Source organism: Rissa tridactyla, chromosome 15 (assembly GCF_028500815.1).
Source record: "Rissa tridactyla isolate bRisTri1 chromosome 15, bRisTri1.patW.cur.20221130, whole genome shotgun sequence".
Classification (NCBI taxonomy): Eukaryota; Metazoa; Chordata; class Aves; order Charadriiformes; family Laridae; genus Rissa; species Rissa tridactyla.
Window position 1 is genome coordinate 14137115 of NC_071480.1, and position 111071 is coordinate 14248185.

At 51.1% G+C, this 111071-nt stretch overlaps 4 protein-coding genes across 9 annotated transcripts; 2 read left to right on the top strand and 2 right to left on the bottom strand.

Annotated features, from left to right (window-relative positions):
* The first annotated feature begins 2249 nt into the window (after nucleotides 1–2249).
* Nucleotides 2250–23712, top strand: WIPI1 (WD repeat domain, phosphoinositide interacting 1). 5 transcript variants are annotated; one of them, XR_008469424.1, is made up of 14 exons: nucleotides 2276–2383; nucleotides 3748–3830; nucleotides 5319–5488; nucleotides 9074–9170; nucleotides 12883–12980; nucleotides 14036–14128; nucleotides 14447–14517; nucleotides 15421–15528; nucleotides 15917–16081; nucleotides 16273–16380; nucleotides 17816–17937; nucleotides 18672–18772; nucleotides 20572–22164; nucleotides 23230–23712. XR_008469424.1 is itself a non-coding variant. In XM_054221764.1 (13 exons), exons 1-13 carry the CDS (start codon nucleotides 2313–2315, stop codon nucleotides 20656–20658), a joined length of 1374 nt encoding a protein of 457 aa, XP_054077739.1. In that variant the 5' UTR covers nucleotides 2250–2312; the 3' UTR covers nucleotides 20659–20813. The 5 variants fall into 5 exon arrangements, 4 of the variants coding, with proteins under 4 accessions (XP_054077739.1, XP_054077741.1, XP_054077742.1 ...); XM_054221764.1 differs by lacking the exon at nucleotides 23230–23712 and having other exon boundaries at nucleotides 2250–2383; nucleotides 20572–20813; XM_054221766.1 differs by lacking the exon at nucleotides 20572–22164 and having other exon boundaries at nucleotides 23230–23710.
* A 247-nt stretch (nucleotides 23713–23959) lies between these two features.
* On the bottom strand, nucleotides 23960–51916 carry ARSG (arylsulfatase G). The gene is made up of 12 exons (XM_054221763.1): nucleotides 51796–51916; nucleotides 43726–44488; nucleotides 43218–43405; nucleotides 42105–42152; nucleotides 41913–42024; nucleotides 41484–41621; nucleotides 38431–38624; nucleotides 37699–37779; nucleotides 34282–34390; nucleotides 29668–29788; nucleotides 25621–25711; nucleotides 23960–25301 (listed from the first exon to the last, which is right to left on the bottom strand). The coding sequence occupies exons 2-12, from the start codon at nucleotides 43920–43922 to the stop codon at nucleotides 24967–24969; spliced, it is 1614 nt and encodes a 537-aa protein (XP_054077738.1). The 5' UTR covers nucleotides 43923–44488; nucleotides 51796–51916; the 3' UTR covers nucleotides 23960–24966.
* Nucleotides 50649–59874, top strand: SLC16A6 (solute carrier family 16 member 6). Of its 2 annotated transcripts, none has more exons than XM_054221762.1 (6): nucleotides 50649–50875; nucleotides 52960–53201; nucleotides 53810–53953; nucleotides 54712–54840; nucleotides 55829–56650; nucleotides 57248–59874. In XM_054221762.1, exons 2-6 carry the CDS (start codon nucleotides 52967–52969, stop codon nucleotides 57487–57489), a joined length of 1572 nt encoding a protein of 523 aa, XP_054077737.1. In that variant the 5' UTR covers nucleotides 50649–50875; nucleotides 52960–52966; the 3' UTR covers nucleotides 57490–59874. The 2 variants fall into 2 exon arrangements, with proteins under 2 accessions (XP_054077737.1, XP_054077736.1); XM_054221761.1 differs by lacking the exon at nucleotides 50649–50875 and adding an exon at nucleotides 51848–51979.
* Nucleotides 59875–76764: 16890 nt separating this feature from the next.
* GNA13 (G protein subunit alpha 13) lies at nucleotides 76765–106636 on the bottom strand. The gene is made up of 4 exons (XM_054221521.1): nucleotides 106279–106636; nucleotides 104093–104319; nucleotides 86493–86543; nucleotides 76765–81751 (listed from the first exon to the last, which is right to left on the bottom strand). Exons 1-4 carry the CDS (start codon nucleotides 106559–106561, stop codon nucleotides 81179–81181), a joined length of 1134 nt encoding a protein of 377 aa, XP_054077496.1. The 5' UTR covers nucleotides 106562–106636; the 3' UTR covers nucleotides 76765–81178.
* Nucleotides 106637–111071: the final 4435 nt, after the last annotated feature.

A 111071-nucleotide genomic window follows, 5' to 3' on the forward strand; every position in this document is an offset into this window, starting at 1 on the left:
AGCTTCCTCACCTCCCTTTCCTCTTTCAGGCTTGAATGCACACACCCGGGGTGGAGAACGCAAACCAACGTCTGTCATACAAGGTCTTCTGCATTGGAAAATATTCATGACCAGATGGCCACACTCCGGACTGGTTTTAGAGTTAATGACTGAGTTGAGGTTGTTACTCCATGGTTACTCGCACATCGAGTAGAGTAACTGCAATCACAGGATTGTCAGGAAAGGAAAGCCAGCTCCTGATATGTTCTTCCCAGCACATGCATGCATCAGAGCAAGACCTGTCCTTCTGATGTCTGGTGTGACTCTGTTGTCTCTGCCGTCTCTGCCAGACCATCCTCCCCAGGTGTGACATATACCCAGATCCTGAGAAAGATCTGGGGATCTAACTACTATCCTACTACCTCCTTCCAAAGCTGTGTTCCCGAAGAAAAATCACAGTTTAGCTATTTCTTTACATTTGAGACAGAGACGCCTCATTTCGTTACCAGAAATGAATTTCTACACACAGCACCTCAGGTTCTACTTCACACCCAAAGCCCAAGTGCCCCAATTTGCCAGCGATCCTGACATCTCCAAAGGCTCTCGTGAGGCTGAGCTTCACCAACACACAGAAGCTATTTCAGCCGGAGGAACAGCTTGTCCTGAGCTGGCCCCGGTCTTACAGCCACTACCGTTGCCGTGGCACGGCTGTACTCAACCGCAGCACCCATTCCAAGGGCCACCAAAGGTTATCATGCTGTAGCAGAGGACAAGAACCATTTGTTTCTCCCACCTCTGGTACTTAAATAGCCACTGTAGGCAGCTGGCTGAAAGGAAGATTGACCAACACGGTTGCATCAATCAGGCTACAAAATAATTGTGTTGCCCAAGTCTCAGATGCTTCTGTGGCTCTGCTTTATCAAGGCTTCATTTTAAAACCAGCTCATGGTGATTACCCAAGCAGCAAACACCCAACTGTAGCAGTTGCTCAGAAATTGTTTTTTTCAAAATATAAGGCACTGATTCCCTGATTGTTTTTGTTTTGTTTGTTGGGGTTTTTTTTGTTTTGTGGATTATTTTTTTTTAAACTTTTTCCTGCTCTGCAACCCTGTTTTCCATCTGCCATCCCTATTTCAAAATCAAACTATGCTGATCCACAGGGACTGCCTCAGGATGTTCAAAAACAGCTTTTCTGTTTCATTTTGGGGTTTTATTAAAGCTTCCCACTAGGCCTTTATGAATAGAAGAAGTTTTTCCCCCAAACCTGATGAATTTAAAAATTATTGCCCTGCTGCCTTTGCAGTATCGCTCATGTTCTCCTGTGATCTGCCATCAGCCTCACCCCAGGCTAATGCTGTTTTGAAGCTGCGTGTTTTCATAATTCCTCCCCAAAAATCAATGATCTTCACAGTTGCAGGTCTTAAACTCTATAACAGGGGAATATTACAGACACTTGAAGGCCCGCGTGCTGCAAAGGGGGATTAATCCAGGCAGATATATGTGTCCACATGGAATCTGCCTCATTTAGATGGTATTGCATGTGGCTCTTTTTCCAGAAGTCCTGTGGTGTGCATCAAGTGATCCAGGGCCGATGACTTCAGCACTCACATGAGGATTACTCATCTAATGAGGGGGTTTGCAGCTCGGCCCCCGCGTTTCTGCGCACCGTTACTGTCGTTGCACCGACTTCTAGAACATTTGTCATTTCGCGACTGGCTCTGGGGTTGCTTTTTCTTTGTATTTTCTCCCCCACTGGGGCACACACAAGGTAGCAGTGACATTAATCACATGAAGGAAGCTGTTCTGTGCACAAGTGCAGTAGAATGTAAGTTCAGAGCGTAAATTTAGAGTGTAAATTTTGTAAAAAGAGAGAAAAACTGAACTCTTCAAGGCTCTATTTAGCCAAGGAGGCGGAGGGAGGGCTGGCCTGTTTGCCGGTCAGCGAGGCCGCGGCGTCATCACCAGCTTCGTGACGCCGCTGAAGCCGCTGTGGCCAGCGAGGAGCCCCCAGATGTGCCCCCCCCCGCAACATCTGCCCGGGAGCGTCTGATGCAACCACAACATCACCACGTGGCCACGCACAGCTGTTCCCCGCCGCCAGCCAATAGCAGCCGGCTCCGCTACACTGGGAGGCGGGGCCATCCCGTCTGCCCCTCGCCGATAGGTCGATCCGCCAATCCATCTGCAGGCGGGGTGGGCCCTCCGGCGGGGCGCGGGCCAATGGCAGGCGGCACCGCCCCTGGCCGCGACGGAGCGGGCCGGGGCCGGGCCCGGCGCGGGGGAGGCGCCGCCGCCGCGGGGGCCGGAGCGGGCCGAGCCGCCGCGCCCGCTCCATGGAGGCCGCGGCCGAGGCCCCGGGGGGGCCGGCGGCGCTCAGCTGCTTCTCCTACAACCAGGACTGCACGTAAGCGGGGCGGGAGCCGCGGGGATGCGGGCGGTGGCGGGGAGGGCGATAGCAGCGCGGCGGCGGCCGGGCCTCACGGCCCCCACCGGGCATGAGGGCCCGGAGCGGAGCTGGACCTACAGGGGCGATCGCCCCCGCCTCCGCCACGGATCCGGCTCCGTGAGGCCCTGGGCGAGGTTCTCCCCCCAACTCCCCCCCCCCCCCCCCCGCCGCGGCCCGGCGCCGTGGGATCCCCGGCCCCACAAGGCCCTGCTCGGGGGGCAGCTGGCTCTCGGTAGACACCCGCGCATAGCCCCAGGTTAGGTCTCTGGGGCAGCAAATTCAAGAGGAATCACCCGTTTTTACCTCCCCGGCAGTTTGGGCAGCATTTTTGGGTGGTCAGAGGAGTGGCTGGCTGCGAGGGCTTTGTCAGCCGGCCTGTGCTGTGGCCACTTCGTAGATGGCAGAGTTGCCCAGGGCTCTGAGCAGGCTCTGGGTGAGCAGCCTGTGCTCCCGTACAGCCCCACCACCGCCGCCTCAAGACAACAGAGGGTTTCCTTGGAGCCTCTCACCCTTACACCGTTTCCAGCCTGTGGTTTACCTGCTTCAAAGCCAATCATTTAAGAACCATTTCCAAGCGGGTTTCCAACAAACATCCTGAAGCCACACACAGTGTCCGGCAGTCGTAGCCCAGAGCCAAGATCACCCCAGATCACGGGGAATAAGATAAGAATCACAGATACCAGGCTCACACCTGGAAATATCGTTACCTTTGCAGCACTGCTTTGTATTTGCTGTGTCTAAACAAAGAGCGCTTTGATGGGTGGCGATGTGCTGCTGACGTGAACCTGCTGGCCACCGCCACCAGCACAAATGCTGTGTGTTGGTATTCGGGCTGGCTGCTGATTTAAGACCTAGATGTTGCTGCTTACTATATCTGGAACTGAGCAGAGCCAGCTCTTGGCATGACTTGCTGCCATTAGCAGCTAGAGTAAAGCTTCCACAGCCCTCACAAGTCAGTGTGTCAACGTGGGTGGATCAGCTTAGGAAACAGCCCCCTTTTTATGTCCCAAGGGTCCTGTCTGCAGCCTCCCAGGTAGAGATATGCCTGTTCGTTCCTCCAGCAGCCACGGGAACATCTAAATGGATGACAGTTTGCTCTCCCACAGGGATACTTGCCTTCTGTAGGCTGCAATAGCCTCAGATGGAAAGCCGTATTCTTGAGTTTGTTACTTTATATGCTTTAGGTTGAGAGTGGAAACCGAAGTTGAGCCTTCACAGATCACTGTACCAGGAACTGCACATTTTCCCTATCTGTAGAGACTCTTGCTGTCACCTGGAGGCCTTAAGAGCTGAACTAGCAGGTTTTTGTCTTGTCTCTGCAGCTCCCTGGCAATTGGAACCACAACTGGATACAGGCTTTTCTCCTTAAGTTCTGTGGAGCAACTGGACCAGGTCCACGAAAGCAGTAAGTCTCCTGTTTCGCTGCAGTGGAATATCTGCCTCGAGGGGGTGATCCTGCTCACTGCTGTTGCAGAGATGGCATCTGTTTCTGCTGTACCCATATCAGGAGAGGAACAGCTCTGGTTATTGCCCTGTGCACAGCAGCCGTAAGAGTGAGCTACAGCCTTGGAGAAGCTTCTGAACAGTCAGCGCTACATTAACAAAGTTGAAGGACTCCCACAAGTTTAGAGTCCAGGTTCTTTTTCACTGCTGTCAGTCTGTCAGCAGCAGTTTATCCTGCAAAACAACATTCAGAGGTAGTTTACCACTGGCATGTTTCAGATACATGGACAGGAGTCTGCAGACTCCCAGCACAGATGCTGGATAGCTTGCAGGCTTTTAGTCCAATGTGGCATTTACAAGCAATATGTCTTTAACAGGTTTTCCATGTAAGAAGGTCATTCACAGCAGGCTTTCAGTTATTAGCTGTGCTCAGAGCAGCATGCAGTGCACTTAACAGCCCGAAACAAGTCAGGCCTCATGGAGTGTGTACTCTAGTCTGGTTCAGGCCACAGCCAGAAGTATTTCAGCTGAGATGCACTAGAGATACACTTCACAGCTGGGATATGCTACTCTCTCTCCACTGGCTGTAGAAGGACCCTCAGCAACAGACATGGCTGCATTGTCTGGAACAATGTGCAGACTCCTTTCTTCTTTGCCTCACAGGGTAACTAAGCTGCTATGCAGCAGCAAGCCATAGATTTACACTTATATTTAAAAGTACTTAGGAGTTTAGATTGCCCCCAGAGTCAGGCCAAAGGGAAGCAGGTCCCTGCTGATGACATGGTCAAGGTGATGGACTGAGACATGAGCTGTGGAGCAGTCCTTGTACCTCCAACTAGAAGTGTGCCCGATGATTTAGGTACAGGTCCAGCAAGACCACTGTAATGGTGCCTTCTCAACACAAGAAGAATCATTCCAAACATGGTCTCTGCAAGACATACCACACTACTATTCACCACAGCCACACTGGAGCTCTCTAGAGACCACAGCCCCAGCAACAAGGGGAGTTTAAACATGTCATCCTTCCCCAAGGAGGCTGGGAGAAGCCAGACATGCTGCAGAAGAAACAGTTACACACAGCTTGCTCCTTACCTCAACAAGTCCTAGCTTATTCACCCCCTCCAAAAAAAAACCCAACCAAGCTTGAGGAGCTCCTCCTGGAGCCCCAAGGATTAGCTTCAGCTGGAGGGCCCTGCCCAGGAGAGGCACAACAGCACTGTCAAAGGGGGCTGGCTTAAATTCTGCCTTCAGGGGAAGGTTCATTAATCCCTTCCTGGTCTGACCTAAACGTTTTGTGCCAGGTATGAGAAATTTTTAGCAAAAGCAGATGTTGAACACCTTAGCGCTGAGCATTCCGACCTGATTCCCTCTTAGAGTCTTCCTTGTTGCTGCGCTCAAACCAACCATAAGCCAAGCTAAAGACTCTGTCTTGCTTTCCTTCTGTGCCCAGATGAAATCCCAGATGTTTACATCGTGGAGCGTCTGTTCTCCAGCAGCCTTGTGGTTGTGGTCAGTCATGCCAAGCCACAGCAAATGAACGTCTACCACTTCAAGAAAGGGACAGAGATCTGCAACTACAGCTATTCCAGTAACATACTGTCCATCCGACTGAATCGTCAGGTAAGAGGCTGGGGAAAGGGGTTAGCCAGAATTGTCCTACTCTGGCTCTTTGCTGGTGTTGACTTTCCAGTTGGGATGCTACTGCCTAGTAGAGCAGCGGTAGCCTGGGCAGGTCTGCATGGAGACTGTGAATTGGGACTGGAGGGGCAGATACCGATCATCTCCTACCAGCTCCACCTCAGGCTTGGTGACCTCTGAGAGAGGAGCAGGATGGCTGTGGGTATCATCTGCCACAACTGTTTGCTTCAGTAAAATGAAGCTAAGTCCTTGTTTTTGTAGCAGTTACACAAAGGCTTTTTGTTGTCTGCCTTCTTGCCTATTCAGCATGCAGCTCTGCCAAAAAAACACCTTTTCATCTTTCTCCCTCCCTTGGATTCCACATCCTGAGTTCAGGCCCACCTCTGCCATCTTGGTTGCAAATGAGACCTTCAAAGTTGGTAACAAAACCCAGGAGTAACTTGAACTCCGTGGATGAGGTGAAAGACTGCTTCTCAAGTACTGCTAGCAGCTTTGTTTTATTTTTAAAGGTATAGAAAACATTCAGACCGCTTAGAAGAAGGCTTTTAGAGTGTTATTTATTCTCTGAACTGACACAGCCTCATGCAGCCCTGGGCCCTTTTGGAGGATTTTAAATCATCTTTTCTTTTTGTCCATAATTATTTTCAAAGTATATGCCTTAAGAAGCAGAGGACATTTTACAATGAAGAAATAAGCAGTCTGTGTAATTGTATATAATCAGCCTCTCCTCAGTTAGCAACAGAGAGTCCTGCAGTAAGGCTCTGCCATAAGGAAACTCTGGGTTGAGTTTCCAGTAAAGCTGTGTTTGACCAGAAGTTCCTGTACTACAATTAAATCTGTCCTAAATTGATTTTTTTCACTTAAACTTACAATGGAGCTGGCAAAATAAGGACTTCCTTTGAATTGGAGATAGATGTATATGTGTAAAAATAAACTGGGAGGTTCTGCTTAGCAGCTCTAGGAGATTAGTGTGAGAATAAAATAAGTTCAGGCTTTTCCCCACGTGCTGCTCTGGAGATTGCCTGAAGGTGATGCATAGGCCCAGCTTTGCAGCCGCGTTCCTCGGCTGCTTTATGAGCTTGGGTTCAAATCCTGGGCTGAGCTTATCCTCCAGCCGTAACACAGACAAGTGTGGAGAGGTTTGAAGATGCTACAGATAGTTGGGTAGACAGAAATCACTGTTTCAATCTATGTTCACCATGTAAACTGCTGGCATCAGGTTCCGCACGTGCTGTGACACTTGAACCCCTTGCCTGGACTTCTGTATGAACGCTTCACTTCGTTAAAAGTCCATAGAAGGACAAATCCCATACAAGGCATTAACACAGGAAAATGGTGGCAAATAAAACAGCAACAGGTCTCAAACAAATGGTGCGTGTTTCGATTTGATCTCTCTCTGAAAAAGTCCTTGTTGTGTAACCGAGCCAGTCCCTCCGTTGTTGTTGATCCATGGGAATTCTTTGTTCCAAGCTCCATCATGACTCTCAAGTGTGTTAAAGTAGATCATGATTTGTCTCAAAGCGGGGAATAAGGCTGTGCTGTGGGACTGATGAGGAGCTCTCCTGCAGCCTCCCTGGGTTTTCATTCACCACTGAAACCCTGCTGAGCCCTTTGGAGAGGTTTGATACTCTTCCCTGGCTGTGTCCATACCCAGCACATTTAAGTCCTCAACACACAACTCAGTTATCTAACCTGATTCAGGTCAAACTGAAATACTAGAGAAAAATCCTGGTGAACAGTGACATTTTGTACAAGACGCAGTGCCTTGGATCCTGTGTAGCCATCACAACACCAGGCACCTTCTGTCAGGCTCCGTCTGCATGCACAGTGAGGATAAAACCCGTTGCTCGTCTCAGCAGGGTTTGCACTGACGTTAGCATGGGCTACAGGGCTGCATGGAGGGCAGGAGGCAGAGAACCAGCCCCTTCCAACTCCTGCTGAGCTTGTCCAGGCCTCCTTCGCCTGTTCACCTCCAAACCCCATCACTTTCCTGGATTTCGTCCCTGTCAGTGCCAACATCTCTTGCTGCAGCTCTGGCTGTTGCTTTGCTGTCATCTGGAAACCTCCCTTCACCTGTACATCAATAGCAGCGCGTTTTGCAGTTCTGGGAAAACACATGGTGGCTTTGCTGAAATCAGCTGTATAAATATTACTCTGACGGTCTCTGCTAGCAAGTTGATGGCTGTTACTGTAGAAATGGCAAAGTCTTCCTGGAAATGCAGAATGGCTCTGACACAGCCCCAGATGCTGTGGTTAGCAGGAATAGAAGTGGGAAAGAGTTTGATCCGAGAGTAATGGTGGAGCAAGGCAAAGATTTTCTAATGTGGGTGTTTTAAGTTAGTGACTAAGCTCCACATTTAGATACTAAATCAGTGGCCTCATTTCTAAAGAGGTGGAGGCTTCCTGTACATGGGTTCGGGTGCTCCAACTTCAGGAGCCTGGATGGAGTCTGGCCTTACATTTTTATTGGGAGGTTTTCAGTCCTTCCGAACATTTGGCACTAACGTAGGTGGAACTGTGCACTCGCTGGACTTAGAAAGCACAACCCTTCAGCCGGATCCAAAGCTTGGTCCCAAAAAAAGCCTCTCTGCAAAATGCCTCCGTGGTAACACACAGAGATCTGGACCAAGCGGAGACGCAAAGCTGAGTGGTCATGGAGATGGTGGCCCAGTGCTACGGTTACAGCGTTAGGGCTTCCTTTTTCCTTTCTGCCTTTCCTCCCCATCACTTGGCAGCTCCTCTCTTAGCACCTGCCTCTTGGCTGGGTGGGTAGGTGGGTGTTCCTGACGAGGTCAGCAGAAGCGGTACAAGCACATGAACTTGGAAATGCCCTGCCCATCTGCCAAGATGGTGTAAATGCTTGGTGTGAAACACTAACTGCTGTCACTGTCCCTGAACAAATGTTTCTCTACCCAGTTTTTAAGCGATTCTGCTGCACAACTCAGGCCACGTAAAGCAGAGTCTTGCCTGCTGATGCAGAACGGTAAAAGAAACATTAATTGGCTGAACAGATGCTTTAGGGTTAGCAGCAGTAGGAGGCCCATCACCTAAATATTCGCTCCCAAATCAGGGAAAAAGTCAGGGCAAGAGGCACGTACTCCCATCTGTAGGTATATTGACAGGCAGGATTGGCAGCCTTTCTGCTGCCTGGTCTTCATGATCAAAAAGTAATTTGCTATGAAAAGAACTGCAAGGAAAAGTTAGGGTAGGAATGGATGGCAATCAAGGCGCCATGGCTAGGTTATAGCCCTGACGGGGTCTGGGGATGTGGAAGATCAGGTCTTAGCAGAGTAGCAGAGAAGCAGTCATGACATTTTAGCTGCTTTCTAAAGCAAGACCCGGTGCAGGCAGCTCTCAAAAGCAGAGTCATACAAAACCAAAGGTTGTCCAGTGAGAGGGGATGGAGAAGCAGAAGAGATCATGTTCCTGTTACATTTCAGTGCGTGTGAAATTCCTGTTGAGTTTTTCTGCCAGTGAAGATTTGGGTGTGCGAGCTGTGGGAGCAGCAGACAGAGGCACCGTGCCCACGCTGGCGAGGTTCTGTGCATGTCCCTTGTGTCCTTGCAGAGGCTGGTTGTTTGCCTGGAGGAGTCAATTTACATCCATAACATTAAGGACATGAAGCTTTTGAAGACTATTCTGGATACGCCTCCAAATACAACAGGTAAGCATGGGAGAACTGTGTGAAAGGGAGAGATCAGCTCTGCAGGAGCTTTGTAAAGCCACAACACAACACTCATGTTAGAATTTAAACCAGCCTGTGGCTTGTGTATCCTAATTTAACACTGGGGACCCAGAAATGCATCGAGTCACTCAGTTGTGCTTGGGAGAGCAGAAACCCTGCTCTGTCCTGAGCAAAACCATGATCTGTCCCAAGCAAATTCATCACAGGAGAGCAGAAAAGGTCAGCGTGGTTTGATTTCACCCCCAGGTTCGGTCCCTCCCTGTCCTTGTGGGGGATGTCTGTGCAGCTCCCAGTTTCCCGCAGTGTGCCTTTATTCTCTTTCACAAGCGGAAAGCTGTAAGACAGCTCAGGACCGCAAGTTTCCCTCCCCATATAGGACAGCTTGAGACTCTCCCTCCGGGGCTCCCTGCCCTTCCTTCACCGTGCCCTGCGTCAGAGAGTCCGGCGGTGTTTTTGCTTTCCGGACAAAGGAGCCCCGCTTCCCCGTGCTGCCGGCATGAGTCAGCTCTGTGGCGTCACGCTGTGCTGCGGAGCTCGGCACTCCCTGCAGACCTGCGGTTAACCCAGGTTCTCTTTTGGCCGTGGACATGCACTGCTCCGCTAAGGTAGAAAGCTCCTGTGATTACTTATGGGTTTGGGGTCAGCTCCCAAAGTGATTAGCGCTGTGAAGATCACCCGGGGCAGAAAACGCAGCCAGGCACAGCACTAATTCCCTGCCAGGGAGTTCCCAGGAGCTCGGGCTGCCACCTGATATTATTCCATATACGCTGCAAACCCAAGGGGCAGGGCAGGGCAGGTGGCTGCAGAACAGATCCTCTCTGTGCAGCGTAGGTTGAATCCAGCTTTCCTGCTCATCGGAGAGGAGCTATTTTTAGCCGCGGATAGGGAAACTTGGCCGAGCGCCTGCGGCAGCGCTGCCGTGTGTTGCTGTGATATCCCGGTCGGTCGCAGGCTGCAGCATCGTTTCACGGGTGGTTAATGGGGAAGTTGCTGATGTGCTCACGCCTGCCTTCTGGGCTTTCAAGGGATGCTTTTCTGGTGGCTCCCCTGACCTACTTCAGGTCTCAACAGATGGCCCCTCCATGTGGATTAAACATACTAAATACTGCAGATATAATTAAAGTTTAAAACCTTCCCGAGAAAGCCCAGCAGCGGCAGGAAGGGCAGGGAGACCCAGGCCTGAAGCTGTTCTGCAGCGGGGCTGAATGATCATGTCACGGTTTAAGAGCAACAGCAATCAGCGCTCACCGGGACAGGACTAGGCTGCTGCAGATCACAGGACTTCATACGGGCTTAATTTTTTAAAACCCTTTTATCACAGCAGCTGTCGTTGAAATGAGCCGAGTGACAAGCGCTGTGCCACGCGTGCTCCCTTTGTCCCTGAACCATCTGCTTTGGTCCCAAGCGTGACCTCGAGGACAGCATGTCCAGGAGGTCGAGGCAGTCCAGCCTCACCGCTCTTTAGACAACCCTTTTCAGAGCGGGGATCTGTGGTGATGGGGTGTAGGATCACACCGCAAAGTGGGCACCACGGGCACGGTAACACCAGCACGACGAGGACTGGGATTTGCGGCACACCCACCAGCAAGTCGCAGTGAGATCCCTGGCTGTTCCCGGCTAAGACCTGGCTCCCAGTCCATCCTCTTCCATGCAGGAGAGGAAAATGCCCACGGTGGGCGAGCCTGTTGTTTTTCACGTATGCTCAAACATGTTGTTTTTCATGTGGCTCGTGTCAGGGGCAGGATTTGCACTGAGGAGGCTGCAGTGCTCGCGCTGACGCCTGTGCCACAAGGGCACATCTCGGGGATGACTGCAGCTTTGGAAACCACCTCACGTGGCTTCCCCAAGCCCCAGATCTGCCTGGACCTGCTGGCTTGAGGGCAAGGCCAGGCTTCTCAGATGCAGTAGCTTTTTCCCATGCTGCTTGAGGAAGCCACCTGCGATGTGACGTTCCCAGAGGTGCCATCCTGAGCAGCACCAGCCTGCCTCCTCCCTCCTGAGCCCGCCACTGCACGCACCCACCCTCCTCAGGGCTGTGGGGCTGCCAAGAGCAGAGGAGCATCTTCAAAGGCTGCCCATCTCCCTTGTGATCCTAGTTCTTTGTGCGTCCCTGAGGTCAGCCCAGTACACTCACATCTGTGTTTTCCCCTGGCCCGGTTTCCCGTCCGCCTCTCCCAGCCAGGCGCAGAGCAGAGGGAGCGGGTGACTCACACCAGCCGCTCAGAGCTTGCTTTGTTTAGCTCCAGCATTCTCTAGATCCTCCACTTAGAGAAAGGGCTTCGCTGATCCCCCCGTGCTGCCTGGGCTGGGGGGGAGACCATCCTGAAAAGACACCCTTGCTCATCACAATCAAAATCTCTGGGCTGTCGCTGCCTTCCTTCCATCCCTCCCTCTTTAGGTCTTCTGATTGCCTGCACTTTGCTGCTGCTGTGCCTCTTCTCCCCGGTGCGGTGCGTGCCGTCGCTGGCATGATGTAAATGCCTCTGATTGATAGGGAGTGGACCCCTGGGGCCCCTGGCCGATCCTGCAGCTCCTGGCTCCGCTGCGGTCTCTTTGTTTAGTTATAAACAATGACCTAAAATGAGAGCTTCAGCCGATCCTTCCCCGCTGCTGGGCCTGGGCCAGGGCCGTGTCCTGACACGACGGGTTGCATGGCATGTGTGCGCACATCCGTGCGTATACGTGCACGCGTGCGGGCGTCCTGTTTGGGGAGTCTGGCAGCATCCTCGGCAGCCTTTAACCCCGCGGCTTCCTCCCCGTGGGAGACTAGCTGGGACTCCCCGGCAGGGGCCAGGAAGCTCAGGTCATGCTGAAGCCTTGAGCTGGATTTGGGAGGACTGTGAGCACGCAGACGTTGTGCAGGAGGCAACTGAGACCCGTTTCTGTATGTGACAGGATTCACCGGAATGGGTCCTCAGCCAGCGGCAGAAATGAGAGGCAGGAAGAGATGCTCTTTTCCGAGGTCACCTGGGGGACAGGCGGATGAAAACATCCATCCATCCCTGTCTCATCACGTAATTCCTGCTCAAATGCTCATGTTGGCATAAAAACAGATGGCTATTATGGGGAAGAATTCCTCCTGTGGTTAAAATTTAGCTAGGTTCAAGCCGGAAACTCCCTGCACTGTGGCATTTCCTTTGTCTTTCTCTGCTTCCCTTTTCCATTCAGAGAAAAAGGAAACGGCGCTGCCCAGCTCCACAGCTGTTGCCTTGCCGTGCCAGCCTTCACATGCCAGGTTCATACGGGGGCTGTGTCCACACTGCACTGCTCCTCTGAGCTTCTGACCCAGCACCTACACCCTGCGCACATCTGGAGGTGCCCAGATGTGCCCGGACAGGAGTCCTTGTTAGCCCTGAGCCCAAGATGTCCCTTGCTGTGTTTCACACACCTATTCTTGCCTTCTCAAAGGAGATGATTAAGGAGGAGAAGCCAAGCGTGTGCTCAAAAGCAGGACCTGGGCTCCTACCGAGCAGGGTTTGGGGAGGATGGTGGCTGGGAGAAGGGAGCCGTACTGTCCCGTACCAGCAGGTGTCCCCATGGCCGAGCCATTGCCAGCACACAGCCGGCGTGCGCCTGGTGCCGGCCACTGCCCCAAAATGAGCCTGAACCCCCTGCGGTGTCCCTGGCTGCGTTTCTGCTTTTCGTCCTCCACCAGCAAACAACCTCAGCTCTGTCCTTCTTGCCTTGCCAGGTCTGTGTGCTCTTTCGATCAACCACGCCAACTCCTACTTGGCTTATCCCGGCAGTGCGACCAGCGGAGAGATCGCACTTTACGACGGAAATACTTTGGTAAGTGTGAAGCTCGCCCATTTGGATACCGGCAGGGACTGAAAACAAACAGAACCACAGCAAAGCCAACAGGGCCTTTGGGAAGGATGAATAAATAACACTCCACCGAGCTAGACTGCGAGGGAATTGCCCGGGGCAGGCACGTTCCCCGTCCCCCTTGCTTGGACGCCATGCAAAGCAGATGATAGCCTTCTTGAGATCAGGGCATCCATCTTCCAGTATGGGATATTGAGGAAAACGTGACCCTTTACCCTGCAGCCCGAGGGACACTGCCAGGCTGGCACAGGGCTTCCTATAGGGGGTTCCTGTAGGGGCTTCAGCAGCGTATCCCATGGGATTTATGTGACCAGGGTGGCTCAGGGAGGGCTGGAGCTGCTCCGGGCGCAGCGCAGGACCTGGAGCAGCTGCTTTGCCGTGCCGCGGGCTGGAAGGGATGCCGGACCCAAAGTCACGGAGAGGGTGAGGTGTCCAAAGCCCGATCAGGAAATCTGTCCCTGGCTGGAAGCAGGGTCATGATTATCTGCTGTTTATGCCAGGGCTTTGGATTACATAAGGCTGTCGCTCTGTACGTGCAGCGGGAGCCGAGGATCTGCACAGGGGAGGAGCAGAGCACAAGGGGAAAACACGCTGCTGCTGTGAGAGGTACTAGCAAGGGCCTGGGCTCCCTGCAGGCATCAGGGTGGTGTCGCTGCAGCAGGATTTGCTGTACAGCCGAGCGAATTGCAGGGAGGCCAGCTCTGTCTGCTCAAAGAAATGCCAGGCTTCAGAGACGGTGCAGTCACCATCCCACGGCCTGGAGAGGTGGGGAGCTGAGGACCTCTGCCCCTGAAATGAGCTTTCTGTAATCACAGTGGCCATAGTAGGTGGAGAGTGAGCTCAAGGCAGGGCAAAGATAAGAAATGCTGAGGATGTTGAAGGGGTACCATAAGTGCGATATGATCCCTTGAGTCCATATCGGCAGACCTGGATAGGGTGCGAGGCAGGGAACACCCTGCCCTTACGCAGTTCGAGGAGCAACGTGTCTCTTTGCACTCATATTACCTTCTGCCCTACAGAAAACAGCCTGCACGATTCCTGCCCATGACGGGCCTCTGGCTGCTCTTGCCTTCAATTCCACCGGCTCGAAGTTGGCAAGTGCTTCCGAAAAAGTGAGTGAGCGCTGCTGCGAGCGCCCTCCCTGCTGCCCATGCTCTCTGCCCGCGGCTGGCAGGGGGGTCCCAGCCAGCTCGGCTGCCTGCAGCATGGAGAGCAGGACCTCAAGCTGCCTGTTCTTAAACACAGCCAACAGAGGAGGGGCACTGAAAGGACTCTGACTTGTAAGAGGCCAGTGTGTCAAGTTCAGATTGACCCTGGCTGGCAAACAGGAGGGGCCTTTGCCACGTCCTGAGTTTTGTGGGTGTGTCAGAGAAAGGGCTTGCGCTCTTCGCCTTGCTCCTGCATGATCTTTCCATTTGCATTTTTTGCAGGGCACAGTCATTCGTGTATTTTCCATTCCTGGTGGGCAAAAGCTCTATGAATTCCGGCGAGGGATGAAAAGGTCAGTTCATTCTTCTGTCGGTGACAAATACACAGAGGGCTCCCGGAGCAGAAACATAAACACAGGGACAGAGCAACGTCAGATCCTGGTGGCTTTGGCATCTTTTGCAGAAAGAAAACAAGAGCGAGCATATCAGATAGAAATGTCATTGTGCCAGACAGCCACGCTGTGCCCAGTTGCCTCCGGCAAGTTTAGTGATTCCATTCAGTGTGTCGCAGAACAGGGTGATTGCAGAGAACAGAGGTAGATTCTCTCCATTTACTCTGTCCTTTCTTGTTTCTTACTTGAAATAATGAAGTCCCCAAAGTTATTAGCCCAACTCTTACCCTCTCAAAGGAGGTGTTTTGAAGCTACTAAGTGATTTCCACAGAGCCCAAGTCTCGATGGCAGGGATCGGCTGTTGCTGCTCTTCTGCAGGCTCCCTCAAATGTTTTCAGTAGCTCTTTCCCTGGCTTTTCCTTCTTCCCCATCCCTGACCTGCCTGTGATTTTACACCCACTTCTGCAAGTACACAAACTGCCGTGACTGAGGCACCCGGCCCTGCCGGGCCTGTGCAGGAAACGCTGCATGGATGCAGCTACGCAGAGCTTTGCATATCCTCCCTGGCCTTTGCAGTACCAGAAGTTTTAGCTGCTGTAGTGAGGCCAGCACAGATGTTCACTCCACAGACAGCTCTGCGAGCAAGGACATTTCCACCCCTCCGGCTGTTAGTCACTAACTGGAGGATACCCCCAGCTGTGCTGAGCAAAGGGATGAGGGAAATGCTCGGCAGTCAGCCTGCAGGCTCGGCGGCAGCAAGGCAGGGTGCTCCTCCATGTACGTGGGTCTCTGTGAGCAAAACTTAGCAGTTCCCCTTGAACAGTATGCCATGAAGTGACCAGTCCTGTGTTTGCTTGGCCTTAGGTATGTGAACATCAGCTCTCTCGTGTTCAGCATGGATTCCCAGTTCCTCTGTGCTTCCAGCAACACGGAGACCGTGCACATCTTTAAACTGGAGCATCTCACTGACAGGTGAGGGGTTTAGCGTGGGTTAACCTGCCTGCCCCACGGGTGTCTCTGCTTCAGACGTCTGCCTTTATGCAGCTGGCTTCCATTTCCTCACCACGTACTCTTCATGAGCTATACCAGCTGCAAACCATCTCTTTGGCTTTGTGTCCTGCGGGATTCACTCCTTGGAAAAGCTACACACTGCATCCCTGCTGTCAGCCTTTCCAGGCCTTCTCTGGGTTTATTAGCTGCCACCGTCCCCTGTATCCAGCTAGGCTGCTGTGCAATGAGTGCAGGTGCTCCGAAGAAAGCCTTTGCGTATCTGAGATCAGGATCATTTTGGCTGTTCCTGATCTGTTTTGCCACGGCTGATTGCGGTATTCCCACTGAAGCTGCTTTGTGACCCCCTCAGCCGGCCAGAAGAGCCTCCAACCTGGAGTGGTTACATGGGAAAGATGTTCCAGGCTGCTACCAACTACCTCCCTGCTCAGGTATCGGGCATGATGAACCAGGATCGAGCCTTTGCCACTGTCCGCCTGAACATCTCCGGACAAAGGAACATCTGCGCCCTTTCCACGTATGTATTGACATCTGTGTCCCCTCTGCCACGCCATCCTGTAAGCAGACACAGCTATCTCCACAGAACACCCCCACTGCAGCCCCTTATCTTGCAGCCGTGCCTGCAGAGCACGCAGTGCGGGTGCGTGCTGCATCTGTGTGCCAGCGCAGATCTGTTTGGACTCACGATGCTTCTGCTTTTCTCATCAGGATTCAGAAGCTGCCTCGACTGTTGGTGACTACGTCAGATGGACATCTCTATATCTACAACTTGGACCCGCAAGATGGAGGGGAGTGTGTCTTAATTAAGAAACACAGGTAACTATGCCTCCAGACACATCTGATACAGAGGCTGATCTTTTAAAAAATTAAGGGAAGTTTCACCTGAAAGCACAAAACGGAGCTGTAGGAGCAAGAACATTAGAACTGACTTTGTGATTTGAGCTGCCTGATCTGACAGACGTGGGTGGGAACCATGTCAGCAGGCAGGGACATGGGGCTTCTTGCAGAAGAAACCAGAGACATCTCCAGTCCCTAGGCAGTTGTGGGACATCTCAGCTTACAGAGCAGAGGTGGGCAGGCTGTGCCTTAGGAGGTGCCTCCAGCAGCAGAGCACTGACCACCGTGGTGGCCGGAGAGCAGAGCACCTTCTCCAGGGATGAGTAGGTGCTGGAGAGCTGATTTTGGGGGTAGGATGGCGTGGCGTGACACTGGGAGTTTCTGTAAATAAAAACCCACACAGATGCACGCCTGCAGGCATGCGCTGCCAAAGCAGAGTCTTCCGTGATGCTGTTCAGTTTGTGTGCAAATTTGATTAAGCACGTAACCACCCCCCCGCCACACACACACACACAGATCTGGGCTACTTGGCTCCAGATGTGAAGCCTTTGGGGTGGGGTGCGATGTAACATGTGCTCGAAGCCAGGAGGTGGCTGACAGCCAGGAAAATGCCAGCAGTTTTGTTGTTTTTTTTTTTTTTTTTTTTTTGAAAAGCCACAAAAACAAGGGCACTTGAAAGCTGCGCTGTCCAGCGTGCTCCGGCCGCCCTCCGACACCGCGCGCGCCCGCGCCCGGCCCACAGCAGCCCTCCAGAGCCGGCGGGCCAGCTTCGTATGTGGGTTCCTCTTAGCATCAGAGGACTGAAGAGGGCCCTTGGGTCATGAGTTACGTTACATCATACTATATCTCTGCTCAAACTCCATCCTAAACTAGCCAGGGCTGCTTTTCCCATCTAGTCCACTCCTGTTGGAAGCCCTTTGGAGCCCCCTCTGTGATTAGAAACACTGTTTGCTTTTGTAACCTAAAGCTTTTGTGGTCAATCTCTTCCCTTCTGTTCTCATGCCAGCATTGTCCTCTAGCCGAAATAGTGCTTTCCCTATCTTCTGCTTCCCCCCCCGCTTTACTTGTAGAGCACAATGCTCTCCTCCTCTGCAGCGCTGCTAGGGCTGCAGGCAGTGCCTGGATGCGGTGATGCGGACGGGTGATGTGCTTCAAGGAGACGTGGATGCATAGAATCATAGAATCACAGAATGGTTCGGGTTGGAAGGGACCTTAAAGATCACCTAGTTCCACCCCCCTGCCCTCGGCAGGGACACCTCCCACTAGACCAGGTTGCTCAAAGCCTCATCCAGCCTGGTCTTGAACACCTGCGGGGATAAGACACTACACATGTGCTTGTCTTAGCCGGTGCTGGGGGAGGAATGGTTGGGATCGGAACTAACTCTTCTCCCCTCTCTTGCTCCTGTACAATTAGTCTGCTTGGCTCAGGAAAGATGGAGGAGAACAAAGAAAATGACCTTCGGCCTCCATTACCTCAATCTTATGCAGCAACTGTAGCCAGACAAAGTACAGTGCCTTCAACTTCAACCATGCCAGGTAAGCATCGCGTCTGCCCCTCCTCAGGCAGAAGCAAGAAAGCCACCTGGGGCACAGCGGAGTCTCCCAGCTTCCGAGGGTTCAACCAGAATCCCCACTTGTGCAACGCAGACGGGGGCAGCAGGACTCCCTGGAGCTCACACGCTTCATCCCCTGCCCCAAAACCAGGCCAGGCTTCTGCTCTGCTTCCTGGGCGCCCTTGCCGGTGCTGCTCCTCCTTGTGCAGAGCTGTACCACAAACGGGCTCACCCACAGTAACCGCATCCAAGCTCCACAGTTTGTCAGACAGCAGCTGCTGCCAGGCTGGTTTCCAGGAGTTGAAACTGGGTGCAGAAGTCAGATCTCACTGGTTTTGTAGCAAGATCGCTACAGATTCTCCCGAGCCTGTTACACCTTACCCTAAGGAAGCTAGCACTAAATTGTTGCAGGGGAAGACTGGGTGACTATCTTAGTATATTCCCAAGTCTGACGATGTGGATCTTATTCTGAAACTGGTGCTTACATTCATGGTGGGAGGAGCAAAGCCTCTGCCACAGGAGCTAGCCATGTAGCCCATTCCCTAATCTGTCGTGTCAATGGAGATACCTTTCTCTTCTGCAGTCCCCCGGAGCTCTGCCAAAAAGCCAGAGAAAGCAGCTCTGTGCTAAAAAGGTGGTAAAATAGTATCTCTGCTGTTTGTTTCCAGCCTCCTTCCATCCATTTATCCATAATGTTTTGTATTTTCACTTGGTCAGGTTATTCGGAGGACGGCGGTGCCCTGCGAGGAGAGGTTATCCCAGAGCATGAGTTTGCAACCGGACCAGTGTGTCTCGACGACGAGAATGAGTTTCCTCCTGTGAGCATTCGGGACCCCTAAAACTGCCATTCGGCCCTCATGCTAAGAAGAAAGTATTAACCTCTTACAGAAGAGATACTCTTGCCCCCACCTTGTCCCAGTTCACTGTGAAGCCTGAAATAACTAATTAAGTTATAGGGACAGTGCCAGGGAAATTACACCCCCGCTAAATGGCAGCTGGGAATGAGGCAAAGATGGTCAAACCTAATAATTAGAGATGGGTCTGCACAAACTTGTTGAATGAAGTGATGTTTGGATCCAGATCTAACCTTTGTGCCTTGCACAGATTTCTAGTATTACCAGGAATAGCTTTAATTTGAACAATACCATCATTTAGAAATAAAAACTTAATACTCCCTGTTGCATTTACAGGCAGTTGTATTAGCTTGTGGAATGCAACCGGGCCATACCTGAACCTCACCAGTCTCTTCATTTCCAAGATAACGGAAAACTCCTTTTCCAAGTACAAAGATGAAAGGCATAACAGAGTTTTAAACCGTTTTATGATTTTTATATGGCACTTTCTCAGTTACTGTTGGAAGAAGATACTGGCTTTTTGAAGTCTAACTTAAGCCGGGCAGTGTCTCTCGGCTCCTTTTCCTGTTACATTTGTTAAGTATCTAACCCCTAAATGGACAGATGTTGGTACCGTGCTGTGGTCTGGTTGTAATCAGCGGTGTCTTCCTAATAGTAATGCACTAATACAGCAGAATATTGTAATAGATTTCAAGTTGTAGACTTGGCAGATTTTTTAATCCCTTACTCCATTTTTACATATCCTGCTGTTGGAGTTTTGCCAGAGAAGGAGGAAGTAAAAACTTTATCGGGATTCCAGGATTTGTTCCATGTGCTGAGGCTGACCTCTGCGAGGCACTTCCCTATTAACTGATGCAGAGCGTTATTTAGATAAAAGGTGACTAGCTTTGAAACAGCACTGCCGAAACCCAACTCAAGTTGCATAAACCTCAGACCAGCTCTCTTCTGTCACCTGTAACACAACCTGCTGCAAACTGAGAACAAGAGTTTTCTAGTTCTCCTGCTCCATTACCCAGGAAGGATATTTAAAATGTCCCTCCTCTGGTCAAAGCCGCGTGGCCACGGAGAAGCCGGTGGCCCAGGCCCCCGCAGGGAGCAGCAGGGCCAGAGAGAAATCCTTTGCTTCCTTCTGCTGAACCTGCTCTCGAACATGTGGTTTGGGGACAAGCAAATGCCAGCGAGCAGGAATCACGCTGCTCCTGAATGAGCCTTCCTGCTGGGACTGTGCCCTGTAAAAGCAGCCCCAAACCCCTGCTGTGCAACAGCAGGCGCTTTATTAAATGAACTTTGATCTGTCAAAATCCTGTGCTGCAATTAACCTGACAGACTAACTTACATGTGTAATGTTAGGGAGGAGGTGGTGTGGGAGGGAAGGCGCTTTCCAAAAATACTCCCTGATACGGTGGCTTAGCGATTGGAGCTTCCAGAGAAAGTCTCTGCAGCCGGGGCCCGGGCTTTGCCCCTCCGTTGCTGATGGGAACGTGGTTTGCATCTGGTTCTGCTGGTTAGTGCGGCGCTGGCTCCCGCTGCGGCAGTGCGTACGGAGAGTCGGTCGGGATGTTTTGATGCTCTGAATTTCACTGAACTGCGCTGTTTGCTCAGTGCTGAGATGTTCGGTCTCAATGACGCGCCAAGGGGGGTTTCAGGCGTCGGTCACTTCTGTGCGGAGAAGGAAGGGGAGAAAAACCTGACCTTATCCAACAAAAATGTTTTGACAATTTCTGCTTTGCAGAAACATGGGAAGGGTTTTGTTTGTTTTCCAGTGTGCAACAAAAAGACATTTAAAAACCTCAAAACTTGTGACAAAATGGAATATTCACCCGCAGCCCACGCCACGAGCATGGCTTTGAACTTAGACATACTTTTGGAGAAACAGCAGTGCTCAGACCCAGCAGTTCCTCTCCATTTTGAAACATCTTGCCTTCCCCTGACCTCAAGCAAGACTTCAGAGGCTCAGCTGTTAAGAGCGAGGAAAAGCAGCTTCAGTCTAACGTAAAATCTGTGGCTGATTGTGGAAAACTGCCTCTTCATTAACCAGAAGGAGGGACGGATCAGAGAAGAGAAGCCCAAGAAGGGCTCATAAAAAGTGGCCTCGACAAGAGTCAATGTGGATGTTGCTACTGATGGTGCCGGGACCGCTGAGGGATCCTGCGGCAAGAGGTTAAACAAGTTCAATTCCGTCTCTTGCTTGCATTGATGGGGTGGATTAAGCGCTTTCAGGGCCGCTGTTGCTCTTAGGCAGAAAGGACTCGGGCGTTACTGAGATGGAGAGCAGGCTAAAGCCTCGGGTGAGGAGAAGGTGCCGCGCTGGAGAGGACGCTGCTCTGCGTGGTGCTTTGCGGGATGGGAAGAGCAAATCCAGCTCTGCCTGCAGATGGTTGCAGCCATTACGGCTGTTTTCTGGTGACCTGCCCGAGCGGCTGCCACCTTTCTCCGGGTTTCTCGGTGTCGGTGAGGTTTCCAGCGGTGTTGGGAGCTGTTGGGGGGTGTGTGCTTCGGGCCAGGCAGGGCACTGCTTGCCCAGCTTCACTTCCAGGAGCCGCTGTGGTGGCTCTCCCCACCAAGGCATGGTCAGGACAGCTTTTGGGTAGTGCTGTGAGGTTTGACAAAAGAAATCCTACAGGCTCCAGCAAGCAAGATGGCCCGTATGGACCTGGGGAATGCAACCAGGGGATCTTCTTAAAGCTTCTGGGCTTCAGGTGATTTCTTCCAGCAGATTGCTCGGTGCTTTTCCAGGCACACGTGATCCATCCTGCATTTGGCTGCACACTGAAGCTTCTCAGCTTGGAGACCAGAGCCGATGTGAAGACTGTCGGGAGAGCCATTTCATTAAGCTAGGATAGATTGCATACAGCGGTCAGCTCTTCGGACAGCTTCCCATCGCTGATACGCAGATAGTCTTTAGAAGCATCTCTTTCACATCGATTTTTGGCTACCTCCAAAACTGTTTGGGCAGCCTGCCTGTGCTGCCGAAGGATGCTGCTGCCCGTGTGTGCCCGTGGCTCCTGCCTGCAGGGTTCGTTATGGGATGCACAGCGGGGAATAAACCCCCCCAGGCAGTGAGCAGCAGCCCTCAGCAGCCCCCGCTCCTGCCTGCTCCCTGGAAAGACGGGCAGGAGCACCACGGCCGCCCTCGACAGCACGACGTCCCCACTCTGGCAGGGGGAAGAAATCAGTGCCCCAGCCTGGGGTCCGCACGCATCCCCGCCGCTCCAAACCACGGACCTCAATCCAAGCAGCCAGGCTGCAGATGCATCTTCGGCTCCGCTGGACCGGTATTTGCCCAAGTTCCTCCTCGCTGTTTGCTGGCTGGCGTTTCACTCGTTCTGTTGTGCGAATATGCGACGCTAATGATTGTAAGTGATTTTTTCTTTTTAACAGCTGGCTGTTAGCAAAGGAAAGGCCATAGATTTTGCAGTGAAGCTTTACTAGTAATCGTGTTTCATGGGGGATGAGCAAGTTTGGCAGAACCTGACAGGCCTCTTCGTCCTCATGGCAGCTCCTGCCCTGGTAGCTCAGACGGGCAGCTGGGGCGTTCAGGATTAAGCCCAGTTTATCAGCACATTATCTGAGGGAAACGTGCAATCCAGTGCCAACGCTGGCGCCTCAAAACCAGGCAGGTTTCATGGTCCTGAAGGCCATGGAGAGACAGATCCCAGGAGGAGGAGCTGGCACAGACCAGCTGGGGCCGTGGGGATCGCACCTGCACCGCTGGGAGACGCAGGTCCCGCCTGGCGAGGCTGGAGCTGGTAACGGGGAGACGTGTCCCTTGGCTCATGGTTGGTGTCCGCAGAGGCACCTGCCCCGGGTGCTGCAGCAGCTCTGGCCAAGCCCCGTCCAGAAGCAGGTGCTCATCTTACCCCGGGTCTCCAGCCTCGTCCCGTGGCATGAGCAGCTGACGTGACGTGGTTCAGGGTCCTCGCTGCTGCCGGTTCTTCTCTGCGCCTGCTTTCCTCTTTCACGCCAAGGTTTTCCTGGTACTTGGGCTAGGCTTCCCCTCCCCTAAGGCAGTCGGACACGTCTTTAACTGTGGGCTCCATCTGGAGACCCCGGAGAGACGCGGTGACGCACGGCACACACCTTTCCCCTCCCGCCATGCCAGGAGCTGAACTTTTTGGGAGGACTTGGTGAGGCAAACGGACCTCACCCCCAGTAATCGAACTCCTGCCAGCGTGGCGGTGCTCAGCCCAATGCCAGCGAGAGGCAAGGCAGCCTTATCACCCAGCCAGATGGTTCCTGTTCCCAGGACTGTAAATTTGGGGAGGGGGAAAGTAAATAAATAAAGCGCTCACAAATCTGCCTTTGAATGGAAAGTAAAACACTGCGGGACATCCCTCCCCCTTCTCCCATGTGCGTAAAACCAACTTGAAACACACCCTGTTGCTGGGAAAAGTAAGGCCGTTCTGTTTTGATTTTGGTAGATAATCTTGTGCCGTGGAGGTCAGCCGGGCAAAGCGAAGAGGTCATGATGAGAAGCAAACATCCGCGCTTAGGACAGCTGCTGGGAAGTGCTTTGGAAAAGCCAGGAATTTCGAAGAACAGATTTGTGAGTCCCCAAGATGAGGAAAAAAAAAAAAAAAATCCAAGGTGGGCCACTGCTTTTTCCTACGGTATGTTTAAGTGAATACCGGGCCCCGCTAGCCCCCTGTTTGAATTCGTGTCCGGGTGGGGTGTCAATGTACTGTATGCACATCGCTATATTTAACAAACTATACGTTAGAACCACAATGTAAATGCTAATTTAAGCAGATTTGTATGTAACCAGAATTTTATATACCCGTTTGTCCCCGTTTCTAATTTATGCTGTTTTATGTGTATAAATGTACTTATAGGAAGATATATTAAACTTATGTCTTTGTACAGTATATACATACTATTTTACCCAGGCAAAGTATTTTTGCAGTGATATTAGAGAAGATGCCATTTGCCATGTTTAAAGACAGAATAAAGTCACGGTTTGTCCCTGGCAGCTCGCTGCCCGTGCTCCTGCTGTTCTTTGTGGGGCCCTAAAGATGTCAGTCTTGATTAAGTTTTAGGAGTGGGAGAGCGGGCAGGGGGCTGGTGGAGGACAGCTGCTTCCACCTGGCCCAGTGCACGCAAGTCCGCTTACGGCTCGTCCAAAGACAGAGCTGGGTGCGCAAATCGGAGTCCAAAATTGTTTCAGAAAACCCTCACTCACCTGCTGAGAAATCCCCGTGGTTTCTAAGTTTCAGTTGCACCTTCGATTTTGCTTTCGCAGCTCCCCAGGCCTTTGCATCGGCCCAGAAATGGCCCCGTAAGAGCTGTTTCACCCCATCTGCCTCCCCGGCGTCGCACTGGGACCGGCAGGAGCAGCTTCTCTGGAGCCCTGATGTGCTGAGAGGCCTCGGGGCAGGGACCTCTCCTGACCTCCCCCCAGAGAACCTGCAGTTACACCACAGGTGTTTCCACGCGGAGCTGATGGGGAGCAGCTACCCCAGTTCTGCACTGCACCTTCCCGAAACAAGCCTTTTCCAAACACTGGGACTTGGGTGCGTGTCTCAGGGCGATCCCGGCATCCTGCCCACGAGGAGGGCAGCAGCCAGGGAGAGCCCAGGACCTTTCACAGGCAGCTGGGTCTTTAACACAACCCCGCTAATAAACCTCGCCTGGCAGCTGGTGGGGCAGGTGCTGTTTCCCAGAGCACTCACCTCGCGCCGGCCAGGAATTTTCTCTCCGCAGCCGCGGACTTCCAGGGTCTCAGCCCCAGAAGGGACGTTTGCCGAGAGGCTCTGGCGCCCCGACCTCCCCTGCCTTGTGCTTCCACCATCCCACTCCTGTAAGGTTCATTTTAGAGGAAAGCCAAGCGAATTTCCCAGAGGAATTCTCTCCCAAAGGCAGCTCTCACAGAAGGTAGTTTTAATCCAAGACCTGGCTCTCTCTCAGCTAAAGAGCCCTACAAAAAGCCTGTCTCCTTCCGTGTGCCCAGAGCCACCAGTGCCCTGCTCTGCCGGGCTGAGGGTCCTGCTCTGCAGCAGAGGGGACCCTCTGCTCACCCAGACCCACGACTAACTCACCTCCCGGCTTCACCGCAGCCTCCCGCCCTCTCCTCCGTGGCCAGCTGTCGTGCCTGTTGGCTCCACGAGTCCCGTTCGCACAAACCAGACTGGGGGAAAGGAGCAGCCTGAGCAATTATTTGCCTAAAGACAAAGCCGCACGGCTCTTCTTTCCGTGCCATGGTCCAACGCAGCAGCGTGAGTCCCGGGCGCTTGGCATCGGCAGGCCACGTGCTGCGCGTTGCAGCAGGGAGTCATGGCCGGGTCTTTGGAGTAATCTGCAACCGAGACGTTGTCTGTTGCGATGTCCTCCAGAGCCTGGGCGTAAGCCCTGCTGATGGCAGGCAGCACTGCCTGATACTCTCTGGATGCCACGTCCAAAGGCTCCTGCTCCTGGATATCGCGATCCAGATTGAAAATGAGGGGCGGCTGGTGATGCTCAGCTGGCCCAATGCTCCCATCGCACGCCATCGCCCCTCCTAGGGAGGAAACAAGGGAAAAACACCGGAGTCCCAGGCTCTCCAGGGATCACCTCTGTATTCTTCACCCATCCGTGATGTCCCAGTCCCACTGTGTCCCCGCTTTGGGAGCCCGGGTCCTGCTGCTTGTCCGAGAGTGCTTCTGAGGGCAACAACCCCGGGCTGCAAAGCCCATCGCACAGACACAGGGGGGCACAAACCTCGCTGGGTTTGCTCTTGCTTGAATTAACGTGAGTTGCTTTTTACCTGTATCTGCAGGGAAGCAAGAATTCCAGATTTTTTTCCCCAGACTTTAGGATCCCTGTAAGGGACACGGTACCTGTGGTGTAAAACGCCTTGTACTGAGCCAGCCGGAGCGCCTCTATCTCGCCGTCCTTCCCAGCCGCCCCACTGTTGGGGTGCAGCAGAACCTGAAGGAAGAACAGAAAAGTGCCCGTCAGCCCATTGCAGAGCTCTGTGAAACCCGCTCCCCCTCAGACGAGACCACGTCCCACCCGTGCACACCTTCAGAGACACCATTTAGCCCCTGGACTCAGCAACCAGCCGAGTTTTTCTTGCTGAAGGGTGGGGTGACAGCAAACGGGCACCGGGAAACACCGGCATCTCTCCGTGCCTTCCTGGCCCTGCCTGCAGGACCCCCTGCATTTACCTCCCCAGACCAATTCTACTGCGAGAAGGGGATCCCCGAGGTGCGGGGGCTTTCAGCAGAGCAGGGCGGAATATTCCGGAGCCGGGATGGTCTCAGGTGCTCTATGTCGCCCACCGCCGCCCTGCACAGAGACACCCATCTCCCTTGGCGCTCACAGCTCAGCAGGTGGCAGGGACATCGGAGGGAGCCGACTGGTGTCCCGGGGCCAGCAGCGAGCCGGGGGTGAGCTCATGCGAAGCGGAGACTGCGCGGGTAGGTGAGGTGCTGGAACATCCCTCCCGGTCCGTCTCCGCCGCTGACTCACCCCGCTGTGCGAGCGCTCCCTGCCCTGACAACAGCCCCCCCGGCACGGGGAATGGGGGTGAGGAGGAAGGGAAGGAGGGAAGGGTGGGTCGAATCTCTCCCTTTCGGTATTTAGGACACTTGGTCCACACAGGACGACTGCTTTGGCACACGGGAGCGAGGAGACAAGTGAGCGGGACGGTTCCAGCGGGCTCATCTGTCAGATAATATCTGCCGCGGAGCCAATGGCTTCATTGAGGGATGAGTCACTCAAGGTTTCCTCCCTGGGAATTGAGTTTAAAAGTGATTCAAGAAATTTCCACTGTGCTAAAAATCAGAAACATCTGCCGGAGTTGTAGGCAGCTGCGGTGCCAAGTTTAGCAACAGCGTTCGCAGCTGATGAGCGCGGTAACGCCTTAGCAGGTGCCCGGCGCGGAGCCCTGCTCCGGCACGCAGCACCCCCGGGCACCCCTGTACCCGCCAGGGGTCAATCCTGCGCCACCTGCTCTGGATGCGGCCGCCGACTCCGGGGGGCGGTTGGTAACTCATCCAAGAAATGCCAAGATTCAAGGTGAGGGGTGATTTCCAAATGTTCTCGGTTTCCTTTATTGCCCTCCGTTGCAAGGTAAATTAAAAAAAAAAAAAATTCTCCTTCTGGCATTTGCTTAAAAAATCACATTCTAGGGAAAAAACTTAAGGGTGTAAAGCGGAAGAGGTAGTGCAGAGCAAGCCTGCTGCAAGGAGGAAACCCCTGCTACAGAGTCCCCTTGTGCTGATGCTCCTCGGTCAGAATAAAAGAGCTCCAAAGCAGAAATCAGCAAATATTCAAGGGCCTGTGGAGCCACGGTACCAGGAACTGAGCCAGTTTTCTGCTTCCAGCCCCGAAGCTTTGCCCACCCCCTGTTGCCAGCCGGTGTTACCTTCGGCAGCGCCGCTGGGATGCTGCCGTCGCGGTGCAAAGGCTCAAACCCCCCTCCCTCCCAACCAGCACCTTCCCAAACCCGCCTCCTAAATCCCCACACTGAGAAATTCTACTATAATTTATTGCATAATTAAGGAGCTTGTTTCAATTGAGCCCTTTCAAGAAACATTCCCAGGTCTGCAAGCCGCCTAATGATCTTTGACTTTGTTATTTTAATTTAACAAAAAAATAAAAAAAAAACAGAAAAGGGAGAAAAAAAGCCCCTTCTCCCCAGAAAACCTGTCTGAACTGGGTGCTCCGGGCTGTTTGCACAAGCGAGCAAGCGCAGGGGGAGCAGGCGCGGGCCCCTCTGCCGTTAAGCTCATGGAAAGAGCTCGTTTCTCTGACACTCGTACCCTTGACACGTTTTGTAGGATGTGTTTATTTTTACTGTAAACAGCCTTCGCTTCAAGCAGGACCTTGGCATCGCCCCAGCCCCAGCCCAGGTTGTGCCGCTGCCGGGTGCTCAGGCTGGGGACCCTCAGCTGCCCTGGGGACCCCCGTTAGGAGGGAGTCGTCGGTGGCGGTGGGGCGAGCAAAGGAACCGCTTTCAGGAGCGTTTGTGTCAAGGAAAACCCTGAAACATCAAAGCGGGGGACACAGTTGCCATCTCGCAATCGGGAGACGAAAGGCAGGCACCAAGAGGGGAGGGAGCAGGGACAGGCGCTTGCTCCCCATGGCCCCGCGGGGCTGGAGCGGGCGGGCGCTGTGTGTCCCCCCCAGGGTCACCCTGTCCCCCGGCAGCGTGGGCAGATGGATGGCATCCCCCGGGGATGCCCACCCCGCTCATGGTGTCGGGACGGGCAGGAACAACCCAGCTGTGCCCCCGGGCTCCCAGCCCTGCAGGGGTTAATTCACCCCCACAGCAGCACAACCCCCGCAGAAAAGCAGAGGGTGATGCTGGGGAAGCCTGGGGTAGTGCCTGCTTTTAGCTCGGGACGTTATTCCTTGGTCTGAAACATGCGGGAATGGCTGGCATGGGCTTGTGCCCCTCCACTGCGCCTCGACGCCCAGCAAACCATCGCTCCCAGCAAACCGTGGTTCCCAGGAAACCATCACTGCCGGCAAACCATGGTTCCCAGCTAACCATCGCTGCCAGCAAACCACCACTCCCAGCAAACCATCACTGCCAGCAAACCATGGTTCCCAGCAAACCATCGCTCCCAGCAAACCATGGTTCCCAGCAAACCATCACTGCCAGCAAACCATGGTTCCCAGGAAACCATCACTGCCAGCAAACCATGGCTCCCAGGAAACCATCACTGCCAGCAAACCATCACTGCCAGCAAACCATGGTTCCCAGGAAACCATCACTCCCAGCAAACCATCATTGCCAGCAAACCATCGCTCCCAGCAAACCATCACTCCCAGGAAACCATCACTGCCAGCAAACCATCGTTGCCAGCAAACCATCGTTGCCAGCAAACCATCGCTCCCAGCAAACCATGGTTCCCAGCAAACCATCAGTGCCAGCAAACCATGGTTCCCAGGAAACCATCACTCCCAGCAAACCATCGTTACCAGCAAACCATTGCTCCCAGTGAGCCATTACTCCCAGCAAACCATGGCTCCCAGTGAACCATTACTCCCAGCAAACCATGGTTCCCAGCAAACTGCCCATCCCCTGGTGCCGGCACCACACACATGCAGGAGAAGAGGGTTAATCCAAGGAGCACAGCGGAGCGCGCTGGCCGCACCCCATCCGCTTCCTCGCTTCATCTCACGGTTCAGCGAGGGTTCCGTAAATACGAAGCAAATACCAAAACCCTGATGGACGCAGAATGCAAATCCAAGATCCCCGCTGGGAGCTGGCTCGTGGTGCTCGCAGGAGGGTGGACTTGAAAAGCAAAATCAGGCTTTATCTGTGGGACTGCTATTAAAGCCACTTTTTTATTTATTTTCTTGTTCTTTTGGTTCTGCAAAAATCTTGTGCAACTCAGAGAAAAATGTATTGCCATACTGCTTGTCCTGCTAACTGCGTTTTTTTAGGCTGAAAGGAGCTGTCAGCAGCTCCTTTTGTCTGGGCAGAGCTGCAGGGGACGGGGCGGGCTGCCCCACTTGAACACCAGTAACGGGCACGTTCCCCAGCCAAGGAGCTGGGAGAAGGAGGGTTTCGTTATGTCCCGACCTGGCGAGATAAATAAAGTGGATACAACCAGGTCCGAGCCCCTGGGATCTTTCGTTTCCCATGCTGGCGTACCTCTTGCAGTTGGAGAGGAGACACAGTGCGCACCCCCCGGGACAGGGGGCACAGCCCTGCCATGCGCGGGAGGGCATGCCCAGGCATTTTCATCCCAGATTTATGAAGGGAGCATTTCTCTTAGCTAAGACAACTCTTTGCTAATCCAAAGGCCCTTTTACCCCCGTACCCCAAGCCTCGGGGCAGCACCCGGCCGTCTCTGTCCTCCTCCTCCTCCTCCTCTGGACCGGGGGACGATGCTCCCGAGGATCTGCACCCGCCAGCTCTGCCTTACCTTGTGCCCCACGTCCGACCACCCAAAGAGAACCGGGGACACGTCCGCGCCGTCGAAGCGTCTGTTCGGGGGCAGCGCCGCCCCAGCCAGGGCCACCAGCGTGGGGAAGACGTCCAGGGTGCTGGGGAAAGAGGTGGCTTTCATCAGAGCGAGGAGCGAAGGTCCCCGGAGGGTCCCCCCAACCCCTCCCTGCACCCTGCCGCCCTTTGCTCAGGGGGGCACTCGGTGCGCTGATGGCAGGGGAGTGCTTTAAAGGGGTGGGGGAGGGAACCAGCCACTTCCCAGCACCCATCCCAACAGCTGAGCTCTGCGGAAAAGGTTAAAACCGGCTTCCAGCAGCAACTCGGCCCCGGCAAGCCCTCGCCTCGCACACCTCCCACCCCGGCGCGGCTGCTCGCCAGGCGCTGCGGGTTCAGCCAGCATCTGCCGCCCCCCCAAACCCCACACCCGCGGGGCAGCCCCCTCCCGCCCTCCCGTCGGGTCGTCCCCCCCGGGTTCCCGGGACACACGGGGAAGGCAGCAGGTCACCCTCTGGAGAAAGTGCTAGCACAGGGACTTTTTACGCCAATGACAGCAAATCCCGTCGCCCCAGGAAAATGTGGTCTCGCTTTTGCATGGCGCAGCACGAGCCGTCGCAGCCAGAATGGAAAATGAGAGCGGTGCTATTTTGTGCGCTCCCACCAAAACGCCCGTCAGCATTTCCACCGTAAACCTCTCGGGTTTTTCAGGGGCCTCAGCCACAAAAGAGCGCCCGGGGCTCACCCTCGACTGCCACCCGGTGCGGGGGGATGCAGGGAAGGAGCGGGCGACTCGGTGTCCCCCCGGCCCCGTAGGGGTGCAGAAGGGGAGAGTCTCTGCTCTGCCGCCTGCTGCCCGTGGCCCCAGGGCCAGAGCTCGGCCACGGCGATTCCCCACGCACCGGCACGTCCCCACGGCGCAGAGCGACCACAGGTCGAGCATTGTCACTAGTGGGCTGCGATGGGGACCACCTGGCTCTGCCACCAGCCCCTTGAGAGCCTGGGCACGGGCCACATTGCCCAGCAGGGTCTGGGCTCGATTCCATTGGGATGGGGGACAGCCAGCTCGCAGCCCCCACGTCTCACCCCCACCTCCCCTGTCCCGCTGCTGCGAGGCACAGGTGTCCGTCCCCCCTGCCACCACCCAGCGCATCCCTCCCTCCCGCAGACGTGGTCGCGGGGTGACCCCACACCTCTAAAAGGAACCACCTCGCAGCAGGGGTGTCCCACAGCCGCGGGGGACAGCGGGATGTCAGTGTGGCCAAGTGACACGCCACCGCGCTCCCTTCCCCAGGGGTGAGGCCATGGCATGGGAGCTGATGAGCCGGCAGAGCCACCGGTGCTGGGCGGCCGGTGGGGACTCAGCCCGCGTCCCTCGGCTGCAAAACCCTTGTGCCGGCAGCTCGGGGGGGCTGAAACCCCGGGCGCTCGGCTGGGGCAAGAAAATTGCTGGGGGAGGCAAAACCACCAGATCCCCCAAGCTGGGGGCACCCAGGGTGCTGCCACGGTCCTGCCACCCCGGTCCTGCCACCGCCTTGCTCCCGCCCGGTGCGCGATGGCGGCTGCGTGAGCAGAGAGAGAAAAGAGCCCAGGGCTTAAGGGCCCCCCGTTCTCCCATTCAACGAGTTTTAATTTAGCTGCTAAGAGACAGCGAGAACAAATAAGAACAAACACTGCTGAGAGGCAGCCCCGGTACGGCACGCTAGAAGAGACGGCCCCTGCTGCCAGGCCAGCCGGGAGGCGCCGAAAAAAATTCTGGCACATCCCTGCAGGCACCTCGTGGGGGGATCAGCCCGCGTCCACCCGAAACGGCAGCCGGGGGCAGGCCCCGGTCAGCGCGGTCCTGGTCCCGGGGTGCTCAGCACCCGTGGGATCTGGCCCCCAGCACGGCGCACGAGGATGCTCGCACGGTTGTACCAAGTGTCCCCGACCCAGAGGATGGGACCGCCGGAGACCATCACTGAGGTGGGAGGACAACGTGACCTCAAAGATCCCCTTGGACATGGGCAGATGTGCCCCGTGGAAAAAGGCATGAAAAAAGAGGATTTTGGTCAAAGTCGGCATCAAAGCAAAGGCCCCGCCAGCAGGCAGGTCCTGGAAGCCAAGCGGGGGAAGCCATGCTTGCAGGAAAAAGGGAAGCCATGCTGCCAACCCCCTGTCCAGGCCAAGAGAGGTTTAATAAATAAAGTCACTCCGGCGTCCTGCTGTCACCCCAAAAACCGAGGGAAAAGGGTCCAGCAGCGCCCGGGGCCGGGCAGGTCCCTGCCTGCTGCCGAGGGGCAGAGCTGCCCGGGGATGGCCATGAGCGTCCCGGGCAGGAGGGCGGCAGGCAGTGCTGGCCTCCCCGGGGGCGGCGCGGTGCAGGCAGCTGCAGGCAGCTGAACCAGCTCTCCCCACACCCCGACCGGCTTGCCCAACCCGCCCAGCCCCATGCCGCCGGCACAGCTGGGGTGGTGCCATTTGCTTCTTCTTCACCACCCCACTGACCTATTTCTTCCGTGCCCTACTTTGGGTTGGGGCAAGGAAGGGCAGAAGCACGGCGGGTTGCTCCGACAATTAAATATAATTAAGAAAAGCCGACAAGGCAGTTTTCTGCTGAAACCAGCGTGCAGGTGCAGGTCTGCGGCGATGCATCAGCATTTCTCTGCTGGCTTCAGCTTCCCCGGCCCCCGGGCACGCTCACCCTCGCTCACCTCCGCTCCCTGTGCCGGGAAGGATGCGAAGCCAAGCGATGCCCGGGAGAGGCAGGGCGCAGGCTCTTGTCCCAGGCCGGGTGGCAAAGGCTGTCAGCATTTTCATAACCCCAGGGGCAGAAGGAGGCTCAAACGGGCGGTTAACGCCTGCCCTTGCCCAGCTCCTGCCCTTCCCGGGGGATCCCACCAGACGGGGGTCCCTCCTTGTATGCAGAGGACTCCCAGCCGCATCCGCACACAGATTTCGTTCCCTTCCCAACTTCTTGGTCTTCCCCATCAGCTGGGGGGACAAGATTTCAACCGCCCTATTTCACATGCTCATCCTTTGAGGGATGTCCCCAAGGGTGACTCTAGGTGCAGAGAAAAGCCACCCGCCCCGACAGACTGCGAGCACCGAGCAGCCCCTGCCCTCCACATCCCTCCACGTCCCTCTGCATCCCCTGCCCGAGAGCTCAGGTCGTGGCTGGGACCACGGCGGTGGCACCCTTCTGAGCATGAGCCATCGCTCGCGTCCCCCAGGATGGCTCTGTGCCACCTGCCGAACAGAGGGCTGCCTCTCCCTGATGCCAGGGCATCATCCTGCACCAGCCCGGCATCACCCTGCACAGCTGGGCATGGACCCATGGCCGTGCCAGGCTGTGCTGGGGAGGACGCTGGGTTTGCTGTGACTTTTGGGGAGCTACAGAGACGCTTTCTGAGCGCCCAGTGTCCGGCAAAGCCTGTGCTGCTGCCGGCTTTCTCCATTTCTAGCTGTCCAACCTGCTGGACCGGAGCTGGGAAATGCAGGAGATAAGGTCTTTGAGGACATCAAGGGAATGCCTGGGCTTGGCTGCGGCTGCGGGGGGACGAGGAGGCTGGTGGGACAGGGGGATGGGGACGGGCACTGATCCTGCTGCCCCGGCCACCCGAGCGGGCACGGGCTGGCAGCTCTGCCCCGCGTCCCAGAGGTCGGTCCATCGCCCGGCGTGGCGGGGAAGGGTTTGGAGATGAAACCCAAGGGGTGCTGCGTGCGCCCCATCCCCTCCAGTGCCCAACTTCACGCCTTGAACCTTCCCCCGCTCGCAAAAATCTAGCTCCCAGAGCTGCCCTCAGGCCACGTAAGTGGCTCCAGCTTATCTCAGGGACCTTAGAAACACCCAATGCCTCCTGGGGCCCACCAGCCAGAACCTGCTTCCAGCAGCTGGGAGACTTTCCCAACGCCCAGCAACCCTCCCAGCCCCACCATTGTGTGTTTCAAGGGATGAAAGGGGATGGGGCATCCCACCACGCCACCCCCAGCCCTGGCTGTGCCCCAGCCGCTGCGTTTGCTGCAGAGGAGGGCTGTGAAGAGGGGTGCGAGTGCTGGAAGAAGAGGTGCAATGGCTGCATTAAGGACCCCTCCGCGGCACGGGGTCCTGGTGAGGCGAGGAGCGGGAGGCAGCAGCCCTTCCCCTCCACTCTGGCTGGAAACAGCAGGAGTCACCGCGCTGCCTCCCAGCCCGGCCGCATCCTGCGCTGATTGCAAGCGCCATCTCTCCGGCCAGCCTTTCCCACAACCGCACCCTCCTCCACATAAAGCCATTCACAAACCACAAAGCCTAAGCCTGCTTCTTGGTGGAGAGAGAGAACATCGTCATCTTTTAATTATCGGGAGGCACTCAGCCACCGCGGGCAGGAGGCACACGGAGCCTGCTAACGCCAATCCACCAGCCTCACAAAAAGCCCTTTCAACTCCTCTTTGCTGAAGCATTAAGTCCTACGGCCTTGGGAGAGGACAAAAGGACGGAGTCTGGCACATGGCAGGCAACAACCAGCGCGGGCAGCTCCTGCTGCCAAAATCCACATCATCACCTGGGTCCCAGCACAGGGATGGTGAATCCTTCCAAACTGCCCCGATTCCCAACGGGATGCGGCCGGGCTCCTACCTGAGCAGAGCGCGGCTCGTCCGCTTGGCAGGGATGCGGCCGGGCCAGTACGCCAGCGCCGGCACCCGGTGCCCTCCTTCCCAGGTCGTTTGCTTTGCCGAGCTCCCACCTGCAAGAGAAAAGGGCAGCGCTCAGCATCCTGCTGCCCAGGAGCTTTGCATCGACGGGAAAAACTCCTGACCCCGGAGTTTCCCTGGGAAAGGAACTACTCAGAGGCAGAGGTGGAGTAAATGACCCCAAAGGAGGGTGATTTCACTGGAGACGGAGCTGGGTCAGGGGAGGGAGAAGAGTTACAGGAGACTTTAAAAGTGGGGAAAAAGTTTGGCACTGCTTTGTGTTTCTCCTCTGCTCCAGCGAGTGACGAGAAACACGGCCAGCTGCTGGAGCTGCCACATTTCCATCCACTTTTGATGTTGAGCGAGAATACAGAGCAGGTGGGAAATGTAGGAATTTATGCCAGGGGCTGCGAACAGCCCCGTGCACCAACAGCCCCCCAGCCTGCTGGAAACCCGCTTCAGTAAAAATACCATTCTGCTGCTAACCCTCCTGCCGGCTAATTTACCTGTTCGGTTGTTTCCCTGACATCATCCAAAACGCTCTGCCCTTGGGTTTAAAAAGCAGGGCATAAAGCACGGCATGAAGCACTGCCCAGTTCCTTCCTCCACCTGGGGATGCTGAGCACCAAAACGGGGATGCTGAGCAACAAAACGAGGGTGCTGAGCAACAAAATGGGAGTACTGGGCGTCGAAACGGGTGGAAGGGTGTTAGAGAGCCTCTGCTTTGGCTGGAGCCCAAAGGGCCCCTGGCAGCCGGGGGAGGAAGGGGCTGGGAATGGGGCAAACAGAAAATCCCAACCCGATTCACTGAGCAAACTTCCCAGGCGCAGCCTTTGTCCGCCCGCCTTTCAGCGTGCGCATGGCAACGCCGCTCGCCCAAAGCCATTTCCTCCGGGCAGAGCCAAGAGAGAGGCGACGTCCCCGCTGCGGCACAGCCACCCCACGCTCCTCCGCGCCCCTGCGCCGGTCCCCATCCCAGCCCGGCCTCTCCGGCAGTCACCGCCCGGTGCCACGGCCATCTGGGCTGATCCTGCGCTCCCAAGCGATGCCGCCGTACACACACCGGAGGAGGACACGTCTGGCGCGGATGCCGCTGTGATGGCAGCACCGGGAATAGTCCAGGGAAAAGGTTTTTGACCCCGCTGCCCGTCCTGGCAGCAAGGGATGGGCACGTCCTCAATCTCTCCCACTCCCCACCCAAACTTTCGGCATTTCCCCCAATGAACATCTCTCTGGGGCCCGAAGCGGTGGGACACTGCCAGCACCGGGGTCTCTTGTGGCTATTGGAAATGTGACAGTGCCTCTAACAAGCATCACGTACGGCTTAAACACCTGAAGGGTCTCCCTTCAGACATCCTAGGAAATTATAGCAATTATAGCAATTAATATCAGTCCCCATCTCATCCTGCCGGTGAGGCAGCTGCATTTCCAGGGCTTTCCCACGCGCTGTCGTGGGGTCTCCCGGAGGACAGCGGGTGGGTATTTCCCTCCAGCCACCCGAGTACCTCTGGCCGGGCAGGACGCTGGAGCTGCCTGTGAACGAGCTCACATTGACATTTTGGGCAGTAAACGGGGCTGAAACACCCCAAACCCAACCAGGGCTTTTTCTCCAGAGCAGGGACGACGCAGCCCTGCTGCTGTGGGGACCATGGAGGCTGCGGCTTTCCAGGAAAGCTGAACTGAGCGCTCCTGTGCTGGGATGAAATCCCTGGTCCCACTCCCACCATGCAGAGCAAGTCCCCGGCACAGGGACACCAGGTCTGGAGCATTCCACACCCCTGGAAAGACCCAAACCTGCCTTAATACATGGCCAGCGTCACATCCCTGAAACGCGCATCTCCACCCCAGCACCTCCCTTGCTGGGCTCTTGGCCCCAAGGTGGGAGACGGGTTTTTGGGGAGGGCTGGGAGTGGCGGGAAGGTCCCCAACCGGAGAAGGGGGGTCAGCAGTTGGGGGATGTGCTGCTCTCTCTGAGTGAGGACCGACCCCAGTGACCACCCAAAATCAATGGAAAACACCCCTGGAATTCGGGTTGGACCCTAAACGGAAACGCCAAGCTACGTGAAATGTATAGAGCCCCGCGCAGCCTGTCCCCGCCCTGCCCTCCCGCTCCTCCGAGGGCTGTTCCCCCTGGGATGGGGTGGCCGAGCATCCCGCCCACCCAGCACCCGTGCCGGCGGGTGTTTGCAGCGTTAGAGCAGCCGGCAGCAGACAGTAACGCTGGGCTGGCTTTCAAAACATCCGCGCAAGAACCGGGCGAGGGATTTCAGAAGTCATCCTTCCCGGCCGGTATTTACAGAGAGCTCGGAGAGCCCCCGCCAGCCCGACCTCCTCCCCAGCCTCACGCGATCGCCGGGGCTTGGGGCTGTTTTCGCAGGGCAGCGAGATGCTGGAAAGGGGCCGTGTTTTCCTAGCTTTGTTCCCGAACGCTGGACTGCCTGTACCATCTGCTCCAGCTTGTGACCGTCGGTTGCTCAAGAGCAACCCAGGTCGTCAGCAGGGTTTGTTTACTAAAAAAAAAAAAAAAAAAAAAATTAAAAAAAAAATAATTAAGGTTACGATTTCATCCGCGGGGCCAGCCGAAGGAAGGGCTCTGGGAAGGGGAAAGCGAGCCAGCCCGGCGGCAGCGTTTGCCCAGGGAAGCGGCCAGGGTTGCATGGCCGGGGTAGGTGTCAGGAAGCGGAGGAGGGGAGAGGCGCTGCCACCCGCGGCCCCTCGGCCGCCGCTCCCCCCCCCGCTGACCCCAAGCACAGAGGGGAACCGAGCCCGGCGCGCGTTTACACTGCGTAATACAAGCAGAAGTGGGAAACGCCTGACTCATGCGTGCTTCTGGCCGCTCCGGCTGAAATAAACCCACCGAGCAGATGGCTTGGCCGGAAAAAGGAGGAAAGGCAGAAAAAAAAACCCAACCCCAAAAAAACCCACCCCAACAACAAAACGGTGGAGAGAAAGAAAAGCAAAGTCCCACGGCGCAGGGCTGGGAGGGCTGGGGGGTGCTCTGCTCCGGGCGGGACGGGGCTGGGGGCTGCGAGACCTTGCCGGAGCCCACGGCCCCGGTGCTCGGATGGTTAGAGCATCCCATCTCCAAAACCAGCAGCCACTCGCCTCGAGCTCCGGGGTAATGGAGACTCGGGGGGGGCAGCTCCCCCCAGCAGCAGTTTTAGCGTTAAACTTGACCGTTTGAAAGACAAAACTTATTCTGGGGTGTCTTCAAGGCGACACAGCCCAGGGCAGCAGCCAGCGGAAAGGCTGGGGGGTGAAATGCTCCCCACGTCCCCTGCCATGGGCAATGGAGGGTTTTGTGGAGCAGCCCCCCCTGCACCCCGAGGGCCAGGGAGTGTCCCCCACGCAGCCAGGTTACCTCGCTGCCGCTGCCAGGCCCCCACGAACGGCCCCAGGCGTCCTGCCAGGTCACACTTCTGCGCCCAGGGACCGTTGTCACCTGCAAGAGAAAGAAATGTCCCCATGAGCGACACCAGGACTGGGGGACACCTCTGCAGTGGGGGGAGAGCAAGGACAAGTGACCCCTCCATCCCTCCTTCCCATCCCTGTGACGATTTCCCACATTAGCAAGAGCAGCGGGTTTGTTTCTTTTTATTTCTAAAAGTTTATTTTCAAGGGCCAGGGCTGCCCGAGTCCCGGGTGAGGGGCTGGAGTGGAGCTGGGGTGTGGGGGGGGGGACGGCTGCCACCAGCTTTGGGCGCTAATAAGCGGTGGAGCAGTTCCTGTCGTCAGGAGCAAGACATCCTCATTAGGGAGGCTGCTCAGCAAGAGCGGATTTGGGCTTCTTAATGAATGAGGATTTGTGGTTTAATTAGGCACAGCCCTGCCGGTTCAGCCCCGTGGCCGGAGCGGGGTGGTGGGGTGGGCACCCAGCTGAGTGGCCGCGGTAGCCCAGGACCCCCGTCCCCACGATGTGGCAGCCCCAGCCAGCTCGGCCGCGGCTGCTGATCGCTCCCCATCCACAGAACAGCCGGGAGCATCCAGGGCTGGGGACAAACACGGGTCCTGCCCCCTGCCACCCACGCACGCCCGGTGCCAGTGTCGCCACCGGCGTCATTCCCAGCCACTGCAGCCGTTTTTCCTGCTGTACCTGCGAACCACAGGAGCGTGTTGCCCTTTCCGTGGCTGTCGGCGACCTGCTTTATCCGTCCCACCAGGGCATCCATCTCGCTCAGGGAAGCTCCGTAGATGCCCCTGCCCGAGGCGGGGGGTGGCGGGGGGACCCCCAGCGGGACGTGCATATGGGCCAGCGCCAGGTAGAGGAAGAAGGGGCGTCCGCTGTTGCTGCGCAGGGAAGAGGGGGATCGTGTTCAGCCGGGTCGGGGAAGGGGAAGGTGGCGGCAGGAGGTCACCAGGGTGGTGGCACTGGGGACACAGAGCGGTGGCCTTTCCTCCCAGGAGCCCTGCAGCCACCCCTGCCTCTGCCGCAGCTCCCAGGGGAAAAACCATCCTGTGCGCATCGCCCAGCTGCAAACCCTCCGGGGACCCTCTCCCCTCGCAGGGGGGATGCTTGGCCCATTGTGAGCCACTCCCCCCCTGCTCCTGCTTAATCCTCTCCCCTTTGCCCACTGTCCTCCCATTTGGGATGAACTTGTCCCTTCCTCCATCTCCCGGTGTCCCCGCAGCCAGCGGCGTGCCAGCCGCCAGCCAAACACCCGGCGTCGGTGCACCCCTGGCACCCACGCACCTCCCTCCCCTCTCTCACGGGGCCCGTTTTGGCCCTTCCTCCCCCTCCCCAGTGAGTGCTCGGTCCCCGCCGGGGATTTTAGCCAAGGATGAGCAGCAGAGGGATGCCCACGCCGACCCCGAGCAGCCCCGGACAGGGACCGCGGCACGTTCGCTCGCCGCGCGCTGCCCCGCTGCCTGTTTGCTTTTAAATCATCAGAGGACATGTCCTGTTTTCTTGTTTACGGCTATATTTATCCCCTCCAACGAGGCCCGCTCTTCCTCAGGGACCTCGGAGGGGAAGGGTGGGATGGCGAGCGACGGGGAGGGGCCGGATCCCGGGGACGTGCCCCAGCCCGCGCACGCCCCCGGCTCCAGCCGCCCCATCGCTGCCTCCAGAAAGCTTTGGGGGCCCTTCCGACATGCGTTTCGACACTTCCTTCCTTTACCCGTCACCCACCTGGGGATGGAAAATGAGTAAATCCCATCCCGCCCGGAGCTGCCGCATCCTTCCCCGGCGGCGCTGGATGCCCTTGAAGGGCTGTGTCCCCTGTCACCCTGCCCAGCCCCTGCAAGGTGAGGGGGGTCAGGGGGCGCTGATGCATCCCTTGCAAGTCGCTGCTGAAAAAGACTACACAGCGCCTTTCCTTTTGGGATGTCAAAGATCCTGGAGCGGGGAACGCTGCTTCCCCCGGCACGCATCCCACCGGGAGCACCGGGTGGACTCCAGCATCCAGACAGACTCATGACCACGGCGCTCCCGCTTGCTTTTCACATCGACATTTCAGAATTTTCCCGAAAATTGAGCAAACATTTAATCAATAACTTAAGACAAACGTCCCTGACTTTTGCTCCCACGTTCACTCTAAGTGTCCCGAACAGAGCCAAGTCCCGCTGCCACAAATTGCTCAACCTTGACACGACTGGTTAAAAAAACACCGAGATGGCAAATCCAGTGTTCTTTTGTTGCCCCATAATGGATGAGTCAGGCAGAGGAAAACTGGAATAAGCCATCAAAGAGAAGGAGAGAAAAGGCAGGCACCTGCTTAATCCTGTTCTCCATGAACGCAGATAACCCCAAAAACACTACTGGGAATTTAAAGGTTTTTCCTACTAACCGAGAGCTCACCCGCTTGGTTTCACGGCCTGACAGCATCCTCGCAGCCCGCAGGGAGGGATGGCGGCTGCCCTGCAGCCCGCGGCCCGGTGCCCTCCAGCCCCGTTACAGGCACGCACCCCGACCGCGCGGCCCGGCCACGCTGCGGCCGATTCTTGGTACCCAAAGGGGATAAACTACAGGTATTTTGTGCACAAAACAGTACCCAGGCTTATAAGGAGCCATTTCCGCACAGGCTGCTCCCTGCCCAGCCCTTTTTTTGCCCCCAAAACCTCTCCTCAAGCGCACCCACAGGACCCCCCCACCGTGACCCTTCCCCGGGTCTGTGTTATCCCTGGATGCAGGTGCGGGATGGGCTCTGACGGCTGCCCGGCAGCGCATCCCCTCCTCGCGCTGCAGGGAGGCGTTTTGCAAAGTCACAGCTCATAATCCGCCGATAATAGGGATTAAAATTACACAACCCATCAGCAGGGCTGTGGGCTCGTTGTCTCGGAGGAGCCGCTTTGCCCCTCGGGAAGAGCACGCCCGGGCTCCTCGTGTCCCCGCGCGGCTGGGGACAGCAGGCCCTGAAGCCCAGGGTCCAGCAGTTTATCCCCAAAATGGAGCAAACCCCATGGACAGGGTGGGTTTAAACACCCCCGGGTGCTGTCCTGGTCCCAACACCGGAGCTGCCGTGGGCACCAGCTGCCACCAGCACCCCCACCGCCTGGCAGAGCCACCCCGTGCCACCGCAAAGACGGAGGGATGGAGGACAGAGGGATGGCAGCGTTTCCCTCCCTGTCTGCCATCCCCACTAGCCCGGATCTCGCTGCGCGTTGCCCCCGGGAAGAAGGCACAGCCCAGATCAAAGGCTTGGACTTCCTTGTAAATGGTGGTTTTAAACACACACTCCTTTAGAGGAGACGCACCCGAAGGCTTCCACAGCAAGCCCTGCAGGACACAGGTGACAGCCTCAGTGGCTTCTCCCTTCCGCAGTGGACTGGGAAGCCAAGCCATGGAGCCCCCAGATCTGCTCCCCAAAACCACGGGGCAACACCTGTCCCCCCCAGCATCACACCAACACCAGCCCCTGCCGGGCTCCCAGCTGGAGCTGCTTGGCTTTATCCACCCTGCAGCATCCGCTGCGGGACGGGCACGGCCTGAGCCTTGCAGATCCCGATCCAACAGCCAGATCCTGCTCTCGCACGCGGCAGAGCTCGAGGACAAACCAGCTGTGGCGGGAAGCAGCCACGAAACCCCTCTGGCTCCGCAGGCCGGGGGAAACAGCCCTGGGGACACCCCGCAGCGGGAGCAGAAGACGCTTGTGGTGACCCAAGAGCTCTGCCAGCGAAGGGGATGGGGGACGGGGGGTGGCACCTCACCTGGCCTGCCGGATGAACCGCGCTGCCTCCTCCGCGTAGCGCGCTGCCAGGCTGCTGAGGTTGACGGGCTGCTGGACGATGGCGAGGTTCTCGAAGAGAGGAAGGGCCACCTCCGTGTAACAGTCCTTCCTCGCCACCCTGCCGGGAAGAAGCCATCCCACGCTCATCACCGGCACGGGGACCGGTGTGGCAGCAGGCGTGGAGCCCGGCTGGTCTCCTGGCTTCGCAGAGAGGCGCAGCCGAGGTGGGGAGCAAAAAGGGAACGATGCTCTGGGGACCGACCCACCCCCCTGACCTGCACCCTGCTGCGGGGTCCGTGGGGGGAAAAAGCGGGTGCACAGGGAATAGGGGGAGGTGACCACAGCAAAGGGCAGCTCTCGGGGCTGGGGGTCCCGGTGACAGCACTCAATGCCCCCCGCGCCCCCGTACCTGGCAGCTGCGCCGTGCCACGGGCAGGGCGGGCAGGGCGGCAAGTTGTAGCCGGGGGTGTCCGTGCAGCCCATGTCATGGCTATAGGGGATCCCAAAGTAGTAGTCGAAGCCTGAAGGGCAAGCGAGGGTGTTGGCGGGGACAAGGTGGTCGCAGGACACTCGGTTCGTCCCCCCCGGCGCAGCCCCTTACCGCGGAAGCTGGGGTGATGGCGGCTGTGGTGTCCCAGGTGCCACTTGCCTGTGTGGAAGCCACAGAACATCATTTCAGAGGTTAACGCAGCTACAGCTGCCACCGGCCATCCCCCATGAGGTGCCCGCAGCGCCGGGGGCTTTAATCTAGCAACAAGAAAGGCGACTTGTTTGTGCTGGCCGCGTTATCAGAATGCCTTTTCTTTTTTTTTTGCAGAAACTCAGAAAAAATGCGTAAGGTATCTCGTGCCTGTGCAAACCGACCGTCTCCAGCCTTAAAAGGCTCTTTCACGCGTTTGTGTTCAGACAAGACGACTTTGTAACCCCTCTCAAACAACCAGCTTCATACTCTGACCTCCGGCACGCGCTTGCTCCCACCGAATGCGCTGAACAGAGAGGGAGAACGGCAAAAACTAACGGGGAATGCAGCAACCGAGGCTCTTCTGCCAGCACAACGTGCACTAGCAACAGCAGCTGCAGGTGCAAAGGGCTCGCTGCCAGCGGGGTCTCTGCAGAAGGGGGTCCTGCAGTGACTGGAGGGTGCCCAAAGCCACGGGGCCAGCGACACCCACTGTCCCGACCAGTACCAGTGGCATCACACCAGTATGGGATGCGGGAGGGCAGACCTGCTCTGCACCATCACGTTTGCTAAGGAAAACCTGGTGCATTCCTTATGAGGTGAAGCAATTAGAGCCTAAATGGGGAATAGGCAATATCGTATGATTGAAAATCAAGATTTTAAGCTTTGAGGTGCAAAATCTCTCCCACATGATCATAGAATCATAGAACAGTTCAGGTTGGAAGGGACCTTAGAGATCATCTAGTCTCACCCCCCTGCCATGGGCAGGGACACCTCCCACCACCTCATCCAGCCTGGCCTCGAACCCCTCCGGGGATGGGGCACTGACAACTTCCCTGGGCAACCTGTTCCAGCGCCTCGCCACCTTTAGACTTTAGATTTTAGACTTTTTAGATCCTTTAGACTTTCCTTTAATTACCGGCTTTTCACCTAACAACCCGCGGTACCTCCTCCGCAGGGGAGAGACATGGGCATCTTTGTCCCCCCACCGCTGTCTCCCCGCCCCGGAGGCCCCCGCGGCCCGGCAGGCGTTACCTATAGCCCCCGTGCTGTACCCAGCCTCCCGCAGGACCTCGGCCAGGGTGGTCTCATTCAGGGGGAGGCCGCCGACTGACGTGACGGCGAAGTTGTGGGTCACCCCGTTGCGCGCCCCGAGGCGCCCGGTGAGCAGAGAGGCGCGGGATGGGGAGCAAGTGGAGGCAGCCGAGTGGAAATCCACGAACCTAGGAAACAAAAGGACCCTTCACTCGCAAGCCCCTGCGTGGTCTAACGCTGCCCTGTCCCCCCCTGCTCCCCTGCATGTGTCCCCTTCTGCCCCAGGGATGAGGGTCTGGGGCGGGGGACGAAGCTCACAGGTCCCAGTAGGATGGATGGACCTGCACCCCGAGGCGCTGAGCTCTGGGTGCCCCCCCCCACGCACCCAAAACCACATCAGTGAAACCCCCTCCGCCTGCCGGTCCCCGCAGGAGTGAAACCCCTTTTGCTGCGGGACAGAGTGACCAGGGATGCTTGGAGAGGGTGGGGGAGCGGGGACAGACATTACCTCGTCCCTTCGGCTGCCAACTCATCCAAATGCGGGGTCTCCTTCGTCTCCGCCCAGTTGGCCCCAAGATCCCCCCAGCCCACGTCATCCGCCAGAATGACGATAAAGTTGGGCTGCCCGTAGGCTGCTCGGGGAGCCGAGAGCCCCGCCAGCGCCGCGGCGAGCACTAGCACCACCCGCGGGGAGGGGGTCCCCATGGTGCCACACGTCCCCTCCCACCCGTGCCGGGCCACCGGCAGCTTCGTCTTCCCTAAACTCCCTCTGCTGTGTCCCCACGGACGCAGCTGAGCTCTCCACGGGCCCTCGCAGCGATGCCAACGTCCCCTCCTTGCTGCCCCCGCGGGGCCGGGGGGTCTCGGTTCGCTCCCTTGGCTGCCGACCGAGCTGCAACCTCTCCTCCGCCTTTCACACCCAGGCACAGCCGATATTCCTGAAACATGCGCCAGCAAAGGTGTTATTCTTAGAAGTCAAAAACACCCTTTGAAGTCACTGTCACCCTATTTTTAACTTTCCTTCCTTCCTGGTAAATATCTAATTAGACACCAAACCAAAGCGGTATTTTTCCCTCCAGAAGCGTGCTCGAGCTGCGGCTCCTCTCCCCTCGCCGCAGCTGGGGGGATGTTCGCATCCGACAAACAGCTCTTTCCCTGGAGACCTGCTCCTCGGAAGCGCTGGCCACCCTTGTTTCAGGCAGATGAATAACGGCCGTGGCTCTGCTGGTGACTCTCAGACCGTCCTTCACCTCGTGCGGTGACAGCATCCCCTGTGCGAGAGACACCAGACGCAATCAGGACCTGCCGGAGCCCCCCTGCACCCCAGCCCGGGGCAGAACAGCTCATCCACACGCCGAGACTTTGCCTTTGAAATTGCATTTTTTGCTGCCCGGCTCATGATGGCTCAACTGGGAAGGCCTGGGAACACAAGCGCCCCTTTCCCGCATCCATGGCCGGGGCCGGGCTGGTTTCCCGCGGTGCTGGCACCCCCGGGGAGCCGCTCTTGCCTTCCCCCCCGAGCGCTGCGGGGCGCACAGCACCACGGGGAGGGGGAAAGGTGCAGGGCTTGCCTTCGTCTGTAACAACTGACAAGTTTCTAAAGCTCCTTTTTCAAATTTAGTCCTGCTCACGCCCCCCCACCGCTGCCGGGCGGCCAGGGCAGGGGACAGAGCCCCTGCGGGCAGCAGCCCCCGCTGCCGGCCATGGGGCACCGGGAAGGAGCAGAAATGCAGAAATCCAGGCAAACTCAGAAGGCAACAAACCCCAGAAACACCTGGGCTTACGGGATTAAGGCTGTACAGTTCATTAGGGCAGGATTAGGCTTCCAGTGGTGGAGGGGTTCAGGGACAAACACCCCACAGACCGGTGGCAGAGACGGAGCCCTGAAACACAACATCTTGAGCACAGCGCTACGGCCAAAGGGAGATGAGCTGCAGAGATCTGCCAAAACCCTGCCAAACCTCGCGTGAGGAGCTCTGCTCTGGCTGCGCGGATGGTGTGGGACCTGTCCCCGGGTGGGGACAGCCAGGCGACCAGGGGCACCCAGCTGGGATGTCCCCCGTTGGCACCAGCAGCCTTGGGGGAGGAACGCGCCATGGAGGACACAGCTCCCATGGGATGGTCAACACAGCCAAGCAGGAAAATAATCATGAAGACAAACCAGGAGGGCGAGGAGAGGGAATATTGGGAATACTGGAAAATTCAAGAGGAAAAGGTGACAGGAGGAGGTGGGAGAGGGAATATGATGAGCCCCATCTATAGGCCAAGAGGTTTGTAGCTGGCAAAGCAAATTATTCCCAGGTTTCTCCGTTCACATCTTTAAAAGCTTTGGGCTGTCACTCAGATGAGCAGCGTCAGGACTCTCGGCGTAGCACTGCAGTGATCAGGGCTGCGACTCCATTCATAATTCATAGCCCAGAGCATCAATTTATGAACTTCCACCCGAGGGCCTCGAAGCTCTCGGTACATTAATTAACGGGGGCAGGATGCGGTGGGTCCGTGTGCTGAGCCGTGGCTGAGGCTGCTTGAAAGGAGCAGCCCTGCTTGGGTCCAACACCCCGCGCTGGGGCTGAGCCCCGTCGGACCGAGGAAAGCACGGACTTGGGCGGAACAGCACGGATTAACCCGGGCACGGCCCAGCCCCGTCTCAGCCCTCTGGCTCTCCGCAGGGCGATGGAGCGGGAGATCGCCCAGCACTGGAATTGGGTTTTGGGGAAAAATAAAGGGACAAAGTTCAGCTGAGCCCCACAAAACCACCCCAGCTGAGCCGTGCCTGAGGCGGGTGGTGCTCACCCTTTCCAGGAAGCCACACCACATAATCCTACCCTTCGGATCCCGTCCTGTCCCCAGGGGGTGGCCCTGAACCGCACAACGTGCCTTGGGGACCCCCATCACCACCTGCAGCCACCCAGGAAAGCCCAGCAGAACCCAAGGGAGCCGAACCCACGTTCACCCACAAACCTCTGTGCTTTCCATTTGCTCTGGGGAGGGACACCAGGATGACACGGCCAACAAAAACAATCCAACCCGTTTTCAGAGGACACACTCTTCTCTCTGAATTACAGGGGAAAGTCACCCAGGGCTGAAATTTATGCATTAGCGTCAGGCGAAACTTCTTGATCTCTGATGCTCAGAGGCCATTTGAAGGAGAGGTGGAACACAGCCCGCGGAAGGTGGGATGTGCTGGCGCGGCTCTTGCCAGGCTCCTGCAGAACCGTCCTCATCCACAGCGGATGCACGGCGGAGCACGAGGCTGCCATCTTATAACTATTTTTGCCAAAATAATAAATGACTCAGAAGAGATTCCCCCAGACTGCCTATGGTTGTTGCGGCACCTTGTTTCGTGCCAAGCAGGAAATGCTGCACCGGTGGTTCCAGCCCCATGAGCTGCCTGGGCAGAATCTCATCCAAGAACCAAGGCTTCTGGAGAACCGGCACCGGCACCGCGCTCCTCACCGCGATGGGCTGTGGGCACCGGCATCGCTCGGGCTGGACCCTGTGCACCCGGGCTTCGTGGCACAATTAAATAAATAAAATACAGTGCATTTTTGCAAGCCAGACAAGGCGGTTTGCAGAAAGACGAGGGATAAGTCGAAACCAGATAAACCAGTTTAGAAAAGCCCCAAAGCCTCTTCAACCAGTGCTGCTCGGGGCTGGTCCCAGGGCAGGGGAGATGCCTCCTGGCCTCGGGGATGCCACCACGGGCCGTGCCACCACCGAGTGGCCACAGCCCAGCGCTGGGAGTATCTGTCATGTATTCATTACACATTAACCAGAAGTTTACAAATCTTGGGGCCAGCACGATCATTTTCACATTTTTCACATTCTTTCACATTTTCACGCCTGCCTGGAGAGCAAAGCAGCAGCCGGAGCCCAGAAAAACCTGCCGCCCTTTGAAGCACGGCCGGCTGTGCCGAGCCGTCCCCTGCCAGCACCCGGGGCTCGCACCCCACCCGGGGCGTCACAGCTCTCATCTCCGGCCCAAACCCGCGCCGCCGGCCCTGCTCTCCTGCCGAAAGCCTCGGCAGGCATCCCCGTCCCGGCTGCCAGGAGCGGGGAGATAAGGACACACAGCAGGGGATGGGAAATTCAAACCGGACAGGCACCCGCTGTTATCCCCGCAGCACCCTGGGGGCTCCCAGCGTCACCCCTCCTGCCAGCTGGGGTCAGGGAAACTGAGGCAGGCAGGCAGAAGCCATCACTCGAGCTGCGTGCTGACCCCACGCTGCCGAGTGTCGCTGGATGGGGACATGTCCCCATGGCATGGCCCGTGGCACTGACCCCAACCCCAGCCGGGACCCACAGCCTGGAGGGGATGGACGGTGGCACATCCCGGCAGGCGCAGCTGAAAACAGAAAAACAGAAAAAAAAAATCCTCCTTTTGTTTCCAAACTAACCACGCACAGATTTTTATTTTCGATTTGAGCACAGCAACGGGCAGCAGGTGCCTCCTGAGGGCTTTTTCCGTGGGGCAGAGGGTGGACAAGCTCTGCATCTGCCCCGTTAGGACTCCTCGGTCCCAGCATGTTTACCAGCAAAGCTCCATTCCCGGTACAACTGTCCTGACAATGCTCTGAACAGAGTCAAGACTTTATTCCAGGAAAAGGTTTTCTACTGGAATAGTTTATACTAGTTCCCCTAACAGAATAAGCAGCACCGACAAAAACATACTTCTGCAGATTTACTAGGATTTCTGCCAGCTCCTGAGACAGGAGAATGTTTTTCACCCATCTAACTGCTAGGTCTTTCAGAAAAAACATTACACATGCCGAGCAGGGCTGGGCGAACCTCAGCAGAATAAATGAACTGGAAGTCCCTGACCCATCCGGCGGCGGAGAGCGGGGGCCCGCGCTCCCTTTCTGTTTGCAGCCTGCCCTGTTTTCCAGCTCCTGGCTGATTTATGCCCGCTGACGGGACGCTCGCTCTCCTTCGCTATGGTTTACAGAGCCCTCAAACACCGGCCACGCACCAGGGCTGGGAACGGTGCAAAAGTTCTCGGGAAGACGGAGAAGAAGGACCTGGTGTAAGTCGCTGCCAGGCACGGGACGGACCCACGTCGGATGTGTCAGGGCAAAGCGTCCCAGCCAGACGTGGCCAAACCCTCTCCGAGGGAAAACCCCCCTGAAATGGGCATGGGGGGAAAAAGCATTTCAGAGCAGAGCTGCAAAGCGCTGGGCCAGAGAGGCTGCAGCCCCCAGCCATCAGCCCCGTCCCTCCCACGGGCCCCCTCCGGCCCCACATCACTCCCCAAAGCCTTATTGGAAAGCCCAAAGGAAAGGAACGAGAAGGTGAAGCAGAGACAGATGCAAAGTACTGACAAGAAATACCAAGGAGTAAATCGCCTTTGTTTTTTCATGCCAAAGATATTTGCATTCTTATTTCTCCCCTGGAGGCACAAACCTCTTTTGTTGTCCCATAACCACTTGCACTGTCGCTGCCAGAAAGAATTACAGCTCGGGGAGGGTGACCCATTCTCAAGAAAAAGCTTGTGTAACGGGATATGGGCTCTTTGAGGCCAGACAAGGTGGTCGCCTTTTAATCCGTACCCGGGAAAGGCATAACCCCTCGGAGGAAGGGGTTTCCCATGGGACAGGGCGATACGGGGCTCCCCAAGGACACACAGGACACAGTCCCCATCGCTCCCCATGGCCCAGCACCTGGATTTTAGCTGTTTTAGGACAGGACTGCGAGGGGTGAAGCTTCCAAAACCTCCCTGTGAGGACAAGAGCACCAGTGGCTTGCTGGAGGCAGCGGCCGTTGGACCAGCATTGCCATGAGAAACCAGCGGCAGCTTTCTCCAAGTTACCAAGCAAAAGCAATAACTAATTTTCCTGGTTTGTCAGAAGTCGGCAGAATTTCACTCCCGCTGCCCGCTACCCTTACCTGCGCCACCCCAATTCCAACTCCTATTGTGAACAAAAAAAAAAAAGAAAAAAAGGAACCCACGAGAAGGGACTCCTGCCAAATCAAATGTGGCAGCCCTTGCTGGTGGGTGAGGCACCGAAGGAACATTTTAACCCAGGTAGTTTTTCCAGGGGTATGAACCGGGATCGACAGGTTGCACTTTGACCCAGAGAATTGCGGTGAGGTCCCGGGCCAGCGCGGGAGGGCAGGTGAGGAGGGGACTGGTCACCCCCCCCAACTCCGAGCCCTCTGCTATTACCTGTGGGCAAAAGTCCCTCGCCCACGAGCAATGGTGCGAGGCTCCGAAACTTCCCCAGCAAAGTCCGTCCGCACCCAGCACATCGTCACCAGTACCGGGATGCAGTGGCACAGCGAGCCGGGAAACACAGCGCTGTCAGTGTTCTCCCTCTGTTTTTCCCATTTCAGGGAAATTTAGGGGAAACCCTAAAGAGCTCATCGCTTTAGCTCCATCCTCCTTTGCCAGGCACTGCTGGGAAGGACCCGTGCCCCGTGCTCTCTGTGACAGATGTCTGACTCCCCCTGCTCCTTTCCTCCCTCATCCATATACGTGGTTAGTCGGTCTCGCCTGCTTCCAGTTTGACTCAAAAATCCCTACTTTTTAAGTTCCCTACATAAGGGAAGCGTTTTCCCCTAAAAATGCAACACGCACTGTGTGCAATACTGGAGCACAGAGGGACAAGCACACGTCAGCGTCCTCAGAAATGGTGTGCAGGACTTCGGCATGTGCTCAGCCCCGTCCCAGTTGCTCCTGTCCCGTCCCAGTTGCTCCTGTCCCATCCCCAGCACCTCACATGGCGAACGGGACCGCAGCCAGCCTGACCCCGGGATGCTCCGGGTACATCATCAGCACTGCATCCCGACCCCGAGACGGTCGCGGCACTGCATCCCACTGCTGCGGGGTGAGGCGGAGGGAAGCCGGCGTCCGGATCCTGGCCACGCTGCCCAAAAAAAGGGCCTAAAGCGTGCGGGGGACACCCTTTGCTTGCCCCCCCCCCCCCGCCCCCCCGCCCAAATTTGCACCACCTCATCCCTTTTCCCATCAGGAGATCGAGGCCTTTTCTGCAAACGACGGGCTTCAAAACTTCGGCACCAAACCGGAGCGGGCTCCGAGAGCCCCCGCCGTGAGGTGGGGGGGGGACGGGGGACGCCGCCAAACCCGCTCGCGGCGCCGCTCACCGAGGGCAGCGCCGGCAGCACGGGCGGGGGGGGGGGGGGCTCACCCCCATCATCCCTTTGCACAGGCCGAGTTTTTGTCCCCCGCCGACCCCGGGAGAAAACGGCGCCCACCCCCGCCGCGCCGAACCGGCGGGGACCCAGCGCCGCTCCAGCCGCGGCCGCCCCCGCACCGGGGGGGAGCCCGGACCGCTCCGGCAGGTGCCGGTCCCGGCGGGGGAAGGCGGGGGGAGGGCGGGGGGGCTGGCAGTAGGACCGGAGGGGGGGTGTCCGCCCACCCCCCCGCCGGCAGCACCGCCCCTCCCCGCACACGCGGTGCCGGCGCTGGGGCGAGCCGGGCCCAGCGCGCACATGGCGCTGCGGAGCCGCCGGCGGAGACCGGCTCCAGCCGGTATATAAAGGGCTGGGAGCGAGCGCCGAGCAGCCGCCGCCGCGGGCAGCGGGGAGCAGCAGCGGCCGGAGGCCGGCGGGCAGCGGGGCCGCCTCCTCTCGCCGCCCCGGGTCGCCCAGCCCCGGCCATGGGCAGCCCCTAGCCCCGCCGCAGCAGCCAGCGCCGCCCGGTGAGTGGGCTCCCACCCGGGGACTGGGGAGGGGGAAGGTGCGTGGGGGGGCTTTGTTCGCTTTTTTTTTTGTTTTTTTTTTAAATTTTTTTTTTTAATTATTATTATTTTTCCTGCCTTTTTGCTTCCCTCCCCTTTTTTTTCCGCATCCTTTTATTTTTAGCTGGCGGCGCCCGCCGAGGAGCCGGTGCGGCGGTGGCGATGCAGAAATCAGGTCTGAAATGTTCGGAAAGTGATGCAGGGAAACGGGGGGGGGGAGTAGGGGCGGCCGCGCCGGGCCCCTGAGCTCTGGCATTTTAATTTTTATTTTCCCCCCCCCCATCGTAATTTTTATCTTTTTAAATGCACATAATGTACGCCAAGGTTTGTGGCTTGGTTGTTTCTGGTTTTGTTGTTTTTTTTTTTTTTTTTTCCGCTTCTAAACAGCGTGCTTCCTTCTAATCTAATCTCCCCCATGCCTTGTGCAGTGACACAGGAATTCATTGCAGCCCCGGTGCCTCTCTCGAAGAGGGGGGTGGGTGGTGGTGGGTATCCAGGCACTTCCCACAAACTTTGGGCAGAGGCTCAACTCCCGCCTGGGCACACGGCGGTGGTCCTGCCTGTGCCCCCCCCGACCCCCCCGGGCTGCCCCTCGTCCCCGTCCCCCCCCCCCGGGCTGCAGCAGAGCCTGGGCGCAGGCAGCACCGGAGGGATGCAGGAGCCCACGCCTCGCTCCATCCCTCGGCCCCCCAGGGAGCACCCACCATGCAGCACCGCAGAGGGGTCCGCGGGGGGGGGGGGTGTGAGCTGAGACACCCCCCTGCCCCTTTTAGGGCATCCCTCGGGTGGGTCCCTGCATCCCCCCCGCCCCAGCCAGGCTCCCGCGGGGCCGCTCACGGGTCCCCGGTGGGCGCCGGTGGCCACCGGGAACGCGCACGCACTCGCCTGCTGCCGCTCCGTGGGAAGTTCCCCGGTGGGCTGGGGGGAGCGCGGCCGGAGCCGCCGGGGCTTCCTCCGCCGAGAAAGTGGTGCCGATGAGCTGGAGGAGAAAATGGAGGAGGGAAATGCCTGGTGGCTGCCGGGGACGGCGGCGCGGGGAGGAAACGCCGCCCGCAAGAGCCGCAGGTTCGGGCTGTGCCCGGGACGGGGCGGGCGCGGGGCCGGGGGCAGCCCGCGGGGCGGGGGGCCGGCAGCCCGCGGGGCGGTAGCCCACGGCCACCTCGCGGTCCCCTGCCGGGGTGGCCGCTGGGCCCGACCCCGGGACTGTGTCCCGTCCTTCCCCTCCTCCCCGCGCAGGTGTGGCAGTGCTCGAGTATGGCGAGGAGCGGGACAAAAACTGTCCCCACGGCCCCCGGGTGACACGGGGCAGGGATGAAGAGACCCCCTCGTGCCTTAGGGGGGGCTCCCTGGAGCCCCCCGGCAGCCCTTGGGGGCTTCAGCCTTCTCCTGCCCTGGGGGGTGACCCCCGAGGGCTGCAGGGGACAGCACGGGGACCTGGTGGCAGCAGGGGTGTCCCCACCCCCTGTTGTCAGGCTGCAGCCCTGGAGCAGCCATTTTGGGGAACGGGCAGGTTCCTGAGGAGTTACCGTCACCCCGAGGGCCAGCGGCCCCTGGAGGGGTTTAGGACGCCGCAGGGTGCGATGGTGAGTTGTGGGGTTGACCAACCCTGCAGCAAATGGGTGACACCAAGGTGTCACCGGCCACCCTGGACCAGGCAGGAGGGTGCGGCGGGGAGGATGGGCGCTCCTGGGGAGTTCCTGCGGCTCCGCCAGCCCGCGCTGGGTCCTGCGGCGGATCCTGCACAAGCTGCATCCATCCACCCCCGCACACCGAAACACAGATGACAGCTCCCGGGCGCTGGGGTTTGCAGATGGGAACAGCTCACCCGGGCGCCGAACGGAGAGTGCTTGTCCTGGGCTCAAGGGGCACCAGCAGAAACGAGCCCGGGCGGTCACAGAGGCAGAAACTTCAGCCCAACTCCTGCATTTAATCCCTCGGCAGCACAGGGACCGGCTGGCGGTGCCTTAGGGATGCTACAGTTGCCAGGCCGTGCTTCTTTCAGCAAAATTCATCTTAAACTGATGCCTGGCTCCCCTCTTTTCCAGATCAAAAATGACGGTCAAAGCTGTAAAAATGCCGTGCACCGCTCCAAATGTTTATACTAAAGTGCCTGACGGAGGATGGGGTTGGACAGTTGCTTTTGCTTTCTTCTTTGTGGAAGCTCTAACGTACGGCATTATAAAATCGTTTGGTGTCTTCTTTAATGACCTGATGGAAAGCTTTGATGAAACCAACAGCAGGATATCCTGGATAATATCCATATGTGTGTTTGTACAGACCTTCACAGGTAAGAGGAGCAGGTGTTTGGCGTGTGTGCGAGGGGCAGTCATGCTGCTGACCCAGCGTACGAGGACCTGGGACTTCTGTGTGTCTAATGGCTCTGCTGTAAGTGACAACCATAGAGCCCAGGTGCTGCGTGCTCCTGAAAGACCAAGAAATGTCTGTCTCAGGCCTTTGAGCCCCAACTCATGTCCTTCTGCGTGGTACAAGGACACGGTCCGTGTCACTGAGCCTGGCCCAGCCTCATCAGCAAGGGGTGAAAACCAGAGTTTTGTAAGCTAACTTTGTAGTGAAAAGGATTAGAAATAACTTGAGCCTCGCTGAAATCCACGGGTGTCTGTGGATGTTGCTGCAGGTCTGTCCCAGGCTGCCACGTGCCCACCTCAGTCTCTTCTGATGTTTTTATTTTAGCACATCCTAAATGCTGTGAGCTGTGCAGAGCTCCACGGGTGGCTGTGGGGTGACACTCTACTGCATGAGGCCAACTAGCAGGGGAGGTGGCATGTCTCTGGGACATGGGCAGGGGTATGAGAAGAGCCTCTGAAGGAGATGGTAGCTGGTGAAGCTGCTGACTTGGGTGTTGACCACGGCTCTCTTCCTCTCCCACCCATCCAGCTCCGCTGTCGACGGTCCTCAGCAATCGCTTCGGCCACCGCTTCGTGGTGATGGCCGGAGGGGTGCTGATCAGCACTGGCATGGTCACCGCCTCCTTCGCCCGTACTGTTGTGGACATGTATGTCACCATTGGCATCATCTCTGGTGAGTCGTCCTGTTCCCATACCTTCCGAATGCTTCGCTCGCTCCTGCGGCTTCCTGCAAGCGTGGCTCTGGCCTGGGGGGTTTTACTTGCCTGGACACGGGGAGTGCTTGGGAAATGCTGCTGCCCCTTCTGGGCTGAGCTCACCCTCTGGTGGAGGTGGTGACCTGGGCTCGAGGCTTGACTTTCTGCCCCGTGTCACCCTGGGGACCACCTTGGGACTTGGTCCTGCAGACCACTGCGCTAGCGCAGCTGCACTGATTGCTTCTGATTGACGGGGATCGCTGGGGAGATAAAAGCTGTTCATGGGGTCAAATCCTCTAACCTCTCCTCTATCTCGTCTTTTTTTTTTCCTTCTTTCTGGTACTTTCCCCCCTCTCCCACCTGGCCTGGGTGTCCTGCTCGCATCCGTGGCCAGGAGCTTGCCTCGCTTAGGGGAGCGACTCAAAGTCTTTAAGCAGGTGAGGTCCTCAAAGTGGACCCCGCTGGCTGCTGGGGAACAGAAGGCATTATCTAGCAGGTTTGGGAGGTTGGGTCTCTTGTTTTTTGTCTTTTCATTCTTTTTTTCTTTTCCCCCCTCCAATGTTAAAAAAAAATAACATTCTGGTTTCCCCAATGATTTTCTTCCAGGGTGACTTGCCGAGTTGGCCGAAATGATACTGTAATCTCGCCACTGGGAAACCTGACTTAACGTGTTCTCGCATCGGTGTTTCCCCCTCCTTTACTTGTTGTTATGGCAATTTTTGGCATTTATTCACAGGCCTTGGATACTGCCTCTCTTTCCTACCGACTGTCACCATTTTATCACAGTATTTTGACAAAAGACGTTCGCTGGTCACAGCAGTGGCATCTACAGGGGAATGTTTTGCCGTCTTCTCCTTTGCACCAGGTACAGTGCCCGAATGCCGCGAGTTCCTACCCGCACGCCTAAAGCACGGCACTGCTCCCGCCCTTTCCCCAAGCAAATGGGAGCCAAAAGCCATCGATACCGGGTGCTTGCGGCTCTTCCCATGAGCTAAAGCCCACGGGTGGTTGCTCACATGCCCGTGGCACTCCCGCCCTGCAGGCAGGGTTACATGTAATCCTAGAGACGGGTCTGAGGATGGCTGAGCTCTCCCAGCATCGCCTGCCAGAGCGGGACGTGCCTCGCTGATACGCAGCCCGCCGGGCTCCCTATATAGATCTTGCAGGCTAAAAATAAGACCAAGAAACTTCAGCTATTTAAAACACAAGGCAGTACACAGCACTGCTCCTAAAGGTTAGTGGGCTCGTGCTTAGCACGGGCCGCCAAACCCCTCCAGCCTTACGGGGACCTGTCCCCAGGCAGCGCGTCCCTGTCACCGCCTGTCCCCTGCAGTTCAGGTGGTCTTCTGCTCTCCACGCTGTCAGCCCGTAGCCGTTGCAAAGCTGCTCTGATTGCAAATGAAGGCTTGTAATGAAGCAGTGACATGCACCTTTGGGGAGAGCTAAGAGACTTCCTCTAGTAGCTGGTTTCAGGGTGGGGTCAGCAGAGAGAGGAAACTCCAACGTTGCGTTCGCTCCCATTCACTAAAAATAACACCACCTTCGTTCTCGCGCATCCCAAAGTCGCTGGGACCTCAAAAGCGGCTACCTAGAGGATGGCTTCCGCTAGCCAGATGTTAAACGCAACTTCTGGCTCTGGTCTGGTGCAGCTGATGGGAGGAATGTGGGCGCCAGACCCCTGGGTGGCCCTGGGCAGGAGGGAGCCCTGCTCAGCCCCTGCAAGAGCCGAGGGCTTGGGACCCTCCGGTGGTGAAGCTTCAGTTACTTCCCTAGCCATAAATTCAAAGAGCTCCTTGGCGTAACTACAGGCTTTTCTAGTTACACTTTCTTCCTCTTCTGCCCTCTTCCCCCAGCGATTACTGCTCTGAAGGAGCAGATTGGCTGGAGATACAGCCTCCTTTCTGTGGGGGTGCTGCAGCTGAGCATCGTCATCTGCGGATCGCTGCTGAGACCCATTGTCATCAAGGAGCAAGAAGAAGTGAAAGCACAGCCTCCAGAAGAGCCCACGGAGACAAAGTACATGCTTGAAAACGAGCAAACACGCACCTCAATAGAGTCCATAGACTCAGGAGTAGAAATAACTACCTCACCCAGCAATGTGCCTGGAAAAACCAAAGCAGAGCCGAAAAGTGAAGAACCAAAGGAACACGTACAGATCCTTGTTGAAAATAACAGCACCCCACCAGAACCAAAAACCAAACTACTGGACTTTTCTGTGATGAGAGACTATAGCTTTATCTGTTATGCATTCTTTGGCCTGTTCGCTACCCTGGGCTTCTTCGCTCCCTCCCTCTACATCATTCCCCTGAGCCTCAGCCTTGGCATCGGCAAAGACCACTCTGCGTACATACTGTCTGCCATGGCCATCGCAGAGGTCTTTGGAAGAATTTCAGCTGGCTGGGTTCTCAACAAAAAGCCTATCCGCAAGATCTACATCGAACTCATCTGCGTTGTTCTGCTCTCTGTAGCGTTGTTTGCCTTCCCTTTTGCCTCTGAATTCTGGGGCTTGATGACATGTAGCGTATTTTTTGGGTTCATGCTGGGAACGGTAGCGGGCACCCATATTCCCCTCCTGGCAGAAGACGACGTGGTTGGCATCGCAAAGATGTCTTCTGCGGCTGGAGTCTACGTCTTCATTCAAAGCTTAGCTGGGTTGGCCGGACCACCCCTTGCAGGTAACTCTAAAACTTTCATCTTGTATTTTTTTGGTATGTTTGACAGCCAGTCTCTGTCTAGAAAGCGTTCTGGCAGCCCTAAGCGTAGTACTATCCGAAAAGCCCTGCAACTAGTATTAGGAGGCTCTCGGAGCCAGAAGACTGCTGCAATGCAGCTCTGCAGAGCCCCACCAATGAGGCAGCCTCCACCGAGGAACCTCAGAGGGAAGGAAAACACTGCAGTGCTCCCCTGCTCCTGTTAGAAACCCAGAACTGGCATCACCTCGGGCTCTAGCGAACGGCAGAGACGAATCGCTCTCGCTGTGCGTGTGTTTCCGCCACACCCTGCGGAAAGGTGAAGTCTCTACTGTAATAAACGGATGCATCTCGGGCTTAGCGTCCCTGCGGTGCCCAAAGGGTTCCTGACTTGCCTGAAGACGACACTACACACCCCCGAACACGATGCTTTTACTTTAAGGTCGCATCTGTTTGCCACTGAGTATCTTCTGGTTACAAATAAAAAGGTGCAGCGGTACCAGGATTAAAAATCCTGTAGGAGGGATGGATGGGCGAGGGAGACTCGGTTCTGGCTAACTGCTGTAAATGTGTTTTCCGTAGGTGTCTTAGTGGATACGACACAGAACTACAGCTCAGCCTTTTACTCCTGCGCTGCTGGCATGGTCCTGGGTGCCGTGTTCCTGGCCCTGGTGAGACCCTGCAAGGCCGGGCTGTGCCAGCGCCAGCAGCAGCGCGCGGAGGAGAGCGCGCCCGAGGTCCTACCAGACCTCCCAGATGACTTTATTGAAATGGATATCGGAAAAGCAGAAAATTCAGGAAAAGGCTGTGACGGCGTGGCATAAAAAAAAAAAAAGGCAAACCAACCTGCTCCTCCTCCATCTAATGTACTCGGTGTAAGACTGGGGAAAACATCAGCTCTGCTCCACGTTTTAAAACTACATTCTAAAGGGAAGGTGAAATTTTAAATGTGAACAGTTGCTACCAACAACTTTTTTTTTTTATTATTATTAGGAAGAACTTTTTTTAACCAACAATGGAAAGCTCCACAGAAAATATGGATAGCCACATAAGAATAACTTCTGTCTAGCATGAAGATGTGATGCGCACTCCTGCTTTCCTGATAACAAACGTAGGTAAAGGTTCAGCTCATCCCAGGAAAACTGAGAACAGCAACAGCAGAAGCAGCTCAGCCTCTGGCTGTCCTCACCCACCCCCTGCCGCAAATTCCACGCAGTCAAGAAACCGGTGACACGAACTGGAGACGAGCATTTTGTACGCCACCAGTAGCCAACCGAATCCTCTTCGGGAAGAGTATGGACTCACGTTTTCGATTTGAGGAGGAGGCTAGGCTAGACAGCTGACTTAAACCATTGCTAGTGTTCTTCTAATTAACTTGAACATCACAAATGCTGGGAAATCGGAGGCTCCGTATGTCTTTATGGCCAGTCATTACTGCACGTATTTCATGAGATCATTTTTCTCCTCCCGACTGGTATCCTCATAACTGTTTTCTATTGATAGTCAGATCTGACGTACTGTTTCTAATTTAACTAGTATTTATTAATTTATTCTAAGATTGTTAAAGGAGGTTAGCTTAAATAACAGGAGAGGAAAAATGATCTTTTGCGTAACGGAAAGCTGTCTTTACATCAAATCCCTATCTTGTATTGCTAGCTTGTGAAATTGTTGGGGAAACTTAATCTTACAGCATAGAGTGTAGCTGTTTTTAATAGGTAGGACTTAGGTAACCCAGTTTTTATTTTAAAAGGAAAAAAAAAATAATAAACTACAGATCCAGCATCTCTTTCCATAAGGCCTCAGCTGGTGTCAGCGGACCCAGCTCGGCTGCCGTAACCAGCCCACCCCACAGGGAGGATTTGGCCCAGTATGTCTTAATGTACCCAAACCCTTCCCTTACTGGTGCACAAGAAACCTCTGCCGCATCCCGGGGTGAGCGTGGAACCCCCACGTTACCCGGCCCCTGGGAGCCATACCCCCTTTCCCGGCTTCCCCAAAGTCCGCAAAAGGCTTCTTTTATTTTTTATGTGTGTGGTTTTTTTGTTGTGTGTTTTTTTTTTTTTAGCTGCTGACTTCAGTGAGCAATGATCTGGAGTCTGTGCACAGCCACGGCGTGAAGGGAGTGACGAAAGACACCACCCTCGCTCTTCGTTTAGTCTTAATGGGAGAGATCCCCACTCGCGGTGACACAAGCTTGCTCACCCCACCTATATGCATCCTAACGCCTCTAGGCAACTCAGGGGGACAAATACAACAAGTCTGTTTTGGTTTGGGGGCGGGGAAAAAAAAAACCAAACCCAAACCAACGTTTCTGTGTATTTAAGTGGAAGTGGCATCACGCATTAACTGCTAACGCTGACCTGTCTGTATTTTACCAGCCATAGAAATGTGGGACAATCTTTTCAAAAAAAAAAAACAAAACAAACAAAAAAAACCCAACAACCCTCTTTCTGGGAAGGTGCTTGATTTGTTTTTTTCTGTCTTAGATGTCCAAAAAAAAAAAAAAAAAAAAAAAAAGATAGAAAAACAGGCACTCTTGCAACCAAGTGGCTAGAGCAATTCATCCTCACTGCCCGGGACCTGCGGTCTCGCGTCCTTCCTCTGCCTCAGCACTTTATCACGGCCAGCAGAACCTCGCTGCGTTGCACCCAGGACTGGAAGACCCCTTACAGACAACTAGAGTTTTGTGAAATCAGTGAGTAAATGAACAAATAACGATGTTGCATTAAGATGTACTTTTTTTTTTTTATTTATTGTTAATTTATGATACTTCAAGCATTTTGGTAAATGTTCTGTAGACTATAATTGTAAGATTATCGAAGTCTTTGTGATACGAGACCTCACTACAGCACTTTGCTATTACAACTCTGCTTGGAAGTGGAATAAGGCCTCCAGGTTTTGCGTGTGTGTGGAAGCTCCCTGCTCTGCAGATTTGCGAGGTTCTACTGTAATTTAACTATTTTTTTTATACCACGATTTCCAGTACAGATCCAATAATACGTTTGTCACTGACCTCACAGTACGTTTCTGTTCCTGTCTGTGTCGCGGCACGAGCAGGGGAGCGAGTGCGAATGTGTGTGTGCGGGAGCCCCAGAAGCAGGCTTTAATGCGTTCAACGCGGGATTTACTGATTTGTTCGTAACGTACCTAGTGGACTCTGGAAATACTCTAAAACACTGAGTTTTGCAATAAAATTTTTTTTTGGTTTTTTTGGGGGTTTGTTTTCTTTTCTTTTTTTTTTTTTTTTTTTTTTTTTTTTCCCAATAAAGACAAGGAAGGCGCTTCCCTCCTCTCCCTCTGCACCATCCCCGGGACCGGCCTGGGCCACCCTTGGCCCCGTGGGGTGGTAGCAGGGTCCGGCTGCCGCTTGCCCTCCCCGTGGGGCTCCCGCCAGCCTGGCCGTCACATGCCGCTTCCTCAGCCCCGAGGAGCGTGTTTACCCTGCGAATTGGGCAATCCCCGCGTTCTTTTAAAGGAGTTGCTTGGAAGCTGGTGGCTTAGTGCTGACCTCGAGGGTCCTCTCGTAAACCCTTACCCGGGGAGGGCTGATTAGGAGGAGCCTTTTCTTCTGCTGAGTGGGAATGGAATTGGTGGCACTTGGGAACATTCTCCTCGCGTCTTCAAGAAGCAGTGCAATCATGTAATTATTTTATCATCTCGGAATTGCAGAATACTTTCTCCGTGCCAGGCTAGGCAGCTCATGTATCAGAAATCAAGCTACTAAATAGCAGGGTAGTCCCAGTGAAGGGCAATTTTCTCTCCCTCAAACTTCATGTCTTTTTACACCAGCTGAGATACGCCCTTCCCTCCTTAGCCCCTAACTTCTGTATCGCCAAACCCTCCGAGGAGAAACGCAGCTTAATCCCAAACATCAATGCACGTATCAGGTTTGCAGATGAACCACTTGAAGGAATCATCACGCCACTGATACGTAATTAAGTGCAATTTGTTTTCATTCCTGTTGCAAAAGTCCGAGAACAGAGGTGATGGCGCATGCAAGTGGCGCAGACTTAACGCAAATACCAAAGTCCTGGGAAGCTAATCTGTCTCCAAATTCGACTCTGGCTCAATTACAGCAGTGAACAAACACTATTTGCAACAACTTCCTCAAAAACAACCCCAGAGAAAAAAAAAGAAAAGCATTACAAAGGCTGCACACTGTTCGCATAAATAAAAGCACATAAAACTGCAATGCTATCAGATCTCTCCCGGTGCAGAAAAAATTTTGAGTCATTTTTCCCACCTGGTTTAAATTAATTGCCCACGACCTCCTCTGTTACCCTGGTACAAAGGCGTCAAGGCCGGAACAGAATAGGATAAGAATACTTATTTTTATTCAGTAGCATCGTATATCTACTTTGTCCCGGTAAATCAGAGGACAACGTGGGGCAGAACTCACTTCTGCAAGCCTCGGTATTCCTCTCAAAAGTGGTTGACTAAACTCTTGCAGTCAATGAGGCCAGTGCCAGCCAAATGTAAATAAAGGAAATTGCACAAGGTCAGCTTGCAGAAGGACAAAAAGCCCTCAGACCGTAGGTATATGTCCTTTCTGGAGCAGAAAGGAAGCTGTACAGTGGGTTTGTTTGTTGTTTTGGGGTCTTTTTTTAAAAAAAAAAAAACAACAACCCAACAACAAAACCATTTTTCCATTTGAAATTAAAAGGAAGGGCAACCTCCTGTTCTTTTTCACTTATTTTAGATAAGCCGACATCAGGTACTTAACAGGACAAATGAATCTTTAAAAATAGCTAAACTGGTTTTGGAAAAAAGTAAAGTAGGTGCTTACAAAACAGCTCAAATGCTTTAACGATTCCCTTCAGATGTTACTTGTTAGCATCTGAGATCATCATTTTCCAGCTGCTCGTAGTAAACATGACCTGAATTTCAGGAGTGATGCAAGCCCACGCAGCAGCCTTCCTCCCTCCCTCCCTCTTTAAAGCCCATCTTTAAGATGCTTCACAGGTCGGGTTTAGGAAAACATCCCTTTGACTTCTGGCTTGGTTTGAAGGCTGAGAGAGAAAGCGCTGCTGCCCGGAGGAGTTATTTTACACTGGATGTCCGCACCAAAAGGCAGGACCCCTGGTTCCCAGCGGGGTACCGCACCGGCGGCGTGTGGGAGAGGCTCCCGGGCATCCCGAGGTGCCGTCAGTGGGAGAAGGAGGTTTGCAGCGGCGATGCCTGGGTGCCTCCCGCCGATCCGGGCGACCTCTGGGGATCCTGGCAGTAAAACACGGGAGTTTTCCCCTCCCCGGTTTCACTCCCATCCACTTTTACTTGCAGGATTTGCAAAGCCGTGGCTGCGCTAGCATAAAGCTCACTCTTGCAAATTGCAGTAAGTCATCTAATAAATCAAATGCAATCCCTCACCCTCCTTCCTACTGCAGTTGTCAAGCTCCAGTTACAACAATTTGTGGTAAAATATTACTCACCAGCACTTTGGCCCGTGTGAGCAGCTCTGCCTCTGTAAAGACAGCCCCCTAAATCACTGCTTTGTCACAGAAGCCACAAGCATAACCAAAAGACTTATTACACACAGACGTTATGAGAATAAGGCCGAGGAGACAATAGTTTCCCTTGCTTCCTTTTTGTCAAAGCTTTCATTAATGTCGTGAACGTCTTTTTCTACTTTATCCGCCGCCGGCTGCTTGCCGCAGTCAGCCTGGCAGAGGAACGGCCCGAACCAGCCCCAAAAAGCCTGAGCAGCAACAAGACCATGTCGGTGGACGGCGAACCAGGGCGCTGAGCATCACCCTGTGCTCCTGCTTCAGCGCCGCTGGTACCCACCCTCCTGCCTCGCTGCTCCGCTAATTCGCTTTAACCTCCACCAGCTTGTGCCACGGGAAATTATCAAAGTTAGGCATTTTAAGCACTTCAAGCACATCAAGGCTTTTGCATTTTGCTGTTGATGTGGCTGGTTTTTTTGTTTTGTTTTGTTTTGTTTTAAATGTTGCAAAATGAGACGAAGACCCAGAATCAACAGTGAGGAGCAAAGGCCATTCGTGAAGTGATACCTGGGGTTTGGGGACGGCAGGAGACAGGCACGGGAGGCACCGGGCAGCCAGCACCAGCGTTGCCGGGGGGGCTTTCCATTCCCACTCCTGCCCACGTACAGTAACAGGGTGATGCTCCTGCCTCAGCCGAGCATCCTCCTAACCCAATCCCTGCCAAGCACCCTCCCAATCCCTGCCGAGCACCCTCCCAATCCCTGCCGAGCACCCTCCTGTCCCATCCCTTGCTGAGCACCCTCCCGCGCCCAGCCCTGGGCTCTGAGCGAGCAGAGCCATCTCCCCTCGCCGTGCCCTAACCCCCACCTCGGCAGCCTGTACACGTGGCCCCCGCTCCACCTCCACACCGTGTGCGACGGTAGCGATGGTTTCCTACAGTGGGTATAAACTGACTGTAAATGAAAGACCAAATATCGCAGTGACGGACGCACAGATTGCCCGAAGAACAGGTAGAAACGTGACATGGTCCGATTCTGACACCGCCACTTGGCCAAACCTGCTGCTGAAGCCTTTTATGCGCTCCCAGGCACAGCACTTGACCAGAGTTACCCAAACCCTTCCCCTTGCAGGTCTCCATCCCTGCTTCTCTCTGCCGGCAGTGGCCACGCAGAGGCTACGTGTCCCCAGCCGGAGCCAGCCCTGGCAGCCAGAGCACAGCGGTGACCTGAGGCCACCTCGACACGCATGGCCACTTCTACCCAACACGCAGCATCCGCGGGCAGGACCTGGCACAGAGATCGCTACACCTTGACATTCCCACATTGCATTCTCCTAGAGAACTGGTACCGGGTGTGAAAGCGGGTTCTGGGCTGCACAGAGAGGAGGGAGGAGCGGGGCAGGGTGCCCTCTGCATCCCGGCACCAGCAGCCGGCCTCGCCGTGGGATGGGATGCATCCCTGCGGATGCAGGAGAGGATGCGCCCCTGCTGCTCCTCCGAAAGCAGCGCCGGGGGACGAGCCAGCCTTTGCCGAATATTGCAATGTGCGCACCGGGAAACTTGAAATTGGAAAACACGCATGGAAAATTGGAAAACAGCCCATGCCCTGTTTGGAGCTGAACCCCTGGAGAAGCCAGCTCCTTCCCACGCACCGCAGGGCTCCCTGTCCGCCTGGAAATCACTCCCTTCCCCTCCTCCTGCAGCAGCCCCCAGGTGCGTGCTCCGAGCGTACCAAATAAGAGCCACCAAACACCCTATTGCGCCTGTATCTTCCCCCCTGCACACCCCGGGCTGTGGCAACAAGGGCTTATCAGCATCAGCCACGCGCAGGCTCCCCCCGCGCCCCGCTGTGGGGCACCCCTGGGCGCTATCGGGGGCCGCAGGCCTGCCATGACACTGGGGTGGGCTCCTGCCAACCCGTCCCACCAGGCACAGGACACCAGGCACTTTGGCACTACCGGGGAAAGCCAGAGCGAAGCCGGGTCCCGCTCCAGACACCGTCAGAAAAGCCTGAAGCGATTCCCGCTGCGCTCAGGGTGCAGAGCCGCGTTTCAGTCCTCCCCGCCGCGGCAGTCATCCCCTCGCTGTTCGCCAAACACGGCCTTTTTCTGCTCAAACCTGGGCTGCACAGAACCCAGAGAGGGGTTTCATCCCTGCCCTTGCTTGAAAACCCCGAACCGCAGCCTCAGCGACACCCGCGTCCACCCTCGCCTGCCCCGAACCCCCGCGGCCTCGCGAGGCTTTCCCCGCCGTCAGTAACTCGTGCAACTCCCCGCGCTCACCAGAAGTAAAATACATCAAATAAACTGTACCTGGAAAGGAGTCTGCAGGCATAAAACCAGTTTTTCTGTCTCTTCCCCCTTTTGCTGGATGTTCTCCTCCTGCCTCCCGTGAGGACCCCGAGCCCCCCACAGCTTTTTCCAATATCACAATCAAGAGAGCTCAGGAACGAGCAGGTGGAAACCCCCTCCCTCGACAGCAGATGGACCAAAAATGGATCACCCAAGTACTTCAATACAAAACCACATTCAAGCTTTAGTTCATAAAATGTTTTCCCTGAGACTGCCCCTATCCTTGCCAGATCTACGCCGGCATCTTACACATCTCAAAGATTTTTATTCGACCTCTTTTGCCCAGCTTTGAATGAGACAAGAATTTCATCCTCAGAGTTCGTCTACAAGGACTCGACACCCGTCTTGCAGCCTGACCTACGTGTTGGATTTCTCCTTGGGAAAAAAGCACCTTCAGAGCAGCAAAAGGGACCAAACTGGTCAGCTAACAGCGTGTAAAGTGGTAACTAGGCATAAACTATATATTTATGTTAAATTCAATTTTAATAAGCAAGGAATCAACAGCAATAAATAGCAGAATGTACAAGGGATTCTATTTCAAAAGAGCAATTTTTAAATATATAGATGCACTCCGGTGTGTACTTTTAATAGCAGATAATTCACACACTTTAGAGAATTTAATTGCTCGCAGTGTGTAAGAGCAGGAAGGGAACAGAAAAGTAGACTTGTGAAGCAGAGAGCAAAAATTAATCCCGAAAATTGTGCGCAGTGGGAACTCTCCCCCGACAGCCTGATGTGGGGCCCTGGTAGGAGGGGGTCCAGTTACCAGCAGCGAGGAGGAAGCGTCCTACCTGGGTGATGTAAAGAAAAACGGAAGCCTGACGAAATCCTGGTCACAGTAATTAAAAATAACATCCTGACACAGGAAATTAAACCTCTCGCACAAAGCCCCAATTAAATCTGTGAACTTGATTTTAAAAAAAAAAAGAAAAAAAAAAAAAAAAAAGAGGAGAAACTATGTCAATAACCTGGATTAAAGTTCAAGCTGTCTTTTCTCGATCTTTGCGCGAAGTCCCAGCTGCAACCAGGCTCCGGCTCCTCTCCTTGCAGCCCAGGCTGTGACGGACCCCGGTGCCTGGAGACCCCCTTTGGGGACAGAGTGGCTCTGCCCCCCAGGGCCAGCCCCCCGCCCCAGCTGCTCCTCTCACCTGCAAACACCCTTTTTCTTCTACAGGGGGACTCCTATTCCTGCTGTTTCACTATCAGTCGTATGAAATAGAATTAAATGGCACGAGTGGCCCGCAGCTGTGTGGGACGCAGCGCACCCCAGACCCCATTTAGACACAAAGTGTTGCAGGGTGACGGGGACAAACATTCCTGGATGCACGTGGCATCAGCGCAGACCAAATAGTGTAGCATCACGTTAGCAACCAGCGTCAGCCAAGAGACGATACAAACATTAGCTTTTCAGCGAAGAATTTTTAACGCGCTGGTAGTTCCTTGTCAGACAGTAAATTTTAAAATAGTCCATAGTAAAAGACAGAGAGTAACCCTTCAAATACATGAGCTTTTCTGCATATACTATATAATCTGTTTATATTCTTTAATCCTGCAGCACATCAAGGCATTTTAATAACCACTTGAGGCTCTCCTTGAGCGCTTGTAGGGGTTTTGGTGAACACGTTTGGGTTCCTGCCACCGTTTCACTATCGCCTTCGTGCATTCCTTGATAGTAAGGTCCTCAAGAAGTAACACGTGAAATGAAAATGAAGTAAGGAATTTAAAAGATTTTAATCTCAATGTTGAAAGACTAAAGCAAAATCACGCTCTCTCTCCACTGCATTCTGCTTCCTGCACTTAATACGGTTAACACCGGCCAGAAGGTTTTCAACCCGCGTGAGCAACGCAACCCTTCTGCCTCTTTCCCCAAATACCCCGACTCTTCTGCAGCACCTGCTTCTACTTAGCAAAACAAATAAACAGTTACTAACCACAAGTATAACTCTCTACCACTGACATTTCTTTGCAAGTCTCAGACCACAGTTTCCTTTGCAAACACTGAACTTACGTGCTCTTTCAGTTTTTGCATCTGTAAGACTGTAGAAAGAGGAGAAAAACAAGAAAACACGCAGAGGCAGAAGCTACAGTATCTACAGCAACAGCTGGGACACAAACTAACGTGGGGGTTGTGAAATCTATCCTGCGAGGAAGTTATAACATGGGGCTGACTGGTGCACACCACTGATGTTGTAATTCGGCCCAGAGCGCGAGGTGCCGGTTCCCAGTCCCAGCTCATGCAGGCAGGGACGGTGCCAGCGGGTCCCCACCACGGGACGCCCCCGCGCCCAGCCAGGCGAGAAGGGTGGCCACAAACCTGCCCGGAGCATTTTGATGATACCACGCTGCTCCTGGACACCCTTGTCTCCAGGAGCCTTGGGAATGGGGTGATGACACAGCTTTGAAGATGTGCTGCTAAGTTGCGAGCACTGGTTTCTGCGGGGCAGTGGGTGACTTTACTGGGAAGCAGCAGGCTGGTGGTGCTGGCACGCGTGCCGCATGGGCTCCTCCAGCTCTCCTGTGCCACCAGAACCAGCCCTGCCGGGGTCCAGCGGCGGGGGCAGCGATGCCCGTGGAGGGGGGAGCAGCGGGAGGGCTCTGCGGCGGGTGCAGCGCTGCGCAAGGGGGGGAAAGGCAAGGTTGGTGCCAGCTTGGGTGACTGCCCAGCCTCCCTACCCTACATCTCCTATAATGTCCAAGCCTATGGCAGCCTGCAGCTTGTGCAAACTGGGCAGAGGGCCAGGGGACGTCAGTGCGATTCCTCCAGGTGTCCGAGTCCTGCATCACGCCCTGCAGCCTCCGGCGGTGACGGAGACCAAAAATCTGCCGGATTTCATGAGTCAGGGGCTGACCAACAGCCTGCGTTAGGCAAATTGTTCCTTCCCACGTTCCTCAGCTTCCTCCACTCCTCTCCACTGACCATTGCAGGATGGGCTCCGGGCTCTCACCTGGCGGGACCTGAGAAGCAACAATTTAGAGGTCAGTGGTGCAGAACAGCCATCAAACTGGAGCAGCATGTGAGGAAAGGTGCCCACTGCCCCCCACCTCGGCCCCCGCCAAGCCCCAGCACAGCCACGGGGCCAAGTGCAAGGTCCTGCACGTGGGTCAGGGCAATCCCAAGCACAAATCCAGGCTGGGTGGGGAATGGATTGAGAGCAGCCCCGAGGACTGGGGGTGTTGGTTGATGAGAAGCGCAGTGTGAGCCGGGAACGTGTGCTGGCAGCCCAGAAAGCCCCCCCGCAGCCTGGGCTGCATCCCCAGCAGCGTGGGCAGGGGGGCGAGGGGGGGATTCTGCCCCTCTGCTCCGCTCGGGGGAGACCCCCCTGCAGCGCTGCCTCCAGCGCTGGGGCACCGACAGCAGAAGGACACGGAGCTGTTGGAGCAGGGCCAGAGGAGGCCACGAAGCTGATCAAAGGGCTGGAGCCCCTCTGCTGTGGGGACAGGCTGAGAGAGCTGGGGGGGTTCAGCCTGGGGAAGAGAAGGCTCCGGGGAGACCTTCCAGCCCCTTCCAGTCCCTAAAGGGGCTCCAGGAAAGCTGGGGAGGGACTCGGGATCAGGGAGGGGAGCCATGGGATGAGGGGGAATGGTTTTAAACTGAAAGAGGGGAGATTTAGATGAGATCTGAGGAAGAAATTCTTGGCTGTGAGGGTGGTGAGCCCCTGGCCCAGGGTGCCCAGAGACGCTGTGGCTGCCCCATCCCTGGAGGGGTTCAAGGCCAGGTTGGACGGGGCTTGGAGCAACCTGGGCTGGTGGGAGGTGTCCCTGCCCAGGGCAGGGGGTGGCACTGGGTGGCCTTTAAGGTCCCTTCCCACCCAAACCATCCCCCGACCCCTGGGGCGCCCCCGGCGGGTCCGGCCCCCCCCGCCCCCCCGCGGCCCTGCCCGCGCTGCGCGGCCCGTGGGCGCCCCCTGCCGGCCCCCCGCGGCACCGCCGCCACGCGGGACGGCGCACCCTCATTAAGGCGAATTAAGCCGTCCCCTCTTCCGCGCACCCCCTGCGGGTCATTATCAGCCGCGACGCTCCGTCCCGGCTCCAGCAGCGGGAACACGGTGGGGTGTCAGTTTCCCAGCCGTGGGCGCCGCAGCCCCCGCGCAGCCCGGGGGGGTCCGTCCCCACCCGCTGTCCACCCCCACGAACCCGTGACACGCTGCCTGGGACGTGAAAACGACCTGCAAGAGCCCAGAGAGCCAGCGTGGGCCACCACCGCCCTGCACGCAAGGACCCGACCCTGCCGAGACGCAGGTGTCCCACCGGCGAGCAGAGGGACATCAGCCATGGGATCATGGAATAACAGAACGGGTTGGGCTGGAAGGGACCTCTGAAGCCCATCTAGTCCAACCCCTTGCAGTCAGCAGGGACATCTGCAACTCGATCAGGTTGCTCAGAGCCTCATCCAGCCTTGAATGTCTCCAGGGATGGGGCCTCCGCCCCCTCTCTGGGCAACCTGGGCCAGTGTCTCACCACCCTCAGTGGAAAGAGCTTCCTCCTAATGTCTGATCTAAACCTGCCCTGCTCCAGTTTAAACCGTTGTCCCTCGTCCTATGGCTCCATGTCCTTGCAAACAGCCCCTCCCCAGCTTTCCTGGAGCCCCTTCAGGGACTGGAAGGGGCTGGAAGGTCTCCCCGGAGCCTTCTCTTCTCCAGGCTGAACCCCCCCAGCTCTCTCAGCCTGTCCCCACAGCAGAGGGGCTCCAGCCCTTGGATCATCTCCGTGGCCTCCTCTGGCCCCGCTCCAGCAGGTCCATGTCCTTCTTGTGCTGAGGGCTCCAGAGCTGGACACAGCATGGGCCACCACCACCCCGCACGCAAGGACCCGACCCTGCCGAGATGCAGGTGACTCACCGTCAAGCAGAGGGACATCAGCCACAGGATGGAGAAGAGGAGCTTTTTAAAGCTTTTCAGCTTTTTAAAGCTTTATTTCTCACCGAAATGTCTCACTGCGGGGTTGCTATTCTCCATGCCCTCATAGCCTCCCAGCTGAGCCTGCGCTGTCACCCCGCCACTATACGAATCTGATTTTTTAAGCATGATGTCTTTAGGAAAGTCTAGTACACCGCGGCTTCAATGAACGCAGCCATTTTGTGAGGAAAGGACCAAAGTACGTATTTATGTCTTATTTATGGTTAAAGCATCAGAGAATCCTGCTGTGACCAGAGGGGAAACTCACACTCTGAACATGGCATGAAGTCGCTCGGGGCCTGGCTCTTTTTCCCCTACTTTCTTTTCACGCTCTTTGCCTTCAGTTTACAGCAAAATAGTATCTTGTATCCAGTCATTCACATGTAATGACAATTTTCAGGATGGAAAAACAATCAAGTACACTTTTTTCCCCCCTACAACAGAAAGGTTCACTTGCCAGCGACAGGGCAGCCTGGATTTCTTAGGAATTCCCCTCCTTCATTTCATCTGCTTGGGAAACTCGGCACAGGAACGGGTGCCTAAGCAGCACAGTGAGTTGATACCCGTGTCCCTGCCTTTTCCAAAGGATCTAGAACTTAATGGGCTGGAAATTCAGCAGTCTTCTACAAATTGCATAAAGCAAACCACATGGCGTATCCCTGCTGGCCTTCCACCACGCTTCACCAGCAAGCCTGGCTTGGGGTTCTCTGTATTCCTCCCGGGCTACCTGTCCTTGCTTCCACCCTCTATAGCCTCCTTTTTCCCTTTGAGTGTTTCCAGGAGCTCCTTGTTCATCCATGCCGGCCTCCTGGCGTTTTTGCCTGAACTCCTCTTTGTTGGGATGCATCGCTCCTGAGCTTGGAGGAGGTGATCCCTTGAATATCAACCAGGTTTCTTGGGCCCCTCTTCCCTCCAGGGCTTTATCTCATGTTACCCTGCCAAAGAGGCCAAAGTCTCCTCTCCTGAAGTCCAGCTTGCTGTGTGCCCTCCTCACCACCCAAAGGATCTTGAACTCCACCCTCTCATGGTCACTGCAAGCCAAGGCTGCCCTTGAGCTTCACGTTCCCCACCAGCCCCTCCTTGTTGATGAGAACAAGGTCCAGCATGGCACCTCTCCTCATTGGCTCCTCCACCACCTGGAGAAGGAAGTTATCATCGACACATTCCAGGAACCCCCTGGATTGCTTGTGCCCTGCTGTGTTGTCCCTCCAGCAGACATCGGGGTGGTGGAAGTCCCCCACGAGGTCCAGGGCTTGCAAAGGTGAGGCTGCTTCTGTCTGTCTATAGAGGGCCTCATCCGCTCCGTCGTCCTGGTCGGGTGGCCTGGGGCAGACCCCCATTGGGGGGGTGTCTGGGTTTCTTGGACCCTTCAGGGGACTGTCTGCCTCCATGCGTGCGACCAGGAGACGTTTTTCTGTGAAGCATTCCAGCAGGAGGTATTCCTGGGCCTACTGGTTTGTACAGGTGCGTCCTCTCTATTCCCCTGCCAGAAGCAGCATTTCCCCAACGCACCTAATAGTTCTTCGGGGTTTTTATGAAACAAGCAAACAAACAAAAGCTCTAATGTTTTACACTCATGTGATGCTTTTTGTGTTCAGAAGCTTTTACAAACGTTCGTGAGGCTTGCTGGAAGATGCTGTGTTCAGACAGAGGAAGAGTTTAGCCCATGGTTCCAAAATACATATATTAATGTTCTATTTTTCCCCCTGATAATTTCATTATTGTCTCAAGCACTTCAAAGAGACATAAAACAACGAAAGGACAAGGATGCCGGGATTCCCAGGAAGCGTTGCTGATGTGGTGCTAGGGATTGCATTTCACACCTCTCCTTCGGGCGATGTGATTCCTCCCGTAGCCTTGTCCCGGAGCAGGACATTATCTGCTGCACCCGCAGCCGCAGAGCGAGCATGGCTGCTATATTTAGTGCTCAGATGTTCCTGGAATCCAGGCCTGGGCTCAGATCATGGCGGATCATGGAGCCTCATGGCTCCTCCGTGATGATTTGGGCTGAAGCAAAGAGAAACAGCTCAGATGTTTCCGACGCTTTTCAGGGCGCATACGCGGTGTCGTGCCGCACCTTTGCTTCAAAGTGTTACGGGGCTCCAACAGAATTGTCTGCAGGGAATAATCTTGCCATTTCAGTCAAACAAACCGGCTGTGCACTGCAGAGCTGCTGTTTCCTTTACTAATATGTTCAACTCTGGCCTATTTTTCATAAGCGTCTCATTTAGGAGCTCTTCCCAGGCCATTTACCCACGCCGGGTGAGACATAAAGACGAGTGACATTCGTGCTGCACACACAGAAATCCTGTCTGACCAGAAGATGGAAGAAAAAATCAACCCATGCCAAAGAAATGTGTGATCCAAAGAGCTCCAGCTATAGAAGTGGTAATTTAAATAAGGATTTAGTTATTCTTTTACTTCTAAGGAACTGTAAAACTTGCAGGGTTATTTCCTAGCCCATTGCCAGGATCTGGAGCCATCGGTTTGCAATGGCTTGTAGCTGTTACGAAAGGGAACGTGGAGATGGGACCAGGGAAATCCTGCCACAAAGGGGTCCTGGAGGACCCTGCATTGAAAATAACCCTCAGCAAGAAGCTACAGATCTTTCCCCCAAGGGTCTCAAGAGTGCTCTACGCTAACACGTTCACACCGTCCTGCCTTTCTTTATCGGGGAAAGAGAGCACAAAGGTGGTGGGGCGGAGGTGGTTATTTCCCTGGAGGTCTCTGGAAGTGCAGAGACAGAGTCCGGGCTGGTGATGGCTGGGGAGTGACTCACCCGACCTGCCCGGGACACTGTTTCAGGTGGAGAATTGCTCTCTGGAGGTGCTTTTTTCTCCCTACTGATCGCAGATGGCTCTTGAAGGTGCTAGCTCCGAGAAACCTTCCCTAGATGTGGGCAGTGACTCTCACCCAAGGGCCAGCAGGCTCCCGCCTGCCCCCCAGGGAACCACCGACCTCCCCCTCCCAGGGCCACCGCCGCAGCAAGCAAAGGTGCCCGACTGTTTTCCTCCTCTGCCCTCCTGACTTTGGCACCGTCACAGACATTTGTCTTGCTGTGAGCAAATGAGACGGGGTATGGAGACATCGAGTGGGAAGCCTGGCTCCAGCGAAACGGCTGGCTGGCGTCCAGATGCTTTCATATTCGATCCCTGCTTCTGCAAAGAGGGAAAAACAAAACCACTTTACCTTGCTAGCCTCTTACAGAGAAGCTCTTTTGGCAATTAATTTGAATATTAAATGTCTAAATACTCTCCATGTGTCTCTCCTACCAGTTCAGGCAATTGGGGTTGCCTTTCTAAAGGAAGAAGTCTTGCAACGGCGTTAGCCGGTGCTTTGGCATGACAAGGAAACAGCCGCGGTGACTTGCTGCTGACGTTTGTACATGTGAAAATGTTCCCTCACCCCAGTGGCATCCCCAGACAAAAGATCGCAGAGACGATTGTGTGCTGCTTTATTACCACTGCAATGAAAGGCAGTATTTCCTGGGAACAAGAGGAGGGCTTGGAGCAACATTGTCTGGTGGGAGGTGTCCCTGCCCAGGGCAGGGGGTGGCACTGGGTGATCCTTGAGGTCCCCTCCAACCCAAACCATTCCATGATTTGCTACATGACGGAAAAAAGTATTTAGTAGTATCTCTCCCTGAGTATTGCAGAGGTGAGAGAAGGACCAGCAGAAAGCTCTCCTGCTGTGAGCAGAGACGCAATGCCATCGGCAGGGACAGCCATCGGGAGCAGAGGAGGAAGGAGACCTGGTGTGGCTTTGGCTGAGGAGCTGGAGGAGTCACGTCAGGCTGGCGTCCCCTTCCCGGGCAGCAGCCGGGCTTGTGGAGCTCAGCAGATGACACAAGGAGAAATTCTGAGGTTGGTTTGGTTGTGGTTTTATAAAGGGCATCACAGATTTACGTCAAGCAGGAACTGAGGCGTTGGTAGCATCGCTCTGCACCCAGCGCCCGCAGCCAGCCTGAGCCCGGGCTGCAGCAAATCCCCTCTTCTCCCAAAGTGTTGTGAGTGGGGATGGGAGAGAGAGGGGAGGAGACTCTGCCTGGGTCCTCTGCATGAATAGAAGAGGAAGTTTTCCCCTTAATTCTAGACAATTTTTTAGCAAATGCCAGACATGACGTAAGAAGGCTGCTGCTGCTGAAGGCTTGCTCAACTTGCTCCCGTGCAAATCCTCATGCTAATAACTCTTTGAAAACGCTGGTTTCACTGAAGTTTTTTTGTTTGCTTCCTTTTTTTCTTCGGGGAAAATGGAGACTACAGCAGGAAACGGTCATCAATTCGACTTTGGATTAATATAAGAGGATGCACCTCTCACGGAAAAAGTGCAAAATATTGCGCCAAGGCAACCACATAAAGATCCGTACCATTTATAGACATGGCCTTTTCTTTCTATAAAAGCTGAAAACAAAGACCAACTCCCAGGCAAAGGCTGTGGGTACGCAGAGCACTCGGAGTCGAACCTCACCCCGGGGCTGGTGATCGCAGCTGCTAATTGTGACGTGCTTCCTGCCGTAACAGCCCGATGGGGCGGCTGCTGCAGGTCAATTATTCATGGCCGATGGCAACCCACAAACATCGTTTGCATGGTATACGCTCGACATGGAAACAGTCGCTCGCTCTCTCAATCAGCGCAAAAAGCCGTCTGGGGGACTGTTAATGTTAAAATATGTGCCTTTTTTTTTTTCTCCCCTACTGCTTCCCTTTTGTATCTGATAAAGGGGTGGTTTGCTTCTACGCAGGAGAAGTTGACTGTCTTCCAGGACACGTAACAGAGAGAAGACAGGACAAAGCCTGTGACGTGGCTAAAAGCCATCCAAGGTTTATCCTGGTGCTGGACAGGAGAAGCGGGAACCAGGCACGGAATTTGGCTCTCCCCATCACTGCCCATCAGTAGGAAGAAGCCTGGGCAGGGACTCAGCATCTTCTGTACAGGCACAATCCGCTATAGTAAATATTGGAATAGTGAGCCGGGAAAATTTACTTTGCTGGATGCATAAGGTCTTGTGCTTCTTCCAGCTCGCTAAGTCTTAAATTAGTAAAAACCAGTCTGCACCGATCAGCGTCATCTTACTGGGTCACCAGGTTTCAATCCATCCAGGCAGAGAAATGAGATTTATTCACTCACTGCATCTGCTGACAAACACGTTCCTACCTTATTCTCCGGCGCCCGACCGCCCCCCTCGCCTGAGGGACAGCAAAGGCACCCCTTGCTGCCCACAGCTGGCGGCTGGGAGGACACAGGCTTTAAATATTAACCTTCGTACGGAGTCGCAAGCACTCAAGCAGACCTCTCCTCGCAGCAGCCTACCCCAAACCCGGGTTTGTCAGATCCAGTGCTCAACAATTAATCAAATTCTGGGCGGCCTGCGTGGAGCGACGCAGGGGCCAGAGCTTGGCTGCAGGCACAGGCAGGGACCACGTCTCCCATCCCGGCGCACATCTCCTTTCTGTTGGATATTGGGATTCCTGATCTTCCAGCCTACTGAATGTCTCACCCTCCATTTTTAAATGTGCGTAAGAACCCAAGAGAAGAAAGCAGAGAAAAGAAATCCAATACTATCTAAAATTAGGCATAAATAAAACAATATCGCAGAACCTTGTGGGACTCGGTCTATCTGGACCCTTCTATTAATTTAATCTAATAATTCACATTTCACATACAGTGAAAACATTTCATCTTGTTGTGTGGAAAACAAAGCCCAGCAGTGCATTAGGTGGGCTGGCCAGAAATAGCAGCATCTTTTTTTTTTTTATTTTAAATTGAGAAAAAGCAACCGGCAGGGTCTGCCCCAGGACAGCCTCCTGTCCCGTTTCCAGCTGCGTTCCCCAAAGGACTCTGCTCGCTCGGCAGCTGCTCCTCCAGCTCTTTGCCCTTCGGGGCAGCTCCCCGGCAGGAACGGGATTCCTAAGGTTGGCTCCGGAACCTGCACGGCAGCCAGGGAAGAAGCTCTTTTGGCAAAGCTTCTGTTTTCCTTCCCTTATGTCAGTTATTGTGCAATCGCCGAGTTACTTTAACAGGAAGGAAGAGGCTCGAAAACCCAACCTACATTCAGCAGCACATGCAACGAGGTGTTCTGGTACATCAAGAGCTTTGTGAAAGTGAAGCAACTTCCACTTGCTCACATAAATCCTGGGACACACTTCTTCCCTGCCCCTCTGGCAGCTCGCCCCACCGCTGCCAGCCACCGTGCCGGGAGGTTATTGGGGTCTGTGGGATGCTGCTGAAATGTCCACCATGACGAACCCAGTGCTAATGAGAGCTTCAGTTGACAAGAGCTTAACCAGAAGCCTAGGTGAACCTTGATGCAATTACGCTGGTAATATTGGGCTTAAAAACCAAACCAAACACCATCTGTTAAGACAAATTCTCGATGTTGTTAGCTTTACTCCCTGACTGCGTCTCAGGAAATCAGATGCAAGAAAAAAAAAAGTTTTTAAAAAACCCCTGAAGAGAATGGTTTTCAAAGTCAGAGCAACATCACAAATGGTGTTCAACTTGACATAACGCTTCCGAGGCAAAAAAGTGGTGAAGAGATGAGGCTGTGATTCCTCAGAAACACCCTCCCTAGGAACAGGCAGGACCTGGAACGAGAAGCGCACCACGGAGCCAGGTAAGTTTCAGGCCATGGAGAGGTTTTTAACTCCTGGTTTCAGTGAGCGGAGGTGGCTCCTTCCCGCGGCAAACTCTGCTCCCCAGAGCGCAGAGCCTGGCAGAGAGAGCCCGCAGGGTCCCAGGGATCCCCACACCAACCATTTCTACAGTTTATGTATTCTGATTATCAAGACACACAGACGTTGAGCACTAGCTCTATAAACAAGCATGACTTGGGCCGAGTATTTTGAGATGTGGCGCCCACAGCACGCCAGCCGAATCCAAGGGCTGTTGTGGAAAACAAAGCATCTCAGGCCTATAAAAACTGACAAGGAGAAATCAATGTTTTGCTGCAAAGCATCGCTTCCTATTGCAGCCAGTTGCAAAACAGCCAGTGATGCCTTTCTAAAGGAGGCAGGGGCTGGTTTATTTAGAAAACAGCTTAAAAAAAAAAAACCTAACTGCAATAACGAGATACATAATTTATACAGAGGCTTGCCACTTAGAACACACACAAGCGTCATCAATATTTTAAATATTGAGTACCAAACTGGTTGTCAAATGCAAGTCAGCAGCTTCCTTCTAACTCTCTCCTGGAGAGAAGGGAATTGGGCTGAACGAGAACCTGGATGAGCACTGTTTGCAAAGAGCTTGCTTGAGACCAGAGACTAACGCTATTTCATGTTTTATTTGAAACACAAGAGGTGGCAGGAGCTAAGCAGCTGGCCTTAGCCAAACACAACAACAACAACAAAAAAGTCACTTGGCTGCCTCCACATATTATTAATTTGAAAAAAATAATTTCGTAATACCAACATGAGGCTGTATATGTTTATTCATCGTCAGTAATTTTTGTACACAAGGCAAATATTAATAGCTGAAAGGCAATGCTTTTGGAGAGTATGTACAGAGCAATGTACAAGCGAGTGTAAGAGGTTTTAAACTATTAATCAATTTAACCGTTTTATAAAAAGGAAGTGATGCTTTTTCTTCTAAGACCTCCCTTAGAAATAATTTATTGCCAATCTTAAACTAAAACAAGGAGAAAAAAAAATTTACAATAAAAAGTAGTCCCTGGAAAGTTTATAAAAAGTTAAACATATAAAATTGTAAGCCACAAACATTCATACAAAGCTAATACAAATCTCGGTTTTGTTAAAGATCTATGAGGTTGTTACAAAATATATTTTTTACATAAAGGCTTCACGTAAGGTAAGCTCTCACTGCTACTGAAAGCGCAGGAAAGCGGTTTTAAATAGTCTGCAATTCAACTTATTTTCAAGTACAATGCAAAGAAATTGCAAAATGGCACTGTATTGCAATGCTGTGTAATTAAAAAAAAAAACTACATTAATGGTACCATCAAACAGACAAGACCTGTAAAGTTAACTTGTGAACAATTCGGTATGGCATGAAACTTCTGATCATTTTGAAACAGGAAATGTTATTGTTGGAAAATGAACCTTCTGCAACCGTCCTTAAAAGAGAAATAACCAGAGAAGTCTTCTGCTGGCAATGGAGATGTTAAACACGCACAGTTCTCCGTCGACACGCACCAAGTTGCTCCCACACACGGGGAGCAGATGCAGTTTGCCCAAGCTACCCCGGACTCATCGTAAATACTGCTACTAGCCAAGTGTCACGAAGCTTGAAACGCCCACCCGATCTGAGCAATTTGCTACAACAGTTCTGATGGGCAAAACTGGAAGCTACTTACTAGACAAATGAGTCCAATATACAGCCTTTGAGATCAAAGAACCCCCCTGACTTTTTCTTTTTTTCAGAGCAGATATTCTAGAAGAAAGCTTAAGTTTTACACAAACCGATGGCTTACGCTCCCACATAAAATATATAAAAAACCTAAAAATTTTAAAGCCCTGATGAACAGCTGCAGTTTTCAGGCATCAATCAATTCTGTTTAACACACTGCAGCAGGGAACAGTCGCTAAAACACCAATTTCACCTTCAAGTACAGGAAGGCCGCCCAAGACAGTGGTATATCTCCATACGGTCAGCGGTCTTTTTAAACAGAGCTGAACCTTTCAAAGAGAAATAAGAAAGTTTTGGGAAACTTGATTTTCTACCTGCTTTCCCACCTTCACTGACCTTGTACCACAGACTGGTTTACGTGAACAAGCTTCACTCTCACTAGCCAACTGTGACTCATTTGTTTGCTTCAGGATAAAAATCAGTCTGTTCAAAACACCAATCCTCCAACTCTTGTACCAAAATTATATCCTGCTATAAAGAAATAATATTTAGAAGCAAATCAAAAAAAGAAACACAACAGTACACGCTGTGCTCCTTTTCAGGTAGCTAATGAAGAGTAAGTTTGAAGGTGGAAAAGCCCGACGCCGACGGGGTTTGTTTAGCCAGGATGTTAACATAGGAACCATGTAAACAGTGACATCAAGGTTAGTTGCCTCACCCCCTCTGAAGAAGTGGGAGTGGGAAATGCGAGTGATTTGACTCAGTCTTTTCATTAAAATAATTCATTTCTGCCTGAGATTCATATAGTGCTTATCTACCAGGGCCTACTTTGTCAGAAGTGACCCAACATTGCGGGGTCCGCCTTGCCGTCTTACAGGCCCTGGTGTTCACAGGGAGAGTGATCTGAAAGGATTAAAACCATTTTCTTTTTGGTGTTGGTTCGGCGGAGAAGCCTGCTGAACTTTTTTCCCCACTTTAGCTAACGTCAGAAGTGCCCAGCACCTTGGTGATACTGACTATATCCTTGGACTGACATCATTTTTTGGACGATTTTTAGTAAATGAACAGGTCCCTTGACAAAAAATTCATCAATATTTTACATACCGGGAATTTGTCTAAACAAATTTGTTTAATCTTCACATAATCCACCATCCAGTCTTTAGCCTTTTCAGCAATCATCTAGTCTGACATCCTGCAAAACACATACTACAGACCCTCTCCAAATTAATTATTTTATTCAGAGCAGACAAAATTCTCTTTTCAGAAGAGAAACTTGTTCAGACAACTGGCAGCAATGGGAAACTCCTTCTCTTGTTGACTAACAAAGGCATGGATTTGTTCGATTTCTGCTTTCCAACAGTGGACTTTGAGGTCACCAGACAGAGGTTTGCTGTCTGCTCATGCAGCATTTACAGCTAACCAAATCAACCTGTCACCCTTCCCCAAAGAGGGAAATGGAGAACTTCTGGACTCCCATCACAGGTATGTTGTCCAACCCTTTAAATAGCCTCACTAGCCTTCTTTGAGGTCTCTAGTTCATCATCCTTCTTGAACTGCTGACATACAACCCAAAGACATCAAACCAGAAGTAATCATATCCATGTCCAGGAAGGAGGCAAAACCTACATTAAACATCCCCATCTAAAGATTACATTGCTCCTCCTGACATCAGTGTTGCACCCAGACTTTGTTTAATTATGCACTGTGACTTCTCCCAAGCTCTTTTCAGAATTCTTTCCTCCCAAAATACTGCCTTATTGCAGAAATCGCAGACTAATCCATGACTCCTCATTGGATGATATAAAAAAAAAAAATAGAGGTCTTTCAAACCACCTAACTAAATAAAAATACACTATTCCCCTTCTACAGTCAGGAGAACGAGGTACGAAGATGTTACAATCACAGTAAGTAAAAGGCCAAGTTCAGAAGACAGGCGGCTTTCCTATGTTCTAGCAGGGACACTGCTCCAAGCAGTGGGAATATTATGGCACACCACTTGCCACACGTGCAGTATGTTAATAAAAATTCATTTAAGAGTCTTGGCCAGCATCATGATCCACAGGAATTGGCCAGTTCCATGGGGCAAAGTGGCAAGCTGAACTGCCCGTGTGACACTACAGCCTGGGGGAAACTTGGTAGCGGCACTGCTTTTTAAAACACAAGCTTGCTCTCTCATGTTGTAGTATACTGTGTGGTGTTTGAGGATTTCTGGGCAAGAAGTGTTTATTATTTTTTTTAATCACATGGCAACGGTAACAACCTCCCCTAAAAAAATATAAAAATGAAACTGCAATGGAACTTTTGGTAAAATATTCTTCGTCACAAGCAGCACTCTGGAGTACGCTGTGCAACATATTTGGCTCAAGTACACTTAGGATTGCTAGACCCTATTGCAAAGTCTCAGAAAGAACCTCAGCAGCTGAAGCACTTTCTGCTGTGAGATGTTCTTTTGTTTTTCCAGAAGGAAACATTCATCTTCATGGTGTCAGCTACACAAGGCCTCTGCTGGGAACACATACGCTCACGTAAGGCCACTGAAAATACCGTAGGAGGACAGAACACAAGGAGGCACTTAGGTTTGCAAGTACTTCTATCCGTCACCAAATGCTTACTGATTAAGATGAGGCACACTGTAAGAAGTCATGAAGAAAGGAAAAAATAAACCAGTGCTATATTAAAGCGCTTCGAGAACAGGTAAGGTACCTACACGTAACATCTGGTTAGTGAAGATAAGAAATCCAAGTTTAGCTTGCTCCCCCTTCCCACATTAGAACGTCAAGAGGACCGTATCATCGTGCTCTGTGCTTTGCCATGGCTCCAAGAGGTACATACAACGCAAGAGTGAAACCGTGTGCTGTGCCATTCGCCAATTCCTCGTCACTAGACTTCTGCCTGCATTAGTACTTCCTGCCAGATTCGTCTGAAGCTCCCAATCGAAGCATTTTTAAAGCATCTCCTAGTCAAACCCCATGCAAAGATAAATACTTAAACAGGAAGTAAGTTACAGCCAGGAATCCTAGCTTCAAATAGATGATTCCAGCAAGGGATTTATGGGATTTCTAACCAACAATACACCTGAGAAATTATAAGTCAGCTATGGTTATCACAGTCTTCATAATGAAGTTAGACATGAAAAGTTTCTCCCCGCCTTAAATTACTGCCACAGTCTAACAATTGCAACAATTTCACTGAGGTTTGGACTTGGAATTCTGAAGGTGGAATGAATTTTCTAGGATAACGTACATGTTCTTAACACGTCAAATTCATCGCTTTACAGGTAACTTAGACATAGGTCTGCTATAAAATTACAACTTGAGTGAACTTGAAGCTACACTGGAAGAGATTAAGCCTGAATTTCTGCAGAAATTGGCGATAATGTGTTCAGCAGCAGCTTTTAGCCACAATATCAAGAAGTCTGACAGGATCTGGATTTCTCTACTCCTGCTGTAAACTTCTAGTTCAAAAAAAAAAAAAAAAACAACACACAAAAGTTACTCAAACTAAAAATGTCTTTTTGCACATCACTGTAACATAAGCTGCTTGAGATTGTCGTGAAGGATGGTATCCTTGACATCGCGGAAAACTAGCCGTATGTTTTCTGTGTTAATAGCAGTGGTGAAGTGGTGGTAGAGGGGCTTCTGCTGCTGGTCCCGGCGTTTAGTACGAAAACAATCCACCAGGAATTTTTGGACATCTGTTAAGCAGTGGGGATCCCCTTCAAACTCTGGAAAATAGTCTTTGATGCTCACTTTTTGTACTTTTTCCTCAAGCAAGTCCGTCTTATTTAAGAAGAGAATGATTGAGACGTTGCTGAAAACCCGGTTATTGACTATTGTTTCAAAAATGTTCAGGGATTCTGTAAGGCGATTCGTTTGCCGATCCTCCATAAGCACTTGGTCAAATTCACTTGAGGAAACAAGGAAGAGTATTGATGTGACACTGTCGAAGCACTCGAACCAACGTTTCCGTTCTGACCTTTGGCCACCTACATCAACCATTTTGAAAGGAACATTTTTTATTTCAAAGTCGTACTCATGAATCCCTTTTGTGGGTCTTCGTGCCAGCAGTATATCTTGCTGTGAGGGAAGATAATCCTAGAAAAAAATAAACGGAAGTTGGCCGATTAGGATAGAAGTCACAGGCACGGTGATCACAGCTGACTTGCAATCGAGAGAAAAGCTTGCAGAGGAAGAGCACAAGGCTTTGAATAAACATGCACATTTATGTATATTTATATGCTAACACTGAAGCATTTTGGCAAGATTTAGAGTCCAAAGCAGGAAACACACCCAATATTAAACCGAAACATGTACCCCAGAGAACAGAAGCTTTCCATGTGCCACATGACAAGGATCCATAAACAACCTGAGAGGTGTATCATCAATTCCTCCTGCCAGTTACCCTCCTTCTGGATTGCTTTAAGCTTCGTTCATCCTCATCCCACAAAGCTGGGAAACACGCTGGCTGACAACACTGCAACGCAGCAAGTGGGGTCTAAACCAGGTTTCTCAAATCAGTAACCACAGTAATATTCCACTCTTAACTCTAGGCACTCGGCTCCTGCGTGATGTTCTCGTGCATACTGCATGACTGCTTCTAGGAAAAAAGCTGCTGCACTAAGTAATTTTTAAGGCAATCAATTACGCCAGAAAAGCAAAACCTAAGCAACATGCCATGGATCTTTTGCACCCAGCTGTATCAGTCCAAAAAGTCACTTCTATTAGCTGTGTGCCCTGCCTGTGAGCTCACACAGCCTGATTTTGTCCAAAACATACTGTGCAATTAGAGAAACAGGAGAAGAAACAGTAGCTGAGGGCAGCAGCCTCTTCCCAGCAGTACAGCCTAGGAGGGCACCCGAGACAGCTGCACCCTGAAGCTCTCCAGACTGCCTTTCCCCCAAAATTAAATACGCAGGATAAGGGTTTTTTTTACTATTTTTTTTTTTTAACTGTTACATGAACAGTCATCATCAACAGATGCTAACAGGAAGAGGAATTCTTATTAGTCAGCTTTCAACAGCATGAAATTCAAGACTCATATTGGGGATTTCTTCATTCTTAGAATTACACTTTTGCATACGGCCAAGTCTTTCTGCTATTTTAAACAGCATCTGTAGTTAGCGCATCTGTAACAGCCGGCTGACGCTGAAGTTTAAAGCTTTGTTCTTCACTTGTTATGGAAACTTCCTTACATTTTTCCAGCATTTCTCACAAATTGAGAGTGATTTAGGTTTCAGAGTTGGAATTTTAGTCTCCCCTTAGTGAATGATCTACGATCTTCCTTTGAAAGCACTAGTTACCAGCCTTGGAGCCTTTATAAAGATGTGTAAGACCATGGCCCAGAAAGCTAGGGTGGGAGAAACAAACATGTGACTACATGGCAATTCACATACTGGTATTCCAAGTTTAAGGGACCCGGGCAAGTTTGAGCCATAGCCTTTAAGGAAGCAATTTTAAAAATCATGAACCAAGCGTAATGTTCCAAAAACCCAAGGATCATTTTGCTTTATGTAAGCTCAAAAGTGAAACTAGCTGGAGAGAGGCTGTTTTGTTTGAGCTCTTTGCTCAAGCTGCCCATGACTAAGGCACTGCGTTTATCATGGCACGAATTACAAAGCTCTCTGAAGGCCAGGCTCCCCACCCTGCACTTTTTTGCTGTCGTGCTGTTACGCATCCAAAGCCCGTACCACCTAAATCCACAGGAGAGTCGAACTGCTGAAGCAGTGCCATGTTCTCTCCAAACCCAGCAACAGACACAGGCTTCCACCCCCCGTCTGATTCAAAGAAGCAACTTTAAAGGGCAGTAAGATTTTTCTCTTTATGTGTTAAATTTATCTTGGGTCTTTTCTACCAAAAATTGTTAGAGAAGGAGAATAATAGATGAATAGAGCAGTGACTGTATCAAATACCACTGGGCACACGTGAAGGGATTTAGAGTAAAGCGGACAACTTTTAGGCAAGAGAACGTCGCAGGTTCAACACTCATTCCATCTTTCACACAGGAGCATATTATCATTTACTATTCAGGAAGTTAGTCTCAACTTCTCAGAACAAAACCACAAAGTCCTCGGAAAGCTCAGGAGTGATGGCAATTCTTCAAGTAAATAAAATCAATTAATATAATAGGCAAAGCCATACACACCTTCAATATTGAAACAAGAGCACAAAGCAAACCGTCCCAGGAGTTGGCCTGTGCTGTTTACTCAGTAAAGCTTTCAAGAACAAGGAGCTTATCCCTAGAATTCCTGACAAATTCCCTCTCGAGTATTATTACTCATTTTAAATTCCTTCCACACTGGCAACCACAAATAAAATCCTTTCAAGTACTTTCAAGTTCTACAAGCACAGAAGACCTACCATGTTTTATGCCGGATAACGGCTACTCTGATGCAAAGAGTCAGCAAACGAGCGCGCTGGAAGTCAAGTGCTTGGTATACAGCTGGCATCTGGCTACCCAAAACTAAATACCATAACTCCTAAGAAATCTCCCAGTATTTCAATTATTTTTTTGGACGATGATTATGTTTTCTCCCTTGTGCCCTACCCTTGGGATACTAGCAGCGTGCTACTGTAGCAGTTCTGAACTAGCCCCTTTCTCACTGTTGATCCCCTTCTCCGTTATCTGAAGACTGCAGCATTAGGTGAGTATTTTCCTCGGACAGTATTATTTTCAAAGTCCTTTCAATGTTTCACCATTGTCAATCGGCACTTTTCCTGCAAGCACCCCCAGGCATGCTCTCCTTCCCTACACTTAGCCCAATCTTACATGTTGACCGTTTTCTGTTTCACCTTCTTCCATTTTTGGGTTGTTGGTTGTTTTGGGGTTTTTTTTGGAGGTGGGGGGTAAAGGGTTTTTTTTGTGTGTGGTTTTTTTTTTTTTTTTGTGTGTGTGTGTTATTTTGTGTGCAGCTCTTACCAAGGATAAATACTGATATTGACTCAGTACATGTGCTTTCTTCCTGAATTGTCTCCTTCCTCATTCACTACCGTCTGTTTTCTTCTAAAAGACTTGTTTTGGTTATCAAGTAGCTCTTTTGGCTATCACATCACTCTGCCTACTTTAAAATTAGAGTTTAAGGCATGAATAAGATCCAATCACAACATGGAAAGCAATGTCTCTCTATGAAATACTTTGAGTACATATAGTCTGCACCGGCAGTTGAAATAACAACAAACAGTTGTGAGGAATCCAGCCGATCCCACGTGTACGTGCCAGCCAGCTACTCTTATTTTTGCTGATCTGATTAAATCTGAACATTAAGTTCTTTTCCCTACATGCTGTTATAATCAGCTCCCTTTTGGCAAGAGGCATATGAGCTCCCTTTCAGCAAGAGGCACATGAATCGCAGGTCTAGCTGTTTATAAGCAATTTAGTTGCAGCCAGCCCAGCTGTATCAGATAACAGATAAGAACAGTAAAATACTTATATTAATACAGTTTGGGGAAATAATCATTAGACAAATCTTGTCTATGCAAGACAATGTGTCTATATGCAAGACAAATCTTGCATATAGGTAAGAATAAACCAGAAGAAAGTATCAAATCTTTCACTCAGTAACAAAACTTGTCTAGCACTTTTTCCACAAAGACCTAACGTTTTCTGTGATGGCAGATCTTGAAGAGTCCCTCTGTATCTCAACACCATTTGGTGTAACTTTAAACCAGAGAAGCTGTAATTCAGAGCTCAGCGTTCCCACAGCAACATCAGTACCTACAATAAGTGTGCGTATCCAAAAATATAAAAACCCCTAGTGACTTCAAGTTTCATGCTTTAATCACAGAATGGATGAAGGTTTCTAAACAAAGAATTTTGAAAAGAAGCTGCAAAAATCTTTACCCAAAAGTGCGCAAATGTGTGTGTGCATGGGGAAACCCCAAACCTTCAAAACTAAAATGGCATTGGATTCAAAGGCCGTGAGAAATCCACCATTAGCAGAAAATTTAGCAGTTCGTTAATGTAACTGCAGGTCTGGTATTGCCTTGTAACTCAAGACCAAATCCAAATTTAGAGAGCAAGCACTGGAGTTCTCAAGCAAGCTATCTGGGGAGCGTACGCATTCTGCAAGATTCTGCAACGCTACCAGTGCTGTAGTTAGAAAAGTGACAGTTCAAAGCAGAAAAATAGCATGGCTTAATATTAAATTTTTATTTGTTAAAAAGAAAAATGAAATTAAGCATGATGTAACAGGATTCAATTGAAATGGTTTGGATTCCTTCATCATTTGTTAGCCATCAGCTGGAAATGACCCTGGAGAAACTGCCTCCCCATGGAGTTCAAGCTGGCATCCCATTTTAAAGGCAGTTTTTCCACATGCCATTTCTGCAATACACAACTAAGCATCTGCATACAACTTCATTATCCAAGCAGCAACCAACATTTCAGTCAAAAAGCATTCTACAGAAATTTCAGCTTTTTCTCCAGAGAAAACAGATTTTATTCTGCACCAAGTTTGTTTATTTTAAAGTAGACACTACAGAAAGGTACCACTGACCTGCGCACGGATTTAACTTGGTGTTCCTAACTGGGTTTGTAAAAACAAAAGCAGTCATTTTTGTTTGTTGAAGTGCTACTTTAACAGTCTTCTGACTGGACAAGCATTTGTAACTTGTTTTTTTTTTTTTTATTCAATTTCTACAGAAGTTTTATTTCCAGAAAAGTCTCTTGGCCCTTGCATTGCCCTTTGGTTTTGACCTGTCAGTGATGAACTGGTGAGATAATGAGACAGTCAAAGTTAACTAAAGTTATTTGAGTCGACACTAATTGCATTTCATCTATTTAAAACCCAGAGATCACTAAGACTACTTAAAATACAAGAGTGAAAAAAAAGGAACTTACTTGTTCTCCAAGTTTATCCAAGTTGTCCAAGAAATACTTTACAGATTCCCCCTAAAAACAAAGCAAACAGTTATTTAAATAAGTGGCACACTTGATCTCAACAGTTTACATTCTGAAGTCCAGTTAATTTACTCAAACAGATTTAAGTGTTGTAAGCTTTAATCACTACCATTTTTAAGCAGCTATCCTAAGAACACAACTGATGTTTTATTTTTAGGCCAGTTAATATTTAAGCTTAAATGCATAGGTAGGCACATTTATAATAGTTAAATTCCTACAAAGTTTAGAACTGCTAAATAAATCCTGCAGTGCTGTCAACAGGGAGTGTCAACGAAGCAGCCACACCTCCATTATGGAAAGATACATTCAAGTATTCTAACCCTTTGAAGAGTCTGCGCATACAGGCATTCAGGTACAGGATAAGTTAATTTATAACTGCATTGCCATACAATCCCATTCATACAGGTATTCCCCTGAGCACAGCAAATGACTCGCGCAATAGTGAGAAACCACAACAGATGAAGCATTTTACTAAAGTTTCCTATCAGAAACCAAGTTGGACAGGAACTCCTTACTCTGGGAGTAACGAACAGAGCTCCGCACTGCCATAGTCCATGGTATCACCCCTACTATACAGGTTATATTCTGGACTCAAGCCACCACTGTCCTTGCAAATAGTAACAGCAGTTTTTTATCCCTCCAGTAATGTGGAACCAAAGATTTTTTTATTGTAAGCCTGATCTACAGTCAGCTCTCCAGAACTCTGTAAAGGTGCTGGGATTAAGGAAGAACTCTGACACAGATGGTGTTGAACATGAGTTCAGTTGCAATAGATAATGTACTGATTGAATTTATTGCAAAGGAAAGTAATACCTTTGGATTCTTAGCATCATGACAGAAGCAGAAACACGCTTCCTTTTGAAAGCTCTTGATTACCAACCTGTAACTTATTTACTTTATAGTAAATACAGAAAAGAAACCATCTGTGTTTTCACTCTGCAGATGGAAGAGCAAGAATTATGACTGAATTTTCTTGATGATATTCAAGAAGCATCCAAGGCTGGGGTGATAACATCCCAGCCAGTCAAGTGGATTAGGACAGGAGTCACGCCCTCATAATCACTTCCTCTCACTTGAATTTGAACTCTGCAAACTTACCTAGGAAGAATATCAAACCTCAATATTAAACCGTGTCATCTAAGCAGCAGCAAAGTAGGGTAAACACCAGTCTAAAAAGGGTTCTGGCAGACACATAAGCCAGGTACCTTTGCAAGTTTTATAGGTACTAAAAGAAGTTACATAATACAAGTAGATACCGCACCTTTAAGTGTGCAATTTGAACATCAACTCTTAATTAGGCAAGAGCGGGACTGTGGTTGAAACATGCCTTGTGCTTGACACACCTGCAGGGAAGGAAATCCAACACAGTTCTACCACTTTATTTTACCTTTTATTTGACTTTACCGATTTTCTCTAGGGTGACAAACTGCAGCAGTAACACTAGCCATTTTAAAGCCTGGCGGCACACAGCAACAACTGCTTGCAATGACGGCAGTATTTTACACCTACATCTTTTTCAGCACTTCAGAAATCCATTCTAGTCTCAATCCTGTAAGGAAAGTGTGCGGGGAAGTGCATTCCTATTTCACAGAAAATAAAGATACACAACCTTGATGCACAAATTGATCAAGCTTCCCAAGCAGGAGTAACAGTAACAGAATTCAGGCTTTCCAAGTACTAAGACCACTGTCTGTAGCTGAGTGTTAAGACAAAATAAAGATTCAGATCAGACTTAATTTCTTTTTTAGGTCCCCATAGGAGTTGGCAACCCTCCCTCCCCCACAGAGCTCCGTACAAATCAGCCAGATTTCAGACTCATTAAGTGAAGGTATTTATTCTAGAATACCTGGGCCTCAGAGGCTGTAAGTATGCGCGCGCGTGTGTGTGCACACATACATATATTTTAATCTTAGACAGCTCTTTTTTATACTACTTACAGCAAACCCACTCTCTAAAGAAGCATCAACTCCGCAGTACTGGAATGCACAAGTTACTACCTCTCTTTTAAGTCCCGGGGCTTACTGTTACTGCAGTGGATTGAGCAGTTGGAGCAGACAAATAAGCCACAGCCTGTAAAGGTTACAAAAGTAGCTTCCCAAAAGAGGGGATTTCCTGAAAACACAAATGCAAAATACACCAGCCTGCAGCAACGGCAACACTCTATAGAGCCACACGTCCAACAGTAAGGCAACTGCCAGAAAGCACACCGAGAAGACAGCTTGGCTTTCTAGGCATATTAAAGTCAATGTCAGCCAAATATCAAGGTGGCCATTCTGAAACTCAAGAAATTAAACTCCAAAAGCAATCAGTTACTAGTATAATACAGCTAATAAAGTGACATACCAGTTTCCCTCCACCACATCTTTGGCTCAGTCACTGGGTTCCTCTCTTATGAAAATCTATTCAGACAACTAATACGACACACCAAGCAAGTGCCGTTAACATGACCCAACTCTGTATTTAAGGATAAAATTTGTTCAATCATTGACTTTTATTGATTTGCATGGCATCAAGAACTTAAAACAGCTTCAAATTCATCATCTGTTCTTCCATCACATTCCAGAAACCTCTCCATATCACACAGCTACAAGCCAGTGCCTTGACTAGTTGTAATTTTCTATCTGACCCGGACATCTTCATATTAGCAGGCTAAGCTCTGCTAACTACAGACACCCTTGAACAGCAAACTACCACGACTAACAGATTGTTATCAGAACTCACTACTGTGGAACTGAAGAGTTTTGACCCATTTTAAACAAGCTTCAAAAAGGCAGCATTACAAAGCAACCAAGTAAGACTTCTGATCCTTTTCCAAAGGAGTGAACCTATATATTTTACGCAATAATGAAGAGAAACCTACTGAAAAATCCACCACAAGACAACCAAGGAAAGCCTTAATGCCAGCAATTGTTAAAACTGAGTAGAAAATCATCCATTCATGACCCTGTATGACAGCAGCTTCAAAGACAGCTTCTGAGTTAGGCTGCTTTTTCTTGATATTAGAACTAGATCTCACGCTGTAAATCGATGACAGTGGCTATATTTAAATGGCTGTATTCAACAGACAGTTGTCGTATTCTAGAATTTCCCTTTACACAAACTGTAAACTCTCTGGTTTACCCGAGATGACTAGAAAAAAGAAACTGGGTTTCCCCACTCTGCCCCACTAACTCCAGTGTGGCTCACCACGTCCAGCCCCTGCCACATGGTTGTTGCAGCAGTCAATCTGCTGCCATCATGCCACAAGGAGACACACCAAGGACAGAAATCAACAGGAGACTCAGAAACTTCAGGATCTGCCCCTGTTAAAAAACTCTATGGTTCTCCATTACATTCCCGTTGCCTTCACACCCATGTTCTGTGAGCAGACACTATGGAAATTTAAATTAAAGATCTAGTAAAAAAAAAAAAAAGTGATGTGAAGGTCTTTAATTAGCCACAGGTGAACTTTTTTAAATGCAGGTGAACCCTTTAAAGCAATTTTTACAGTTGAGCAGTTCTGAACTGCAAATTTCTGAAGCGTGGTTGAAGGTTACCAGTGACCTGTTCCCCTGCAGCAACCACACCATCGAGCCTTACTTGTCCACTGCTCACTTCTTTCTACTAAACGTAACGCACAGGCTGAAGATGACAACAGAAGTGACAAAGTCACTTGCAGGCTTGAGTGCATTTCTCATATGCATGTTGACATACTGCAATAAAGCAAACTTCTTGAACACACCCCAGCACAACAGAATGAATGGCCTACACGTCAGCTTCTAAGATCTTCCAGTGTTACGTGACTGCACTTTTGTTCTTTTAATACAGTATTAAAATAAATCATATCAGAATATCAGATTTTAAGCAATCAGTTTGCTTGTAGAAGATGCCCTTTTTTGTTCAGATGGGAGTATACACAACTCAGCTGCAGCCCTTCAGCCTCCTCCTGATTCAGAAATGCATGTAAACCACAGGAAGTTGACTGTTAAATAACTTTATTCATAACTGTCAAGTATTCCATTTTCAGAAAGGTTTGATTCAAAACAGCTTGTGTGTCTCCTGGAGTCTTGTGATCCTTACCAAAAAAAAGCCAAACCAAGTCCTTTCATCGTGAACATACAAGTGATTTACAAGAAAATACCACTAAACCATATTCTTATCAAGGTACTTGACATTACAACAACGGCTTCCCTTACAACACTGCATTTATTTAAACTAGTTTTGCTCATGCCTGTACAATGAAATCCCTCAAGATTCGTGTAATGCACTCTTTCTACAAATACAGATTACAGCACACATTGGTCATTTACCTATAAGAAAACAGCGTCTTGTAGCTGCTCGTGTGGTCTTCTGAAGTAAACCAGATCAGTTATCTTTTATAAACAAAACATGGCACAGAGAGAGATTACTGTCTAAAATGTCACTAGTTAATGCCTAAAGCAAAGTAACCACAAAAATATTTTTGGGGAGGAAAAAAAAAAAAAAGACTACACGAAATACACAACAGATGAACACATCTTTTAAACCCAGGAAGTGGCACCAATTTATTTGGTTTCCATGAAAACAATGTCAGCAATCTAAATATGATTTGTTGAAACTTTAGGATAGCCAAATGGCTTTTTAGCTGTTCTAGGGGAACACACACATTACATTTTTTCCAATAGCAATCACTTTAAAAAAAAAAAAAAAAAGAGAGAGAAAAAGCATCAAATAAAGATTTAGTCATCACAAGGTTTAAAGAAAGAAACGTACAATTTATCAAACCATCTATGTTTGGCTGCAGGTTCAGTGGAACATACTGAACTGACAAGACTTCTTAAGTATCTGAAAGAAATAAATCAGATATTTAAAGAAAATAGGAGATATAATTTAGTAACTCTAGATTAGAATTGTAGGAACTACCAAACATTTTTCTCTTCCTGACCTTACTTGGAATTTCTGTGAAAGGAGAAACAAAGATTTCCTATTTTATTTAATAAAAAAAACCCACAAAAACACAAACAAACAAAACCAACAACATAAAAAGCTTTTAAAAAAGTCTAGTTTGTAATAAGAACAGGCAACTACAATGTTTTTAGGCTGGCATGTACTTGCCTAAATTGACATGCAAACCAAACCATACGTAACATGGGAAATGCAGCTTGAAGGAAGCAAGACGATGGAGGAATAACCAGAGCCTTGAAATTCTGCATCTTACAACACCCTAGAAATCCTTATAGCATACACTTCATTATGGGTAGTTTTTTTTCTGTTAGAGGCTTAATCCAGATAAATCCACATCTGAGGATTTTGGCAAAGAATCCAGAGAAAAGACTCTAACCTTTATTTTCTTGACACCTCACCCCAAGCTGATTCAAAGGCAGACAGACTGCAAATCAATACTGCTGCTACTGAAGTTCCACCAGATGTCTTCTGCCATTTCAGTAATAAGCACAGAGATAATTAACGGAGAAATGTTTCTGTCAAATCAATGCATATTTCCTAGTGGGAGAGGTATTAGAGCACTACAACCTCCTCCCCCTACACCCAATCAAGGGGTGTCCATAACATTACACAAAAGAGGCAGATGATCCAGATGATACATTTATGCTATGAATGCACCTAGCCCTAATTATATTATTGAGCTCAAATCTGTAATTGTCTTGATTGTTAGACCGGTAGAAGTTGAACCTAGTCTGATGTCAAGACACTGAATTGGTCTGGTTTCTTTTTACTGGCCTCAGACTTGGAGGTAAATAAAATAATCTTGGCTCCTTCCCAGCTTTCAGGTTTCTATAAACTGACCTCTTACCAGTCACGCCTCCCAGTGCTTTCTAACGAGATTTCTCTTTCAAACATGCCCTAGTCAACATGACAGGACAAAACTTCTACACATCCATACCTATAAGTTGTTTATTCAAGGAACTAAATTGAAAACCGAGATACTTTCCATATTTTATAGCAGCAATTCGGCAACTTGCTTGGCATCTCCTCAAGTGAGGGGAAACAATTTGTTTCCCAATTGCCACTCCCATGCTCTAACACTTGACATAGTGCTCTCTGTATAAGCAGCAATTTTATTAGCAATGTTTCGGGAGTTTACAATAAGCATATACAATAACTAATTTTTAGTAAGGGTGCTAAAGGTATTTAGGGAAAAGTGTCGAGGTAAGCAACAGTATATTTATTTATCAAACTGCAAGTCTGGGTCAAAATATTTGAGTGTGCGCTAACACAGAACACATTTCCTGGAGAGAAGTATGTTTCCTTTCTGTAAGTGTTAATTATGGCCAAAGTTATGTTAAAACCAACATAAACTGACACTCCCGCCGAAACAAAGCAGTCTCCATTTATGCCCACAGGAGCATTATTGCAGCCAACTGCTCCATGTTAAACTAATCCCTCTCTCCTTCAGAAGGGAGAGAAAACTGCTTTAAAATGGCACTGCATTAATGGAAGCATTAATGGACCAGCTTTAAAAGGGCTAAAGCACAGATACAGTAAGTCAAGATCAGACATTTCAGGATCTCCTAGCTTCTTCCTCTCCAGGTCAACCACTTCAAGCGTCATTTTAAATCTGATCTGCCCATTTCCAAATAGAAAATTTAAGTGCATGGGGATTAATTGCCGCTTCTTCTTAAAACTGGTGAGTTTCTGACCTAGGCTACATTTGCTTATACGGGAGTACCAAATAATCGTGTTCTCCACCAATAAACGTCACAAGTGCGTCACAGCTCATCCTACCTCTGAAAGCACTATCCTATTTCCTCTTTTCAGCACTTCCTGAGTGCAGCTCAAGTTGTATTTGACTTTTTTCAAAGCAATCAGAACTGCATCACATGGTATAGAAGTGAAACCTGCCTTGTGTTCGGTCACACAAACTGAGTATCTGTCCTAAAAAAAGGAAAAGCTGAAATCCTGACTCACAGAAGTAATCTTTTGTAAAATCTTTGGGTAGCAGAACAGAATTTGTATTCACAACAGCTGGATCACATTGGGTGGAGGGTGCTCAACAGCATGAAGCTACAAAAGCACCAAGGGAGGAGCCGCACTAAGTTTATTTCATGACTGACATTTTTATCTTGCATAATGGCGTTAACAAAGAAAGGTGAAGGGGCTTAAGAAGGGTTTTAACCCAATAATATCCCTTTAATCTATTATCCCCTATTTACCATGTAATCCAATTAATCCATAATTCTCAATGTGGGTAACGAATGGAGAGAGACAGAGCACGCCAAGCTGAGCTCTTGCACTACGACTACCCAGCAGCATCTGCTGTGGCTGCCATACCCAGAGAGAGGAGGTAAACCAAGATACACACTAATTAGTCTAGAACAAAATATTCCAAATAAGAACTAAATACTCCAAACTAATACTCCAGTATCAGCTGTTTATCCTTCTTTAACCGAATTCAATTCGGCACTACCCTTCAAAGTGCCTCATTCACTTACACAATTCTGACTCAGTTTTCTCCAATCAGTAGAGTGTTTCCACTGCTGCAAATACAACATGTTATCCCAATTAACCAAATGAAGACATGATCAAGCACTAAGCAGAACTTAATCTGCATACTAGAATACCACAGAGCAAACTGTTCCAGTTTTGCATTACTTTCCTAAGAGGGAAGAAATCCAATTTCACTTTTCTTAGCTTGGTATCCCTCCTCTCTCCTGAAGAAGGGATGTTAATTGCCAGATTCTTAACAAAACTTGCTTAAAAATATGAAAATTCACTACAGCTTTTAGGCATGAAACAGTATTCCATTAAAGCCCACAGAACTACAGTTTCTTCCACGCAATGCACTGTTACCATACTTCCAAGTAATTCTGAAAGACTACTTGGAAACCAGAATGTGCCATATTCTATAAACAGCTGAGAATTTTAAGAAACTGCATAGCTTTGAGTTGTATGAAGTGATATTCCATTTGTACAACTCAAGAGCAAAACCCAAAAGTCTGCTGAGACTCTTTCCCACAATTAAAAACCCTAGGAATACACAGCATTTACCCTGGCGTGTCATTTTCCTTAGGATCACCAATGCTTCCAAATAGGAAGCAAACTCAAGTCTAGGGCAGCCCCTTCTAGAGATCAGAGACAGGTTAAGAAATGCAAAAAATGGCACATGGGACACAACACATGCAGAACCAGAGCATCTAATGAAGATGCTTCTGTTTGCCAGAACCAAAATTAATCCATGAAAGCAAATTAGGATATGCTGTCCACAAGGTCAGGTGCTCTTTCCTTCTTTCTTCAAAGATCTTTTTACTCTCTCCCTCAGTAAACATTTACAATCCAAACTTCTCTTCCAGAAAGTTTACTTTACGAAAGACACCGATAATTTGTAAAAGATTTTCAAATTTCATTGATGAAACAAATCTTCCAAGTCACAGCATACACGCAGACCTAGACATCATATGAAATCATGCACTGACCGAGATGAAACAGCCACCTCCCCATTACTATTTACACTCTGGGAAGCATCTATATAAACTTCAGAGGTTTTGCACACAAAACAGACTGGAACCAGACTGTAAACATTTGCTCTTCTTTCAGTGCACTGACCCGCTGGCTCCATGACTTCATGTGTTTGCAACTCAAAGCTACATTTAATCTAACACTGAAGCAGTAGTGAGTCTGCAAATCTGCCATCCATCATTCAGAGCTTTACTTGCTTCCAAGTTGCACGAGACTGGTGAAGGCTCCCAAAAACATGACAAATATTTGGCCTGTGGAAACATATCAGCTAAAACTGGCCACATTGAACTTTAAGATGTTTGAAAAGCCTATCATTGCATACTCTGTAAACGAAATCACAACATTTCAAAAATAGAACCCTAAGGTAGACACCAATGCATGCAGTGAAGCATCCCTACGATTCAGTTTTAAAGTACATTTGGCTCCTATTTCAGCCTCGAAAGAAATCCAGATGACCAAATGCTTTTTAGTTCCTTCCTCTGCCTCAATTAGCAGAATCCATTTCAATTAAGTTCTGGTATTTCTGTTTGCAAACAGTGACATACTAATACATCAGCTCTCTTTACAAGCTATCTGACAAGATTCAGTGATAACTTACTATATCTTGTGAAAGATCTACGTGTATCATTAGATGAGTGTTAGTGTTCTTAAAAATTAGCAAAAACTGTACCCAACACTCCCTATACAGCAGCCATATCCAAGAGGCTGCAAACATTTCATATCACTTATAGAATTTCATACTAGAAATTAATTACTAGCGCACCAATATAACTGTTTGCCAGTGAAAACAGTCAAAGGTCCCACTACAATCCACATATAAAATGTTAGTAGATCGCCCTGCGCTGAGTTTTTGCACACTATTTTGCATAGGTATTTTGAATTTAAGATGGTGTCAGTGCATGTGTTTCCTCGCCTGGAAATTCTGCATCTTCTTTATTTGGTCACCAGCGGGTGATCAAATACCATCATGTGCTCAGTGAGAAGCACTTCCAGGCAGTCTGCCGAGACTCCCGTCGCTTGTTTAAAATTATTTATTTGGCATCATTAAACAAAGGAAAAAGATACAGAAACTCATGTGCGATTACATATTCCTGTACCTCTCATCCATAAATAGAATTTGGGGTCTTTTCAGTTCCTTGGTTAAGTCACTGAAGAGGTGCATGATATTCCAGCTATTTTAACTGAGGAGACTATGAAGAACTGGGAAACATTTAAGGCACGAATGACCATGACAGAGAAGTGTGTAGCATGGTATAGTGAATTAAGGGTTGTAAAAGGCAGCTCTCTGCCTACTAGAGTTCAAAAGTTTTCTTCTCTAAAATAGCTGAAGTTGACAGTTATTGTGATGACATTCAGGGTGTTTTCTGTATTTAAAATTCCTCAACTTTTCCAGCTGTATTTATTACCTGATGTTTATTGTTAACACAGTCATGCGAGTGGAGAAGATACTGAAAATAATTTAGGACCTTCTTTAGCTGCTGATGTAGTCTTAACATTTTCTTTCTTCACCCTTTAAATTTGACCCCTGAAACTACTTTGGTTGTAGAGTATAAGGGCAAACTGTTAGTCTCCAGGATTATCCAGAGATTTTTTATTTGGATTAAATACATTTTTTGTTTGAGGATGCTGAGTTAACTAATATTGTCTTCTACGACCCATTTATTCACCCCTAATCATAAACAAAGGCTGCATATTGCAGAGCAATACAAAACACCAGTTGCTATCCACCACACTCCATCAGCACCACCAGCGATACAGCTCGCTGTTCTGCAAAAGGGCAGGCTCTGCACCTTCTGAACTTCCCAACTGATTTGTGGTAAATTTAGATACTTTAAAAAAAAAAAAAAAAGTGCGTAGACACAATGGTGGTACGGACATTATCTTGCTTTCTATATGAAACACTAGTAGTTATTCTATTGGTTTTCTTACATAGTAAGGTCAGCTGCACTTATGTTTTCTCACATTTTCTTAAGCAACTTCCTCAGCTACCACGAACTAAGGTTTCCTACCACTTTGCTGGTTCTGCATAAGAGGTACAGCAGGAATGCAGAACATTCAAATAGCACGCATCATGAACTGAAGTTTAGGTCAATGAAGACAACCAAAACAGTCATCCAAATACAACCAAAGTGCAATATGCACTCAGTGAGAGTGGACTTAGCCAGCCTCCAAGGCTGAAGTCTTGTTATAGTAAGCTCAAATTAGGGAACGGCAGCACAAATCAACACTGCCCCTGGCATCGCACCTTAATCCTAAAGGATCCCATATTTACATATGAAAAAGATCGCTCCATAGTCTTTGCCTCAGGTGCAAAATTAATTTCACCTATATAGATGGAAGATCACAGCTGCATTCATACCACATGTTTTGCCAGCATGGAGATTTGCTGACAGCTATGAATACTGGGACTTCGTAGGGTAGGTTCGGCTTATATTTAGTCAGTCGTTTCTGAACCGACAGAGAACAATATAGCCATTGCTACATTTAAATTCTGTGAAGTAATGTAACAAGACAGTGCTACAGGTACTAACACGTAGTATCTTGCAGGCTAGCAGGCAGCGAGGAAATGGGCTCTGAAGGTGTTTGTACCAAGGTCTCATGTTACACCGAGAGCAGCAGAAGTAGCAAAAACTCATCTAACACATTTGCACCAATTTAAAAGAATCTGCTGAGAACAGGTTCGTGCATTCAAGACGTGGGAAAGGCTGAGAAAGTCTCTTCCTCTGAACTCTTTAGAGGTTGCTGGCAAGCACAGCATATTCAGAAGGGCACTTATATTTTACCTTTATTTCATCAAGGCTCAGTTACAGGAATCCAAATTTTTGCAAAAAATAGGTCACCTTTTAGTCTTCTGCAAAAAATCATTTAGGAAACTAAGGCACACGATCAACATGACATAGCTTGTTCAAGACACAGTATGTATAAGAACACATCGCTCTGCTCCCACGCTGTACTATGAAAGTCTGCATTTTAAAAGCAGTGGTTCCCCATAAACAGGTATCTGGATCAAGTTTGAATTAAGAACTCTATCCTCAGAGGCTGCACTGAAACCACATGGAAAAGATATGCTTGTACAAGCTAAGTGTAGCACACAGGCCTCCAGAAAGTTTCTAGTGTTCTTGGTTGGAAGATAACTCAGAATGCTGGTGTCTGGCACGTGTGTGCTGGGATAACACGTCCACATCAAGACAGCTACCACTGAAAGACCTCTCAGGCTAGAGCTACATCTGTGCTTAAAAATACTAGTAACGAAAAAGAAAAATAATAAAAAAAAAGAAAAATAGTAACATTCAGAAAAAAAAGTTATGGCAAAGGTGTTCTTCAGTAAAACCAGACCAGCCTGCACTACAGCATCAGTTGACAATACAAGACCACTGCTCTCCAAACGCTTCAATATTTTACTGCTAACAAGAAAAATCATCAGGCAGGAAAGGAAGAATGATGGAAATGGAAGAAGGCAGTCCCAGAAACAGCCTTTCAAGGCATAGTAACTCACAGAGGCTGAAACAAACCCTAATCCCAATTTGAAAAATGATAACAATTGGCACGTTGTGCTAAATTAGTATAAAAGTTCACCTGAAGATCACTCACCTCAATTAAAATATTACCGTCAATCCCCATTACCAAAGCACTTTGTATACACATTGAAAGGTTTCTGGCCACAAACCAAGAATAAGGAAATTCAAGCCTCATTATTGTTTGACTCTCCTCTTAATCCCTATATGGAGCCTTATTAATGCTGACTTTGAGCTCGTATTATCTTGTCATTGGGGCAGGAAAAACAGCAAATCGTCAAGAACTCCGAGTCTTTCCTGAGAATTTGAGTGACTAATTTTTAAGTATAAATTTGTGAAGCACTTTTCTTTACATAGTTACAGCAACAATCTTTGATAAATCCTTTTCATATAAAGGCCAAAAGATGCCAAGTAGCTCTAACCTTTCCAAGGGCTTTAAAGAGTCATGCTCACTGTACACGTGCCATCCTGTCGTTTGATGTTTGGCAGACCTATTGATTGCAGAAAGAGGGGCAAATAGTTCATTTTCAACATGTATAATGCAGCAGCTTTTTGTTTCTTCCCCACAAAAACTTAAGCAATATTCAGTGTAACTACAACACTGTATTTAAATAAAGTTTAATTATATGATGAAGTGCCCGAATAGTCAATGCACATGTTTACAGAAACACTGGGTGATTGTATCTCATATCTGTAATGAGGAAGATTCTTCTATCGGTCTGAGAAACTTTCTATTGACAGTTTATGCACTCAGGCATGTTCTAATAGAAGCACCACCTACACACTCCAAGCAGAATCAGAGCGGGGCAAGCAAACACCCAATCCCAGAACCAAGAGAAGATCTGGGAAAGGGAGAGGGGAAAGACATTTTGATGCCCCAACTGAGGAGTGGGGGGTGCTGCAGAGGATGAACACTGGGAGTAATATCAACACATTAGAGAGGGCACAAGCTGTTGAAAGGCTTCTGAAATTCAGTACCACAAATATGACGTAAATACTTTTAATGAATGACAGAGAAGATGCTCTTTTTGCAGGTTCTATGCTCGTGACTTCAGCGAGGCGCTGAAGCACTGACCTCCCAGCTGTTTCATAAGATGGGCGTCTGGACTCGAGAAAGAGGAAGACCTCAACATCTGACAACCCAGTCTGGCTTCAAACACCACTGACCTCCGCAGGATCACTGCTCTATAAATAAAGCACATTTCAAGGACGTGTTGTCTATGCACCTGAAGGAATGGTAAATTTTGCTAATACTTTGCAGTGGCCATTTGAGGACTCTCAAATTTTGAGGATTTCCCGTAGAGCTAATTTGATGTTCTCACGTGTACAATAGCCCCATCAATATTCCAGAAAAGCCCAACCAGAATAAGGTAAAATACAATCTTCCAGTAAACTAAACAACACTCTGCAAAAATACTACTCAGCAACAGAAAAAAAAAAAAACGCTACAGAAGCTGCAGCAGAACTAGCAGTAGAACTTCAAGCTGAACACGCCTTTTCCTGTCTTCTATAATCTGATCTAGCACTTGCAGACATGTCACAGAAGTAAACAGGATCCAGAGGTAAATGCATATCCAATCATCCTTACTGTATCATCTGTGTCTGCAGTGCTATGCAAATGCGGACAGAATAAAACCCCATCACTGCCCCTGCGCACTGCAGATTCAGGGCATTAAAAAACAAAACAAACCAAAACCCCAACATTTGGTGTAATCTACAAGTAGGGCAAAAAGTATCAATCTGAAGATCAACAATTGCTGGTAGCAAACATCCAAACCCACCCAAAAGTTATCTTTAACAAGAACAAACCTTTAACGCATTCAAAGCTTATCACGCATACGAGCAACTCGGCTCTCATCCCATTTTTCCATTCTTGGAGAATTAGAAGACTCATGGAGACCGCTTCAAAACACTTCTCTGTTAACAACTCTAGCAGCAAATTCAAGACACACAAGTTCACTGCAAACGCCATGAAGTGAGAGGCAGTGTACAACACACTCTTACTCAGAAGTGCCTTCCTCCGTCTTACCAGTCACGCAGCACCCGCACCCGACACTCCTCAGCTGCCAATGCCTCAAAGCAAATCTCAATGAGAACAGCAAACCTTTACAACCACATCATCAAATAGCTCATGAGCATAAATATAAAGGCTAGGAAATGCCTAGTTAAATCGGTTTGCGTGTTGCAGAATTAAGATAACTGATACACTTACCCAAGTCATTTCAGGAGATTTTTACCAGAAATCAACTTGCAATAAGAAATCTGAAATGTTAATTAGACATCAGAAAGCATTAGGCTGATTCAGACTAACTCTGTAACTAATCCATGTCAGCCATCTGAATGGAGACTGTAGGAGAAATAACCTCGGTAGGTGGAGAGAAAACTTAAGGGTGACCAGAATCTTAAGCATAAGTTAGAGGAACTGACTGAGCTACAGAGCCAAAATAGTCTTTAGTTAACTGTGTTAGTGGAACTATCACCTGAATGACTTCAGTTTGTAATAAATTTTTAGGGATTATAATATTAACCACCCGAGAAGTACTGAAGTGGCATATATTGTACTAAGCTGCAATTAGCTCTTTCCAGTTTTAAAGCACTACACAAGTGTGAACTAATGAATTTTCATAAATACTCTTGTTAGTGGCCAGAAGGCCCCTATTTTTATACCAAGGAAAATAAATCATACTGACTATCCCCATGACCACGTAAGTTAACAAAATGAGGAAGGACACTCCAGTGAACCAGGCATGGAAACGCTGATTTCTACTTCCATTAAAATACAAGCAAGTTCTGTTTTTTCCCCTCTCACGTGGGTATAAAAAGACCACATTGTTTCTTAAGGCTCCTAGCATCATCTCTGGCATTGCAAGTGAAAGATGATGGAGAAAAACCAAAAAAGCAAGAACAGCTTGATGATCTCTCAAAAATGTACAAAAATCTCACAAAATCCCTCACAAATCTTTAACCATATACATGCAGAAAACTTGAATCTTAAACCTTCTTTCTCTGTACTTCCCATTTGTCCAAACTACGAATGGCTTCCAGAACTACACACTCTTGCTTTCTTTCCTCCAGAATTTCTATGTAAATTTGACATTTTTCACTCTGTATTCATCACTGCTCTTCATTTGTTCACTTCTACCTTTGCCGCAAAGTGTCCTATTCCCATGACAAAAAATACTTTCCCAGCATTCCTGCCTGTGCTCTCTTAATATGAACCACGTTTTTCAGTGCAGTGTCAAACTCAGCCCAGTGAAAAAAGGTAAAATTCACTCAACAGTCTGAAAAGAAGTTAGAGTATACACAATCAGATAATACTCTTCTACCATACTCAGTCCCAGCATTTTACACTTCTTGTAACGCCACTCTTCCCTGTCTCCTACTCATCTAACGATTGCTGACATCTCTCCTTTCACTACATTTTTTGCCACAAGCAGTTGAACTGAAGTAAACCAGTATTTTTCTCTTATTCCCCATTCTACAATACTGGCAATTTTCAGCCTTGAATCCTTACTTCGAGAGTCAGTGCTTGGCACGACTGAATTGTCTCCATCTCCCCTCTCTTCCAACTTCCCCCTGCTCCACCTCCTGACTCTGGTATGCTTGTCACTCCCTCCTTAGCTACTTGTGTGTTCCTTCCATATTACAGCACACGTCTAAACTCTCTGAACACTCTGAACACAAAGCCTGTCAGCAAGCATCGCAAAAATACATACTGCTTTCAGGAGTTTTCCACCATTCTGCCGCCCACATGGAGCTCTGTCATACCTTAAACTGGAAGCTTACTAGGGTAAAACAGAGACTTCACGCTTGGCCAGCACTGATCACACTGTTTGCACTCAATACAATGACATCATTCAGCTCCTTTTTTTTTTTCATGTTTATAACTTGGCATAAATATCTCAGGCTGAGATTTTTGAAAGGATTTAGGCAATAAAGCAATGTAAATATAAATAAAGCAGTTACCTTACTTTCAAAAATTAACATTTAGACAGTACTCAACTATTAACTGCACTTAAAAACATAGTCTTGAGTTCTGCCTAAAACACAACATGATCCATCTCTATTTTTGCAGAGAACATTATACAGATTTAGGGATTTCCAAAAGAAAGCAATAGGGTTTTTTTCTGTCAGATTCAGAACACCACATTCTTCAAATCCTACTCAAAGTGAAACTCTGCCCATGCTTCAGTTATGGAAAGAACCTACTTCTCAGAGACTCAAGATGACGGAATAGTAATATTCTGTCCCTTTTCCTTTGGTACTTAGCCTGAAGTCACTAAACTTGCCTAATCAAAGACAAAATTTTATTTAACCGATTTTAAAAACGATCGCTCCAGCACAGCAATTACATCACTAGAAGTCTCATCTGCACCAGAAGAGAACCTTCTAGAGGACCTAGTCCAGCAATTACCCTTTTATAATCACTCTGAAGGCAAAATCCAAGGAGCAATAGGTCTCATTAGAAACTTACTTACACAGCTCAGAACTAGGCTGGGCAGGTGATAGGCTACTCCAGCACCTGCCCATTCTGCAATTGCTAGAAGACATTCCATGATCAGGGCAATACATATTTATAGAGTATTTACACAACCTATTTAAGTCAGAGTATGATTACACAACCATTCATAATAGCTCAACAGGAGACATCATCAGCTATTGTTCAGATTCACACTAACACAAAGGTTATTTTTAAGACACAAAAACACAAAGCCACTTAGGTTTAACAGACCTACAAGAACAGATTTAATCTATCTTAAGGTTCTCAACCCCCACCCTCACAAAACCCTATGCCACTGGCATTTACTACACAAGTCTATGAACCAATAAACAACAAATTTAACTTAAATTCTTTGTTTCCTTTTGCGGCATTTGCATGGAAATGGGGCAAAGGGACTTCAGCTGTCACAGACAGTTAAAGCTCCAGGCAAGAATCAAGACACGTTTTTATTTTCCTTTACAATCCCACTATTGAATTATATACTCCATCTCAACCCCACTATTAAATTGTATACTCCATCTTCAGCTGAGAACTTCAATATAACAAAAATCTCATTACATGAGTATTAACACAGACATTCAAAATTAAACAGGAAGTATACAGAGGGAATGTTTGCTAGATTGCTCAAATTGGAATAGAGAAGGGAGTGGTTTTTAAATTCTTCTCATTAACCCATGCATATCTTTTCTTAAAAAAATCACATTACCATTAACTCTTCCCTTATTGCAAACCATTTTTTGTTTTCTTTTTTTAAGTTGATGCACTAGTTAACAAAAGGTGGAAATAATCACATGGTAAAAACACTACAGAGGTACCAGCTTTGTTACAAAACATAAAAGCCCTGTATACCTCAGCTTTCTCACATATGAAATGAGAACAATTATGTCAGAAGCTCTTCATTATTCTTGGTTTTTAAAAAAGTGGCAGGAAGGAGCTAAATGCATCTGTTTGCAATACCACAGTGTAGAAGTCCACCATTCACGAATGCTTAAGATCCACATGGAGGCCACTTGATCAGTGTTTTATGGAAACGCAACACAGGAACAAGAATCACACACACTCAATTAAAAACACTGAGACACAAATCTTACCAGCTGGAATTCTCTGCGCCTGTCGTACGCATGCTGGATACCACTATCCGCCCATAGAGCTCTTATGGCTGGAAGGTACTGTAAAAAAACTGCCGTCTCCACCATGCCTTGCGCCACCGTGACTGACCGAGTATCAAAAGCCATCATCGTATCTCCATTACTCTGGTTAGCAGGATCTCCCCAAGGGATATGAAGTTTCTCTCTGGCATCTACGAGGACTCTCACACCTTTAACAACATGAAAGAGCATTGTAATTAGAGCTTCCCAGCATCTACTATTTCACTAGCCTACAAATCTGCGAAGATTCAAACAATACATTTACTCTGTACAGTCAAAGCTCAATAGGACTATCCACCCAGTAGGAAATCGGAAAGGTTCTGAAAAATTTACTCGAAGTGCTACATTTTCAGGTAGCATTTTATATTTAAAAATGCAGATATTTTCTATCAGAAAAACATGGCCACGCTCAACAGTATAATATCCATAGCACAAGCTTAACTCTTGAAACAGAAGTTCTATTTTTAATTACTAAATTCCCAATCTGTGCTATCAAGCAAACTCTTTCACAGATATTTATACTTCCCTCTGATCTCCAGAGCCATTCTACAGTCGTTAAATTTACCTGGCATGAATACAAGATAAATGAAGTATGTTTAAAAGCTTATTTCAGAATATGTTAAACCATCCAATAGCTTATTCTAAGGTTCCCTAGTCATCGTATTCCTATGAACTTGGTATCTAGTTATATCTAATTTCATAGAGTTATCACTGCCTTTAACACTTTCAGAGGTATGAAGACAACATTTACTAAAAATCACAGCACTTTCTAAAAAGTATGTTTTTACTGTTTAAGTGCAGAAGGAGTTGTATCACCTAAAGAATTCCCCATACTTTTTGTTGTTGTTGTTGTTGTTTTTGTCAATAGTCTCTAGGAGAAACAGAGTATTTTAAACTTCTCTTATACAGGACTTTAAAAAAACAACATTGTGCTAATGCTAATAATGCAAACGCAGGGAAACTAATTCCAGTACTAAATTTATTAATGCAAAAATAAAAAGAAAAAAGAAAATTCCAGAAAGAATAAACAACTGTAAAGACATGGGGGGAGGTATAAGGAACTAAGATGCAGCAACAAACAACTGTATAACAACATACTTATTTAATGCCAAAGTATTTTTTCAAGCTTCATTCTCTTTCCATAATTTTTCTATCTGTCGAAAGCCATGACTGCATGAAAGCAGCCTCCAAAACAGATCTGCAGTTCCTACATGTATATTTCAACAGAGTAGGAAGTACCTTACTTTATTAATAAACTCAAACCTGGTCAACGGACAAGCTCATGATTTCTGCTGCCTTGCTATTTATAGTTTTTCCAGGCTTGATTTGTAAACAGGTTTGTGAAACTATTGTCTTTAAGAACAACAGGACCTCAGCCCCCTTCAAGAGCAGCACTGAGGTCTGACAATGCTTTGCTGTTTAAGAAACTTAGTTAAGACACTGTCTAACTATTATACAGTCCAAACCGAAAATCTTAAGAGCGATTTAGCTAAGAAAGAGAAACTAAGCGAGGATGACAGCAGTGAACTCAAGAGCCCACTCCTAAACCATGTGAGGAGGTTTTGGCAACGCATCTATGAAAAGTGGCTCTGCGTGCGGGCTTCTGTTAATTGACGTACCAGCCTAGTTTCCAACACGATGGCAACGTTTCTTCCATCGCAGCGAAATGCAGAAAGCGCTTCCTCCTCAGGGACAGGACACGTCTCATCCTCACGCACTTTCAGGTGCATCTCCCCACCCCGACACCCTCCATCCATTACCGCTCATTACCGCCACCGCATTACCAGGAAACGGCCGAGCTCGGGACCGTACGGACCGAAGCCGCTGCTCCCACAGCGGGCGGGTAAGCCGCCCTCAGCAGCACGGCGGGCCGCGCCCGGGCCAGCGCCCGTCCCGGCGGGGCTGACACCCCGCGGGGTTGCTCCCCGGACGCCGCCGCTCGTCCTCGGCGGGAGGAAGCGTGAGGAGCCCGAAAGGAAGGCGAGAGGCGGCACCGGCCCGAGGAACCCGCCGCTCCCTCCCTGAGGGCGCCAACCCCCTCCCCTCCCCGGCCGGGCCGGGCCCCCACAGGCCGCCGGGCCGGTGCCTCACGGGGCGGGCCGGCCCCGCCGCCGCCGCTGCTCACCCACCCTTGATCACGTTGCTGTAGATGGTGGCGCGGAACTCCTCGCGGGCCGCCCGGTCCCAGTCCTGCCCGTGGATGATCCGCATCTGCTTGAGGAAGGTGGACTTGCCGCTCTCCCCCGCGCCCAGCAGCAGGATCTTGACGAGGCGCTTCACGTACGTCTTCTCGCGGTTGAGGCACTTGTCGATCTCCTTGGACTTGCGCTGCTGCTCGGCCTCGCCGCTGGTGAGCAGGCAGCCGGGGAAGCAGCCCGACAGCACGGAGCGGGACGGCAGGAAGTCCGCCATCTTAGCGAGCACTGCCAGCGAGGGGAGCGGCCGCCCGGCCCGGCCCGCACCAGCCCGCTCTCTGCCCGCGCATGCGCGCCCCGACACGTGACTCGCCCCCGCCCAGCCCCACACGCCCGCGTCACGTGATGCGCCCAGTTCTCCTCCCCATCTCGCCGCAGCGCAGGACTGGGGGGTGTCACGTGACAACGGCTCGCGCCCGCCCTCGGCGGGAGCCCCGCCCACGAGCGGCGCCTCACAGGAAATGGCGGGAGGCGGCGGCCGCTCACGTCCGGGCTGCGATCGCGGCCCCGCCGGCCCCGGAGCCGGAGCGGAGCGTGAGGGAAAAACGGGGCCCAGGCACAGCCGATCCCCGGCGGCGGCACTTCTGCTGCAGCCGCCTTAGGGGAACTGACAGGACGGGGGAGGTCGGGCCTCGGTCAGGGGGGCAGGATGAAGGTTGCCAGCTAAGCAGTTTTTGTTCTCGGTACAAAAAGAAAATAGTTTCGTTAAAACGCTTTGAACGGTTTGGCACGTACTTCCTCCCTGCTCCTGTGAGGAGAGCTTTCCAGTACTACAGGGACCCGGCACCAGGCTGAACAAACACAGCAGGTCTGGGCCTCACGTGGGGGCGTGCAGGCAGAGTGATAAAAAGCCAGTGGATCTTTTTATCCGTTACTAAGTTAAAAGAAATGGGCTTTTCAAGTAAAATTTTCCTGAACGTTGGCAACCCCTCATGTGATGGGTAGAGCAAATAATAGGCAGAGGGACGTGCAAAGATTTAAAATCCCACTCTTCGTGTGACCCGTCGCTGAGCACCATCGTTCTGTTCGTCATTTGTGCAAAAAATTAACTTGCCATCAATTACACGAGCATACTGCAAAGTGCTAAAACGGCTGCCTACATAGAACTACACCGAGTGAAGATGTCCCTCAGACGAAAGGCAAAAAGATACAGTAACATTTTGTATTACTTTGCTTATGGAGGCAGTTTTTCAAAACTGCTCGGAGAAGCCCTCCCTCGTCCACCTTGGTCAGATCAGCACATCTGTGCTCCCACGTGCCTGCTCACTGACGCATTCTCCAGGCTTAAGGATGGAGATAAAATACGTACGACTGACAAGCAAGCACACACACACGTGTGGTGGAGCTCAGCTGAAAGCACATACATCCGTGTCGTGCTTTTCTGACACGGCTATTTATAGACTATGGTGCAGAAATCATATAGAAGCAAGCACATATGTAAAGATCACATTAAATGTTTACCTCCTTACATCTTATTAACTTCGATACCTGCTGAGTTTTTCTTTCGATGTTTCTCTGCTTTTTTTAACAATAATATTAAGTTACAAAAAGGAAGTCGTGATGGAGGAAACTGAGATGAGTTTAGCACAAGGAAATGCCACTTTGTCTCCACTGGAAGGACCTCCTTCATCAAAATGCACCATGAGTATCGGCATTCACGCCTTAGGCAGGGGATGGCCCCACTTGGTGATAAATTCCATATAAATTATTCCATATGGCCTTACAAAAAACCACACTTCTCACAGGAGAACAGGATGTGGTATAAAATTCATATAGTCGTCCAAAAAGCACATCCTGGTGGTCTTGGTGCAGATGTAGAAGCCAGTCATTCCTGAGCTCTAGTCCAAGTTTTAAAACAACTAAGTGATCTTGCTGGTTTGACACAAGATCTCATCTCACCTTCAGAAATGCAGAGGACTCCTGAATTTCTACAATTCCTCTTGGACTTAAGTAGTTTTCAGCAAATGAGAAATCCTACCGATGCTCCTCCCTTTGTGCTTCTTGTCTGCAAAGTGAAACTGGTAACAGCACTCATACTTTCCTTCAAAAAGTTTTATATGCTTGCTAAGGAAGAATGCACATTTATTGCCTCTTAGCGAAGGAGAGAGTTAAAAACAAGAAAGCCAAAAACAAAACATAGAAACAATATTGGTTGCTTACTTTTTGAGCAGATAATTAACACCTGCCAGTGAAGTATAAGAAAAAAAAAATGCCATAAGCAGTAGAAGCAGATTAAGAAAATCATAGTCGTGCAGCAGAGGAGCGAACCAACAGCCAAACTTGCGAACGGGTGGCAAAATGAGTCCTTGCCTTCCAGGCCAGCAGCGAGATGCACCTAAAACCTGGGCTGCAACAATAAAGGATGAATGAATGAAGGAAGAGGAAAAGCTGTTTTCTGATGTCTGCCAACAGCAGTATCACCTTCCTAATCCAAGGCATCCCTCACCAGCAGCCAGAACTGCTTCAGGACAGGCAGGTGTCTCCTGGTGCTACCTGGGCTTCCTTTCAAGGCAGCTTCCATCTCTCATTGGTCCTCCCTGGTAGTCTCAGTTTTGCCCTTTTCCTTCCTCTTTTTCCTCCTTTCATTTCGCTTTCTCCCATGAACTCGCCTACCCGGTGACTTTGCTAAAGCCTCCCTTTGCTCTGGCCTCTCCCTCCAGCTGCCGCGCGCCACCATCATGCTCCAGGTGTCTGCTGCCTGCTGTCCCTCCTGGCACAGGTCCCTGCCACTCCTGCCTGCTGCCATCCTGCTCTCTCAATTTTGTCACTTCATTCTCAGTTACTGTCATTCCACATTTCCAGCTGCCCAAATCACGTAAGGGTTGGGTAGTCCGTGGCCTCCTCTTTCCCCTCCCCTTCACACTCCCAGCAGCTGGGGAGCCCTCCAAAACCTCTTAGAGACACCATTCCCAATCTCTGGGCACAGGAGCATGGCTTTCAGCGTGCTGCAGAGAGGGAAGGGCTATTTCTGCGCTGAGGATGACGGTGTTCCCTGGAGAGGACACTGGAGTGGGCTCAGCATCATCCAGCTCAGCCGGGGAAGCCAAATAGCTCAGTCCTGGGTCAGGTGTTAACCCAGCTGCATCCTCTTGCCCCAGCAGCCAGGCTTCATCTCTAAGGCAGGGTGCGTAAGGTCTTTCTCTGTTTTGCTTTTTTCCTTCCTCTTTGCCACTTCTTTCCTTAGCTTTCCTGTCCCTGGAAAGTCCAGGAGTGATGGGAAGCAAATACTGCCCATTCGTGCTCACAGCTTTTCCCATGTGGCTGCTAAGGAAGCTTCTCATTTTGAGTGCTCGTGCCCTACCAGACAGGACAATGGACTCTGGAGATATTGCTTTAACTATTGCCTTGCTGGGAGACCTGAGATTAAGTCATGTGTCTCTCTACTGCTTTGAAATCTTCTTGGAAGGAACTGCGTACTGAAATTCAGCCTCCGCTTGCCACGCTTGCAGTACCATTCTCGTTGCTTCACTTACGTTACCCCTTCCTTCCCTTCAGGGCTGTCCCCAGTTTCCTTAGATAGAAAGGTAGTTTACTCACCACATGCCTTTTGTGTTGCATGATTCAACTTCTGATGTGTGAAAAAGGGGCAACCACGTAGGAAATGTGATCTTTAAAAAAAGGGGGGATTCCCTCTGCAGTGCTTTCCACCAGAGAAAGTGTCGAGAGTTGTGAGCGGGTCTGTTGAGAATGATCACAGTTTACGGGGTCTTTACAAGGAGAACAGAGGGACAAAATTCAGCTCTCACCAGACCTTTCCCCGGCCAGGACACACTCTGTGGCCTCGGGTGCAGGCTGAGAGGGATCTGCAGGCTCTGGAGAGCGCGTGGGCGTGCACCATTGCCCTGTGATGCATTGACCACGAGTGTATTTTCACTATAGCATCATGTTCCTCCTATGTGGGGTATGAACGTCCACGTAAACTTGCAGTTACATAAATAGCACTGCATTCATTGTAGAAAGCAGGCACTGAGAAGCAAAGTGGACTTCCCAGGAAATGTCTGTCTTCATTATCTGCCATGCAGAAAGGCCAGGACTAACTTGTGGAGCCAGAAATCAGCAGGGAGGCTGCATAGCTGCTGCTGGTGCTTTCTGCTACTCCTCCCCACCATTCAAGTCCCTTGATTTCTTGACCGACACATTCACACATAGAAGAGCCAGACTGAGTCAGGGAACGTAGAACTGTTTGCTTTCCACAAGTGAGGCTTTCGTGATTAGAGGCCCAGGAGTGTCTGCCCTTTCCAAGCTTGTATAATCTGATTTAAATGCCTCGTGCTTCACGTGGCAGACCTGCCATAGCACATTAGCTGCTGGGGTAGTTCACCTGGGCAGCAGGTGAAATGCAGTTCATTTCTGATTTTGTGTTTGGTGGTTTGGGTCATTACAGATGTTAACAGAGCTGATTTTACATTGGACATCTTCTATAGCAAAGTAGCTTTGTAGTGGAGAGAGAGATACCCACAGGCTTTATTTCAGCTTCTCAGAGAAGACTAGAAACAGAAAAAAATCCACACCTGATCTATGAGGGGGTGTCTGTGGTAGATCAGCAGGATTTAAAATTTCCTGGAGCTTTGGAGCTCAGCGAGGTTGAACAGCTCACACCTCAGCTTGAGCTCTTCAGAGCTATTTCTACTGGATCTCTTACAAGGAAATTTTGTTATTTCTGAATTCATTTGTAGACCCAGTTTTCAAACGTTTCTAATTAATAAGACACCAATATCCCTCTGTGG

Coding starts and splice junctions, on each gene's coding strand:
- ARSG (XM_054221763.1), bottom strand. CDS start 43,922: ATGGGGACCCCCTCCCCGCGGGTGGTGCTAGTGCTCGCCGCGGCGCTG. Junction 42,025..42,104: donor CCATCACCCCAGCTTCCGCG/GTAAGGGGCTGC, acceptor CTTGCCCTTCAG/GCTTCGACTACTACTTTGGG. Junction 29,789..34,281: donor ACGAGCCGCGCTCTGCTCAG/GTAGGAGCCCGG, acceptor CTCTTTCCCCAG/CACCCTGGACGTCTTCCCCA.
- GNA13 (XM_054221521.1), bottom strand. CDS start 106,561: ATGGCGGACTTCCTGCCGTCCCGCTCCGTGCTGTCGGGCTGCTTCCCC. Junction 104,320..106,278: donor CTACAGCAACGTGATCAAGG/GTGGGTGAGCAG, acceptor ATGTTGTTAAAG/GTGTGAGAGTCCTCGTAGAT. Junction 86,544..104,092: donor GGCGCAGAGAATTCCAGCTG/GTAAGATTTGTG, acceptor CTTTGTTTTTAG/GGGGAATCTGTAAAGTATTT.
- WIPI1 (XM_054221764.1), top strand. CDS start 2,313: ATGGAGGCCGCGGCCGAGGCCCCGGGGGGGCCGGCGGCGCTCAGCTGC. Junction 9,171..12,882: donor TACGCCTCCAAATACAACAG/GTAAGCATGGGA, acceptor TTGCCTTGCCAG/GTCTGTGTGCTCTTTCGATC. Junction 15,529..15,916: donor CTGGAGCATCTCACTGACAG/GTGAGGGGTTTA, acceptor TGACCCCCTCAG/CCGGCCAGAAGAGCCTCCAA.
- SLC16A6 (XM_054221761.1), top strand. CDS start 51,906: ATGGAGGAGGGAAATGCCTGGTGGCTGCCGGGGACGGCGGCGCGGGGA. Junction 51,980..52,959: donor GCCGCCCGCAAGAGCCGCAG/GTTCGGGCTGTG, acceptor CCTCTTTTCCAG/ATCAAAAATGACGGTCAAAG. Junction 56,651..57,247: donor GGCCGGACCACCCCTTGCAG/GTAACTCTAAAA, acceptor TGTTTTCCGTAG/GTGTCTTAGTGGATACGACA.